Source organism: Artemia franciscana, chromosome 3 (genome assembly GCF_032884065.1).
Source record: "Artemia franciscana chromosome 3, ASM3288406v1, whole genome shotgun sequence".
Classification (NCBI taxonomy): Eukaryota; Metazoa; Arthropoda; class Branchiopoda; order Anostraca; family Artemiidae; genus Artemia; species Artemia franciscana.
This window is the reverse complement of record NC_088865.1, coordinates 45818468-45942066: the sequence shown is the minus strand read 5'-3', so window position 1 is coordinate 45942066 and position 123599 is coordinate 45818468. Positions and strand designations below refer to the sequence as shown.

General features: G+C 35.2%; 1 protein-coding gene across 2 annotated transcripts; it reads right to left on the bottom strand.

The window, feature by feature from the left end:
• Positions 1–2073: 2073 nt before the first annotated feature.
• Positions 2074–114382, bottom strand: LOC136025323 (uncharacterized; the record flags this gene model as incomplete). Of its 2 annotated transcripts, XM_065701235.1 has the most annotated exon segments (7): positions 2074–2103; positions 20640–20812; positions 38051–38183; positions 49679–49805; positions 69643–69881; positions 76381–76600; positions 114265–114378. In XM_065701235.1, coding segments are annotated over 5 exon segments (676 nt in total), but the record flags the coding sequence as incomplete, so codon positions are not given.
• Between the last annotated feature and the right edge of the window lie 9217 nt (positions 114383–123599).

Here is a 123599-nt window from a genome sequence, read left to right as displayed (position 1 = left end):
ACAGGTGAGGCAAATACAGTTAAAATGGTATCATCAGCAAACAAGACAAAATACATATCTTTCAAATAAAGACGCATGAAATCAACATAGATGAGGTAAAGCAGTGGATCTAACACTGATCCTTGTGGTACTCCACATGTCACTGGAAATACTGGTGAGCACACATGATTCAACACTACTTAGAGAGATAACTTTCAAACCTCTTTAAGCACTTTCCACGAACACCTAATGATGCCGTCAGACTAAGTAGTGTTCGAAAATCAACTGTATCGAACACTTTGCAAATATCGATAAATATAGACAAAAACACAGGAGAGGGAAATATTAAAGGGGAAGTTCAACGGAATTATAATCCATTGTGTGCACACAAGCCCCCTAGGTACGGCCTTGTATGTTACCAGAAAATAGAATATAAACGGATTGCACTTGCCAGGAAAAATATCCAATTTTTATAATTATGACAGGATTCTTTCAGGATGTTTTACCGACAACAAAAGAGTTTTCTTTTTTTTGGTGTGGAAGAACTGGTCTTAGAACCTTTTTAAGGTAGATGTGCTCAAGGTAAGGTAAGTACGATAAGGTAAGTACGAAAAATTTTTTTTCCGATTTGATATTTCAGTTTGAAAATTTTTATAACAGTGGGTTTTTGAGTAATTCATTTTTCTTTATTTGTTATTTGATTCTGCTGAAGACGGCTGTAATTTTTTCTTTTTTATATAGCTTATCTAGGAAAATATGTGAATACATTACTTGATGTCTTTTTGTGGTCAATCCAAATAACAATTGCTTCCGGAGAAAATCTCATTTCAAGCCCTTAATGGGGTCCAAAAATGTAACTTTTCACCTGGTAAATAGTTCTTAGAATACAATGTAAAGTTAAAAATTAGTTAAAACCTCAATTTCTATTATCAAATCTTTTACCTGATAATTGGATATATTGATATAGATATTGTAAAATCACTGTTAATTTTACAATTATCTAATGTTTTTCAATATTACAATCTCTACAATCTAATTTATTAAGAACATGAAATTACAAAAGTGTTTTTTTTTAATTTCAAATCTTTTCTTAACACCTGTATTTAAAGCCACATTTTCTGCACCATAAACTTTGCCGTAACATAACAATAAGAAACGGGAAAATTGAGGGCAAAAACAAATGGAAGACGTCAGGAAAACGTTTTCCATTTAAAGAAATATTTATAAATTAAACATTATTCGTAATCAGATTTCTATGAATCAGCGTCTTTGGAATAAATTGCTTTTAAACAATGGATCTATAAATGAATGGTATGTTTTAACCTTATTTTCAGCTCTTTACTACTGATGATTACTTTTTGGTTTGGTGGCAAAACTAAGCTATCATTTGGGGCCCCTTTAAGGGTTCAACACAGAATTTTCCCCCGAAGCGATAATTACTTTTGGTAGAAGCATAATAAATGGGATCAAGTGATGCTTTTACTTTTTTACTAGCTAAATTAACTGAGAAAGAAAAATTTACCATGGTGACTGTTGACTATGTATCCGAAATATTTGCTTATGTTGTATTCACTGTGTTTGTAAAATTTCATTGTCTCAGTTTTAACAAGTAAGAGACTATTATACCAGTCCTTTCATATTTAGCAGCTGTATCAAAAATCAAAGAAGCATGCTAATCACACGTTTCTATGTTATTACATAATCTCAGTTGTTGTTATATGCTCCCTGATAACCACATAATCGTAAGAACCCTACTTCGCGCTGCCCTGCTTAAAGCTTGTACCATACGCATATATTACAAAATGTTATAGCATATTCTCACACTAATCAGGGATGATCTAATTTTATCTTTCAAAATTGAAAAATTCTTGTGTAAAACAATTTTTAGAAGTCTTTTGTTGTCATATCCTGCAGATAAGTTTTCCCATTAAGCCACCCTTCCATGATTTGTATCCATTGCGAACTCAAACCCTACCTTTCGAAGGAAGTCGAACTTGGCCCGTGGCTGCTAAGCTTTATTTTTCAAAGTATAACCATATTTAATTTAGAAAAAAAGTGTACCATTAACGAACAAAGATCTGTATGTCTCCTTACCTGCTGAGATTGATGGCATGACATCCAAACCTGAAAATAAACAAAAGTTTTATCCACAATATCTATGGATAAAGTAGCCTTGAAAAAGAAAAAGAAGAAAAGAGAAAAAAAAAATTGATTCTGAACCCAGTATTTTCACTATCCACGTAGTTGCCACTAATTTACCCAAAGCGAAATTGAATATGCCGCCATCTCTCAACCAATTAGCGTTAAGGTAAATTAGCAGTTTATGTTTTGTGTTTACCTTTGTTATTTTTAAATATTAATTTTCGGGAAATTTAGAAGACCCAATTTTTTTATGTGGGGAAGATTCGGGGTGACATACTAGAGGAGAAGGGAAGCAGTGATTGGGACAAACAGACTTTTAATTGAGGGGGTGTTTTATGAAATTTTTGTTAAACTTCGGATTCTCAGCTAAGCAAGCTCTATCAATATGTAATTTATTCTTTTATCCTATTGGCTTTTGAAAATAAAAGTTATTGTCTTTTGAACAATAGGTTAAAATCCCTTTTATTGTTCATGTAAATAGTTGGAAAGCTCAAACTTTGATATATTAATCATCTTCCAAAAATTAGCGCTAGGACATACATGAATGTTACCACAGAATACAAATTGTTCGCTTTTGTTAGTTTAATTTTCGTTGAGTTTTTGGAAAGCCAATTTTTTTTAAATATAGGAAAACCCGAGGAAATTCATAGTTAGTAAAAAAATTGAACGTAATGTATTCTGGAGTACTGCAATCGAACTGGCTCCTTAATAGATGGTGAAAAATCATATTTATGGTCAAATCCTAGTTATGCTCTCCTTAATGTTACAAGGTATTCTGTGGCTCAAGCCAGTTTACCAGCACCTCTTTCGACAAGTTTTGAGACTTAAAATTATTTTACAACATTTAAGAAAAGTATGATAATCTGAAAGGGGTCCAAAATATAATTTGTCCTTACAGAAATTTCAAACAGACAACTCTAAAGTGTAACTGTAAAATTCTTATATAAGAAAAATACCCAAAGGTTAGTTATCGAGTAAAAGTTTGCAAGCAATATGGATACTGGGGAGGATAACCCAGGTTCTAGGGCTCCCCATACGGGCGTTTTCAGTTTATATTTCGGCACATGGAAATGATGTAACTTCTAAATTTGGATATACGTAGAAAAAAAATAGTTCCTTTGTGTTCCAAAAAAGCGTTTAATTCAACTCTATATTTAAAATTTCTCCTTTCTTTAAATTTTCATTGGTAAATTTATAGCAAACAGTATTACTGGCTTTCGTATAAAGTGAATACACCACTCGATGCCCTTTTTTATGCTCTTTACAAATATAATAATTGCTTCAACCGGAAATTCAGATTTAAGCACTTTTGACCTCTTAAAAATGACCTAAATATGGGGTATAAAAAAGGCTTAAAAAATTGGTCTCAAACTTTAAAACATTGGTCTCAAACTTACCGTTTCATTATAAATCCATTTTTTTTATTGTTATATTATCCACAAGCACTGATTTTCCACGATTAAATTGGATAAATAAATTTTATCAATGTTATGGCGTTTTCTTCTTCCTTGTTGCCGAAATTTCAATTATAGCATGCGCCTTCGGTCGTTTTTTACAAAATAATAGAATATTTGAAATCGCAAATCTGTAATAGCTTAGAAACAAATTTGGGCTTTATATTTGCACATCAGGGGGGTGGGGGTAACGTAAAGCATATATTAAATACGTAAACTAACCATTGCTGTATTTAATATAGTTAAATTTATAGCGAACAGTATAGCTGGCGTTCGTAATAGCCGGCTTTCATATTTTAGACCAAAAACGCATGCTTTTATTTAAAATTTGATGTCGAGGAAGAAGAAAATGCCATAACATTGATAAAATCTATTCATCCAATTTAATCGTGGAAAATCACTGCGGTATACCTTTATACCTTTACATACATTGCTCAAAATTTGAAATTCATAAATTTCCTAAATTCTGGTAAAGATAAGACTCCAGTTACTCGCCAAAGAGGTTTCTATCAAATACCATGCGACTGTGGCAAATTCTATGTAGGGAGAACCAACCAGAATTTCGAGAAACGCCTACAACATCATAAAGATGATCACCAAAGCTCTGAATTCTAATAATATTACTTCTGTTTCTTTTGATTCTGCTTTAAGCAGCCATGTTTCCGAAAATCCTAGCCACAAAATACTTTTTGAAGAATCCGCCATTATTAGCAATCATCTAGGCATAAAGCAAGTAGTTCGAGAAGCAATAGAAATCAGACTTAAGATTAATAATAATATTTTCTTAAACAGGGATTTAGGAGAATACTCACTGAATGCTTTATACACAAATTTAATTAAAAATGAGCTTACGAAATATTTAAAAAAAAACAATAGATATTAACACAGAACCTGTCACAAATAGACCTGTAAGATCAGCAGCGAAAAAAGCTAGGCTGGCATTAAAAATCTGTTTTTAAATGATTTTCTTTCATTTCATTGAATTGCCTCGTTTCATAACAATTTGTTTTTCAGTCCTGGTTGAACTTCACTGAAATAAGGATGCTGGGACTGTTTTGAAAAACGGTTCATTTTAGTTTTATTGATTTTATCCTCTCGTAAGTTGTTTTTTCTTATTTGTATAGCCGAGGACGGCCCTTGGACATAGGGCCGAAATATTTATTCTAGTTTGTTTCCCACTGTCTTAAAAAATTGCCTATTGTTCTTCTTGTTTTTGGAACTTTCAGTATTTAGTTATTTTTATCTAAAATAAAAACGTAAGCAGGCTCAGTTTTCATTAAAGTGCTATTTTTTAGAATTCAAAAAATAATGGAAAATATCACTAGTCAGTTTATTAGAGTTAGTATTGTAGGTACATCTTGCGTAATCAGCGAAACAATTATCTTTGTTTCTTATAAGTTTCAACTTTACTCGTTACTTCCTGAAGAAAAGTAATTTTTAATTAATCTTAATTAGTTAATCCTAATGGATCTATTAATCTGATTAATCTCGATTAATTAAAAAATATTTTTTTAATTAATATTTTTAATTAGTCATGCTATAACTTTTAGCATATATTTATGTTTATCTAAAATAAAAACGTAAGCAGGCTCAGTTTGTAGGTACATCTTGCGTAATCAGTGAAACATTATATTTGTTTTTTATAAGTTTCAACTTTATTCGTTACTTCCTGAAGAAAAATATCATTTTAATTAATCTTTGCCAGTTTTATCTTCTTCTTAATTCAAATAACCTTTGCAAGAAGATCTGTGTCGAGCTTGGGTGACGAGAACTGTTTCAAATAAGAAAATCATGGCCTCTAGATAAAATAAAATGCATATTTTTCAGTAGTTTTTCAAGATTGTCACTGGTGACTGGCAAGCTTCTCTGTGAATCGTATAGCTGTTGTGCAGAGGGGGGGATTTGACTGTTAGGAGGGGGGGGAATATATGACATTATTTAGTAAAAAATTTTCAAAATCAGGTGTTTGATTCACTCGCCCATTCAACTCCCAATTCATGGTATCTGAGGATATTTTGTTTTCTATTTATAACAATATTATTCATTATGCAAGATACAAAAAAACCAACAGCTACCATAGCACCATCATAATAAAAAACCTTTTCTGAGACACTATTTCACACTAGTCAACTTCCGTTTAATGAGTTATACTGTCAATATTAATTTCTCACCTTATATAGTAAACTTCCAAGAATTTGGGTTTCTGCAATAGTCTCACTTCTAAACCTAATCTAAATAGGCAACATTAATATTTAATGTTGCTTAATATTTAATGCTGCTTCAATAATATTTAAGTTATGGAAACATTAAGTTATGAAAATAGCCTCACATTATATTTTGCGTGTTTTCCTCCACCTTTGATTGGGAATAAGAGGCCTCCTAACTCCCAAAGTCAGGATCATGGGTTAAACCAATGAACGCTTGTGTCAATCCTCCCAGTATTAAATTAACAGCAATAGTATTCAATAGTTATATAAACCTTGCTTTACGATTTGCGTGCTTTTCCACACCTTTCATAGGGTTTAAGTAGTCCACTCACTCCAAAGGTCAATGACAAGGGGAAAACCAAACCTTACCTTATACTTCGCTTGCTTCCCTATCCCTATACTATTAATAGGGAATAAGAGTCCCCCTCACTCCCAAATAAAGTATTACTCTATACACTACTTATTATTTACATATAGAATTGGTTATTGGGAAGTATTCATTTTTTTTCCAAGGGGAATTTTTCTGGTGGAGTGGGTTCGGCAGAAAAGGTCACATGGAAGGATCTTCCCATTGAAAAATTTTTCATAAGGGAAGGGAGTTTTCCACGATGGGGGCACCAAATTTCCCAGCAATGTTTTAAAAAAATATAAGAAATTAAACAAAAACAAGTTTTTCAACTCAAAGAAAGGAGCAACATTAAAACTTGTAACAAACAGAAATTATTACGTATATGAGGGGGTTCGTCCTCTCGTCAATAAATGACAAAATTTGAAGCTCTGAGCAGAGTGGGGAAAGAGAAAAACCAATAGTTTTGTTTTCCTAAGGCTTGTAACTTTCGTGGGTGTCTTCAACTTCATAAAATTACCATAAAAGCCAGTTTGTTTGATTTATAAGCCCAAATTTTAACATTATGGTTACTATTCACACCTGTCACTCCCTATTTAAAGCTCGTTATCACAACTCGTTTGATAAAGCTCCTGAAAATCGTTGACAAACAAAAGAAAATGGATTTGTTTTTGTATTTTGAAGTTTTGAATTCGATGTTTAACATGTTTTGTAATTTGAGCCCCTAAAGAATAAAACGATTGCCGTTTAGGTTTTTAATTTTTTTTTCCACATTTGTGGAGCCAATTCCTCTCCAGAGAAAAATAAAATGAAGTCAGCTATATACTGTTAGAGAAAATGAGTCCCTTGAGTCCAGCCATTAAACCTTCAGTATTTTGTTGTTTCTAGACTCAAAATTAAGTTATGCGCATGACTAATACTTTTGAATGACGGAGAACAAGGTCAACAAAACGGGAATATCGGTTTTGGCTGCGACAAATGACAAATAGTAAAGTTGCAAATTTCGCAGCAGAGTAGAAAAACTGAAACCTTGTTTCAGGTTTTTTTGACTACCTGTGTAATGCAACTTTTTGAAAGAGCTTCACCTCCTAGGTTCTTAAGATTCAGAAAAAAATTATTTCAGCATTTAAGTTTCAGTATTTGTTAATTAAACAAAACACACTCAAGAATTAAACTTAGGTTAGATCTCTGAAAACTGGTTTCATAGCCACAAAGATGTTTGATGGGTGATAGAATGCATTGGACTTGTATAGTTCCGGCTATATATTTACACATTAGGGGAGCTGGGCGCTAGGTTGTGTTAGGTTAGGGGTATCGTCCAAATACGTTGCTCCTCCCCCTCGAATCCGGAAATGTCTAACCCAAATTATATTCTTATACAAAATAAAGGCTATATAAAATTTACATTTCTTTACGACTAACCTAAATTTACTTCTTGAGTGTTTTTGTTAAATTAACAAGTACCAAATTTTCTTTTGCAGTTTTCCCCAATTGATCTAATGACATTTGTTGTTAAATGTGTGATTATTTTAGTCAACTTTCCATGTTAAAGAAATACTTCCGTGTTTTGTTTGTGACACCATTCTAACTATTTGTTCTTTTTTTGTAAGTGGTCCAGCAGTAATACAATTGGAAATTCTGGATAATTGAAATTAAACAATGGTTATATAAGCTTTTTCCTTCCCTACAACGATCTAGAAAATCAACGAACAAAGCAGCAAGATTTTAGTAGCAAATTAATTATGGAAACTTCTCCCCCAGATGTTTAGGAGGTATGTAGTGTCTATTTTTCCATTTTTAGCAGGAGTCGGAGGACATTTACAAGAGTTAAGACGAAACCCTTTACATCAGGTTTAAATGCTATTCTGTTTTCCATGTTATCCCCTTCCCTTTGAAAAAAGTGCCGAATATGGAGCCGTACCTTAAGAAAAAAAAATTTGGATGAAATTATTTGGAAATTACAGAGCTCAAGTTAAATCTGTCAATGTTTTTCAGGTGGAAATTTCTGTTACTTTTCACTTAGGCCCTTCAAAATTGGTACTTCATAACTGAATCATAAAAAATCTGATCTGTTCTTTCTGGCCTTACATCATACACGTTAACTTAGCAAAAATGGTTTACTTGGGTATACATGTGTATCTGAAAAGATTGACTACCTTAAAACATAAAGAAAATTTAGTCTATAGGCTTTAATAAAACAAGTTTTGGACCCTAAACATCACCTTTACAGATACCTAAATTTGAAGGTTAAACCTTTGCAGTGACCCCTAATAGGGGTTAGACACGCTCATAAGGGGGTTATACGACCTAGATCCCTTTCACAGTGTCGTTATTAATTTTATTGTTTAATCTTCATTTACAATTTCAGTATAAATCCTATTTTTAAGTATGAAATCTACATTTTTGAGCTGAACTTATTCAAAATTGTCATAAAAATAACTTACATTTAAAAGCATTTTTAGATTATCATACTTTTGGCAAACATGAAAAACGTTTTTACACCTATAGTTTCCATTAACTTCCATCCATCATCCCATTTACTAGATTGAGTTACAAAATATGGTTCTTAAAATCACCTATTGTAAAACTCAGTCCCAGACACAACTAAAATTTCATTTTTGATTAGCTCCTGGTGGTACTTTTTAAATTTTATTTCTCAGGAAAAGATAGCCTCCCTACCTGGTGCTACCCATATGTGCTACCTATGAAATGTTTATATTCCTAGGAACTTATCCGCAAATGTACAACATATTTCAGGAATGCGACAATTCTACACAATAGGTTTGGCCAGTTTTCAGTAGTTTATGGAATTACAGAGGGTAAGTTTAGCATCTTCCAAGAATCTGATTTGTGGGATAGACTTTACTTATTCTTTATGACAATAAAAAAAATCAAATCAAAGTAAAGAGGGGCAATGAAACTAAGAACAAACACAGAAATTAAAACAGAAATTAATTGATAAATGACGTGGGCAATCTCCTGCTCAACCTCCAGCTCTTTGCACTAAAATTTAATCACGCTATAAAAATACTTCTTAGTTTTTGGTGGGGGTGTGGAGCTCGTCCAGAATGAAGCAGACTTTGGTCTGCAGACTATGTGCCACTGAATATGAGGAAAACCCGCAAAGGGTGGCCTTGACCTCACAAGGTGGTTTGGAGCCCACCCCAGAGAAACTCAATAGTTAGGCTCCTCTACCTAATCAGTTCCCAGGCCTAGGGTCGGTTGGGATTACGACCCTCCACCTGAACCTAAGTGTAACGAATAGTGATGTTTTTGCCTCCGGTGATCGCTATTCTTTTTATTCTTCAAGACCTCACCATATCCCCGGATCGAGATTCAAATAACAGATGAACTTTATTGACCAAAGGGGTCTTTGCCTGGCCAGCTGGAATGTTCTGACCCTGAACTTCTCTGAAGCGAATTCAGTGCTTGCGCTTGAACTCAAGCGTTTTGGTGTGGCTGTAGCAGGCGTAATTGAAGCTCGCCGTATAGGAAACAACTCTGATGACAGTGGTGAGGGCTATCACCTAAAATGGTCGGATGATCAAAGAACCAAAACCAATGGAGTTACACTTTTGTTAGACTCTCGCACCAGGAGGTGCCTCCTTTCTTACGAGCAGATATCAAAGAAGATACTAACAGTGCAAATCCAGAAAATATGTGGAAAATAGACCATCATTGTCTGTTATGCCCCAACAAACAAAGCCTCAGAGGAGGTGAAAGATTGTTTTTACGCTCAACTTCTTGTATCCTAGCAAAATAACCCCCTTATGATGTTTTAACCCTTCTTGGCGACTTCAACGGCACTGTCAGAGATACAGAAGGCGTTTGGAATAATTTTCTAGGACCTGTAATACCCGAATGCTTGAGCAACAATGGGCTGAGGCTCCTTCAGCTGTACAACATGCAAGATTGTGCGGTCACCAACAAGCTTTTTCAAAGGAAAGAAGTTCACAAATATACCTGGTATAGAAATAACGGACGTATAAGGAAGATGCTAGACTACCTAATCGGGTCCCGACGCTGGCGTTCCTCTATAACTAACTGCCGAACTAATAGAAGTGTAGAATTGGGAAACACCGACCACAGGATTGTCTTCTCGAGCCTCAGACTACACTTGAAAGTCCAGGAAAGTGCTCGCCGTCCCCCAAACTAGACCTGAATAATCTCGCAAGCTCCAACATACGCTAGGTTTATTGTGTATCCATCTCAAACTGTTTTGATTGTCTTGGTCAAATTTCAGAATATCAAGAAGCCTGGCAACTATTCAAAATCGGCGTATTGCTGTCTACCGAAAGTAATATTCGTCGTCTGAAACCCAGAAAAGAGTCCTTGATATTGCAGTAAATTCTAGATGTCATTGAACAGCGTCGCAAAGCACGCCTAGTGAAGGACATGGTTCCATACAGACGTCTAAACGGCGTAAGAAATAAATTCCTCGAAAGAGACAGAAGGCTGTCCACCGAGAAAAAGGCAGCCAATCTTGAGGAGGTGGCCAGAAAGGTTGACACATGTGCTCTACATAGACACCTTCGGGATCTTACAGATAGAAAGCCATCTTTCCTAGGCTCTAGCACGGCTAATGATGGAGATATTCTCACTGATAAGAGCGCTCAATTGTCTGTCTGGAAGGATCACTTCTCTTCACTATTAAACGCGAATCGTGTTAGCCAGCCCGACCCTGGCCTTCTTGAAGCGACAGCTAACACCCCTGAGTTCCCGTGTGAGAGTGTGCAGCACCTTTTCACTCTACAGAAATCCTGAAACCTCTGAAACGGATGAAAACAACCGAACCCCTGGAATCTGTTGCGTCCCTGCTGAACTGCTTAAATATGGTGGGGCAGTGACCCTTCTCTGGGTCCTAGTACTGTTCTCCGTAGTATTTTATAAAGAATGAATTCCAAAAGACTGTCGAGTGGGCATCATTCTGCCTGTTTGGAAACGGCAACGCAGTCGTAAAATCTGCTTCAACTATCGTGGCATCACACCCCTCTCTGTGCCCAGGAAGCTCTTAACCATGACCATATTGGACTGCTGTACAACTTTTCTCAAAACCACCGAAGAATCCAACAGGATGGCTTCATACTGGGATGGTCCACCATGGAGCAATTATTCACAATGCGTCAACTGGTAGAGAATAATCGATAGTTTCAACAAAAGGCAAATGTTGCCTTTGTTGATTTCAAGGCTGCTTTCGATTTTGTCGACCAGCAATCACTCTGGCTCACACTGAAAAAAAATGGGACTACCATTGAAGTACTGCATTCTTTTCGAGCGGCTCCGTGGAGGGACTGAGAGCTGCGTGCAAGTCAATGGCAGACGCAGCTCATCTTTTGAAATCAATACTGGAGTCCGTCAAGGCTGTGCCGCTGCTCCAGAGCTCTTTAATTGTGTCATCGACTACATTATGACTCGTACTATAAACCGCCATTTTGGGTTGCAGTAAGGACATAAAGTACTTTCAGAAGTCGACTATGCCTATGACCTTGCTGTTGTCTCCGATTCACCGTCGAAGCTTACAAAAGCTCTACAGATCCTTGCTGATGAAGCCTTAAAGATAGAGCTGTCTATTAATTGGCAGAAGATACAGGTGATGTTTTCTGATCCCCGTAACTCATCGTGTCCCCTGCAAGTGCTAATGGTCGATGATAAACCAGCCGAGATTGTTGATGAATTTGCATGCATTGGCTCTATCCTCTCAAACAACGAACTATCCTCAAAGATCTAATGCACCGAATCTCCATAGCCTCAGCAGTGGTGGGAAGACTAAGTGCCCTCTGGAAGAAACCATCTATCAGCTCTAGGACCAAGATGCGCATATACAATGCTTCGGTGGGATCCGCGCTTCTTTACAGAGCCAAACCTGGCCAGCCACTCAATATGTGCTTAGAACCATAAATATGGCCCAAACAGAACATCTTTGCCGCATTGAAGGACACGCTGGCACGATTTCGTTAGCAATGAGAACCTCCTGGCGTCAATTAATCAAATATTCTTCTCAGCCCAACTCACTCAGCGAACACTACGTTGGTACGGACATCTCTTTCGCATGCCCCTCGACACTCCCGCATGAACGATTTTCCACTTTGATCCCGTGCTGCTTGGGGGGAAACGCCCAAGAGGTCGTCCCCAAACTAGATGGAAGGACAATGCAGGTGCCTTCTTAGTCATGGCAAATATCTAGGAGGTTATCCACATCCTTGCAAGAGACCGATCCAAATGGAGGTGCCAAGTAGCATCACTCTCGAAGCCGGAAGCATTTTGGCAGGAGCCTCAAGTCAAGTAAGTCATGTTTATTTGGATGTCCCTTGTGTATATACAGTCGTTCTTAAAAAATTTTGGACAAAAGTCAAACTTTAGCGTAAAGAGATCCTCAATATGATTTAAGCTCAAAACTCATACAGCATGCTTTATCATGTTATAATGTATTCTAAGTGGCTGAAAAAAGAACCTTAAGACTTGCTCCCTTCTTGACGAACACGCAACCATAGACAATCCACAGATAGAATCGAATCTAGATGGAAAAAACACTTTGAGAATAGAATAAATTCCACCATCCTTTCTGGCCTAGTTGTGTTATCCAGATTCCCATTATAACTACTGACCCAAGTCCACCTCCCCTTCACTCTGAAATTGAAGCAGCCATTAAAGATTTGAAGACTAACAAAGCTACTGGCCTTGATAGAAAACAGCCTGAACTTCTAGAAGTTCATTGTGAACCCCATGTTGATCTTTATCATAAAATCACCGCAGCTGCCGGGGAAATAGGTCAATTCCCCACACCATTGTTTGAAGCCGCGATAGTCCCTCTCCATAAGAAAGACTCTAAACTAATGTGTGACAACTACCGACTCATAAGTCTGATCAGCCATATTGCTAAAATAATGACAAAAGTCATGCAATGGCGCATCCAAGCCATATGCTCAGCAGTCATTCCAGAACACCAAGTGGGTTTAAACCAAAAAGGCAACAGTCGATAATATTTTTACAGCCCATCAGATCATGAAAAAGTATCTTGAGTGAGACCGCAGCATCTACCAGCTCTTCATAAATGTCAAACAGGCCTTTGATCTCGTTCGGCGAGGATTCTCATATGGAGAGAATTAATTCTCGAATTGTCATACACGAAGTTCAAAAGTTCATGTCATCACTAGAAAAGGCCATACGGAAAGCCTTGCAAAATCAACCGGTGTTCTAAAAGATTTTTGCTATAACAAGAACTTTTCAATCTCTTCGTAACTCCAGTCCTTTTGGAAGCCGATAGCCCATCAAGTGCCCTCATAGGAAGGGTAATTATAGATAAACTTGCCTAAACCAATTATCTACACCTAATATGTGAATCTTTTGGTGATCTCCAACCCTTGCTTGACATATTACGCACGACAACCAACCTCTTGGGGATGATCATGAATTCCTCGAAAACGATCACCAGGGATTGCCCGCGTAAACCTTATACTGAGGTAAACTCCAGCTTCCACCACAAACAAGAAAATATAGAGCGGGTCGATGAATTGGCCTACCTTGATAGCTAACTCACCTCCGACAATAACCACTTTAGTGATATTAAGAGACGTCTGGCACTTGCGAATTCCAACTATAAAAGCTTGATGCCCTGCTGTAGGAACAAGAGCCTATCAGCAACGCTTAAAGTGAGGCTGCTTAATTCGCTTATCAGCCCTTATGCCCACGAATCCTGGGCTCTAAAAACAAATAATAAGTATCTTCTTGCTGCCTTCGAAACAAAATCACTGTGACGTATTGCTGGTAGCGCATAGGATTTTCAACATCAAACATCTCCGTAATCCCAAGGTCAAGCTCACCATTTTCGACAGAATAGAACTTCAATAGCTTAGATAGCTAGGGCATACACAATTGAGCCTAGGAATTGAGCCACAATTGAGGGAACAAGAGCCTATCAGCAACGCTTAAAGTGAGGCTGCTTAATTCGCTTATCAGCCCTTATGCCCACGAATCCTGGGCTCTAAAAACAAATGATAAGTATCTTCTTGCTGCCTTCGAAACAAAATCACTGTGACGCATTGCTGGTATCGCATAGGATTTTCAACATCAAACATCTCCGTAATCCCGAGGTCAAGCTCACCATTTTTGACAGAATAGAACTGCAATAGCTTAGATAGCTAGGGCATACACAATTTATGATGACACTTGCCTCGTAAAGATAGACTTTGGTGGCCGGGCACATGGTTCCCGACCTATTGGCGCCCGCCAAAGAGATGGAAGGACAACTTGTCGTCGCTTAGCCTACCATATCTCTTCACCTCGCAGAATATAGAAGTGCATACTAGAGTTGCATCAATAGAATGGTGAAAAACGAGTTGTAATCAAAAATATTCATGGCTTCTTTACTTAATTGGCCACTCTTTACTTATGGTTTGTTACTTTAAGCTGTTTAATCCAAGGATCTCTTTAATATAAAGAACAGCTACTACTCTCTCTATCTCTCTCTCGAACACTTTTTTACGTTCAAGTTTTATTTTCGCAAAACAATGCTTCAACAATGTTGCTAATCCCAGAAACAAAGTGCCATTCAAATAATTAGCTTCCATTAATTAAAGACAAACTGTTTTTTTTATGGACATCTCTCATGGACATTATGTATGGGTATTATGGGGGTATGGGCAACGCCTGCTGTGAAGAAAGAAGACATTAAACTTTCCGTATAAATAGAGAATCACAAATATTACCTTTTAAGATGACTGAAAACAAAGCTCCTAGAAAACCCCTGAAAACAAAGCTAATAGGCATGTGAGTGTAATCTTTCATGGCATAAAGGAAAAAGGTTGTCTTTATTAAGAAGTGTACTGTCATCACACAGTACCAATGTTAAAGGTGATGTCCAAAAATATTGCCGAGCATCTAAAGGGACTCGATAGTATTTTTAATATTCGCCCCTCCCAAAAAATATTCTATATTTATCTGAAACCTCGCAAAGAGTTAGTAAAATTGGGTACAAAAAGGGCATTTTTCGAGGCTAAAGGCCCACTCCCTCCACCTGTGCATAGATCCATTTGGCCTCTTCCGTAATAGCCGTTACGCTATAATATACCATAATTCATAATTTTATAAAGCCTTAAATGATTTAACTTAGTTAAATGAAGTTTTAAGGAAAATGATAACATTGACCGTTCATTTTGTACAAACTACACGCAACTCTAGGGGAAAAAACCATACAGTGAGCCATTAATTTATCTGAAACTGGAAAGGCTACTAAACATATTTCTGATTCATTCAAATCGATTCGCTGTCTGAAAATTATCCCTTAATGGCTATTTTGGATCCATTGGGCTAAAATGGTCGTTTTACACCACAAAACGAACAAACGTCGTAAAACGTCGTTTTAACCACAAAAACGACTCGTAGCCTTTTTTAGATGTGGATTTAAAATAAATCATTAATCCTTGATCTATTTAGCGTACACTTTGTAAAGAAAATATTTTTTTTTTATTGGTTTGGTTACTTTTAGCAAGGGTTCCTGACGGTACTGAAGATCTCCCCCTTTTTTTAGATTTTCAGTTACTAATAGCTCGATTCGGTCCAATATTTAGGGTTCGTTACCAACTGTTTCATGTAAATTTACAGATGACTTTGTATTATCGATAGAAGGGCTTTTGAATTTCCCTTAAAAAACAGCGCTTGGTGAGTATTTTTCTTTTCTCCAGATTATATAAAGCAATTTTCTAAGAGGCTCATTAAAAATTTTCGTTAGTTCCACACTTCTTAAAATAGATCAAGAAAGCAATTAAACTTACCCTACTTATGAAACTTGTGCATTAATCTTTCAAATGAATCTTGCTACCTTTCTAAAGATCTTCCAAAAATTTTTAATTTAAACTGAATTTGATACTTTGAAAGCATCATTCAATGAGTTTTTTTTTTACTGAATTTTTTTTTACTGAATGTTTCTATTTAACAAATATACAGAAACTGATATAAATCATATTCTAACAGATGAAGCGTGATGCCCTCTTCTGAGTATGGAAGCAATATTTATGCTTTATTATTTTTATTCTTCAATTGAAAAGCTTTGACAGCTTTCATTAACTTTAACTGAGTCTTATCTTTTACTGCGCTCTAACCCAGAATTTAGTCAGAGGGTAGGTTGAAAAAGATCTATACGAAAACTGTCAACATTAAGGCGGGTGGGCGAAAATTGTTTTCCTCAAGTGTCACTCAAGGGTATGACTTCATATCCAAGTAAAATCTTGGAGGTCTCATAGAATTTCAGAAATGCTTACTTTCGACATATTGAGATTGACTAGCACTTGATGATGCCGTTAAAGTTTCAGCTTGATTCGATAGACCATTCCAAAAATATTGCTGATACGCTATTTTGACAATCCGTTTGCACATGGCATGTTCTGATTTAGTTCAAATTTAACCTCAAAAATTCCTCAGTGTTTCTGTTCAATATCCATGGACTTAAAATGAGTAGCACCAGTCTCGTGTAACATAAATGATAAATTTTGTACCTGTGTAACAAACTTTCCTCAAAACGTAAACCACTTTAAATTATTTAATTTCAGATAAGAAATCTATAAGGACACCTATCCCATGGGATTATCTCCATATCCCGCCTTAAATAGACCCCCCTTTAAATGTAATTCTGGAGTTATCATTAAGTCTAATGATTTTTTTTTTTTCTTAATCAAGCTTGTTTGCTTTGTTTTATATCTCTTCACCAGCTTCACTCAACACGATTAGCAGCCTAACCATAGAAGTCTCGCAAATGAAACCTGAAATGCTGTCTTTCTATTCGAATTTCTCTTAACTTCCCATTTTCATTTATATAGCATTTCGTAATGTCCTTGGTCCCAATCTGTTCCCAGAAATTATTATTTGCTCCCAGTTCTTTTCCATCTATTTTATTGAAATCTGTTTCCCTTGCGTAAAATTTTTTAGCAAATTATCAGTTAGATATTCGAGGACACCCTTTATTTTTCGGTAATATCATGCAATTCATATTTGACTTTTCTTAGCACCCAAATTAGCAATAGAGTTTACAGACTTTTGATGTTTAACGTTACCGAAAATAGTGAGCTGCTGCCTTGGCTTTAGACCCACAGCGGCCCGACCCAGGTACTAAAAAACCACTTCTAATTTTATCCATTATTGAGGCTGCTTGCGGTAGCACAAGCTGAAACCCTCAAAACTATTAAATACAACTAAAATTAAATTAATAAAAGCCTTCTCCAAAAGAAAGAAAAGAACAGCATTTCTTTTCACTGAAAAACGAGGGAAAAAATATACAATAAATAAGAACAACCTATGTTAAATATGTTAAAGAAAGTATGTATTAACGTTTGTGATCCCTCTGTGAGTTTGTGGTATGTTATTCCTTGGTAGTCCTGAATTATAATATACAGTTAATCCTGCAGTCGTACCATAATATACAGAAGTATTATTCATTAGTCCCACAGTTTAATGTTTTAACTTCAGACCAGCATTGCCAACGTGATATAATTTTACCTTGTTTTGGCACAACTTAGAGGTCCAGGTACATGCAGTACATTTGAAAATTGGTTGGTACAGTATCGATTTTCCGTTGCATTTTGGTTTTACTTGCTCCTTTTTACTCTGATATCTTTTCAAGTTTTTGCTCATCGAAAATTTTCTTCTTATTATGGCAAATTTTTAACCTGCTGTTCAGACGTTACAAATTAATCTCTTGCGGTACGGTTTTAGTCGGAAAACTGACACATTATATTTTGAAGTTTTGACAACTCGGCTTCCAATGACAATTGTACCTTTATTCTTTAGCTAAGATTCAGCCTTATTCCTCTTCCAAAGTACAATTTCGAAGTTTGTTCTGAATCTTTTCTTAGATTAAAGAATGTGCTGAATATATGTTGGAAAGTCAAGGATAAAGGAAAATTTTCATATTTTTGAATTGAGTTGATATCATTTTTTGAAGAAAGTAACATCATATTTCTCTCTCGGTGGGTTGACATGTCTGAAATCGATAATCCAAAAATGGATGTATTTATAAAAATATAGTATAAATATATGTAAGTGTTAAGTAGAAGTATATAAATATGATAAAGACATAATGCAATTAAAAGGATTAATGGTAAAGGCTCTAATGCCTTTTTGTGACCAAAAGATTGGAGGGCAACTAGGCCATCTCCCACACTCATTTGTTTCCCAAAATCGCCGAATCAAAAATTTAAGATAGCCATTTTGTTCACCATAGTCGAAAAACCTCAATCCCTACCAATTACCTCAATTCCCTACCTCAATTCCTCCAAGACAACTAAATCCCTACAGTCTCTGGGGGGTGGGCCGCAAGTTACAAACTTTGACCATTGTTTACATATAGTAGTAGTTATAGGTAAGTGTACAGACCTTTTCAGGGGGACTTTTTTGTGTTGAGGGGGAGGGGATTACGAGTGAACATCTTTCCATGGAGAAATTTATAATGATGGAAAAGTTTCAAACAGTTAATGGTAACGAACTGTAGTAAGGAGCGACGCGGCTCAATAGTAAACGAAACTCTAAAAACCGAAATTTTTATGCTAAAAGATACATCAAAAGAATCGGATTTTCATGCTAATTTTGAATATATAAGTTTCATCAAATTTAGTCTTTGTAATCAAAAGTTACGAGCCAGAGAATATTTGCCTTATTTTGGAAAATAGGGGAAAACACCCTTAAAAGTAATAGAATCCTAACGAAAATCACACCATCGCATTCAGCGTATCAGAGAACCCATTAAGAAATTTCAAGCTCCTATCTACAAAAATATGGAATTTCGTATTATTTGCCAGAAGACAGATCACGGGTGCGTGTTTATTTGTTTTTTTTGTTTTTTTTTGTTTTCCCCAGGGGTCATCGTATTGACCAACTGGTCCTAGAATGTCGCAAGAGGGCTCAACGGAAATGAAAAGTTCTAGTTCCCTTTTTAAGTGACCAAAAAAATTGGAGGGCACCTAGGCCCCCTCCCACGCTCATTTTTTCACAAAGTCAACGGATCAAAATTTTGAGATAGCCATTTTGTTCCGCATAGTCGAAAACATTAATAACTGTGTCTTTGGGGATGACTTACCCCCCCCCCCCACAGTCCCTGGGGGAGGGGCTGCAAATTACAAACTTTGACCAATGTTTACATACAGTAATGGTTATTAGGAAGTGTACCGACGATTTCAGGGGGGGGTTTTTGGTTTGGGTGTGGGGTCCAGGGGAGGGGGCTATATGGGAGGATCTTTCCTTGGAGGAATATTTCATGGGGGAAGAGAAATTCAATGAAAAGGGCGCAGGATTTTCTAGCATTACTATAAAAAAAAACAATGAAAAAATAAACATGGAAAAGTTTTTCAATTGAAAGTAAGGAGTAACATTAAAACTTAAAACGAACAGATACTATTACGAATATGAGGGGTTCTAAAAATACTTTAGCATAAAGAACGAGGTATTTAGGAGGAGATAAATACTTTGCTCTTTATGCTAAATTATTTTTAGTAATTTCAACTACTTATTCTATGGCCTTTCTGATTCAGGGGTCATTCCTAAAGAATTGGGACAAAACTTAAGATTTTGTGTGAAGAGCGAGGTATTAACAAGGGGACAAACCCCCTCATATATATATATATATAATCAAAAATATAATAATATAAAAGTTTGTTACGTAAGTTAATTCTTATGTTACGTATATTTTTTACTAATAAAAACGTTCGTTAAAAATTAAAAGTTCTAGTTGCCTTTTTAAGTAGCCGAAAAATTGGAGGGCAACTATGCCTCCTTCCCCACCTCTTATTTCTCAAAATCGTCTGATCAAAACTAAGAGAAAGCCATTTAGCCAAAAAAAAGAATTAATATGCAAATTTCATTCTAATAGTTTTTGTGCGGAGAGCCAAATAAAACATGAATTAATTCAAAAACGTTCAGAAATTAAATAAAAAAAACTAGTTTTTTTAACTGAAAGTAAGGAGCGACATTGAAACTTAAAACGAACAGAAATTACTCCGTATATAAAATGAGTTGTCCCCTCCGCAATCCCTCGCTCTTTACGCTAAAGTTTGACTCTTTGCAACAATTCTGATATTTAAAACAATTAAAAACTTTAGCGTAAAGAGCGAGGGATTGCGGGGGGACAACTCATTTTATATACGGAGTAATTTCTGTTCGTTTTAAGTTTCAATGTCGCTCCTTACTTTCAGTTAAAAAAACTAGTTTTTTTTATATTTAATCCATGAAGGGACCACAGGATTTTCTAGCATTATTTAAAAAAAAACAATGAGAAAATAAATTAAAAAGAAGTTTTTTCAGCTGGAAGTAAGGAGCAGCATTAAAACCTGAAACGAATAGAAATTATTTCGTATATAAAAGGTTCATCTCCTCCACAATATCTCGCTATATAAATATGATTATCATATATAAATACGATAAAAACATAAATGAAACATGTGATACAGAAGAAGAAAAAACATAAATATAACAAAAAATCGTAAAAATAAACATATAATTAAAACAATAAAAATAAATATCTTTTTCTACCTGGATAATATACAGAGTTTTCGCGTATTTGGTATTCAGTTCCTGGAATTCCAAGTCTGCATTCAAAAACAGTATCTGGCTCTAAATCTTCGTCATTGTAAATATTGTATAAATGCATGTCATATGAGTATCTAAGTTCTCGTATATGTCTTGCTCCATCAGGTATTTCTGCCCTTGAAAGAAAGTGAATATTCATCACAAAAAACTTTGTGGTTAGTGAGGAAACATATATAGTCGCTTCCAGAACGAAGAATGCATCTTAAGACAGTAAAACAGAACACTTTTTGACCTAGTTACCTAAATTTCCTAAATAACATAGTAGAAAATAAATTTCCTATTATCATGTACATTTTTGCTATTTAAATGCATTTGAGTGTGACGTTATTCACATGAAAAGTTTTTTTTTCAAACTTAAGGCTTTGAAGTATAGTTATCCAAGGGTGCAAGTCCTGTCCTTGACTCAGCAGAATATTGCCGTGCTCTACAGATGGGGCTTACGCCCCACGTTGGGAATCACGGGTCTAATAGATTAGAGTATAGACGGCTTTTGCCCGATAGAATACACAACGTCATGCTAAAATATTTCTCACTATCCACCCTAAAACTATATAGTAAAGAAAAAAATATTCCAAAAAATGGCTATATCAAATTTGTGTCCAATACTTTGGGGGTGTGTAGAGGTGCTTTGAGAAAAAAGAGCACGAGAGGGGTCTGACCACCCTTCAATGATTTCAATCCCTTTAAAAGGGCACTAGATATCTTTTTTATTGGCCGTCCCCCTTGCGATTAAGAAATTCCCTCCCGAGTTTCTACGTCTACTCTTGTAGACGTAGACGTTGTAGACGTTTGTTTCTTACTTGTGCTTTTACTTTTTTTTCTTAGAGCTAAAAGTTATTTTTAAAAGAATGGCTATGTTTTAATCGATTATATTTATTAATAACAAAACTACGAGTTTACTAACGAAAGTTGCTAAAGCGGTTTGTCCGTCCATAAATCTCATTCATATCGAAATTAGCAAACGCTAATATTTAGCTACCACTTGACTAATTCATATTAAGACTTCGTTAATTCCAGAGCTAGTTAAAGTCAGCGAAGAGCTTCCTTGAGCTTGGGTAACCAGCCAATCAGAAAGTATAATCTCCAGCCCTTTGCTAAATAAAAAACAATTGCATATAAATCTGAGAAAATGTCTCATCCAAAAGGATACGAGTTAACTATGTGGTAGCGATATCAATAATCAGACGAAAGTCTGAGCCTATAATGTTTCCAGATATTTTTCAAAGAAGACGAAAATAATACGAAATTTTCTATCTCAACTTGTCAGATCCAGTCATTCAAATAAATTTTATGAATGGACCTAGCACAAGCTAAAGGCCTTTTCCACTAACAAGTCCGATCTGAAATTCATGATATGGATTCTTAATATGCCATTCTACGGACAACGTAGATAATGAAAATTCTGTTCCTGACAAGCGAGATGGTAAGTTCATACTCAAATTGTGGTTATGACAACTTTGCTTTAAAAAAAAGTGCAGATTTGAATTTTGAATTTGCCTGGTCTTGGACCGAATTTATAACTTTGCTGTTCTCACAAATCGGAAATGATGTTTAATAAGCCAATTTTATAAACTCATTGATTTTACCCATAATTTAGAATTTAAAAAAAAATCTTGTTCGTCAGTGGAAAATGCCGAAAATTAGTAAAATCTGTGTGTCCGGTAAGCGTCGGTGTTAGCGAATTAAGTGGTGTAACTAGCCCTCTTTTGACCAATAGGTCCGTTGCAACTTTTAACACAAAATACAAAGCGGTGGTAAATTTACATCGATACTATGAATGGAAGCCAGACGGTAGAAGAAAGAGAGGTCGCCCCAAAAACACATTGAGACGATTATATGACCGAGATCTGATGACGGCCGGCACCTCACTAATACCTGAATGGGAAGACGTCATCACTGCGGCACCAATGCGAGACGAATGGAGAGGCTTTGTCGACGCCCTATGCGCCACCGATGGCTCTGGAGGAACTAAGATCTAAGGTAACTATTATATCTAAGACATCTTGCGCGATTACAGGCTAAAAAATCCACCTTAGGCTAAGAAAATTCAGCAAAATGGATATTTTTGTTGCAAAGAGAAAGAAGGTTATCCGCTGACAAAAACCTATAATAGCACAGGTCTAATGTGCAATCTAATTTGTGACATACGCACTCAGTCTAATGTGCATTCCAATTCGTGACATGAATATTCATTGTTTTTAAAAATAGCACTTTGAACATGCTCCGAAATTATCTCCTTTTTAGAATTATTTAGAATCAATTTATTGCCCAAATCTTTGGTTTGACTTAGATTTTAGTTTTACAAAAGGATAGACTTCATAAGCAAACAAGATTTCCCTGGGCAAAACTCATCAAATTATCAATCTGATTACTGGATGAATGGCATCTTTCATTGGTTTCTATCGTGACTCGATAGGAAATCATTGAATAGTCGACAGTTCGTGCGTAATTCTAGAAACTGCTTTTTCTCTTCTTTTATCGTATAGCAGGATATTAATCGTGATACAATAAATCAGAAAATATTAAAAAAAGGGGGGATAGGGAATATTTGGTAGTGCTGCCTAAGTAATGAGCGATATGGGCACAACGTATTATTTATTTATTTTTCTTTTAGAACAGGGCAATTCGTATTGAAGGAGCTGTTGTAGAAAATTCGACAGGGGCTCATTTGTTTGTAAATTGGAAGGGCTTGTACCCTTTTTGATATTCGACAGTTATTGGAGGCCAACTAATACCCCTTCCACATCCACCATTACCCCAAACACATCCAATCAAACAGTTCGTGGTAAAGAACTGTAGTAAGGAGCGACCCGGCTCAATAGTAACAAAAACTCTAAAAAATGGAATTTTGATATCAATAGCTACATAAAAAAAATTACATTTTAATGCTGATTTAAATATATAAGTTTAGTCAAGTTTAATTTTACTCATTAAAAGTTACGAGCCTGAGAAAATTTGCCTTATTTTAGAAAACAGGAGAAAACAATCCCTAAAAGTCATAGAATCTTAACAAAAATCACACCATCAGATTCAACGTATCAGAGAACTCTATTGTAGAAGTTTCAAGCTCCTATCTACAAAAATGTGGAATTTTGTATTTTTTTGCCAGAAGGCAGATCACGGATGCGTGTTTATTTGTTTGTTGTTTTTTTTCCCCAGGGGTGATCGTATCGACCCAGTGGTCCTAGAATCTTGCGAGAGGTCTCATTCTAACGGAAATGAAAAGTTCTATTGCCCTTTTTAAGTGACCAAAAAAATTGGAGGGCACCTAAGCCCCCTCCCACGGTAATTATTGTCCCAAAGTCACCAGATCAATATTCTGAAATAGCCATTTTATTCAGCGTAGTCAAAAAACCTTATAACTACATCTTTGGGGATGACTTACTCCCCCACAGTCCCCGTGGGAGGGGCCAAAAGTTACAAACTTTGACCAGTGCTTACATATAGTAATGGTTATTTGGAAGTGTATAGACGTTTTCAGGGGGATTTTTAGGTACTGTCATCTCTGACAGTATTGTTATATTTCGTATCTTTGAGAAGACGGAGATATGTTGGGGGAACTTTCATTGGAGGAATTTGTCATGGGGGAAGAAAATTTTAATGAAGGAAGCGCAGGATTATCAAGCATTATTTAAAAAAATACAATGAAAAAATAAATATGAAAAAGTTTTTCAACTGAAAGTAAGGAGAAGCATTAAAATTTAAAACGAACAGAAATTATTACGCATATGATGGGCTCACCTCCTCCTAATACCTCGCTCTTTTTAAAGCTAAATTATTTTTAGTAATTTCAACTATTTATTCTACGGCTTTTGTGATTCAGGGGTGATTCTTAAGAAATTGGAGAAAAATTTAGGCTTTACTGTAAAGAGCGAGGTTCTGACAAGGGGGTGAACCCCTTCGTATACGTAATAAAAACATGATAATACAGAAGTTCGCTACGTCAGCTAATTTGTAAGTTACGTATACCTTTTACTAATAAAAACATTCGTAAAAAAATTAAAAGTTCTAGTTGCCTTTTTAAGTAACCCAAAATCGGAGGGCAGCTAGGCCTCCTCCCCCGCTCCTTTTTTCTCAAAATCATTCAATCAAAACTATGAGAAAGCCATTTAGCAAAAAAAAAATATGCAAATTTCGTTTTAATTATTCATCTGCGGAGAGCCAAAACCAAAACATGCATTGATTCAAAAACATTCAGAAATTAAATAAAACAACAAGTTTTTTAAAGGAAAGTAAAGAGCGACATTAAAACTTAAAACGTTCACAAATTACTTCGTATATGAAAGGAGATGCTTCCTCATCAACGCCCCGCTCTTAACGCTAAAGTTTTTTACCGTTTTAAAAAGTAGAGTTAAGAGAAAGAGTCAAACTTTAGTGTAAAGAGAGGGTATTGATGAGGAAGCATCTCCTTTCATATACGAAGTAATTTTTGAACGTTTTAAGTTTTAATGTCGCTCCTTACTTTCCTTTAAAAAAGCTTGTTTTTTTATTTAATCAAAATTTTGAGATAGCCATTTTCTTCAACGCAGTTGAAATGTTTGACAATTATGTCCTTAAGGATGACACCCACCCAGAGCCCTCAGGACAAGGGTTGTAATTTTGTCCTGGGGGCACATGAGGTTTGAAAGGATGATCGTGTAAACTTCAAAGGGGCTCTTTTTGAGCCCTCAAATCTCAAATTTTGAGATAGCTATTTTTGTCATAAAAAAAATTAAAATGCTTATTTAATTGGGTGTCGAAAGGACTACTGCTCTTTTTAATAGTCGAAAGTGATTGGAGGAAAATTAAGCCCCATCCCACACCCACTATTTCCCCAACACATCCAATCGAAATCTTGAGATAACCAATTTGTTCAACGTAGTTGATAGATCCGAAAATTATGTCTTTGAGGATGACCTCCCCCTGCCAGAGCCCTCAGGGCAAGGGTTTAAGTTATGCCCTAGAAATGTGCTGATATAAACTTTGGAGGGAGCTCATTGGATTGATAATCAGAAGTACTAGTACCCTGAGTGATTAGAGGATGGATAATCCCCCCCACCCAGCGCCTCGTATATTCCTGATATGCATCTGACAGAAAATTTGAGATGGACGTTTGTTGTCGTAGAAACTTCGAAAAAGACTCATTCGACAGGAAAGTCAAGGGCTATTTTTAAAAAGTCGAAAGTGTTTGGAGGGCAACTAACCCCCCTCCCCATGCCCACCATTTTACCAAACACATCCAATCAGAATTTGGATTGGAGGGCAACTAACCTCCCTAAAACGCCTGCCATTTCCCTAAACACATCCAATCATAATTTTAAGATAGTCACTTCGTTCGACATAATAGTAAATTCCAGAAATTATGTCTTTGAGAATGAACCCCCCCCCCATACCCTTCAGGGTAAAGGGGTTTAAATTATACCCTGAGGGCATATAAGGTATATATATAGAAAGGATGATCGTAAAAACTATTGAGGGGGCTAATTGGATTGGAAATCAGACGATCTAGTGCCCAGTTTAAGATTCAGAGTGATTGGAGGGTGGATACCCGCACCTCGTATTTTCCCAAAATACAAATGATTTAAATTTTGAAATGGCCATTTGTTGTCTAAGAAACTTCAAAAAGAGCTCATTCGATTGGAATTTGAAAGAGATAGTGCCTTTTTTAATAGTCGAAAGTTTTTGGAGGGCAACTAATCCCCATCCCACGCCCAGCATTTCCCCAAACACATTCAATTAAAATTTTGAGAGAGTCATTTTGTTCAACGTAATTGAAAGGTCCACTAATCATGTCTTTGAGGATACCCCCCCCCCCATACAGTACTCAGGGAAAAGGTTAAATGTTATGCCCTGGGGCATGTAATGCTTATATAGAAAGGGTGGTTTAAAATACATAATTTTTTACTTTACTGATAACAATCCTTTTTTCAGCTGAATATATCTATTGCTCGTAATATTAAAATAAAGATGCATAAATAATAAAAGTAAACACCATTATTACCAAGATTACTGAATAAAAATGTCATATGTATATATATATATATATATATATATATATATATATATATATATATATATATATATATATATATATATAAATTGGTATCTTAGGATATTCTCGCAAAAAAAGACGATCTAGATAGGTCAAAAGTAGGAGAAAACTCGATATCAGTCTTAATATTGTTTTTTCAATTACGTCATATACTATGTTAGTTCATCATATAAGCATTTCTTATTATATCATATAAGCATTTTCTTATATGTTGTCATGCATAGCATAAATAAGATTGGAGAGTTTCCAACGTATCAGTTATTTACATAATGTAATATCTGTTGGAAGGCCAAAAACCAAAATTTGCACCGTCAACACCAATACGAGCCGCTAAAGCAAAGGCCACTACTAAATCGTCAGATATAAAATCTAAAAACATGTCAAAAATAAAAATGAAGAGCAAAGACGCACACGGTTAGAAGAAAAGCGGCAGCGTGTCAAAAATGAAAGGGAAGAGCAAAGAAACACGCGATTAGAAGACATGCGACACTGAACATGTAAGTGAGTCAAAATGAAAGTGAAGAAAGACGTACGCGGTTAGAAGACATACGACACAAGCATGTGAGTGAGTCAGTGAAAATCAACCTGGACAGCGAGAATCAAAACGTGTCAAAATTGAAAATAATAGCGATGATGATTGGGTTTGGGATTTTGACATGGATAAGGTCATCAATGCCTACCATACCTTTATTTAAAAAAAAAAGGATTCAGCGATATGTATTTCATAATGACGAAAGACGAGCCAAGGTAAAACGAACCAAACAAATTGAAAATGATAACAATGGTGATTGGGTTTTGGACTCTACATGGATAAGATCGTCAATGCCTACCATACCTTTGAAAACCAAAACCCCAGACTAGATAAATCTTTGGAAGAAAAATGAGTTCTTGTCCCACCATTTGAACTATGAAAAGAAACAAAGGTTCGGCAATGTGTCTTTCATAGTGAAAAAGGACAAGTCGAGGCAAAAGAACTCTATAGAAACTCTATAGAACGAAATTTTGATAACAATAGATACATGAGAAGAATTAAGGGTGAATTATGAAAAGAATTTGGAATGTTTTGAAGCTGTGTGGAAATGAATGTAAACACCCAATGTCCACACAGGTTGTCAAGGGGGTGCATCAGAAATGCTTCTGGAACGGTTGCTTACTGCTACTATTGTTACCACAACTATTGCTGCTAGGCAAGCTAAGAGTATTAAGGTGAAACCTTTAAGGAATATTTTGGCCGATCTTGAACTAAATCAAAACAAATGCTTCAGGGTATAAGGCTATTAAGGGTATTAAGGTAAAATTTAAGGGAATATTTAGAAGCTATTTCAATAAAATAAAAAAAGTATATGCATACAAGTTTTCAAAAGCGCAAATTGGTAATATCATAGGCAGCACCACTCTGTAATAGCTAGAAGTATCATTGAAACTTTTAAAGGAGCTAATTTGATTCAAAATTTAAAGTTTTAGTGCCCCATTTAAGAGTAAAAGGAGAATGGAGGGTAAGTAGCTCTTCTCCTAAGACAATTTATTTTCCAGAAACATCCAGTCAAATTTTGAGACAGCCATTTAGTTCAGCATAGTACAACGGTCTAGCATCTTTGTCTCTAGGGATATTCGGCACGTCAACCACCAACAATTAGCTTAGGATATGGGATATCTGCAATATCTAAGGAATGGATAATGATCATAATATTCAATCGAAAGATAGTATATGAATCTAATATGTCGTCAAGGTGTATACGAAATATCCCCTCAAAGGTTGATGGCACTTAGATAAAACTTTAAGGGAACGTTAAGGGGATATCGAAATAAATCAACAGTCAATAACTAGAACTGTTAAATTAGAATTACATGTTTTGATATTTACGCTAAAGCCATGGAAAAAAAGAAAAGTGTATACAATGTTAACCAAAACTTTGGCAGATCAAAAAAGAAACATGTTTGTTGTCATTTTCGTTCGTTTAAAGGTTTGATTTGTATATTAAATTTAAATTTCACATTTTAAAATTTATTTATTCATTTATATTAGTCTTTGTTTTGTTTTTGGTTGCCTTGTTTGTTTATTTAATTGCTATTTGTCTTGGGTTTTATTTATTCTTTAATAGTAATTTCTGGTCGACTGCTTACCTTGGACATCCTTCGAATAGAATTCAAGTAGAATTCAGCTCAGAAAACACACTAAAAATATGAATTTTTCTTTATCTTTATTATAAAGAGTTGAAAAAAATACCTTTCCCCCTTGATCTAGAAAATGCATTTTTCATAACTTCATTATAAATATAGGAAAAGAATTTGCCACCTAAATATTTGAGGATTTGTCCCACTACCAGGAATTTACTTAGTGGAGAGGATAGGCCTCCTTAACCCTGGCCTAAATGAAAGCTATCCCTGGAAGTCCAAACTCGGTCCCAGAACTGTAAAACAAAACAAGGCACAAAATTGTGTACCTTTAAATGAAAATTTTTGACTGCACACAATCTATATAATGAGATATGACAAAAAAAATACCCACATTTAGACATAAACTAAGAAATCGCATGCTTTCTAGTGAGTACAAAAACAATGACTGACGCCGTTCTTAAGGGAACTGTCTTGTTACCCACTCTATAGCGTCTACGGCGTAAGCGTCATAGTTTCGTGATAAGCTATGGGCTAGCTGCATCTCGACAACACTGTCAATTATATATAGTAGCTACCTGTGATTTTTTCACTTTAACTTTAGCTGAATAAAGGGTATTTTTTAGGTGTTTCCAACTTAAATGAACGTATTTATATGTTTAATCTGCTAATCTATAAACTGCAGTTGTTATTTGCTTTTTAGCTATTTTTCCAGTACCCTTTATCCCTTAATGTTTTTCCTTATACTAGACTGTAAATTCACCTTGTTATCTCTAATGTAATGAGAACCAGCTTCTATTTCCGTTAGGTTGTTTTATATTGTATTAATTGCTGAGCATTGCCAAATCTGTTGGTTTGACCTTATAGAGAAACATTTCTATTCCAGTTTCTAATACCAAGAATTTCTAATGAGTTTCTTTAGTTTTACCTAAATTTATCTTTTAGTTCTGGACTCAGGCTGAAGCTATTTTGGTTTTGAATTCAACGTAATTTTAGGTAGGAGAAATATATCTTTAGGATTTAGCTGGAGTTTGCTTATAGCAAAGACAAACTTTTTTAACAAACATTACACCATATTTACGAAGACCATTTTCGTTTCTATTTTCAGAATAAGTACATAAGTGACAGAAAGGAAAAGTGGGAAGGAGATAGAAAGAGAGGGTTAAAGAGAGGGAGAAGAAAAAGAGGATAGATAGATAGATAGAGAGAGAGAGAGAGAGAGAGAGAGAGAGAGAGAGAGAGAGAAACAATCTGTGTAAGACATCCGAAGTAATGTATCTTCATAGAGAGAGCCATGGTAACCTAGATCTAGATCTAGGTTAAGTATTGAAGTCACTGAGGTGTTACGCAAGTATCATTGCGCAAATGATTTCAGTAGCCAGTTAATGATCCCATATTTAAAACTGGATGAAAATTATTCACCTTATCGTTTCTTTGGAAGGTATTTCTGAGGACCCTGTTTTATTCCCCATACTTTTCTCTTTTTTTTTTTAAACTCCTTTTAAAGCATGGGATAGGTTACCTCGGCTTGAAACAGCGAGTTCCACTTCTACTGGAAAAAATTATCAATGATTTCACTAGTCAGTTGCCATTAATTTATTTACAACTGAACGACATTGATTCACTTTATTGTTTTTTGGAAGGTTTTTCTGGGGATCCTGTTTTATTTCCTTTGTTTTTCATTTGATTTATCCCCAAACTCCATCTAAAGCCCGGGAGAGATTAATTGGAATTGAAATAGCGAGTTCTACTTCTACTAGCAAGAATTGTCAAAAGCAGCTAAGTCTCCCTCACTATTTTTCATCCTCAGTACCTATTGCAGGCAAACATGGCATCAATATTATTGTTTTTATTTGTCTTTGTTTGTATTACGCGCGTTTTTTTTTTTTTCGTTTCTCTCTAAGAGTAATCATATCCAACTACTGCCCATAGAATTTTGGGAGGGGTTACTTGGAATTGAAACAACGAGTTCTACTTCTACTGGCAAGAATTATCAAAAGCAGCTAAGCCTCCATCGTCATTTTTCATCCTCAGTATCTATTGCAGGCAAACATGGCATCAATATTACTGTTTTTATTTGTCTTCGTTTGTATTACGCACGTTTATTTTTTTTATTTTTTGTTTCGTTTCTTTCTAAGAGTAATCATATCCAACTACTGCCCATAGAATTTTGGGAGGGGTTACTTAGAGTTGAAACAGCGAGTTCTACTTCTACTATGGAAAATTATTTTTTACCCCTAGTGCCTATTGCGGCCAGACATGGCCTCAATACTATTATTGTTTTTATTTCTTTGTCTCTGTATTGAGTTTTACTATTGTTCTGTCTTATTTTGTCTTGTTTTTGCTATGGGTAATCAAATCAAACAACTGGCTATAGAATTTTGAGAGGAATTACTTTGAGTTGAAACAGCAAGTTCTCTTCTACTAGCAAAAACAATGAAAAACCAGTCAGGCCTCCATCACAATTTTCATGTCCAGTACCTATTGCAGCGAAAAATAGTGGCAATAATGTAATTGCTTTTATTTCTTTTAAATTGTATTGACCCTGTTTATTGTTTTGTCTTTTTCTGTTTTTTTTTGCTTAGGGTAATCAAATCAAATTACTGACCATAGAATATTGGGAAAGGCTACTTGGATTTAAAACAGCGAGTTCTACTTCTACTCTCAAAACTGATCAAAACCCAGCTAGGCTTCCTCCCGCCATTTTCACCCTCAATACCTATTGCAGCCAAGCATTGTGGCAATGTTATTATAGTTTTTATTTTTTTTTCTTTGTATTGAGAAAGAAATTTAATTGGACTAATTTGAACTATTGTCTTTTTGTGTTTTATCTAATTAATTTTTCTATTTATTTATGCTGGTCTTATCCAAAGAAACCTGACAACCACTGTTGTTTACACTAAAGTTTCACTGCTATCTGACTCTAAAATATTTTCTTGACTATTCTAAAATAACATTTAGCACTTAAGGAATTCTACGTAAAATTTGAAAAATTTACGCTTCAATCTGCTCATGTGGAGACGATGAAATTCGTTATCCCCTCCTCTTTGAATATACTAATTATTCCATTCCTCGGCCGATTCTGATAAAGCGTTTAAATCCGCTGTTAATCTTTTTTCCTTTCGATTTGTATTTGCCTAGTGTTTGTAAATTTCCTCGGTCGTTCATAGTTGATTTCTAAAGGAATATGTTTATTATTTAGTTCGCAGTCTTTTTTCCTTAGTTGATTTTCCTTTTGTATTTTGTCCTGTTTATTTGATCTTTCTTTTATTGTCAATATGTACCTTTTTGCAGCTGTAGATGTGATATTCCCGGTTTCCGTATCTAAAAATTTACTTCCCTAAGCAATATTTGTTGTTGCAAATGAAATATACCACCAATTACTTTTAAATAAAACTTGCATTATTCATGGTAATGAACTATAAGTAAAGAGTAACCCTTGTCATTAGTAACTAACAATATATGAACTTTGCTATTGATAATAGCATATACACTTACATAACGTGCTTTTAGTGTTGATTTGCAGAATATATAAAACCAATGTGATATTGCTAAAGATTGTTTTTAAGAGAAGATGCTATGCCCTTAGGTAAATGTGTCAAGCCTTTTTTTTTTTAAGATACAAAATTTAGGAGTTTCTCCAAAAAAGATCCTCGTTTTTCTGTTCTATTTTTGTTTTTGTTTTTTTAGAATGTCGGGGGAGAGCATAATCGAAACAACAATTTTACTTTTACGAATCCTTTTGATTAACCAAAGACAACACAACGCTGGAAAGAGCTGAATTTTGTTATTTTGGATTGCAAAAAAACAATTTTGGGCCTAATAGGGCTAAAATGCCATCAAGCCAAAATTCTGGAAGAGTCAATGAATTTAGTACTAATAAATGATGAAGACCCCACTTGTTTTCCATAATACAAATAACATAAGGTAAAACAACGAGTACTATTTTAGGACAACAAAATATTTTTTTTAGAAGAATATTCCGGCTCTGTGTCTAAGAACCGTCATTGGCAAAGAACATGTTTTATTGTATGTGAATTGTTATTGTAAGTCGTTTGTTTTTTTTTAAGACAAGGCACAGGCTATTCATTCCAACTCGGCACCAGGGAGCTGTTGCATGGTTTCTGGAAAAGCAATCTGTCCTCGATCTGTTTAAGAATTTTCTTGATGCCACAACTTCTTTCACATGTAGCTATATTTTCGGAGCCCGCCTAGTAGTTCTGCATCGTTCTTCATGACGTTCTGCCACGACTTGATCTGACAACGTGGCTTTTTCTTTGAGGATTAGAGAAGCACTGCAGTAAGGACTTGATATTAGTGCAGTAAGGACCTGCATTGCAGTAAGGACCTCCTCTAGGCGTCGCATTGCATGGCCTTCAGATGCCTTTTCTTGATTATACTTTACATTGTAAGTTTTTTCCACACATCTTCATGGGCTCGTGGTTGTTGATTCGTTGCAAAGCAGCAACCATGAATTTAAAAGCTTATTGCAAGTCTTTGCAGAAGACATACAATAAAATAAGTGACCATTAAAAATAAAAATAAAACTAACAAAACAGTAAAAATCTCAATAAAAATAAGCTTCTGATTTGTTTTCATCTGAATGGATTACTTAGTTTTGTGTATGTTTTTCAGTCCTGGTTAAACTTCCTTTAAATTATAATGCCAATACTATTTTGATTTTCTAGTTTTAATGGTCACGTATTTTATTGTAAATTTTATTTTGCATTTATCATTTATTTACTGATGACGGCTCTTAGATATAGAGCAGAGATATTCAACTAGGAAGAAAAACATTCTCAGTAACTTAAAATAATTTCTTGCTGTCTTCCCTTTTTTTATAACTTTGTATTGTTGAAAAACTGTTTACGAAACTTCCAAAATTTGTTCCTAAGCATATGTGCAGTTCATAAAAATTAAACAATGGTTTCATCAATAGCTGGAACTTACTTTAGGCTAAGTCAAAGTTCATTGTAACTGAAAGTTGAAACACTCACTTTGTAACAAACTGTGTTTTGAAGAATACTTCCCAAACAAAGGTAATTCAGAAACGATAACTATTATTCAAATTCAATTTATTAATAGCTTGTAATTATTAAAAAAAAAGTTGATTAAACATTTCGTGGTAACGGACTGTAAGTAAGAAGAGACACGGCTCAATAGAAACCGAAACCATAAAAAAACAGAGTTTTGACACCAATTTATGTATCAAAAGAATTCGCTTATTAGGCTGACTCGAAGTATTTAAGATTAGTTAAGTTTAGTGTTATCCATTGAAGGCTACGAACCGAGAAAATTCGTCTGATTTTCGAAAAAAGAGAAAAAACTGTCAGATTCATCCTAGCACAGATTCTATTGTAGAGGGTTCAAGCTCCTATCTGCAAAAAAACGTGCAATTTTTGTATCTTTCGCCACATATTCCAGATGCTTGTTTATTTGTTTGTTTTCTGTTTCTCCAAGTGATCACATTGAACCAGTGATAGTAAAATGTCAAGAGACGGCTTGTTCGAAAGGAAATTAAAAATTCAAGTGCCATGCACTTTTTAAAGGCACTTAAAACATTGTCTGGCACCTAGCCCCCCTCCCACACTCCTTTTCCCCAAAATTGTCCAATAAAAATTTTCAGAGTCATTATATCCAGCACAGTGGAAAAGTCCCATAGCTATGCCATTGGAGATAATGCCCCCCAGAGCCTCTGAGGAAAAGTCTTTCACTTGTAAATCTACACATTGTTTACGGATAGTATTTGTTATTGGGAAGTTTGCATAAATTTTTCGAGTAGGAGGGAGGGAATTTTATGTTTAGGGACTTTTCACGGAGAGAATTTTCCACAGAGAAAGAAGTTTCTGAGGGTTGAACTTTTTAGGGTAAATTTTACTCTGGGAGGAATTGGCCCAAATTACTTTACGAAATTCTTTTTAATTGTCTTACTTTCTCTTCGTCAACTCAATCATACATGTGAAGATTTTAAAGGTAATTGTACCGGGTAAATTTTCACCGGGATTGAATTGTCTAGAGGATCTTTCCGTAGGGGGATATTTTTCCTTGAAGGTCCAGCAAAATTTCGGGGCATTATTTAAAATACTATCAGGCATTAAATTAAAAACCTTTTTTTTTAATTGAAAGTAAGGAGCAAATTAAAAATAGAACGAACAGGAATTATTGAGTATATTATGAGTGTTTACCCTTCTCAATACCTTGCTCTTTACGCAAAATTTTGAGTTTGCCCCAATTCTATAAGAACGACTCCTGAAACATGAAGGTCGTTAAATAAGAACAATAAGAAGCTCTTTAGAAAGAACTAAATAACTGTCGTATTATACGTTTGTATCTAAAAAATTTGTACCTATAAAACTCTCGCTTTACAAATAAAGATGTCCAATTTCACTACCCGAGATTGGCTCTTTTCAGCCAGTTTGTCATTCACATTTATGGCCATATATTTTTCAAACTGCTTTTGATGGGGTTGGGGGAAGGGGTGAAGTATCTCATTTGGAAAATAACAGGCTGGTCGTTTTATATATGATTTTATAGGTCAAAAGTGAAGATTATACGATTTTATTGGTGCAATATCCCCCCTCTTTTCGGTAGTATTGTTGCAAGATTAATTTTCTGACTCGCCACTATAATAACAAAGTTCTAGCTTTGTTGCCTTCAAAAAGTTATATATTTTAATTCATTCTAGTATAACTGCATCCCAGTCCAACCTCCAATACAGAAACAATTTTCTTGTTGTTCACTCTTATACTTCTCAAGAAACTAGAAATAGTGATATTCATGGTTATTATCCAAGTTTCTTGTAATTCATTCTTAAATTAATAACGAGGGAGAATAATTAATAAGAAACAAACTTTTCTGATTGTACTAAAGAGTGAAGTTGGAACTTAAAAAAAGGAAAAGGATTGCTTCATAGTCTATGTAACATATAGAAGCAAAACTATATGAGCAGTTTTAACAGATATGAGTAGGCAGTTAGGCTTACTGCTATTATTTACCTATGTTTGTAAGGTTGTGCAAAACACACAATAGTGTAGGGTTGCTTGTAGTACAGAAACAAGTCAATTAGAATATCTTTTAAGAATTATAATAAAGCATTTGTGTTTCTTATGCGTGATTTTTTTGCTTTCAGTAAAGCCCTAGTTTTGCAAAATCTCATAATCGGCAGTCAGTTTGTTTGTTGCACTTCCATAGATATATGTCTCATAGGTTGCTTAGCAATAAATTCTGTTTGTTTTAAGTTTCAACTCCAGTCTTTATAGTCTATCACAAAGAAATAGTTTTCTTAATTATTTATAATATTTTTGTTGTGCAGTGTTGTACAGTTATGTTTTGCAAGATTCTCTTCATTGTGTAGACTCGCCCAAAGAGTCGCCCATTTATATAAAATACACCAAGGCTTCGTAAAACTGCTAGGGGTTGGCATTGAATCTTTCATTTGGAAAAAAGAGGATACCGGAAGATTCAAAAGTGCATTATTAAGCCCAGCATTTCTAGCTTTCAGTGATGCATGCATCAAGTAGTGATACATGCATCAAACAGTGCACTAAACAGAGCATAAGACATCTAGCTTTCAGTGATGCATGCATCAATTAGTGATACATGCATCAAACAGTGCACTAAACAGAGCATCAGACATCTAGCTTTCAGTGATGCATGCATCAATTAGTGATACATGCATCAAACAGTGCACTAAACAGAGCATCAGACATCTAGCTTTCAGTGATGCATGCATCAATTAGTGATACATGCATCAAACAGTGCACTAAACAGAGCATCAGACATCTAGCTTTCAGTGATGCATGCATCAAGTAGTAATACATGCATCAAATAGTGCACTAAACAGAGCATCAGACATCTAGCTTTCAGTGATGCATGCATCAATTAGTGATACATGCATCAAACAGTGCACTAAACAGAGCATAAGACATCTAGCTTTCAGTGATGCATGCATCAATTAGTGATACATGCATCAAACAGTGCACTAAACAGAGCATAAGACATCTAGCTTTCAGTGATGCATGCATCAATTAGTGATACATGCATCAAACAGTGCACTAAACAGAGCATCAGACATCTAGCTTTCAGTGATGCATACATAAAACAGTGATACATACATCAAAACAGTATAGCCGAAGCGGAATCAACTTCCCAACATTTAAAGGAATATATTTCGAACAAGCTTGCAATATAAATATTGAAAAGTTGACATTTTCTGCTACCGACACAATTTGGATATAAAGTAAAGAATTACATCCATATGCTAATAAGCCCGAAATAAAATATTTGTCAGAAGAGACCTCTGTTAAAAAACTTTGAAGGTAATGACCTGAAAATTCATTTAATCATTCCATATCCTCTCCCAATCTCTTAATTTATGTAATACCTTAATAAGAAACAGCAGGCTGAGGGAGGAAACAGTGGTCTTATTTTTAAGACGATAACTGAATCTAATAGCAAAAAAGAATAGAGACATAATTTTTTTTCGAATTAAGTAAAAACCAACGTTGAATTTTAGAACTGGGGCTCCTAACATATTTGCTTTCTACACAACATTTCAAATTTATGTACATGCCTATGGATAGATCCTTTAGCACAAGAGCAATGTGATTAAAAGTCTGAATTTTTAGAATAGTGGCATGATCACGATGTGAATGGCAAGTGGTAAATGAAACGCTTGCCGTTACGAAGTGGCTATATTTATTCTTAAATACTTTCAGGAAATCACTGAGTTAACATTCAGTAGGAAGAAAAAATATTTCCTTTTCTTGAAATGAGCTGATTGATTTTGAAATGAAAGCACAGAGCATCTTGACTCTGTGTTCCAGTGTTTAGAGAACAAAACAGATAACTTGGTTACATTTGCCCGGCAATTATCAAATGACTGTATTTTATTTCAAACTAAAATCCTTTTTATGAAAGCAAATGTCAAAAAATAAGTGCAAAATGCTTAGTAATAAAGGGACGGTACCAACTGCCCTTAAATGTCAAATTTTCTGTTCGCTTGAAGTTTTTAGGTCGTTTCTTTCTTTCATTTAAAATGTGTTTCTTTATTTAACAGCACAACAAGCTGTATAGTAATTCGAGTAGTAATTGAGTTGACTTATTTTGTACAGATTACATAAATTCAATGGATAGATCATCAAACTAAAGTACAAGATCATTATGTGCTGTCCTTCCGCAAAAGTTTCAAACGAAGTCACTTGCTTACCTTTGTAAAGGTGCCTTGACACCGCTGAAAAGCTCTAATGACGGCAGGGGAAAAACTCCACTTGCCATGCATGTTACATTAACTTTATTTGGCTCAGGTTTGAAGTGCCATATCTTGAAATCTTTCGCTGGTGCTAGAAAATTGAGTAAACTTAATTTAGCCCTTTTTTATGAGAAAATAATGGTTACTAGGAAGGTTACTGCTCACGTAAAGATAGTATGGTACTAAACCACACTAAGAGCTGTTTCATCCAAACTTGAAAGCAATTGCCTGCCGAGAAAATGGGTTTCAAACTTAACTAGAAAAGATATCTACATTTTTATTATGTGTCTTCGCTTGTTGTTTTCAAGCAAGACTCATTGAATAGCCTCTGTTCATATAGAATATTCCTTGGAACATACTGGAAATGGAATAATTTCTTGGATCCTTTTTTCTCTCTACTGTAAAGCATGGAAAGTGGAAAAAAGAAAAAAAAATAAGAAGAAAAATACGAATAAAAATTACTGTTTGAACTACTTTTTGAGATTGGCTAGAATTACCAATTGGAAATTGGTGGCTGTCTGTTTTCATATTCATTTAAAAAAATGGGACATTGGAATAGAAAAAATAACAACGTTAAACTGAAAGAAGACAAAGAGGTAAAAAAAAATCAAAAAACAGCTTTATCTAAAATATTAGAATCGAACACTAAAACCCCATAGCTTACCAACCCCATGTTTACCAAAGTTACCTAAAGGACATAATTGGATTTTCTTCCTTTTTTTTACCATATCTTCAACACAAATGCTCTTTAAATTATTGCAGTTTAAAGCTGTTAGCCTAGAGATAGATTATTGTTCGTGTTCTTCCGGAAAATTCTTTTCTCCATGAAGTAAATTATTCAAAGAAATCAAAGGAGAGAGAAAGAAGAAAGATTTGAATTTGATAATATGCAGCCTATTTGTAATGTGGGTACAACATTGAAAGGAATTCTTATGCAATTTTGTGGCATAAAATAAAAAATAAAAGGACTAATCCATTTGAAACTAAAACTTTTTCACCTTGGAAAGAAATATGATGCCTTAACCCTCCGTAAACAAATAAAGAAAGAAATACGTCGGGCTGCTTTTCGTTATGGTAAGAATAAAGTAAATTATTTAAAACAGAGCAAATCTCAGCAATAGTTAAAGAAAGTGAAAGAAATAGGGAGTTGCTTATGCAAGAACCTCGATTTTCTTCTGGATGAACCACCTGAACAGCCAAACAATGAGCATAGTATACACTTAGCTAGCATTGTGCAAACGTTCTCCCATCTCTCGGGAAACTATCTAATCGCTGAAACTCCAAAAGAAAAAATCTCAGAAATTTCAGCAAAGCAAATAATAGAGAGAATACACAAACTAAAAAAAAACTAGCGTTTGTCCCATTGATATGGGCTAATAAAAGAGTTCCAATTGAGCTAATAAAATAATCCGTGATAAACTATCAACGCCCCTTGTTAGCATGTTAATGATATTAATAATTCCGGATGTTACCCGTCATGCTGGAAGCTGGGCTATATTGCTCCAATCCAAAAAAGGAGGCCTGAATGGTTTTACTGGAGTACGACCAATCACCTGGATCCCAGTTTTCTCAAAAATATACGAGAGTTTTTTACTTATTGGTGAAAGGCCGAGATTCTTGAACTTATTGATTTACATTAGTTTGGGAGCCTGAAGGAGACATCTGCTTCACACTACCTTGTCAGTCTTCTTGAAACCATTCTTAAAAACCTTGCAAACCCTAGTACTTGGTTGAATCAATTAAGTTTAAAGTGAATCCCTTTTTAGTTAAAATTGTTGCCTAGTTTGTAACAAATCGTTCTCAAGAGCTTAAATATCAAAATATTTATTCCGATTCCCCTTCCTATCTTTTGTGAGTCCCTGGAGAACCCTGATGGGTCCCATTTTATTGCTGATAACGGTTAATAGCCTCATGACTGACCCCACAGTGCGATGGAAGTATATGGACGACTTGTCAGTACTAGAGGTTTGACTACGAAATATTAAAAGCTCAGTTTTGACACTACTTGACGATGTCACACAGGAGGCTTCTTTGTCGAAGATGAAAGTTAACGCTAATAAATCGTCAGTTATGACAGTTACTTTTCTAAAACCACCCTTTCTTTCACAAGCCCCATTCCTCTCCAAAATCCCCGTCATATGCATTAAACTATGTGGGTTGACAATAACTGCTGACTTGAAGTGGGGTGTCCATGTTCAAAATATCCTAAAACAAGCTTCCCCTTCAGTGTCCCTTCTAGAACTTTTGCTAAAATTTTCTTGACCGAATAAGGATCTTCTCCAACTTTATTTCTGGAGGGAAGTGCTGCTTCGGCACTTCGTGCTCCGCGCCAGATCCGTCACCACCTGTTTTGGGTGTATCGAAACTATTCTTTTTCTCGTCCTACAAGCAAAAAGAATCCAACCAGGAGCACGCCAGATATACTTTTGACCTTACATAAATGCTCCACATGAAGTGGTTTCGATCTCCATGGCTTAGAAAAATAACCTCGTTTGATTCTGTTATGTTGAACGATTTCTGCTGACTGTTTTTTTTTTCTTTATGTCCCAAATAATAAGTTGGGTTATTATGAAATGTTTTTAAGATAAAAAATATCCATCTCCATTTTTCCTTTAGCATCTTTGTCCCTTCAAGATTTCTTTTCTGAACATAAACTCTATCTCCAACTTTGTATTTTTTTTTTAAATTTTATTTTGGTTTTTAGCAATTCCATATTCTGAGTTACTTGCTTTATCGTTTTTTTTCATTCTCATGAGTAGCTGCTGTTTATACTGGTCAAGATTATAGTAAATTTATTCCTCCCCTGTTGACTCCCAATTTCGGGGTTCCAAAAATGTTGTAATAAGAAGCGGGTGTCTTTTAGGGTATTGGAATAGGTGGTATTTATGACAAATAGGAAATACGGTAAATGACTCCGCCAATTATAGGATTCTCGTATAGTGTGAATAGTACTTATTACACAAAGGGATAGGAAAAAGACATTCAAAACATAAAATACATAGCAAAAACTATCCAGAAAGCAAAAACATCTGGGCAGGAACTAACAACAATAAATAGCAAACAAACACTTTCTCAATACAATATCTAGAATTGTGAGAGATAACAATGCTTTGAACGCTGAGCACTGAACATTGAACACAGTTCTGAACTCTGTTCAGAGCTTTGGACCGACTTTGGATACCCTGAGAATTGAAAGAAAGTTTTGAGCGTGATGAAAGGGTTACAAACGTATAAAAGTGTTTCAAGTGTTATGTAGTATAAAATGTTATGGTGAAGAAAAATACGAATTAATTTACAATATTTTCTTTTGTACTTACAACATAAGAAATGGAAATAAAATTACACTAGAATAAAATCTTGAATTGTTAAATTTTCAGCAATTATTACCATTATATATTCAACATTCAGTTTAATTTTATTAGTTCTTTACAAGGGCTGCTCAAGACACATATAGTCTTCAATCAAATACGTATGACGGAGTAGCCTTTAGACTTTTAAAGTTAGGGGAGGGTAAGAGGGCAGTAGACAAACTCTTGTTTGTCGCATTTTTCGCTCATTTTAAGTTTTCATTTGCATATTCACTCAAAGTTTGGCTCGTTTTAAAATTTATTTATCGATTTGTATTCGTAGCTGTTGCATGTTTGTTTCCTGTAAATATTAATTTAATTTGTGTTCATTTCGGGTTTCATTCATACTTTAACAGTAATTTTTTTGTCGCTTTGAGTTGAAATTATTATAGGAATTTATTTCTGCTGGTCCTAAGCTTAATACGGCTCTTTAATTTTCTTCGAAAAATATTCTCTTTCGGTAAGTTTTTTATTAATTTTAACTAACATCCAATTAACAAGAAATGCAGATGCAAAAAATATGCTAATTCACAAAAACGAAACTTCGATTATGTCAGGTTAATGTCCAATTTTTTAAACTAATTTGGATTCAGAACAAATGTTCAGGGCGCGATAGACAAGAGAGGTAACAACAGCTCTTTTAACTTTGGGGGGTGATTGGATTTTAAAATGTAGATATTTGTTGTGTTTTGAGGGTTTTCGGTAACATATAAAATCCAGTTTATCAATGCCACGAATACTTAATGCATCCAGAAATTGTAATTTATTTGCAATTTCAATTTCTAAGGTAAACTCTGGATTTCGGTCATATTTATTAAATTGATCTAGAAAACCCATAAGTTCATTTTCCCCATAATTCCAGAGCTATATTACATGACGCATGTAACTCCCCCAATAAATGTGTTTTAGAAAAATATGGGTTTAAGGCCAAATTTTCAAGGTGTTCTATATAAATATTCGCTAATATCTTGGATAGAGGCGCCCTCATGGGGAGACCCTTTATTTGTTAATAAAATGAATTACAGAACTAAAAATATATTGAATACCTATTACAAATTTTCACTAGAGACATTAAAACCTTGCAATTTATTTTTTATTTTTGTTTTTTCTTCATATGCTTTGCTAAGGATGGTCTAGGATATAAGGTCAACATACTAATTTAAAGTTGCGTTCCACTGTCTTATATAATAAATTTCCCTACTTGTTTATATAATAAATTTACACAATTGGGGCATATTAAATAGTGGCTCGTTTTAAATAATAATTGGGGAAATAGACTTTTAAAGTTAGGGGAGGGTAAGAGGGTAGTAGAAAAACTCTTGTTTGTCGTATTTTTCGCTTGTTGTAAGTTTTATTATAACATATCCCCCAATAATAATTGGGGAAATAAATTTATATAATGGGAAATTTATATAATAAATTCCCACTACTTATTGTGTATGAACTTAAATATTTGCATCCTATTAGCATAAAAACATTTTCAATAGCCTACATAAGACTGACATATGTCAAAAATATTCTATATGTAAAAAAAATCTCTTCTGAACTATTTTCTACTACTTCTTCAACATTAAACACCTTTATAATATTCGGCATCCTTTTAAATGATGCAGTGTCCAATTTCCAAATCAAATTCTCAGAAATCTTGCTTGAGAAAGAGTATATTTCATAAAAAATTTAAAGGGTTCAATTTTCCATACTCTTCTTCGATATAACCTCCCCTAGAATTGTGTATAAATGTTATTTTATATTTAGTGTCTTCTATGTGCTAAGTAGTATCTTTTACAAAAATTGCAGCTCAATTAGAGCCAAAAAGGCAATATATTATAGTCCCTCTCGACCCAATCCTTCTCTAGAACTAGGATATTGGTTTTCGAATGATAATCCAAGTTCGCTTGGTCATAGGCTTAAGTATATAGGTCTGACTATTTCCAAGATAATGCTTATTTAGCTTTTTTGGAAAGGCAAAATAATTTGTTTCCTGTCTCATTTGAATTTACTACCATAGCTGTTACCAGCATATACGCTTTTTGTAGCATCAAAGAAAAAAAACTAGCCCTCATACCCTCTTCCAGCTTTTGTTTCAAGTTCCCATTGTTTTTTCCCAAAGTTCCCAGAAATTTTCAAATGAATAGGCACAGTCATTCCCGATAAACTTTTGTTACTGTGCATTTATAGCTTCGCAACGCAAAATATCATTTGATATACCTTACTCCTTAAACAGGACTAGGTTCTGAGCCCTAACTGGGCTTATGATTTAGAACCACTAAGGTGAAACAAAGTCCATCCCATCTTCCATCTCTTTAGTTCTCTTCCTTACCCCACCCTATGCCATGAAAATTTCGGTTAAACCTCTAAGCTACTCCCAAGATATTCGGATGTGCCAGAGAAATTTTAAGCATGCCTAAAAATTATTGCTGATAAAAAATTTAACATATTATTCATAAAATCCTTTACTTAATCAATTTAAATGGGATATATATATCCAACATATCCCATACGACAAGTATACCTGTCTTAACCCACTCAGGTGTCCCCACGGAATCCATAATAGTGTTTACTACTCAAAAGCTGCCATACACGCATAAAGGGGATTCTTCTCCACCCAAAAAATCAGCAAAATGGATCACCAAGAACACATGCGTCCGAAAATTGCTTCGAATACTATTTTAAGACAGAATCCATCCCGACTTTTCTATCACCTAGAAATTTTTTATCTACCTCTTGATACCCTACCTAGTGGTTCATGATGTGTTATTCACAGCAGTTGCCACTTGCGGAATAAATAGTATGCCCTTCCTAAACGTTCAAACCTATGACTTTTGCTGGCGAAATTCAACGAAGTCTCATCACAATCTTTAATTATAAAGGGTAGTTGCTTTAAATAGCAGAAGAAAAATACAATGAAGAGTCATTAGGTGAAATGACTTCTCAAATAGACGGAATTCTAAGACTTGGTTCTCTTTTTAAAGGCCAACTCGGTTTCCTTATTCCCTTTTGAGTGTCATTTGATCTTCCTGATAATCGCTAGAGACCGACATTTCTCATTAGGTTAACTCATGCCTATCTTTGCCAAGGGGAAGCCTTGTGAGAACTTCGATTCATGCTGTCTTATTTTCACGGACCACTCACCGGTAATTTGGACTCCTTAGATTTTTCTACGCATTACAAACCAGGATTTTCCCCATTACCTTAAACTTGTCTATGGGCACGTTCCCAGAAAGGAGTAAATTTGTCTACTATTCGAAAACTAGGTCTTGCACCTCAGTCAATAGATATTATTGCTTACCATGACTATTTTAGACAGTTCAAATTTGATTCTTATAGCTTTATATTCTTTTATAAAAGTAGGCTAACGCCCAGACCTTTTTTTTTTAATGTGTTTTTGCTTTTGCATTGATGATTTCTCTTTTCGTTATATATATATATATATATATATATATATATATATATATATATATATATATATATATATATATATATATATATATATATATATATATATATATATTATAATATATATCCTTCTGACTACCGGCATAGATATAGACATTTATGACGCTTGATTTTTACACAACTAGAGTTAAAAAACTCCTGATTTCAAAAATGACTTCGAAAAAAATTTTACTCCCTCCTCCTCTACAAAATCCACTGTCTACTCCCGTGGACATCGGTTCCTAACCAAGTAAACCAAACATATATGTCGAAGATATAACACTTTTATTTGTATCAAGAATAAGAAGCAGGAAATCTATTTTCCACTGGTAGTTTAATGGTGGAAAAAAGAAAAGTAGTTTTTGTCAGCAACAACACATTGAAATACTTTACATTCAACACACCAGCACCTCATCCTCATTGAGCAGCCAGATAGGTGGCATATCTGCGTTCTTTAGGTTGTGGTATTCGGGTAAGTGAATGGCTCTTCTAACTCTTTCAGTGGGCAATGGTCGGTACTTAATGAAATTACCATCCGAAATTACTTCACAATCGTCATCGTCTACAACATACTGATCCGGTCTCGGCGGACAGAGGAAGTACTCTGCAACGTGAAAACGATATAAACGGAGTTTGTTCGAGCTTGGCCTGCTATTTTCTTCACGAGCCTGCCTCTCGCTAAAAACATTCGAGCATGCAGAATGAATAAAATGATGAAGGAATCATACGGTACATTTTCTAGTTCTGACAGTGATTCGGTAACAACTGTTCATACGGTCAGCCCTGTCCACTGCACTCATGTACTTGTAGTCAGCTACAGAACCTAAGCAATAGATTGTAATCTGATTCCCCTGCTTTTTGTTCCATCTTTCCACTGTGGTCTCTTCTTCTGCTGCCTTGCAATTACAGCCTTGCGTTGCTATTCTTGAATCAAATCATTCCGTGATGACTAGCTTCCAATCGCCTCGCACAAATGCAATGCTCCCTCCTCTCCCTTTCTTCTTCATTTATTTCTCTGGCTTCAGAGGTATAGTCGGTTTCCCAAATCTATTTTGCACGATTGTGACAGTAAACATTTATCTGCATTTATCGGCATAGAAATTCAAGTAGTTTTGTTGAGTGGAAAAATCGATCAAAGTAGAGGATAGATCCGGGTGGGAAAGATCGAGATAGCCTTAGTACGACTCCATTCTTGTAGTTAAGTATAAGGCCCCTCGGATTAGGCAAACGAAGTTTTAAGGCCAACAAAGTTTGGCTTATTGGGTACATACTGCCTTAATAACGTTTTCCTTGAAATGGTATTATCTGCTCATCAGTTGAACAATTTTGTACCCCGAGAAAACAAAGGCACGCGGCACAGAAACGGTCGATAATTGATTGAACTCTCCACAACCGATTGTTGTTCAAAAGTTTCCTCATCTACAGCAAATTTTAGATTGCTTCGTGCTTAAATTGCTCAGTGAAGAAACGGTTTTTCCTAATATCTTCTGATATCCGGTTTACATAGTACTGTGCCTTCCAGTACATTTCCATTTGAGGATATTTGATATTACTCATCAATATTACAACTCCAAAAATGTCTTAAGTTCGTCACTAGTGACATTCAGAATTGCAGTCTACATTCTGTTCACAAAAACTGTGCTGGTTCTCAGTGATAGAGTAACTTCATATGAATGAACATTGTCAGCCATCAAGGGGCAAAAACGTTCAACTTGCTCCATAACTGCTTAAGCCTGTAATATTCAAATGAATTCTTGTAAAGGGAAGACCTAAGAAAAACACCACAGCCAACGAAGTGGTAAAAAAACAATTGATGTTTTAGCTAGGGGTTACAAAGTCAGTAACTGATAAATCTTACATTTAACTGACAAAAATTGAACCATGTTTATTCTCTTTTACACATTAATTCTATGGTTATGATTGCACAAGATTATTTTTGAAGAAAAAAAGTCTTTGGATTTAGATTCTGCATGGTTTCCAATATTGCATGAGTTTAGATCCCCAAAATAAATTAAAACAGGGATACTTCTGAATGTGGAAAGATGAAAGAGTGTAGTCATAATTCAAGTATAAACATGTGGTGACTGTAAAGCAAAGCACCTGGCAGACATCGGATGCTTTTTGTAAAAATTTTTAAACGTATTTTTTTTAAAATACTGTTTAAGTATTCTTCTTGAATCCCTCCCAGGATAGCGCCAAAAAAGCACTAAGCATGCATGCAAAGTACAAGACCAATCCAATAACATACTTAAAAGCAAGAAAACTCTTAAGTGGCCTGCTGAAAATAAAGTAATAGTTTATAAAGCTCTCATTAGTCTTTTATAGGCTTTGAAATCAATAACTTTTACACGACGATTTTAACTCTCTAAACCACTAAAGAAAACTTAGTTTTCAGTAAAGCGCTAAGTTTTCGGATTTCGTTTGAAACTTTTTTTCGCAAATATTTTGCATAAATTTCGTAGCAATAATTTGGATCGTCTTAAGTTTCAACTTTGCTTTTTACTTTCATCCCAAAAACAATTTTTTTAAACGTAATTTCTTATGGTTTGTAAGTTTTAAAAATATTGTCAATAAACCGCATAAAAGATTTTGAAAACTAATGAAATTAACATAAGTGGTAATTGAGCATCTACACCTACGTATAGCAACTCAATTTGACAAAATCACAAGATATATAAATAAGAATTGTCAGCATTTACAAAATTGGTAGCCAGGTTACTTATTCATGATCATTTCACTTCAATTACTCCATGTCAAAAGCAACACCAAAAAGTTCGAGGAGATTTACAAGCAAGTAAGTTTACCAATATTGCTAACTATCACTAAGAAGGGAAACTTTTCCATATGAGGTTTTAAGGGAAATTGTTCCTGCTGCAGGATTTGTGAGGGAATCCTAAACCTTAGGAAATAATTGATGCTTGGCAAATAGCTCCCCATGAAAGTGAAGTAGAACTTCCCAAAGTAAATACGAAGATTAGGTTTCAAAAATCACGACTAGAAACTTTCAAGAAAGAGCCAACTGCAGTTTGTAAAAGAGAACATGCCCTTGGCAAACAAATTACCAAACTAAGAAAATACACAGACTTACTTTTCTAAATTATCCCCTGAAACTTTCACTAATAGCAAATATTTCCTCTTCTCTAGTAAAACAACTTTGGTCGACAAATAGGTGAAAAGAAAATAATAAAAGTTTATTATAACCGTCAAGAAAAAAAAAATCCGAAACAAGTGCTGAAAGTCATAAAAAAAGACTACCCCACTGCCAGCTCTTGAAAATGACACTCAAGTCGTATCTAAAAATAACTGGTAAAGAGGTAATCTTTTAATTCACCGAAGAAGATATCCAACCTTATCAATATGTAATCGTATTTATACATCAGATACCTGAAAATCATCCTGTAGGGTCTTTTAATAGCATTGGTTCTGGCTGTAGTCAATACAATTACATCTCTAGGTATGTATGACAATTTTGTTCGACGGACAGACGGGAGTAAGAATTTGACACAATTTCAGAAAATTTTGTCTTCAACAGGCCTAACTGTTAGAATTGCACTACCATTTAGAAAAACTGAACATTGAACAGGGGAATATAGCCGAACAATTAAACAATTTAAACACTATTTTAGAGATGGATCAAAAGTCATGAAGACACCACGACGTACAGTAGTATTATGGCATCAGAAGAAAACCTTATTGGAAGACCTGGATACAGACTACCAGTCAATGATACTCAACTAAGAACCAAAAAAAATGTACTTTGTCTGATTCACCTGGAACTTCATAAAAAAAAGTGCCGATTTTTCTTTGATTGCAAATAGGTATTTGCAACTATAAAAGCCAAAAAAGGGAAATTTTTAATTACTTATCTTACAGTAAAAAAATAATTATAATATGAATTCAGAAAGGATTACGAAATTGTCGAGAGAAAAAAATTGCAATAGATTAGTGCCCTACTAAATTGAGTTAAAATAAAATTAAAGCATGCAGTGAATGAACATCATTTCAGGAGTTTGAACATTGCTGAAAGCAACGTCCGTGACTGTACTGTTGGAACTCAATCAGCAGACTACCTGTATGAAGAATACGCGGATACCATTGAACTAATGCAGGTGTTAAGTAATACAAATATGTGCGAAATATGTAGTTTAGAATTAAGAATGTAGTTAAATATCTGACTCATTGAATTACAAGCTTAAACCTTACCCTCCCCTCAATAAAGTGCTAAGAACTACAGAGCTCTGATTAACGGAGTCGTCGATTCTCTTACATCTTAAGCCTATGAATTGTTATAATTCACAAATAACTAATGATTTTGCATGAAAATAATATCAAATTGTGTTTCCAATAAAATCATACAAAAAGAGAAAGAAGAAGAAAACGAAGAAAAAAAGAACGATTTTTCCTTGGATAATATGGATATTATTTTGGGGGAGGAATTGGTCTTAAAGGCCAAAACAACGTCCTCTCCTTCTTCAGTCTACGCATCACTGTCCCTCTCCAACTTTTTTCTAGATCCTTAGGACGCTTTTTTAAGCATATACATTTTTTTTCTTGTCTATAAACACAATAAATAGACAGAAATTTCATCAAATGAATTAACATTATCTTGAATTTAAAAGCAGCTGATTAATAAGGTTAGGATAATGGCAATACTGAAAAATATTTTTGAAATTCTTGTCCTTAAGAAATTTTTTTAAAGCTAATCAGATTAAAAAAAAACTAATTACCTCAGTGACTACTTTAAAGCAACTGCATATCAAAAAAAAAAAAAAAAAAAAAAAAAAAAAAGAAAAAGAGATCTTACCAAAAATGATCATGTCTCTATGGTCTTCGTCTTCGTCAAGATAAGTTGAAACCTTGCATTTATATTTGCCAGAAAGCTCCGTTGTTGGTCGGAAGAGTAGTATTGCTCGATGCATCTTTAACGGATCCTATAGTAGGACAGGACAGATAGAAGTTTTCACTCATGAGTAATTAAAATATGTAGTCCCGGGTACATCACTGAACAATCCTGTTTTAGAAGCCATTTTTGAATGTTCAATTTATTAGTCGTTAAGTGTTTTAGACTATTTTAATTTGAAATTTTATCAGTTTCAATAGCTTAGGACACACAAAGCGTAAGAAAAACACTCGTTTCCCCAATATAGCCTTTGTAGATGGCGTAAACGTCTTTCCCTTTAAAGTGTATTCCAAAATTAATCGAAACACATTTATCATGGGTCATTATGCCATACTTTTACTGTCTGGCTTGTCATCAGAAGACTTGCGAAGAAGAGGCCACAAAACCACATTCGAAGATGGATGGGACCAGACTCAAGTCGAGATTATTAGTTATTCAAAAAATTTAGATTATTTAGGTGAATATTTTAATGCAGAAAACCTTTCAGGACCATTATTTTTACTGCTGACAATTAATTAAGTCACCAAACCGTCTTTAGGCCAACACAACCGTACACGCTGCACCCTCCTCTTAATCTATTAAGAGTTTTATTCTTTGCCCTCGCCAATGGAGTTAATTTAAGTTCTTTCCTGCGACCTCTCCTAGTCCCATTTAAAGCACCCTGCTTTGCTTTTGATTCCAGGTAATCAACCAAATAGCAGGATTGTTTGTAAGCTATCATCCTTCAGCTATAAATTAAAATAACTAGCTTAACTTTTCCTTAACTATGGCCCTAGACAATTTGATCGAGCCTTATTTTCCAACAAGCTTTTGTTTTATTTATGATAATTGAAACGATCACCAAAAAAAAAAAATATTTTATTACCTGAAATATTCTTGGATTCCCTTAGTCTACTGACTTAAGGATGAAAATTTGAGGCAACACGGAAAAAAATTTGTTGGTCGTTTCGGGAGACCTTTTATTGGAAGAAACGGCATGATGCTTAACAATTTTAAATTTGTTTTTGGCCGTAGGTTTCAAACTACTTTGGGATGAGTTTTTTGGCTTGTTTCAGGGTTCCTCTTGTAAATATCTAGCATATTTGCTCAGTTTGAATCCTCCACGTTCTGAGCCATAAATTTTAACTATAACTACCGTAGTTTTTATTGTCCCACTCACAGATTTAACACTATCTTTCTATTCTTCCGAACTTGCAAACATATATACAATACATATACCTTGCCTATTTTACTTTTCACATTTCTGTTGCGTCATTATTCCTACGAATAATTAATAATTATTTATATTAATAATTAATAATAATTAACAAAAAAAACATAAAAAGAGGGAAACTGAAGTAGTTCCCTTCCCCCAAAAAAAATCGTTTAACTCGTAGAAAGTAGCAAAAATGCATACAAATAATTTATGATGCGTTTTACAACGTTTGTAACTCCCCCAAACCTAAAAAATACCCTCCTTCTTGACCGAAAGTCCTCGGTACACCCTTTTTCTTCGGTAATCATATTGGGCCTCTTTAGAACAAAAGTTGGGAAGGTACCCCTCGTCAATAAATTGTTCTTTACACTAAAGCTTGAATTTTGTCCCAAATCTTTAAGAATGACCCCTGAATCACAAAGGCCGTATAATAAATAGTTGAAATTACTAAAAATACTTTAGCGTAAAGATCAAGGTATTTTGGAGGAGACGAACCCCCTTATATACGCAATATTTTCTGTTCGTTTTAAGTTTTAATGCTGCTTATTAATAGTTGAAAAAAACTTATTTTTATTTATTTTCTCATTGTTTTTCTTTTTAAATAATGCTAGAAAATCCTGCACCCCCTTCATGTAAATTCTCTCCTCTCATGATAAATTCCTCCATGGAAAGATCCTCCCACGTAACCCCTTCCTCCCGACCCACACCCACCCAAACGCAAAAACGTCCCCCTGAAAACGTCTGTACACTTCATAATAACCATTACTATATGTAAACAATGGTCAAAGCTTGTAACTTGTAGCCCCTCCCCCGGGGACTGTGGGGGATTAAGTCGTCCCCAAAGATATAGTTATTACGTTTTCGACTAAGCTGAACAGAATGGCTATCTAAAATTTTTTGATCCGGTGACTTTGGGGAAGAAATGAGCGTGGAAGGGGCCTCCTTCCAATTTTTTTGGTTAATTAACAAGGGCACTAGAACTTTTAATTTTCGTTACAATAAGCCCTCTCACGACATTCTAGGACCACTGGATCGATACGATCACCCCTGGGGAAAAACAAACAAACAAATAAACACGCATCAGTAATCTGTCTTCTGGCAAAAAAGAATACAAAATTCTACATTTTTGTAAATAGGAGCATGAGACTTCTAAAGTAGGGTTCTCTGATGCGTTGAATCTGATAGTTCGATTTTCGTTAAGATACGAATTTTAGGGGTTTTACATGTTTTCAAAAGACTGAATTCTCCTCTCTTGTTCTTGGTTGAGATGCCATGTTTGAGGACGGGCAGGACGTTGCTGTTGAACAGGCGGAGCTTAAGCCAGAGAGAGAAAGTGCTCGACCTCCAAGATTTTTGAGCCCGTTCAATTCAGGCGATGACTTCTTTGGCTGTGGATCCTGTGTTCTCAATGGTGCTGCCAAGATATTTGAAAAGGACCACTTCTTCTACGTCGTTGTCATTACATCTGATGTTCATAGGTGAATCGCTAGTTGCCATGCCTTTGGTTTCACTAGCATTGATAATGAGTTAAAAACTTTCTGCTTTTTGTTGAACGCTCGTGAATAGCACTTGAAGCCGTTATTTGCAGGTTTCGAGGATGGCAGTATTTTCAGTAAAATCTAGGTCATTACTCCCCTCCTCAAGAAATAAAAAAAAAATGGATCTCCAAAATATCATTTTTGGAAATGAAATTTTCTAATTGATGAATAAAACTGCAAATTTTATATGACTTTTTTTATACTTCGGGACTTAATAATAATTTACTCAAGCCTTATCATTACGTAATTGATATCTTCATTTCTAAAAAACTTATTGAAACAAGACTTTTTAAGATTGTCAAGAGGGTGAAAGTTGAATTAAATCTATGGTGTCAAACCATAAAATGACAAACCAAGCATCCCGAATCATAAATTGTAGACCACACACAATTACGAAAAGTGAAGACATCTAGCACAGAGAGGCCTGAAATAGCAAACTAAAACATCCTGAGTCGTAAGTTTCGGACAAGACACACACGAAAGCTTAAGAAATCTAGCTCAGAAAAGCCCAAATTAGCAAGCTAAAGACTCCCAAATCATGAGTTTCTGACAACACACATATGAAAACCTAGGAAGTCCAGCTCAAAAAAGTCAAAATTAGCTAGATAATATGCCAAATGATAAGTTTCATGAGATTCAAACCACAGAAAACTAAATTAAACATCCCAAATCATAAATTTCAGACAAGACAACCCAACGAAAGCTAAGAAATCAATCTGAGAAAAGCTGGAACATCAAACTAAACACTTCAAATTATAAGTTTCAGACAACACACGCTTACAAATGGCTAAGAGACTTAGTGTAGGAAATCTCGAAACAGCAAACTAAACACCCCAAATCATAACTTTGAGACACCACACATACGAAAGCATAAGAAAAATAGGTCAGTAAATTCCAAATTAGTAAGCTAAGATCTCAAATCGTAAGTTCCAGACACGTCTAACAACGAAAAACTAACCTAACCATCATAAATTATAAATTATAGACAAAACACACCAACGAAAGGATAAAAAGTCAAGCTGAAGAAAGTCCAAACATCATGAGTTTCTGACAACACTCAGGAAACCTAGCTAATAGCAAATTAAACACCCGAAATCATAGGAATCAGACAGCACAAACCTATGAAAGGCTAAGATACCTAGTAAAGAAAGGCCTGAAATAGCAAACTATACAGCAAATTCATAAAGGTTCAGAAAATACAAACCTATGATATACTATAAAATCTAGCTGAGATAAGCCCGAATATCAAACTGAGCACTCTGAATAATATATTTCAGAAAACTCACACCTGCGAAAGGCTAAGAAATCTAGCTCATAGCAAACTAAGCACCCAAAATCTTAGGTATCAGGCAACACACACCTACGAGAGGCTAGGAAATTTAACTCTGAAAGAACTAACACACACGCGTCAAACCATAAATCATCATACGTAAACTTGCCTAATCCTAAGTTCTCAATCAACTCCCTTCGATACAGAAAAGGAAACATCAACAAAGCTAACACACTCACACAAACACACACACACAGACATAGCAAACTAAACACCAAAAATCCTAGATATTAAATAATACACACCTATAAAAAGCTATAAAACCAAGCAGAGAGCAAACTAACCACCCGAGATTGTAGGTATCACACAACATACACCTACGAAAAGCTTATATACCTAGCACAGAAAGGCTTAAAATAGCAAAATAAATACCCGAAAACCAAACTAAGGATCCCAAACTATAGGTTTCAAACGTCATGAACCTACGAAAGGCTAAAAAAAAAATTAGCTGAGAAAAGCCCAAATATTAAACTAAATACTTCGAATAACAGGTTTCATGAAACACACCTGGAAAAGGCGAAGAAACCTAGTTCATGGAAAACTAATCACTATAATTCATAAGTATCAGACAACACACAACTATAAAAGGCTGAGAAACCTAACTCAGAAAGAATAAACACACACACGTCAAACTAGAAATTATCATACCTAAACTTTCCAAAATTCTTGCTTTTGAATCAACTTTCTTCGAAATAAACTATTTCAAACTTTTCGTAGTAACTAACTTTAAGTAGAGAGTGACCCTTGTCAATAGAAACCTAAAATCTACAAAACAAAGTTTTGCCTACTCTAAATGTAACAGCAAAACCTATTATTCAGGCTGATTGTAAATATACAAAATGTATTACTGTTAAAACTGCTTACTAAAGGGTGTTAGAACTTGCAAGTTCGCAGAATTTTAGAAACAGAAATGAAATTCTCTCTAAAAGCAGTAAGATCAAGACCATAACTATGCAACGGAATTCAGCACTTATGAGAGCCCTAACGGCACTATCCTCAAACATGAGATAATAAAATTATTTCAAATAGTAAGTACAACAAACTAGCTCTTTTCTCGAAGCAATCTGGTGTAAAAATTAAAAGGGGCGAGAGTATAAGTCACAGTTAGAGTAATCCTGGAAGTCCTATTAAAAAGAGAACACAACATTAAAAAGAGGCGATTTTGAAATGAAATTTAAGAACTTCATTAAACATAAAATGGACAAAATGTTCTATATATATATATATATATATATATATATATATATATATATATATATATATATATATATATATATATATATATATATATATATATATATATATATATATATATATATATATATATATATATATCGTTTAGTATTTGCTTCCCCATTCTCAACCCTCCACCTTTTACACAAAAGTTTTATATTGCTTTGAAGATACTTTTTATTCTAAGTTGACGACTCCTGTGTTTAAGAAGTTATTCTCAGAAAATTTGGACAAATAATCCACATTTAGCGTTGAGACCGGGTATGGGGAGGGGAGGCTCCCCACGTGCGCATAATTTCGGTTCCTTTCAAGTTTAAATGAGTAGAATGCACGTATCCAAAAGTGGCAATAAGAGCATCCTCCCCCAAGGTCACCCGCTTTTGCAGACATCCACGGATTGCTTTTGCAGATTCAAGGCTTGCTTTGGTAACCATCCATTAACTTCTTGTTCAGAGTGAGATATTCGTTGGACTGCTGTGCACTTCAAGAAAGGGAGCTTTTGGGGTAGTTTTTGTGTTTCAGAAAAGAATTCAGAATTGAAACATATTTGGAATCGGATTGGGTTATTAGTTGAAGTTCTATCGGCTCTACTGAGCATTGACGATTTTGAGGCTGAAATGATTCAATGAATCCAAGGTGATAATTGTGAAACAAGTAGATTCTGAATATTTCTCACCCTAGTCACCAAAGCTTCTATATCAGCACACGTAAAGCTTAATGATTGGAGGCTTGACCCCAATATTTTTCTTTAGGTGACATTTGCGTCAGCTTGATTAGAGGTAGTAATGTTTTTTTTCTTTAAAATACATTCGCTATTCACTGAGAAAAACTTATGTGCTCAGCCTTATAAAAAAAAAGAAAAAAAATAGGAGTAAATTATTTGGATAGTTATGGCTAGCAATTTACTTGTTAAAATGCAATCAGGATCCTGATCTGGCTGCTCTGAGTTGATGTAGTAATTTTGTGTGTAAAAAAGTTCAAAATACTAGATGTTATCAATTAACATAATCAAATTTCAATCATTCAACGATCTTTGATTTAGATAAGAAACTTTTTCCAGCTCAGAGACTCTGTCGTCTTAAAAAAAAGGCAAGAATGTAGCAATTTGCCTGCCACACTCATGTGTACACTCATAATCAAATCTTTAAGGTTCTAAAGGCATCAAAATAAAAATACTGTGATTCTCTTGGACCTATCTTGCGTGTATTCATTCATGAAAATAAATATTTCCTAAGACTCTACATTTAGATTGTTAAAAAAATATGAAGTTTTTCAGGTAGTATCATAATTCTGTCCATGTTAACACGTTGAACCATGAAAATAAATGCGAAAAACTAAGTTGGATTCGAAAATGTCTTTCATCCCATAACGCTAAAAAAGCAAAAATCAATGAGTCCTCAAGGACATCTGGACCTTTAAAGCAAAACTAGTCCTTCTTAAGCAATTGGCGTAAAACACAGCAATGTGTTTTAAGCGTGTTTTGTAGCTCATTTTTCACTCATATTTCTCCTTTTATTCGGCACCCGCTACTATTGAAAACCACATAGATGCAAAAGGAGGTTTTTTGTATTAAAACTGGAATTTTTCAATTTTTCTCACTTTTTAAGATATAAATGGTTATGCAAGTTTCAATTCAACCAATTCAAGAAATAAGTATTTCAAGCATAGTGTTATTCTATGATACATGTTTTAGAACAGGTTTTTAAAACTTGGACGGTTTTATTTAGCTACTAAACTTTAGTATTATTTGTCTTCTTTCCAGTCTTTCTATCTATTTTCATTTCTTTTGGTTTTATAACGATTTGTAAAAGGACTAGAAAGAAGCGAATATTACCAGTTTTCTATATATCAAACCCCGCTATTCCTGTGAAACGTTGAGAAGTTTTTCCCAGAGAGGAAGCTTTTACGAGAAACAAATCTTGTTATAAATTCTTCGCCAATTGGCACGTTTTGTAGACAAGAACCACAAAAAAAGGATTTTGAGAACCTTAACATCTTCTTATTCCTTTTGAAACTAGTACTAAGCCATAGAATATAAGGTCATTAGCGATCTGACTGTTATGCTCTTTTTCTATGATTTGTTTTGTTAATTACAAAAAATCCACGTGAAAGTACATGTTTAAGTGTGAAATGTTACTTAGCGTAAACATAATGTAGTAGAAATGTAATGTGTATACTTATGTTTAACTTAACGTATAGTACAGGCAAATGGAGGTTTGACCCGAAACAAAGTGCAACAGAAATGATTCTTACACCATCTTGTAGAGAAAAAAAAAACTGAACAACATATCCATTTTCGCATATTCTGATTCGACGCAAAATAACCGTGTTTTGGCTTTTAACGCGATTTTTTTTTACGTTTTCCGAAAAAAAATATAGTTTTAGTATCCGACCGTTTTTCCTGAAATGAAGTATGATTCTGATCCAGAATGACAAGCTGAGACAGAAAATGAAGTCAGATTGGGTGTCTGGTGCAAAACAAAAAAGTTTCACTGTCATCACTATGCGTTGCGGTAATTTTTGTAAAGACAATCAATCGGCACTTGTTATTCAACAAATGGTCGGTTTTTCGTAAAAATACCTGAACTAGGCACTAGTATAAGACACTTCGAAGGCTACGTAATGCAATAAAAATGAAAATCGTCACATTCATCACTTAGTGTTTTAAAAATTTCAAAGTTTATTCCCAAGATTTGACTGAGAAATCAATTAGACGAAGACCTCAAGTAATGCCAGAAAGTCGAGTAGAAAACTAGTTCCGGTCAGTGACAGTCATAACCTTTAATTAAATTCGCCGTCTACCCCGAGAAAAATTTTTATTCGAAATTCCGCCATCTAATAGTCGAGTAATACTTTCCGGTGAATCTGCTAGTGTTCTGATGAATGATTAGCGCAGGTAAGAAGTCGGTTTTTATAATGGTGGTTCGGAACTGAATACTTTAAAAGTTTAAAGGACAAATTATTGTACTTTACTGCTTTGCGTCAAATTCTTGGATGTTTCAGGTCAGTTTAAGTTATTTGTTTTTGTTTTACAGCGACATCTATTGAGAAGACAATCGTCCCCTGAAATACACCTTGTACCAACATGTGACCTCATCATGACGACAGGTTAACTTGTATTATGAGCCTGTGGTATTCTTCAGAGGTGTGAGGGACCAAAAATTGACGGATTAGGTAAAGTACTCTATTGAACTCTTTTTTATGGCACTTGGTATTAACCAAGTGACATATAGCAATCGCCAGTTCTGTCGGTCTGTCTGTCTGTCTGTCTGTCGGTCTGTCGGTCCCGGTTTTGCTACTTTAGGCACTTCCAGGTAAGCTAGGACGATGATTTTTGGCAAGCGTATCAGGTACCGGACCAGATTAAATTAGAAATAGTTGTTTACCCGATTTGACCATCTGGGGGGGGAGTGGGGGCCGGTTAATTCGCAAAAAATAGAAAAATGAGGTATTTGTAACTTACGAAGCAGTGATCGGATCTCAATGAAATTTGGAAGGATATCGTGTCTCAGAGCTCTTATTTTAAATCCCGACTGGATCTGGTGACATTGGGGGGAACTGAGGGGGGGGGCTAAAATCTTGGAAAACGCTTAGAGTGGAGGGATCGGGAAGAAACTTGGTGGGAAAAATAAGCACAAGTCCTAGATACGTGATTGACATAACCGGGACGGATCCGTTCTCTTTTGGGGAGTGGGGGCGAGGATTACTTCTGAAAGATTAGAAAAATGAGGTATTTTTAATTTACGAGTTAAGAAGGAAACATGTTTGAGAAGGAAGCATGATAAGAATACAATATGCATAACAATTGTAGCAAACAGATTTTGCGTGGAACTCCCTATATTTTACCCCCCCCCCCATAATGTGTAAATATACAGTCGAAATTATATATTTCCCCTCTATTCTCCCAATGCGTCTCTCTTGTATCATACCTTCTGCTTATTAATTGAATAAACTGTTTAAAAGGAAGAACCGGAAAAACAAGTGATGGGTGACAGAATACATTGGTTTTATATAATTTGGACTATATATTTGCTTTTTAGGGGAAGGTGGGTTCGCGGTAAAGTATAGGGGGGATCCATGCAAAAGGTGTTAGCTACAGCTATTGTGCGTATTATGAAATGTTTTCTTAACATGTTTCCTTCTCTAGGCCTATACCCCTAAGCTGTAACTATTGCTGACGAAATTGGAATTCCCTAAGAAGAAAAGTCCTGCGGATGTAACTGTTCCTGTCATCTATGCAGTCAGCACAGTAAAGGAAAAATATTTTTACACTGTGACAGTCATCAATGATGATTTTACATTCATGAACTTAGCTATTGACTTTTAATTAGTTCCCATGTCCTTTGGGCACAGACAACGCGGACCCCAGTTATTGCTCACCTGTTTCAAAGGCCGCCTTTTCAAATGCGCAATTTAAGTACGTATTTAAAACGTTTTCCATGAATTTGATGAGCAGGTCATTCAAAGAATCTATGTCAAAAGATAAGGATAAAATTGTAACTGAAATGTATGAAAAAATTCCTACCTATAAAGATCGGTATCGATAATTCAAAAGGGCAAGGTAATCATTTTTGATGTTATTCTAAAGTCGGGTGTTGAATATTTCGATAGCCTTGCAGACTCAAAGGACTGCAGGTACATACACAGGCTCTTGGTTCGTTTTTTAGGGGGGGGGGGGTGATTAACTTAAAAAACAACAAAAATTGGTTCTATTAGTCTGTGGCCTTTTGAAAGAAAATTACTGGTACTTATGTATTATACCTAACTCACTCAAGAAGTGTAGTTACGTTAATCATAATGAAATAAACCAAAACATGATGTAAATATAATACTTTAGTTTATACAATAGTATAATCTGGGCTATATATTTGCAAATTGGGGGGGGGGGAGAGAAAATATCTCAGAAACGGGTTAAAAATCTAACCTTACCCCCACACCCCTGATGTACACATATTTGGCGCAAATCATACAAGTCCAATGCATTCTGTCTCCCGTCATTTGTCCTTGTGTGAGGGGTCCAGTGATTTGGCAAGTTTGGTGCTTCTGGACGTGCTAGGACGATGAAAATTGGTAGGCGTGTCAGGGAGCTGCACAATTTGACTTGATAAAGTCGTTTTCCCAGATTCGACCATCTGGGGGGCCAAAGAGAGAGGAAAAATTAGAAAAAATTAGGTATTTATAACTTACGAGTGGGTGATCGGATCTTAATGAATTTTGATATTTAGAAAGACATCGTGACTCAGAGCTCTTATTTTAAATACTGACCGGCATTAAGCCTCTTATTTTCCTATTTAAATCAATCTATTGATTCATAGAATTTTGTTAGAGCTCATGCCATATGATCTCTTGGCTCTTAGCTCTTCTCGCCTCGTCACAAGTGCCATATGAGCTCTTAGCTCTTTTTTTTATAGTGTTTTTTATATTGTTTTTTTTTATAGCGAGATGTCTACTCAGTTGGAGCACTGCAGAATCTGCAAAGGAAATGTCAAAAACGACTCACATTACACGATTATTACACAGAAAGGAGCTGCCAGAATTAACCTATCTAGTCAGATGCGAAGGGATACCGTTGTGGTCACTGCCGGACAGAAGGTCCATGAGTTATGCAGAAAAAATCATACACACAGGCGTAACATTGACAATGACACTCAAAGGTGAAAGGATGAGTGGCTAGCTAAAATTTCCACTGCCAAGTGAGAGTTGCGGTCGAGTATTTCACAGTTCAGGTTTAACGAGTGTTGCTTGTTTTGTGGCTGCCCTGTTGACCTCTCAGCTTCACACCGGAAAGGCTCAGATGTTTTCTGCGTTCGGACCATAGACTTTGACAAAACAATTAAAGAAACATGCGAACTGAGAAATGATGACTGGGCAGTCAGTGTTTTCCGAAGGATATGCACCGTCCCAGACCTTCATGCCGCTGATGCCGTGTACCATCAGCTTTGCAGCAATAACTTTCGGACAAGCCGAGGGATTCCATTCAAATACGAGAACATGAACTGTGAGCCTGAGAAAAAGAGAAGAAGGTCAGGCAGACCAGAGGACGAGGTGAAAACGGATGCTTTCATAAAAGCGATGGAGTTTCTTGAAAGGAATGACGAAGAACAGACAACAGTCAGTGATGTAGTTCAAAAGATGCATGACGCTCTTGAAGTGGATGTTGAGCCTTACAGCAATGTTTATATGAAGAAAAAGACTCTCGAGCACTTTGGTACTAGAATTCTCATCTCGACTGTCGACGGAAAGTCGAATGTAGTGACTTTCACGGATACTGCGTCATCAATCTTAAATCAGTATCATGTGGAAGCAAGATCTGCAGATCCCGAGAAGCAAAAAGCATAGTTGCTTTGTGCTGCAGCGAAACTGTTGAAAAACGACATAAAAGGCCTACAGACAAACAAAGACGACTACGACGTTTTAGAAAAACTGTCAACCACTTCAGAAGCTGTGAACTTTGTACCTGACAGCCTCAGACTTTTTCTTCGGGAAATATTTGTTGGGAAGACCGTAGACCTCAAGATTGCTAGTATTGGTCATGCGATCATACAAGCAGCTAGACCACAAGCGGTAATTGCACCTCTGCAAATAGGTCTGTGTGTACAGATGCATCATCACTTTGCGTCGCGATATCTCATCGATGCTCTGAACGCAATTGGATTCTGTTCGTCGTACTATGAAGTTCGGCGATTCGAAAGATGTTCAGCCATCAGCGCAGTTGACGATCTGGATGAAATTCTCCCTGGCGGGTTTATTCACCACGTTGCCGACAACGTTGATCATGATATCTGCACTCTCGATGGCAACAATACTTTCCACGGTATGGGTATCATTGCCTCTGTGACACCAGCGTCAACCTCTGCTAGAATACGCATTCCTAGGATTAATATCACTGCCGATGACATAAGAAATGCTCAAAAGATACGCATTGTGCACCATAAATCAGACGATTCCATACTCTCGTGAATCAGATATGAAGGTCTGAGAGATTTCCAACCAGTTGTTAACTCTATTCTTGAAATCCTCTGGCATTCCTCCTGGTACCTGAAAACTCGAAGACCGGGTTGGAATGTCACACAGCAAGCACTTATGGTGCGGAATCACCCAGGGAAATCGTCTATTGTTTTCCTCCCAATGATCGATCTCCCAGCTAGTGACGACACCTGTATTTACTCCACTTTGATTTTTATTGTAGACCAGGCCATGCGACATGGATTTACTCCCGTCGTGACCTTTGACCAACCCTTGTGGTGGAAAGCCATGAAAATGGTCGAAGTGGCTTCACCAGGAAGTGCACTTTCAAAAGTCGTCCTGAAACTTGGCGGATTCCATACCATGATGAGTTTTCTTGGAGCAGTGGGTTACACCATGGATGGGTCAGGACTCAGAGAGGTTCTTGAACACGTGTATGCACCCAATACTGTTCCCCACCTTCTCAGCGGAAAAGCGATCGCTAAAGCAGTACGTGGACATTTACTTATTGACGCTGCGCTACACGCCATTCTGCTTTCTGAGGTTTTTGCCGACAACCAAGCTAGTGTTGATGAGCCAAGACTACAATCCGAAGAAATTGTGGAACTCAGAAACCTATACGAGAAACTGATGAATACGGAAGTAGTTGCTGAGGTTGCAGAAGGCAATCCTTCCTTAGAAAAAATACAGGAATTCATCAGCAGCAAGAGAAAAGAACTGCTCCATCGTCGAACATCAAAGCTTTCAATCAATCAATCAATCAATCAATTTATTAATACTAAAGAAAACTATTACAAAAGTAAATCAGTTAATAGGCCCAAGAAGCTATGCTTGTAATGGGCCACAGAGAACAAAAATAAAACACTTATAAAATATATACAAAAAAAAAAAAAAATTAAAAGAAGAGAAGTGACATACAAATTGGGATAGAATTAAAAGACAGACAAAAATTATTTAACTGGAAAGACCCGACGAAATAATGCCTTTGCAGAAAGAAAAAGAGGGACATCCAAAGGGATGGAGTTCCATAATAGAATTGACTGATATACAGGAGACCTCTGAGCTGCTGTAGAGGATCGTTTTGGTAAAATAAATCGTCGAGAAGAATTACGCAAAGAAGAAAAGTACCTACCTGAGCCTGTCCTTGAGAAAAACTGCTGCAGGGTCGGTGGAAGAGTACCTAGAAAAGCAGAATGCGCTAAATAAAGAGTACTTTTACCTATAATATGATCCAGCGGAGCTATTCCAGCATCATTATAAAGATCAGAGGAAGGGTAAAGCCGAGGGAGAAGAAAAGTAGCCTTCACTGCCCTATTTTGGCCTCTTTGAAGTGAGCAGAGAAGAGATTTATTAGTATTGCCCCAGACAGAGCAGCAATAAGAAAGGTAAGGATGAATAAAAGCATGATAAAGAGAAACCATAATATCAGGAGGAAGAAATGAATTAATCCGGTGCAACATTGAAGACTTGCGGAGGATTAAGGAACGGGTGTGAGTTATATGCGGTTTAAAAGAAAGAAAACAGTCAAGATACACACCAAGAAGTTTCACCATAGTAGCTTGTGGTATAATATCATTCCCAAAAGTCAGGGTGATTGGCTCCCGTACGTCTTGCATGCGGTAAGGGGTTCTAAAGTTGACAATGGCACTCTTTCGGCTGTTAAGAGCCATACCATTTGACCAGCACCAATCCTTTACTTTATCAAGAAGACCTTGAGCTATAGAAGTGGCAGATGGCAGGTCCACCGCAGCAATGAAAAAATTACTGTCATCAGCAAAAAGAACAGGGTGAACATGGGGATGAAGACCTTCAACAAGATCATTAATGTAGATTAGAAACAAAAGTGGTCCAAGCACAGAGCCTTGTGGGACACCTTTCAATACAGGCAAAGTAGTGGAAGAAGTACGGTTAACCAAAACATACTGAGATCTATCTGAGAGGTAGGACCTAAACCAATCTAGTGGGACTCCATGCACACCAAATAAGGATAGTTTAGACAGAAGAACATTGTGGTCAACCATATCAAAGGCCTTTGAAAAGTCAAGAAATAGACCCAAAACACACAAGCATTTGTCCAGATTAGTACGCACAAACTCTGTAGCATCAGTAAGTGCATGTAAGGTAGAGAATGAGGGACGAAAACCATACTGATGGTTAGTGATGAGAGAATTTCCATCAGTCGAATTAGTACTAAATACAAATGAAGAGAGTCGACGATACACTACTTTTTTCAACAACCTTTGAGATGACGGGAAGAAGAGGAATAGGTCTGTAGTTTGAAATTAGAGACGAATCACCTTTTTTGTGCAAAGGTTGAACAGTAGCAACTTTAAATGAATGAGAGAAAATACCAGAAGAAAGAGAGAGGTCAGTTATGTGTGAAATCGGATGAGAAACAAACTGACTAATTTCTTTAAGGACATTATTACTCAAACCAAAACTATCAACTGAACGACTGCTAGGAAGTTGGGAAATAATACTAGAAATCTCAGTAGTACTACATGGGGAAAGGAAAAAAGACTTCTCTGCCAAGGAAAAACAACTTACTCTACTCGGGGGTGGAATTAGAACCGAAGGAAGTGTGGTGAAATACGAATTGAAGGCACTCGCTGAGGATTTTTTGTCCACAATAGAACCATCAGCATTTCTACAAAGACATGGAGAGGAATGTTTGAGTTTCTTGCGAGAGAGAGAGCTTCATTAATTACAGTCCAAACCTTGCGCAAATTCCCCTTGCATTCATTAATTCGACGCGAAAAATACAGCTTTTTGCTAAACGAACTGAAGAAGTGAGCACATTTTTGTAATGTTTATACTTCAAAAGATCATCCTGTGTCTTACTTTTACATGCAGCCTTGAACAAAGACGCCTTCATATGGGTTGCATTGATCAGACCTCTAGACATCCATGGGCATTTGGGTGTAAAATTCCTTGGCTTATTTCTAAGAGGAAAATGCTTATCCAACAGAGTTCCCATACGACACAAAAATAATCTAGTTGCACAATCAGCATCATTAGCTTCATGAACACTAGACCAATCATTACTCTGAAGACCATGTATTAAATTAGAAATTTCTTTATCTGTAAAAGTTCTAAAAGAAGACTTACCTTTCTCATCCACAGTAATCTCAGTTTTAGGCGCAGATAGTGATAGATAAATAGGAAAGTGATAGATAAATAGGAAAGTGATCAGAAAGATCAGTGAAAACAAGACCAGAAGAGAACTTCAAATTAGGAGAATGAGAAGTGAAAATATTATCTATTAAAGTGGCAGAATTTCTTGAAGGGTCAACGCGAGAAGGAAAAAAAATTGAAGGAAGTAGCCCTGAAGAAGAAAATACATCAAAAAGATGGTCACATTCATCATTTGATCCAACATTTAACATATTACAATTAAAGTCTCCCAAAACACAAATTCGTTTTTTAGAGAAAGTCCCCACACCGGAAAGCTGATCAAGCAAATCACAGAACAGATGTGTTGGAAAAGGAGGGAGATTATCGAGTTTCTGGAAAGGGGTTCACCATTTGAGGGAGATGTTCAGTTAAGAAGCATAGCAAATGGTCTAACTGCCTATCCGTCTGCCAACGTTGATTCTGCCAAAGATGTTGGCCTAAAAGTCATTGACGCCATGTCTGGACAGCTGGTCTCTGACTTTGTGTTTCGACGAAAACAACAGGCAATCCAGATGACGACCAAGCAAAGTCCAAGCGGAGACTGCAAACGACTAGACCCGACTCTTCTTTTTCAGAGGTTTATCATGATCGCGAAAAGGATCAATCTTACGGAAACTGAGTACTTTCAACACGAACTGTGTTCCTACCCAGCGTCACTTTTTGACAGCTCCTGCATGCTCCGGACTGCGAACAAACCAGAACTTGCGAAGGCCATAGCCCAGGCGTGCAACCTTGAGAAGCATTCATTTCCCCTCCCCGAAGGCACTCGATATATCCTAGACGGAGGAGCTCTGCTGCACAGGATACCATGGACAAAAAATGAAAGATACCTGGAGATTCTAGACCATTATGCAACTTAAGTGACAGGAAAATACCCTTCTGCCACTATCGTTTTCGACGGCTACGATGGTGGGGCTTCCATAAAAGATATGGCTCACTCGCAGAGGAGTCGTACAGTTGGCCGTGAGATCTTCTTCACAGCAGATATGCAGCTCAAGGTGAAGAAAGAAGAGTTCTTATCTTGCAAGAAAAACAAGGCCAGGTTTATCTGCGCTTTGGCTGATCATCTCCGTGCAAAGGGTGTCTCTGTCTCCCAGGCATCAGGTGACGCAGATGTCCCGACTGTGGAAGCTGCTGTTGCCTCTTCACGGTATCACGACACTGCCGTAGTTGGGGACGATACCGATCGATTGGTTCTCTTATGCTACCACTGTGACTTGTCAAGCAAGAAACTATTCTTCGCACCTGAGCCAAAGTCGAATAAAGCTCCCTGAATATGGGACATACACACCCTGAAAGAGAAGCTGAGACAAGATACTTGTCATCTGATCCTTTTTGCTCACGCCCTGTTAGGCTGTGACTCTACTTCGCGAATCCACGGTGTGGGAAAAGGTCTTGCACTGAAGAGGCTTATAGAAGACAATGATTACCGAAAATCAGCAGCAGTGTTCATGCAGAAGTCCGCTTCGAAGGAGGAAACTAGACCTACGTTGCCTGGGCAACGTGAAGTGTTGCGGCAACCTTTGTCCGGCTTCGCCGATAAAAGTGTTGCGAGAGCAACACTTTGGTTTTGTTTCTTCACTATCGGTTAAATTCTGAAGTTGTCAAAACTATCAAAGCATTCAAAACGGCATATTCAAAGCAGAACACAATCAGTAATCACATGATCAAGTTCTTCAGCGTTGAAAAAACAACAGCAAAAGAATATCGGAAGAAGGGACTAAATTGAGTTTGCAGCCAGTTGAACTTTATCCTTTTCAATCGTAGACATCGTGACCGATGGAAACTTGGAACTTTATCTTATATAATCTAGTTGGTATTATAAAGCTATTCGTGACTTTTCAGGATCAAATACCATAGATGTGCACCAATTTGCACAAATTTTTAGCCTCTGATGAACCTCCTCTAGCAACCGATTCTTACTTAAAAGTCCCTCTCCCGTGATATACATCCAAGTTCACCGGAAACAAATAATGGGTACACCAACTAGCAAAAGTTGCAAACCCCTTGTCGCTGAAGTCATTGTAGCCTAACAGCCAATTATTACTTACAACTCCCCTACATGTCTTACAATCGGGAACCAAGTTGTTCTTACCATCAATTACACCAGAAACAGATAATAGGTACACCAATCAGCAAAAGTTGCAAACCCCTCATTGCCAAAGATGATTATAAGCTAATAATCGACTGTTGCTTGGAAGTCCCCTACATATCTCACAATTGGTATCGGCCTATTTTTGGTTCAAGTGTGTACCTTACCACTGAAGTTGTCAACCCCTTGAAACTTTCAAACTGGTGTATGTCATGAAGGAATTTTTGTAACAAAAAATGGATGACATTTTCTTTGATCAGCTCATCAAGGTCTATCGATTGTCATTGAAAAAAAAATTTTAACTGTCTTAGTTCAAAAGTTGACTTTTTTGCCGGAGGCCAAATTTCTAACACCGCCACTTAGAAAGGAGCAAAGGATAAGCTCTAATTTCTTTAGCAATGAGAGAACTTTTAAAGTTTAAGAGGTATATCTGATACCATTTCTCTATTGCAATCCCAAGTAGAAAAAAAAAGAATGGTAAAGTCAGCTGAAATCACGAACAGAAATGGCTAGAAACAATAGATGGCAGCACTTTCGGACCCGTGGGAAAATCGCACTTTTTTGTTTCTGTAAATATTTCTATTTATCACTCAAAGAAGATATATTGGCTGTGGGGCCGGGGAACTACCGCATATATTTAACACTTATAGATTTTAGTCCATCTTCAATTTGAAACTGGTGCCTGCCTGCTTGCCTGCTAGAACGGAGCTTTCCACTCGAAAGCAGAAACATGGTTTGATGAAACGAAAACTTGGCTGCACAACATCAGATACTCCTCTCTGACATAGGCTATATAACTCCACTTCACTTCGCACACCATAGGCTCTGGCTCGAGGACAAGCAAAAACCATCCTTTTTGGCCCCAGGCAAGAGTTCTACGGAGCTTTCCAAAATGTAATGTCATATTCATCAATCCGGCCTGAGGTCCACACTTTCCGTAAAAACCGCACAGGTTAGACCCTTACCAGTTTCCAGGAATAAGCTGAGATCGGCGGCATAGGAAAAAAAAAAAAAAACAAAAAAAAACGGGACAAAACCAAAGTGTTGCTCTCGCAACACAATTAAGACCGCTGGTGAAGACGCCCTGCTGATCATATACGGTTCGTCGAAAGGAGGGAACTTGAACAAATTCCCCAGAGAAGTTTTTGAAAAGAAAGTGACAACGGCAAACTCTTTTGTTCACCCAGAACATCTGCCACCAACTTCTGATGCAGCCAAGTTTCATAGCTATAGAGTTTTTTATCAAGTTCAGGTATGGACCGTGGAGCCTGATCCGGAACTGAAAGCCGAGGAATGGGGATGGAAAAATAAAGATGACTTCTTGTACCCATTAACAACTGACCTCCCACAGCCCCACGTATGCTCCTAAAGATTGTGAAGTGCTCCTGTCGTGTACAGTGTAGTTCAGCAAGGTGTAGCTGCTTTAAAAACGGCTTAGTTTGTACTCCAGCATGCAGAACCTGCAAGGGAACAATGTGTTCCAACTCCCAAAAATCGACAGCAACAATGATGAAGAGAACCTAGAACCCTAGTCGTTAATCCATTCCAAATTAAGAAGTTGTGAAACTAGTCGGAATCTGATTCTCAATTTTGTATTTTTTATAAGATTGATTCTATTTAATAGACTGTGAAGATTAGACACTATGGGTTGACCCTAAATAGTATACTAAGAGTGTTTTAAGTGTGATTTACGATACTGACCACTGAAAACCAGTTCGGTTTGTAATTCACTTTCCCTAATTATTTTCTAAGAAAATTTAGATCATTCATTAATGATTACGATTTTTTTTTCTGGTTCAGTGAACAGCCTATTTGATTCTATTTTCAGTCTCAGCTCGTGATTCTACGTCAGAACCACACTTTCATTCAAGAAAATCGGGCTATAACGAAAATTGTATTTTTTAGGCGAAAAAAGTCGAAAAAATACAGTTACTTTTTTTATGATGCTTCTTACGCTAAATCCGACTTCGCTTTCGGTCTCGCCATGTTATTTTGGGTTAGAATCATACTTCAGTTCAAGAAAAACCGATGTCCACGAAAATTGCGATTTTTATTCGAATAACGGAAAAAAATCGCATTAAAAGCCAAAACACGGTTATTTTGCGTCGACTCAGAATATGCGAAAATGAATATGTTGTTCAGTTTTTTTTTCTCTACAAGATGGTGTAAAAATCATTTCTGTTGCAATTTGTTTCGGGTCGACCTCTTTTTGGAGCTCATTTTCCTGTACTAGTAGCTTAGTTATTTAACCTAGACAAAAGCCACTAAACTAACGAGACTTTATCACATCCAATGTTTGACACTTTGGAATGTTACCAAAAAACATTGAATTCAACTTACTTCAGAAATTTTGAAGTCTAAATTGACTTTTCCTTTCAGTCGCCCTAGGTCTTGAGGCCTTTTCCCTGGAATCCATTGATAAACAGGCTTTGGAATATCGTTCAGGTACCATTTCACGACAAGTCCGTCCCCCTCACCTGGTTTCAATGTATAATCACAGTCTAATAAAACATTGTTCAGTGTGGAGTTTTCTATTACTCTTGGTACTTGCATATTGATAATCCTCACACCAAGAACTCCTAGAAAAGATAAGTAAAATTTTTAGACTCATGAAAAAAATGTTCTATTCTTGCGTGAGATCACTGTCAGTGATGGGTATAAAAAAATTAGTATACAAAACACATATTTTTGACTTATTATTTTTTCTTGTCTAGGGAATTCTTTTTCGAAAAGGCTGCCAAATTCAGAGCCATTTTGGTGTCAGAGGCCTCTCTAATGCTTCAAAAGTAGAAAATTCATTAAGAAAGATTTACAAATAATAAATTTTGTATATCTCAGAATTAATTGATTTATTAAAATTTAAATATCAACACTTCAATATTTTAGAGGAAAATTCATTTTGTAAACACAAAGTCGTAAATAAAATGGTATTTACTCTATATAGTATGTCTTACTTTGCCTGACACACAACGTTGTATAAGCAAATTATAAAAATTCTTATATAAAACCCATGATACTGTTTTCATCTTATATTCATTTTGCGTACATGATTTTTAATAAGAGCTTTGAGGTACTTGAGCTTTGAATTTACTTTTTTGTTTTTTTCTTTTTAAGAAAGAAAAAGAAATTAGAGCCGCAACAATTTACAGTAATACCCAATTGAAATCGCTAAATTGCCAACCCATCAGTGTTCATTTTTCATTTCTCTTTTTGTTAGAGTTTTATCAAGTTTATCAAGCTTTATACTAATCTTTAAAAAACAAGCAGTCTAAAATTTCGATTTTGCAAAATTACATATGAAATCATGAGACACCTTCATAATCTTTTCACACAGATATACTTTTGTTTTAATTTTTACCCTTTCAAACACCTTATCCTCGTGCGAGGACATCTTAAAAACATATTAAAAACCGTTAGACTCTCTTAAATTTACAAGATAGCAAGACAAAGTATTTCTGTAAGATAATCTTATGAAAGGAAAAAGTACCAAAGAAGAAAAATGTTTAAAACAAAATGTCTCTTGGTAATTTGAAGAAGAAAGAGAGAACACGATTTGAAGAACAAATATTTTGTCTATGTCACAAGAAAGCGCCCTCAGCATCGAAAAAGAGAAAGAATTTTAAACCACACGAAATTAAAAAAGAAAAACCTAAATAAAAAAACACCATGTATGACAACCACTGAATTTAAAGGCCAAGGAAGCGTAACCCAGTTTGCAGCGGTAGCTAGCAACAAAGTAAGAGACGATTATTTCCTTTAGTAAAAACTACAATAACCCATAACTCCTACAAATAGAGTCAAATCAAAACAAGAAATAAACTATTAGAACTGCCTTGTCTGAAACCCGAATCCAGAAAATTTACCGTCTCTTGGCTTGAACAACAAGGAAAATATATTGGCTTGAAAATCAAGAAACGTGGCTGCAATCCCGATATTCCGAATATACGGCATCTTTTCTTTTTCTTTCCGGTTTTCATTCTCAGATAGCTTGTCATTAGAACATCACCATTCTATGAAAACAGTATAAAATGGCTTATTTTTCAAGGAAATTAATGTGGTCAAAAACCGTATGTAGTTATGAAAAATAATTTTAAAATTGAATCAACTGTTTACGAAAAACTACATTTTCCATTTACAATATTGACCAAAGATGTCATAATCGTAGGTTGTAACAAGGTCGTCAATTACTGTTCCAACTAAGAAGAAGCCATAGGTTTTTTTTCTGTTTGTAATTTCATAGTATCTAGTAAAACCCGGGTTGCAGTGGTAGCTAGCAAAAAATTTGTTTATTAGAGACAAATATGAGTATTCTCCCCGGGCAGTTTCGTAAACTTTTTAGCAGGAGAGGCATGTTGATTATGGCGCAAATTATACTTAAAAAAAAAACATTTGAAAACTTTGTCTATTGTGGAACTGGAATCGCAAAAATACTTTTCTCACTTTTTGTCTCTTTGTCTTTCTCCAATGTCTCCGTCATATGATTCAATCAATGCATTCATTTCTTTTCTTTTATCAATTTTTTCTTGAGTAGATTTCCTAAATCACTTTGACCAAAGATAGTCTTATATAGTTTTTCCAGTTATTTCTTTTTTGCTGAAACTAAAAGGGAAATTCTATCACAATTCACCCTAACAACCACAATGGATAGGCAAAGAAATCGATTGGTTTCAGTAAATTAGCCTTAGCACTTTTCATTTCCAGAGATGAAATAGCACTTCTTCTCATCTACAAAGATATCCAGGACGCAAAAATTTCAAAGCTAACCAAATTCTTAGAAGTTATCCTTGTGATATTTACTTAGGAATCCCTTAGAGCTACTACCGAATAGATAAAAAATGCCCTTGGTTTTGACTTGTAAAATGCGAACTGTGAAAGAGACTTTAAGGTATTTATTAGATATACAGAATTTTCTTTTTAAATAAATTTAAAAACTGACATTAAAACTTAAAACAAACAAAAATTATTCCGCATATAAGGGATGCTACTCCCTCCTTAGCCCCTGACTAATTATGCTTAAATTGTGTATTTGAAAGATTAAGAACGGGAACCAGAGCCATTGCTGGTGCAAAGGGCGCCAAAACGACGTTTCCGCTACTGGCTGTTTTCTACAAGGATAAGTAGCAAACCTGTCATCCAACCTTGCTGCAGTAGGGTTTGAACCATGGATTCCGTATTGCGAAGGAGAAAGTCAATCCATTGTGCAACGACAGGGTAATGTTTTATACTGCTTAAATATATTTAAGCAAAGATGGAATTGTGAGTAAGTAATTTTCTGGGGGGAATTAGCAGCGAGAATGGGATTGTCTGGGGAATGCTTCGAGGATTTCCTTGGAGGGGGAGGCTGGTTTCCCGCCATTATTTGAAAAATGATGAAAAGACACATTTTTTCAAGTATAAATAAGGGGTAATTTTAAAACTTAAAACGAATAGAAATTATTTCGTACATCAGGTGGGCTGCCTCCTCCTCAGTACCCGGCTCTTTAAGTTAAAGTTAGAACTTTTTTCCCAACTATTAAAGGACGACCCCTGAAACTTAAGGAACGTTTAATTAGAATAAGGAACTTTTTTAGAAGTGCTCGAAAACTTGAGTGTGAAGAAAGAGGTATTGAGGAGGAGGCGTGCCCCACATATGGAATAATTTCCGTTCGTTTTCAGTTTTTCTGCTACTCCTTGATTTCAATTGATCTTTTTTTCTTTATCTTCTGACAATAGCAATCAATTTTTTAAATGTAGTCTGTTGTTGTTTTTTTCCAGGGGTGATCATACACAACCAAAAGGCCTACAGAATCGAAAAAAAGGCTCATTCAAACGCAAACCAAAAATTCCAGTGCCATTTTTAGGTAATAAAAAAGAATGTGCCTTATCAAAGTGGTGTCTTGAGCCATTTTTTGGCATAAAACAACAATGTCGGCCAAAAAACTGCCAAAATGTCATCGGGTGAATTCTTGGAGATAGCCAATCGATTAAAAAAAAAATACATACTGAACTTTCAAGTTTGAGAGGCAGCAATGCCGAGGGGCGAAGCATTCGTTCTGAAAGATGCACATAGTCCACACAAAATTAATGGTTCATATATTTATTTATTTTAGAGCTTCATCGAACTAAGTTGAATCAACTGAGGACTGACAAATTTTTCTACATTGATGTATAATTGCACAACAGCCATTACACAAGAGGGCTGATGGATCTTTGTGTAAGTGTGATGGGACCTCAAAAAGGGTGCTTTTATGCTTAAATTTCTTTAGTCTCTGTGAGCCTTCAGGTAAACACAGAAGAGGGTTTTTTGGGGGATGGGGAAGTAAAAATTAATCTGTAATCCAACATGATTACCTGGGATATTTTTTTCACGCCAGTAATATAAGACACCACCCCATTTATTACGGAAATTAATTTTGTTATTAATAAATAGACGCATTAATTTCATTATAGCCTTTCATTTTAGATATTTTATTTTATTATATTCAATGCAAAATAAAATTGCATTCACATCCTTACCGACAAAAAATTGAAAAGGTGAGAGTGGGGGTATTATGTATCTTCAAGAAGTTTTACTGGGAGAGGATTGTAGAAGCCGTCTTGAAAACTGCTGAGATATGACTTCATAATTTATTTATCATATTCCTAATAAAATTTTGAGGGTTGCATTTTTTTTCCAGTGCTGATTATCATTCTCGAAGAGGTTGGACGGGATTTGAAGGAGGAAGTATTAACCTCCTTCCTATTCAAAGATTTCTAGGTCAAACACCCCATAGTATAAATTTTGAGCGAAGACCGACCCTTGTCAATGGGCACTGAAAGTACAGATAACCAAGTTTTGAATACAACATATGCAACAAAAAATAAATTATTCATGCCGATTCAGAATATGAAAAATGTATTATTTAAAGTTACTCATGAACATGAAAAATTAATATAGTTTTTGAAATACAAGCTGAGCCCCCCCCCCCCAAAAAAAAAAACAAAAAAAAGGGGTTCCATCTTAATGATAAATATACAGTAAACTTCACCGTCTTTGAGAAGCCTAAGAACTTTATCTACAAAACGTGAAGTTCCGGCTTAAGATCGTTGCAGATTTACCATGGAGATAATGGTCTGTTTAGGTAATAATAATTTGTTTAAAAAATTGAATAAGCATATATATATATATATATATATATATATATATATATATATATATATATATATATATATATATATATATATATATATATATATATATATATATATATATATATATATATATATATATATATATATATATATATATATATATATATATATATATATATATATATATATATATTCTAATAAGCATTAAAATGCGATTCTTTTGATGTAGCTATTGGTATCAAAATTCCATTTTTTAGAGTTTTGGTTACTATTGAGCTGGGTCGCTTCTTACTACAATTCGTTACCACGAACTGTTTGATGATACTCTGTTTCAAAAAGTGAATAAGGAAAAAGGGCTATTTTCATGAAGCCTCGCTGTCAAAAACTTGATTTTTTTTTAAAGAGTCAAGCTTGGAAGGGTGGTATTCCTTCTTGCGTTAGGATAGCCCTGAATATTCAGTCCCATATGAACATGAATTAGATAAAAACACAAGTCTTTTCAAATGAATGTAAAAAATAACATTTAAGCTTAAAACGAACAGAAGTTATTCAGTATATAAGTGAGGCATTTTAAACCACATGTCCTTAAGCTAAGTTTGGACTTCAATGTAGAAAAATTTGCTAATCTTCAGATGAATCAACATAGTTCGATGAAGCTCCGAAATAAATGGAAATATGAACCATTTATTTTGTGTGGACGATTGTCCACACAAATACTGAACTTTATTACCCGTAAAAGTATGAAAAACCCAAAGTAAGGAGTATTATAAATAAACAAAAACGATCAACAGCGAGAAAAAAAAATCAAACTAACGAACGACAACATGGACTAATTAACCAGTATCAATATGGAAAAAAGGCTGCAGAGGGTCGTAAACGTGAATTAAGTTGATAGTCTTTTTACATAAATCATCAGTGGAAGACCGAATCCGAGAAGGCACATCTGTTAAACCAAATCGAGCAATTATTTTTCTGTTTAGGTGCCATCTAGGAAGCCGGAGGAGGAACTTGCAATATCTGGAATAAGCCGCACGTAGAGTATGGTGATATTTCTTACGAAACAGATGAGTCATGCCCGATAAAAACAACAGCACAGGGTCGCAATAAGCATTATAAATCATGCACAAACCGTTGCGGTTGTAACGGGTTTTGTTTGGGGATATTTTTCTGTAAGCGACGCTTAGGTTTTTCACGGCTTGATTCACTAGGGATGAACAGGTAGTGGAAAGTGTTGGGCCGAAACACAGACCAAGCCAATTAACTAAAGAAGACTATGACAGACCTACAGTCCCAGCAACGGATGGAGCGACCGCATAAGGGCTATTAAAACAAATAAACTCACATTTAGACGCATTAAAAGACAGTCCAATCTTAGATAGTTCATTGGTTAAAATAGTAAAATTGGAAAGCAATCCACGGCGAGTCCGTGCAACAAGAAGAACGTCGTCTGCATATTCAACAGAAGACAAACCAATATTACCGTAAATAACAGAACTTTTAAGGGGACGCGGGCACGATGCAAGCACACATTTAAATATACTAGGAAACAACACGTTACCTTGCCGAAATCCCTTATTAATGTTTACCGGGTCAGATATTTGGCCATTCCAGGCAACTTGAATTTTAGACTTTGAATACCAAGAAGACAATAAACATAGTGCAGAAGGATTAACACCTGAAGATGCAAGGGAAAATAGAGCCTGAGAGTGCACAATATTGTCGAAAGCCCAGGAAAGGTCAACTGTAAGACAGTATAAAGACATTTTAGTTTTTACAACATCTTTCATGAGTCGGCTTAAAACATGATGTGCATGGGAGCAACCGAAACTTTTCCGAGAACCAAACTGAAAAGGCGTAAAATCACAATTGGACTCAATTTCTGGTAGTAACAAATGTTCAAGCAACCCACTTAAAAAAAAACGATACTGTAATTGGACGATATATTTACACATGACGTGGGTTCCTTACCTCGCTTTTGAATAGACGTTACACGGCCAGGAAGGAAACTATCAGGAACAAGTGACTATGCTAAGCCAGACTGGAAAAATATTAGTCGATGGTTGAGTAGAGCAGGACAATCATAAGCAAAAGATCGGTAAGAAAGGCCGTCACCATCAAGGCTATTTGAACGCTTAATTTTTCTTAAAGCTCAGCGAAATTCAGATATTGCTACTGGCTGGACGTGAGCCTGTAGAAGACGGTATGGTAATAGCGGTTTAAGCAACTTATAATAAAAAAACTGAAGAAAACTATTAAATACACTGAACACACACTTCTAATGATCAACAAAATTAGCTAGCTGGAGACAAGATAGGGCAGATGGGGAACATTTCTCACTATTAATAACCTTATTCCAGGAGGCCTTATCGGTGGGGCATGGACATGCATTCAAGCGTGCTCTCTTCAAACTGGCCTTATATTCAAGTTTACACTTTTGTTTCACAGAGAAAACAGCTCCAGACGGTGGTCGGTCACATGATATCCACAAACGTAGCCAAAATTTGGCTTTTTGCTTAGCATGTTTTACTTCAGGATCAACGTTCCTATTAGGCTTCCTAGTACCAATCCGAACTTTATCTACAGGCACTGCAGCTTTGGAAGCTGAATTAAGGCAATGGACAATTTGATAATAATAGAAATTTAGGTCAACTCCACTTGAAGGCGAGGAAACCGAAGTTTACAGCAGGTGATATGGCACTTTTATGGTCGACAGTAAAGCAGTTAGCATAGCCAGGTATAGGGGAAAATTAGCACGATCCCAGTTCAACTTACTAAGCCACTTTGGCTTAGCCGAAAGTGTTTTGCCAGATAGCTCACAGGACAAATTACAGCTAAGAATAAGGTGATCATCATCAATCTTCTCTTCGTCCACGCTGACAATTCATGATAATAAGCTGGATCTGGAAGCGATCACCTGATCCAGGTTCGAAACAGCCTTTGTTATAAATATATTTGAATGGGAGGCTCTTATCTGTGACGTGATATCTGCTAGTAAGTGATTCTAGCAAGAGGGTTGACCTAACGCAGGTACCAAGAATGTAACACTTAAGGTCACCAGCTAAAACCTAATTTAGGGCTTTTAAACGTAGACTTTCGAGTAGAGACTTTAAACTGGAGCAACATTTAGCGAAAGATGTGAACGATACTATAAAACGTCGATCGCAAGGTAAATACGCTTATAAAGGCAGTACTGTCACATTGAATCACTAAGATGTTATCATCACAATGAATCACAGAGGGATTTGATGGGGAACAGAAGAAAATTGCTAGACCACTGGAAGGGCGGCCTCTAGTTTTCTTGGCCTTTTGCGAAAAAAATGGTGAACAGAAGATCGCTTTAGGCTAAAAACGTTTGATTTGGTCAAAAGATGTTCTTACAAGAACACTATGTCATGGACTAATAATTCGTTAATTAACAAGTCTTTGTCTATTGTGCCGTTAATATTGGAAGAAGCAAAACATAAAATAGTGGCTTGGTTCATTTTGGAAAAGAGTTCAGAGCGCGCTTGATCACTGGGCGATCACTTGATAGGAAACATGAGCTTCGCCACAGTTGGCACATTTCGGAGCCTCTAAGCAAGGATTGTCTTAGTATTGGAATGGCATCCAAAACATTTAGAGCACTTAATCTCTTTCGGGGCACATGGGCAGTGAGCTAACGAATGATGGATACTTTGGCATATGAGACACCATCTGGGTAGTTCTTTAAGACTCGTAACCCAAGCGCAGACTTGTAGCGATGGCAGATTTTAGTACAGCGGAATCAAGGAACGCCAAACGGAATGTATGAGAAGAGCCGATCTTGGTGGCCTCAACACGACCTGGAATAGCGGTGATGAGTATACTGCTAGAAACACTATCGGGAAGTCCCCTAATTACTCCAAGAGGTTTGCGATTGATCACTTTAGCAACAATATTTGGATAGCTCGCAACAGCAGATGCAACAAGAGAATTGGTGGAAACTTTATCCTGCATGACAATAACCCATCTTTCACTTACCGGATCGGAGTTTACCGACATAATTTCGTCATGTCCGGCGAAAGAATCAAGCTTTTCCTTGCGAGAAACAGGGTCTCTTAGTTCTGGGGATGGAGATTTAAGAACGCCGGCGTAAGAGGGTTTACAATTGGTAGCCTTACTATCTGAGACCAAAGAACTATTTATAGACGTTGCTGGACTATTGAGGTGAGCAAGCAAATTTAGCTAATAAAGGCACTGGTTGACTTTGGTGGTAAGGATAGAATAAGCTGACACCGGAATACTGGGGACTTCAGATGGGAATTTGATCACGAACTTTTGAATATCAATATTTTCTGCAGAGCAACGAGAAAGAGTAGCGATAATTTTCCGACAATGAACTATTCTTAGCACTGGGTCCCGAACGACGAGGTATAGGCTCATCTGGGAAGCAATTGCTATATAAAAATTTCTTAGCGCCAAGAACGTCTTCACACGGGAAAAAATCACTAGCGTATTTCACAATCGACTCATGGTCTAACCCCTCATCGAGATTATTCTGAACAAAGTTCAAAACCTGGTATTTCAATTGTCCATGATAAGCAAATTTCACTCACGACTCGGCATCAGTCCAAAAACAATTAAGCGAAAAAGTTGTATCCACAGAGAAGTTCTCGATAAGCACAATTATGAAATGATCTGCACTGGCTGAATGAATGTAATAAGAATAAATAACAACTTATTCTTGAGTGGGGCAAGTAATCCAGTAATTTACAAGTAATTGCAATAATCCAAGTATTTCAGTGCACGGCTCAGATGATAGTGGTGCTGAATACTAACTCAGAGCTACAATCCATTAATAATCCTTAAGCCCTAATCACATAAAAATTTATCTAACAAGTTTCATTTGCAAGTTCAAAAGTATTTCACTCGTTATTTATCAAACAGTTCGTGGTAACGAACTGTAGTAAGAGCGACCCGGCTCAATAGTAACCAAAACTCTAAAAAATGGAACTTGGTGCCAATAGCTACATCAAAAGAATTGCATTTTAATGCTGATTTTAAATATATAAGTTTCATCAAGTTTAGTCTTATCCATCAAAAGTTACGAGCCTGAGACAATGTGCGTTATTTTAGAAAATAGGGGGAAACACCCCCTAAAATTCATAGAGTCTTAACGAAAATTACACCATCAGATTCAGCTTATCAGAGAACCTTACTGTAGAAGTTTCAAGCTCCTATCTACAAAAATGTGGAATTTATTTTATTTTTTGCCAGAAGGCAGATCACGGATGCGTGTTTATGTGTTTGTTTTTTGTTTTTTTTTGTTTTTTCCAGGGGTGATCACATCGATCTAGTTGTCCTAGAATGTTGCGAGAGGGCTCATTCTAACGCAAATGAAAAGTTCTAGTGCCCTTTTTAAGTGACCAAAAAAAATTGGAGGGCACCTAGGCCCCCTCTCACGCTAATTATTTTCCCGAAGTCAACGGATCAAAATTTTGAGAAAACTATTTTATTCAGCGTAGTCGAAAAACCTTATAACTATGTCTTTGGGGATGACTTACTCCCCCACAGTCCCCATGGGAGGGGCTACAAGTTACAAACTTTGACCAGTGCTTACATATAGTAATGGTTATTGGGTACAGGCGTTTTCAGGAGGATTTTTTGGTTGGGGGAGGGTATGAGAAAAGGGGGATATGCTGGGGGAACTTTCCATCGAGGAATTTGTCATGGGGGAAGAAAAGTTTCATGAAGGGAGCGCAGGATTTACTAGCATCATTAAAAAAAAACATTGAAAAAATAAATATGAAAAAGTTTTTTCATCTGGAAGTAAGGAGCAGCATTAAAACTTAAAACGAACAGAAATTAGTACCCATATGAGGGGCTCACCTCCTTCTAATACCTCGCTCTTTACGCTAAAGTATTTTTAGTAATGTCAACTATTTATTCTACGGTTTTTGCGATTCAGGGGTCATTCTTAATGAACTGGGGCAAAATTTAAGATTTAGTGTAAAGAGAGAGGTACTGACGAGGGGGCGAACCCTCTCATATATGTAATAAAAACATGAGAATAAAAAGTTCTTTACGTGGGCTAATTTATAAGTTACGTATATCTTTAACTAATAAAAAGATTCGTAAAAAACTAAAAGTTCTAGTTGACTTTTTAATTAACCAAAAAATTGGAGGGCAACTAGGCTTCCTCTCCGCTCTTTTTTTCTCAAAATCATTCGATCAAAATTACAAGAAAGCCATTTAGCCAAAAAAAACAAACAAATATGCAAATTTCGTTTTAATTATTTCTCTGCGGAGAGCCAAAATCAAAACATGTATTGATTCAATAGCGTTCAGAAATTGAATAAAAAAAAACAAGTTTTTTCAACTGAAAGTAAGCCGCGGCATCAAAACTTAAAACGAACAGAAAATACTTTGTGTATGAAAGGGGCTGCTTCTTCATCAACGCCCCGCTCTTTACGCTAAAGTTTTTTACTGTTTTAAAAAGAAGAGTTGAGAGAAAGAGTCAAACTTTTGCGTAAAGAGCGGGGCGTTGATGAGGACGCAGCCCCTTTCATATACGAAGTAATTTCTGTTCGTTTTAAGTTTTAATGTCGCTCCTTACTTTCAGTTGAAAAAACTTGTTTTTTTTATTCAATTCCATACAGGTACAGAGTTAATTTGGCTTAAATTCAATTAGTTGTTCACTGGTCAAATACCAAAAGATAACTGTGTGCATCTTTAGGAGCGAATGCTTCACCGCTCGGCATTGCTGCCTCTCAAACTGGAAAGCTGAATATGCATTTTCTTAAATAATAATTTTAAATCGATTGGCCATCTCAAAACACTCACCCGATGGCATTTTGGCACTTTTTAGGCCGACAATGTTGTTTTATGCCAAAAAATGGCTCTAGACACCACTTTGATGCGCCACACTTTTTTTTATTACCAAAAATAGCACTGGAATTTTTAGTTTCCGTTCGAATGAGCCTTTTTTCGATTCTGTAGGCCTTTTGGTTTGGTATGATTTTCCCTAGTGAAAAAAAAAAAACGACAAAAAAACAACAAAAAAACAACAGACTACATTCAAAAAATTGGTTGTCCTTGTCAGAGCATTAAGAAAAAAAGATTAATTTAAATTGAGGAGCAACAGCGAAACTTAAAACTAACAGAAATTATTCCGTATATGGGGGATGCTTCCTCCTCAAATACCTCTTTCTTCACACTAAAGTGTTTGAGCGCTTTTAAAAAGATTCCTTATTCTAATTATACGTTCCTTACGTTTCAGGAGTCGTTCTTTAAGAGTTGGAAAAAAGGTCTAAGTTTAGCACAAAGAACCGGATATTAAGGAGGTGGCAGCCTACCTCAAGTACGAAATAATTTCTCTTCGTTTTAAGTTTTGAAATTGTTCCTTACTAATAGTTGAAAAAATGTGTCTTTTTATTTCTGATCATTTTTCAAATAATGGCGGGAAACCAGCCTCCCCCTCCAAGGAAATCCCCGAGGCATTCTCCGGACAATCCCATCCTTGCTGCTAATTCCTCTCAGAAAATTACTCACTATCAATTCCATCCTCACTGCGAATTTCCACCAGAAAATTTCTCGCTCAAGTTTCCACCGAAAAATTCTTCTTAGCGTGCTCTCATTTGAAAAAAAACCCTTGGTTTTTGTTTGATTTTTGATCGTTTTTCGAATTCATACCGGGACTCCCACCTATGTTTAGAAATTTTCACAGACGGTTCCCTCCAATTGAAAGTTTCTATCGTGGAGATTTTCCCCCATGGAGTGTTATTCCAGGTGATAATCCCCATGGAGAATTTTCCCTCGAAAAATCCCCCAGGGAATTTCAACCCCACTGAAAATTCCCGCCAGGTATTTCCTCAAGAAAATCTTCACATGTAAAATTGGGTTGCCAAAGAGAAATTAAAACAAATAAACCGAATTTCAAATAAGAATTTTGACATCTCCCCCCTTCCTGTAAAATTTCCCCTTGATAATTCAACCTAAGAAACTTCGCTCCCAGCGGAAAATTCTCCCTGTAGAAAAATTTATCCGCAGAAAATTCCTCCACCAACGAAAAATGTCTGTTGACTTCTCAATAGTAAATACTATATGTAAGCAAATGGCAAATTTAATAATTTACAGCCCCTTCCCTGGGAGCTGTTGGGGTACATCATCCCTAAACGCATGGTTATTGGACCTTTCAACTATGCTAAGCAACGTGGCTAATTCAAAATTTTAATTAAACAAATTTATGGAAATAAGGACCATGGGAGGAGGGCTGGTTGGCTACGACCACTGGTTGGATACGATAATCCCAGAGAAGAAAAAAGAAAAGAAAAACAACAAATAAACCCGTATTCGCGATCTTTCTTCTAGCCAAAAATACAAAATTCCATATTTTGCAGATGTGGACTTCTATGGTAGGCGTCTCTGATACGCTGAATCTGATGGCGCGATTTATAATATAATTTCATGAACCTTTGGGGATGTTCCCCCTCCCTTTTTGGAACTAAGGCAAGATTTCTCCGGTTTGTAATAACTGATGGGTAGCATTAAACTTATTGCTTTTCATATATTTAGAATTACAAGCAGCGCAATAGCACTGCCTAAGTAAAGAGCGATGTGGGTACAATGTATTATGTATTGTTTTTTTTTTTTTTTTTTTTTTGGTTTGTTTTAGACCAGGACACTTCTTATCGAAGGAGTTGTAGTAAAAACTTAAAAAAGGACTTATTTAATTTTAAATTGAAAGGGCTAATGCCCTTTTTAATAGTCAGAAGTGATTAGAGGGCAACTAGCCCCCCCCCTACGTCCACCATTTCCCCAAACTCATCCAATAAAAATTTTCAGATAGCCATTTTCTTCAACATTATTTGAAAAGTCCAGAAACTATGTCTTTGAGGATGAACCACTCCACACAGCCCCCAGGGCAAGGGTTGAAAATCACAACATCAGATTCAGCATATCAGACAACCATACTATAGTGGTTTCAAGCTCCTATATGTGCAAATGTGGAAATTTGTATTTTTTGCCAGAAGAAAGATAGCGGATGAGTGTTTATTTAATTTTTTTTCCAGGGGTGATCGCATCCTTTTAAGTGACCGAAGTCATCCATGCTCATTTTTTCCCGAAGTCATCGTATAAAAATTTTGAGATAGCTATTCTATTCAACCTAGTCTAAATATCTAATAACTATGTCTTTGAGGATGAACTAGACCTACGTTGCCTGGGCAACGTGAAGTGTTGCGGCAACCTTTGTCCGGCTTTGCCGATTAAAGTGTTGCGAGAGCAACACTTTGGTTTTGTTTCTTCGCTATCGGTTAAGTGCTGAAGTTGTCAAAACTATCAAAGCTTTCAAAACGGCATATTCAAAGAAGAACACAATCAGTAATCACATGATCAAATTCTTCAGCGTTGAAAAAACAACAGCAAAAGAATATCGGAAAAAGGGACTAAATTGAGTTTGCAGCCAGTTGAACTTTATCTTTTTCAATCGTAGACATCGTGACCGATGGAAACTTGGAACATTATCTTATATAATCTTGGTATTATAAAGCTATCTGTAACTTTTCAGGATCAAAAGACCATAGATATGTACCAATTTGCACAAATTTGTAGCCCCTCATGAGCCTCCTCTAGCAACCGATTCTTACTTACAAGTCCCTCTCCCGTGATATACATCAAGTTTACCGGAAACAAATAATGGGTACACCAACTAGCAAAAGTTGCAAACCCCTCGTCACTGAAGATCATTGTAGCGTAACAGCTGATTATTACTTACAACACCCCTACATGTCTCACAATCGGGAACCAAGTTGTTCTTACCATTAAATACACCAGAAACAGATAATAGGTACACCAATCAGCAAAAGTTGCAAACCTCTCATTGCCAAAGATGATTATAAGCTAATAATCGACTGTTGCTTGGAAGTCCCTTACATATCTCACAATTGGTATCGGCCTATTTTTGGTTCAAGTGTGTACCTCACCACTGAAGTTGTCAACCCCTTGAAACTTTCAAACTGGTGTATGTCATGAAGGAATTTTTGTAACAAAAAATGGATGACATATACTTTGATCAACTCATCAAGGTCTATCGATTGTCATTGAAAAAAAAATTCTATCTGTCTTAGTTCAAAAGTTGACTTTTTTGCCGGAGGCCAACTTTCTAACACCACCACTTAGAAAGGAGCAAAGGATAAGCTTTAATTTCTTTAGCAATGAGAGAGCTTTTAAAGTTTAAGAGGTATATCTGATACCATTTCTCTATTGCAATCCCAAGTAGAAAAAAAAGAATGGTAAAGTCAGCTGAAATCACGAACAGAAATGGCTAGAAACAATAGATGGCAGCACTTTCGGACCCGTGGGAAAATCATACTTTTTTGTTTCTGTAAATTTTTCTATTTATCACTCAAAGAAGATATATTGGCTCTGGGGCCGGGGAACTACCGCATATATTTAACACTTATAGATTTTAGTCCATCTTCAATTTGAAACTGGTGCCTGCCTGCTTGCCTGCTAGAACGGAGCTTTCTACTCGAAAGCAGAAACATGGTTTGATGAAACGAAAACTTGGCTGCACAACTTCAGATACTCCTCTCTGACATAGGCTATATAACTCCACTTCACTTCGCACACCATAGGCTCTGGCTCGAGGACAAGCAAAAACCATCCTTTTTGGCCCCAGGCATGAGTTCTACGGAGCTTTCCAAAATGTAATGTCATATTCATCAATCCGGCCTGAGGTCCACACTTGCCGTAAAAACCGCACAGGTTAGACCCTTACCAGTTTCCAGGAATAAGCTGAGATCGGCGGCATAGGAAAAAAAAAAAAAAAAAAACCGGGACAAAACCAAAGTGTTGCTCTCGCAACACAAATTAATCCCCTAAAGTCCCCGGGGAAGGGCTGCAAGTTATGAAGTTTGCCCATTGTTTACATATAGTATGAGTTATTGGCAAGTACACAGACGTTTTCAGGGGGATTTTTTTACTGTGAGGGAGGGGAAGGGGTTACGTGGGAGGATCTTTACACGAAGAAATTTTTCATGGGGGAAGATAATTTCCATGAAGGCGACGCTTGATATCCCAGAATTGTTTTAAAACAATCAGAAATTGAATTAGAAAAAACAAGCTTTTTCAACTGAAAGTAAGGAGTAACATTGAAACTTAAAACTAACTTAGATTATTATGTATATGAGGGGGTTCGTCCCCTCATCAGTACCTCGCTGTTTATGCTAAAGTATTTTTAGCAATTTCAAAAGAGCTATTTATTCTAATTAAATGGCCTTCACGATTCATGGATCATTCTTAAAGAATTGGAAGAAACTTCGAACTTTAGTCTAAAGAGCGAGGTAGTGATGAGGGGGCCAACCCCTCATATTACATATATGAGGAAGTTCACCCCCTCGTCAATATCTCGCTCTTTACGCCAGAGTTCGAGCTTGGTAAAATAATTACCGATATCAGCAATAATCTGCTTGTGTTATCTTCCGGCCAATCTTAGCATTTAATTTTACTGTAAGCAGCTTTTTATGCTTTATCCTCTGGTTTTGAAAACTATTTTGCTCCCTTTAGCTATTTTTAATTTCCCTTGTTTTTTAAAATTTAATTTCTGATCGTTTTTAAACAATTCTGGGACATCCAGTGCCCCCTTCATAGAGATTATCTTCCTCCATGAAAAATTTCTTCATGTAAAGATCCTCCCATGTAACCCAATCCCCTCCCTCGCAATGAAAAATCACCCCTGAAAACTTTTATCCTCTAGTTTTAAAAACTATTTTGCTCCCTTTAGCTATTTTTAATTCCCCTTGTTTTTTCGAAATTGCCTTCTAATATAGCTTCTCAGATAAAAATAAAACACTGGGGTAATTTATAGAATAAACTTATTTTGGAAAGAAGGTTTAATGCATTAGAGAAGTAGCAGAAAAGTATATTTAATTGGTCAAAACATTCTGGTATCTTGACAGACATTATTTTGTCTATTCGTTGCAGATTTTTGCCGTTGGCTTGATAAAAGAGAGGTATAATTTCATCTGTTTAAGCTTTGTCTTGAATATTCCAGTTGAAGCTCAAATATTAAGGTGAAGATACCTATGCGATAATTCTCATCTTTGTTAAAGAAAAGTTTAACTTTAATGAAGTATATTCCAAAAGAATTCCTTCTCAATAAAAAGAAATAATACATTTTTTTTTATTAATGGCAAATTTATTTTGTGTTACGCTTAAGTAAAACAGTTCAAAATAGGGATGATACCTTTTTATTGACAGTGAAATATAAAATTATTTAACTGGATATTTCGAACACATATACAGTGTTCATCATCAGCAGTAAAACAGTCGAGTATATGGGGATAATGTGACCAAGGAGGTGTCTAAATATATTAACACCCATAAGAGACATGCAAATGTTATAAATCAACAAGATTTTCTTCAGAGTTTTACTGCTGATGATGAACACTGTATATGTGTTCGAAATATCCAGTTAAATAATTTTATATTTCACTGTCAATAAAAAGGTATCATCCCTATTTTGAACTGTTTTACTTTCGTCATGGAAAGGCAGTGTGGTCTTCGAAGTTATCTATGTGTTACACTTCCTCAGTCTTGAGAAATAAATTGAAGGAAATCGAAAAATTTTGAAGAAAATGGGAACTTCCTGAAAGGGTGTAAATAGGGAGGCTATGAATAGGCTGGGATGAAGGAGGAGTGTGCGTAGCAGTGTTGGCCTCAGACGGCTGCGTACTGCGATGAGTTATTTGTAGTAGTAGTATTTTATCTGGAAAACCTCACTTGTAACACTACAATTTAACTCAATAGACGATTGCCAAGAGGAAAGTAGCCATTAACTTTAAAGGAGGATGAAGAACATTTTCAAAATTTATTATGGTGTATTGTCAAGATAAAAAAATTTCAGTGATGGAAATTTGCAAAATAGATTTGCTAAAAAATATGATGACGCCATATAGTTTGTGACCCAAACAATTTGGCTCCCTCTGTATTTTATACGTGACAAATCTGCGTCGTCATCAAAGTAAAAAAGTGAACCAGGTCCTTATCACTATGTGTTATACATATAATCCTACGTTTATATAATATTTACCTACTGCCACACAATAATCTTGAATAAGAAAGTAGTAAAAATACTAGAAAAAACACAGATATAGTTTGCCTAGAACAGTTACAAAGGACTTTCAAATAATATTCTAAAGTTGCTGAGGCTTTAATATAGATTTAATTACCGAAATGGGTTGGAGGTTGTCTATTTTGCTGTGAGTCTCGAGTTTATATTCGTAATTTAACAAAAACTATACTTTTTTATATTATTTTTACAACGCCCCAAAACTTTTCAATTCAAATAGATTCGCTTTTCCACGATATGTCACAGATGTTCTCTTTTTGCGGTTTAAAGCATTTCAGTTGCTACCCTAGGATAAATTATTCGTCTTTCTTTGAAAAAATAGTAAAGAGGCGGAAAATTTAGAAATTTTTCGCGATACACACAGACTATTCTTATTTTTATTAAATTAGGGGAAATACTTATTTTGTATATAGTAACAAACAATTCTAAACTATCAGCAAATTTTAGACATATGTTGGGAATTCGAGATTTTTATATTTTTTTTCTAATAAATAGATAGATTAAAAGACAACTTCTTTTTCTTTCTTTTTATTAAAGGACGTCATCAAAACTCTTCTACTATATTTACATATTAGGTATGTACTTTTTTAATAACTGATAGTTCGTAAGTCGCTTCACAAAGAGGTTTTCTAAGCCCTTGACCAAGGTAACATTGTAACCACGTATTATCATATGTAGTGATTAAATTAAAAAACAAAAGTTTTTTTTAGCTGAAAGTATGGAGCGACATTAAAACTTAGAACGAACAGAAATTACTCCGTATATGAAAGGGGCTGTTCCCTCCTCAACGTCACGCTCTTTACGCTAAAGTTTGACTCTTTCTCTCAACTCTACTTTTTAATACAGTAAAAAACCTTAGCGTAAAGATTGGAGCGTTGGGGAGGGGACAGCTCCTTTCATATACGGAGTAATTTCTGTTCGTTTTAAGCTTTAATGTCGCCTTTTACTTTGATACGCTGAATCTGATCGTGTGATTATCGTTAAGATTCTATGACTTTTAAGGGGCGTTTCCCCCTATTCTCCAAAATAAGGCAAATTTTCTCAGGCTCGTAACTTTTGATGGGTAAGATTAAACTTGATGAAATATTCAAAATCTGCATTAAAATGCAACTCTTTTGATGCGATTCTTTTGATGTAACTATTATTATAATAATTCAGTTTTTTTAGAGCTTCGGTTACTATTGAGCCGGATTGCTCCTTACTACAGTTCGTTACCACGAACTTTTTGACTAGTTTCAAAATTTTTTTTTAAGTTTTTAAGTAGCTTAGAACATAAATACCAATCGTAGAGTAAAAGATGATAGCACAGCAGGATTTTGAAAATCTAATTCATTGGTGTTAAAATATATAAATTTGGTTATAAGCCAAGTATGTAATCTTGTGTCGGTAAATTTGTTTAGAAAATTTTAATAAGCCCAAAGGTAACAAAAATAAAAACATGACATAAGATGAGCACTCAAAATAAAATGGACAACTTCTCTGGGGGGGAGGGATATTTGATCCTTGCCAAACAAAAATGTCAGATTTATATAAGTTTGCTAACATTTTCTTAAATTTTAAAAGCGATTCAAACTTTTCTTGGGGATAGATTGGAGAGATAGATTGAAGATTGGGCCCCTATAATCCAAAATGAAAGGCTCCTACAAATTAATTGAAAAGAAACTTCTAATTCAAAAACCTTTACAAGTTTCGAAAATCCGTAAAATTTGGCTGGAAACAAAATAATAAGAAATTGATCAGAATAATGAACAAAAGTAAAAGTAAGTTTTTCGTTGAAGTCAAAATAAATGAAATCATGTTTTTTCTTCATGTTTAAAAATACATAGTCTTTTTTTATTGGGGTGGGACAAAAAAATTGTTTGCATAAGCCAAATGAAATAGTCTTTGCCTCTTCATCCATCTAATTTTAGGATACCTGAGCACCAAGAGGGACATTTGAAGAGGCAAATATCCTTGACTTACTGATGATAATCGCTAACAGCTTTTCCATCTAGGAAACCTCTGTAGAGCCGTTAACCTTTCTAATTCTAGAGCAGGAAATTAAGGACAATTGTACAGTATTATGCAAAGAGAATTTCACTCTAACATGACCTATGTGAGAAAACTGCTTTTGCAGGTGGTGTCTGATTCGAAAATGAGATTTAATTAGTTGTTATGTGGGTTTTGTTAAATATTTTGTATGAGAATCTCAGTAAATTTTTTCTTGAAAACAATGTTACAGTGAATTTGAGGACCTTGATTTGATTCCTACCAAGTAGTTTATGATAATTTCTTAAGGTTAGGATTTTTCAAACAGATGTGGTCCCATCCGATTTGTTCAAATAAATATTAACTGTCTTGACTCATTATAATCTTGGTGAAATTATCACCTTTTTTATAGCTATATCTGACCTTATTGCTTTACGAATATAATAATCTTGTGACTAAATGAAGTAAGCTGTTTAACCCCTTTTGACAAGAAAAAACACTTTAGTTTGTCTGTGTCTTTCCATCTGTTTATAATTACGGCTCTACAAGTTCATAGTCAGAACATCGAAACTCAAAAAGGATATTTAAATTTAGTCCTAGTCTTTAATGAAATTGGGCATGACCTCTTTATCTTCGTTTTCAAACTAGGAGGATACACCCCTTTCCAGCTGCTTAATCTCTGAGACGTTACATTTCCAGTGTTTTTCTCTCACTCCTAAACTCCAAATGAACTGGATTCCTTTTAAATATTAATGGCTGTGGTAAGTACTTTAACTGATCAATGCTGTTAATATGGTTAATTTATTACTAAATTCAATTCCATTGCAAAAATTTAAAAGTGTATTTTTAAAAATTACTTTGACACTTTAATTCCATGCCCCAATGAAAATTTAGTCGTAAGAAATTTTTCACAAGTATGTTTATCTGCTGATGACGGTCACTGTGTATGTGACCGAAATATCCAGAGACTTTGTCATTGTTTTCACAATCTAATAAAGTAATTTCTCTCTATTAAACTGTTATTTTTACGAATAAGTTAAATCTAGCTTTTGGGACACAACATACCCCTGTCAAACCTTAATTATACCAGTACTGGTTAGCAACTAAAATGCTAAGCGTTGTTGCAAATAATGGTACAATGCTCATCTTTGAATATGCAAAATATGAACTGTCTCCTGTACTTCTATCAAAATCTATTGGGTATGAAAGGGAGGGACAGGACCATATGCAGTATTTTTGCTCGAGAAAAAGGGGAGGGGTTACACAAAAACCATCTAAAATTTGTTTATATACCATTTTGTTACGTTTTTACGAGTTGGACAAGCATCTCGGGGGCTCTAAGCCCCTACCCCCCTGTGTATTGCCATGGTGAAGTATCAACGTATAGCATATAGTTTGTTAAAAAGCTTATTTAGTAAAGTCTCTTCGAGGGGGAAAAACCCCGTCTTTAGTATGATGTTCAGTGTCGTACTGTTTACAACAGATACACCAAACGCTGCTTTTTAAAGTTTTCAATCCATCTCTCATGTCATTTCATTATGTCAGAGTTTATTAACGGTTTCTCGTATATTCTTGTTTTAACGGATGAAACCGTAAATAACATCTAAACCTTCTTTGTAGAGGAAAAATGGAAATTAAAGCACTACAAAAATTGCACAAATGTTTCTATGTACAAATTTATTTTCCCTATAATTCAAACATATTTGTTTCTTCAGACTTTATTTCTAATCCATACCCAGAAAATGTTATCCCCGTTTCTAAAATAATCTTTTCCTGACAAGGATGGTGCATATTTTTTTATTTATATAGATGGTGTAATAGGGAATTTCAACTTGCTTACAGATACAACTCAACGCGTTCCTGCCAATTTAGATCATTACTGAATTATTTTTGCTGAATTTATTTTACACCCTCCCAAAAACTTTCCATTTCCTTTAAATATTTCCTTATGACACCCTCCCGTCCCAGACGAGGACGACCTGCTCTCCGTTTAGCCCTAGACGGTTGGCTGAAAAGGACAATTTTTGGCAATATATTATCCTTCACCCAAAGACCGTGCCCTTTCTGTCGTTATAGCCCTACATAGCCTACATAGCCCTACATAGCAGGATTAAACCAAGTTTTTTGTACAGCCTGCCGTTTGAGGTAAGGTCAGTCAGCCAGGTACCCAGAACGATCCGTAGACAATTTCAATGGAAAACATCAAGTAAATCTTCATCCGCTTTTTGGAGCGCCCATGCTCTCCGTTTAGCCCTAGACGGTTGGCTGAAAAGGACAATTTTTGGCAATATATTATCCTTCATCCAAAGACCGTGCCCTTTCTGTCGTTATAGCCCTACATAGCCTACATAGCCCTACATAGCGGGATTAAACCACGTTTTTTGTACAGCCTGCCGTTTGAGGTAAGGTCAGTCAGCCAGGTACCCAGAACGATCCGTAGACAATTTCAATGGAAAACATCAAGCAAATCTTCATCCGCTTTTTGGAGCGCCCATGCTTCAGGGCCATATTTGACAAATTTCATCACTGTACCTTCCAATATTTTTAATATATTGTGTGACTTATTCTTCTTAACATTAATTTTCAAACCTATTCTAGCACCCATCGCGAAACCTCTAAGAGTTTATTCATTCTTTATTCAAACTTTTTATTCAAAAGTTTATTCAAACTTTCATCTAGGATGCTTAAATTACATCATAGTTTTCCTTTCTCATTTGATTCAGTGGTTTCCCATTGCCTTTCCTATGCTCCTTAAGACAGAACCCATCAAAATGATCCATATAAAAGGGGATAGAACAAAACCCTGCTTAACTCCTGATTTAATACATAACCAGCTGCTAACCTCATTTTCTACCCTCATACATAGCACTAATCACACTTATGTATTTGACTGGTATACCATACAAGGATAATACCCCTGCTAAAGCTCTTCTATCAACAGAATCGAACGCTTGCTCATAAACTATAAAACTTAGGGCAAAAGATGTTTGACACCTAGGGCACTCATCAATTATTAACCTAAGAGTGAAAATTTGGTCGACATGTCCTCAACTATTTCTAAAACCACAATTCTTTTCTGTTAAAATTTTGTCTACAACATCTCTCAGTCTAAAAATTAACATATTACTAAGTAATTTACTACTTAGAGAAACCAGACTAATGCATCAATAATTACGACACTTACTCTTATCACCTTTCTTATGCAGTGGTTTAGTTAAGGTTTTCCTAAAATTGCTAGATACTTCCCTTTTTTCAAATATCGTATTCATAATCTTCAGTAAATTATTTCTAACCTCATACCCATCATATTTAAGAAATTTATTTACCACACTGTTGGCACCTAGAGCCTCATTATTTTTATTCCTTTTAGTACTGTCGCTAATTCCTCCCCACAAAACGAATCGTCCTTCACATCCAAGGTATCACAAGCTTGTTCATTTTCCTCTATACCTTTCCCTGCAACTGTATCTCGGTTTAGCACATTCTCAAAATGTCCCACCCATCTCTCTTTAACTCTCTACTTATCACTAATTGTGACCCTGTTCCTATCTTTAACTGGGACAAGTCCGGATTTACTAGTCCCTCTCAATTTATTAACATGCCAGTACAATATTTTGCTATTATGCCGTCTAGCTGCCTCTTCCAGATCTTCGGCAATTTTACCCATGGCCTCCACTTCACACCTCCTGAGCTCACGTTTTAACGCTTTCTCCACTTTCTTTACTTTCCTTTTTTTTTCTTATAATCTATCACTCAGATAATTCTTGCACAAATCCCTTCTCCTCTCTATTAAACGTAAAGTTTTTCCACTAATATTCCCAGCTGCAGTCTTAAACTTCTTCCCTAAGACACCGTCAGTAACTTCAAAAATTGTTTTTCTAAAATTAGTCAAACCATCTTCCTCATTGTCAAATTTTAAACTCTCAAGTTTAGTGTTCAACTGTTCCTGGAAAGTTTCCTTCAAACTCTCATCCTGGAGTCTACCTACATTATAACTTCCCGAGAGGTAGTTACCCTTCCGAAATTTCAGCTTTAAATTAACCCCAGACATTACTAGATGGTGATCTTTGGTTTTGATATAAATAACTGCACTCCTGTATACCCTTGTATCTTGTATTGATCCAACCAGTCATCGGTTTGCTATAAAATAATAAATAAGGTTTGCTGTCTTACCATGACGTGAATACCAAGTCAACTTATGGGCCATTTTATTACCAAACACCGTGTTGGTTATAACTAGATTGTTATACCTACGAAACTACAAAAGTGTGTAGCCATTACTGTTTTCTTTTTCTACACCAAATTTACCTAGGCTAGGATACCTTCTATCCCTATTTCTGCTGACATAGGCGTTAAAATCTCCTAATAAAAACATCATATTTCTATCTGGGACCCAGTCTATTTGTTCCTGTAAGTGTAAGTAAGATTCATCGGAATGACTAGTACCTCCGTCAGTCGGTTCAACAGGGGCATATACTATTATAACTGATACCCTTAACTTTTTAGTAAAAAAAAGCAATTAGGATTATATTATTGATACCTTCCCAGCCTAAACAATATTTAGCAGCTTTCTTATTTATCATGAGCCCTACTCCCGTCTATGTACCCCATTCTTCCTGCCTGAGTATATAGATTCTATATCATCTAATTTTATGTTTCCTATCCCTAGGATATGAGTTTCTAAAACTCCTAAAAAGTTCAGTTTGAATCGTCTGAATTCTTAAGTCAAAATGTCTATACAATAGCCATTTTTTTAAGTCGTAACATTCCAAGTTCAAATTTTCATGTTTTTTTAAATCGTTGAAATTATTTTGGCCTCAGGAAAAGCTATGATCCCAGATACTAGTGCAGGACGGGGATCAACATATCTTCTTAAGTCTGCACCAAAGCACTTAAGCCTGCTTAGAACCGGACAGCAAGAAGTCCCTGGGACCTCCAGTATGAATGGCGGCTTTGTGCAATTCTGGGCCTATCTTTGTCACAACATGGTTTTCAGGACTTGGCGATGCTTTTCTATCAATAGGAGTCAAAATCCTGTACAGACAGTCCCAAGCCTATTACCTCCGACTCATTCTATGTTAATGCCTACAAATAATACGCTACTACCGGGGGGGGCAGTCCATAGTAGATAAATTAGTTAGGAAGAGGTTTTTGAGCCCAAAAACACCCGTCGAAACAAACCAAGCGCAGAGAATTATCTATTAACCAGAATCTCTTGCAAATGCCGCTTCAATTCCTAGGCTATAATTTGCTCGAGGGGCGCCACTCCTCAAGTGGGAATAGAGTTGAACGCAAGGTCCTAGTCTTGTAGGTATCCCGAAAGGGTCAAGGCAGACCTTTGCAGAGGTTACTGTCCATAGATCTTGATCTTACGCCCTGCCGCAGCTGTCCCCCTATAGAGGATCCTCTCACGATTATGTTATGCGTCACCATGCAATTTAACCCGTTACTGGGAGAAGGTTTGCAACTCATGGGACGTGTGGACACGCCAGTGGGCCCAGTTGAATGCACATTTGAGGGGCCTTCTTCCTCCTCCAGCTTGAGCAGTAACAGCAGTAGAGCTAAAGAGCATTCGACTCATTAAACTTTATGTATATATATATATATATATATATATATATATATATATATATATATATATATATATATATATATATATATGTATTTTTGAAAGTTTTCCCGTTGCAATGGAGGGGGGCAGCGTTTCTCTGTGGAAGATAGTTTTACATTGCCTCCTTTTTTGCAATATAAAGAGCGGTTCATTTTCGGTCAAAATTGAACAAAAGGGCAAAAGGATCCACAAGGTTTCCCTGGGATGGCATAAGATGTTAAAAGGATTGCTTCTTCTGTCACACAGATATTTAGGGGGTCTAAGATTTCCCAATTTTAAACTGAAAATGACAACTTTGGAACTGAGGTTTTCATAAAAAGTCACCCAGAAACGCCAAATGTTGTTGGTGCCGAAAATCTTTTACTAGAGATTACATAAATTGGAGCCGAGACGGCAGGAATTATTTCATCAAGGATTTCAAAAAATATCCCCGTACAAACCAACATGGAGCCCAGATTGCAAGAAAAGTAGCTAACATTTCTATTCTAGCGTAAACAAATAACATCCACATGTAAAAAAAAAAGTTTGGCAAGAATACAGGAAGTGTCAGGAAGAATTCAAAGAATTGTCACCAAGAATGTACACATTGAAGTTGACAATGCCAGAAAGGCAGCCGACATTTCCAGTAGACCTTTTTCAGGAAAACAAGGGTCAAAAACATAAAAATGTTACATTTTGACCCCAATTTTTTGATTCTTAAGTGAGAAGGGGTGGAGACTATTTACAAATCCTGAAGTGGTATCTCTCTTTTTTTATGAATATAAGTGAAAACCGTATAAAATGGAGGAAAATCTCCAACTCCTCATAAAAATTCCTGTCACTTTCTTCTGTGACACTTATTGTTTTTAGGCAAAACTTTGCCTTTAAAACTCTTTTGAGGATTTTTTTTCACTTTTATTTTCTAAGGCTGACAAGGAGTTTTCTACATGGACACTGCTTCTTTTCTTCTAACCAAATCCAAGGAAGTATAATGCCTAGTCGATTATTTACTCTCTAAGACAAATTCAAGTCCTGTGAGAGCTTCAATTAATCGTTGAACCGTTTAGGGATCGACAAACATGCAAAAACAGAAAAAACTGTGTCGACATTGAGAAAAATAAAACGTATATTTTTGTCTGTGTGTGGGGGGGGGGTCATAAGGGGAGACCATATGACCTCAAGGTGGAGAAATGATGCTTTAGATAAGACTTTAATCACATACGCTTACAAATAACTAGTTATGTTTTGTCCTGTTAGCGGATTTTTTACTATATTCAAAGCATCTTTTGATTTCATCTAATCTATTGAGGATAAATGTAGATTTGGTTTCACAGTGAACATATTCTTGTTCTAACACTATAAAAGGTATGCAATATCAACAGAATTGCACTACATAGCCAGCTAAACGTACTGCATATTTTATTATGTCCATCAAAAGCTCAACATATTCCTCAAGATATACACTGAGTCTACTAATTTCCATTATTTTGGTATGGTCTCATTCCCCAAGAGTTAAGAATCAATTTGTGTAACAAACAAAAAGAAGCTATCAAGGCGAGATCTACCCATTACTTATTTACCCATCACCCATTACTACCCATTACTTACGAGTAATACCCATTACTTATCGTAGCTCATAAGGACGACAACTCGGTGCAAAGCCTAGTCAGTTCCTCGGCTAAATTTATTTCAAGGGTGGCTACTCCACGACAGATTGACCTATTGAAGGCCAACTACTGTTAATTCTACTACACCTGTAAGACATTGCAGTACCAAGCCGCTTTTTTAGAGCAAAAAACAGTGCACTCTCTCTCTCTCTCTCTCTGCAAAATCTATTTAGAGAGTCACTGTTTACTTTGCCCCAGAGAAAGAGTTTTATTTTTTCAAATCCTTTCCTATGACCCCTTTCACACCAATCAAGGACGTCCTGTTTAGTGTTTGTCCTCAGGTGGGGTAAAAAAGTCCAATTTTGGGAAATTTGAATCATTTTTTTTTGTAGAATGTGGCCTAAGCGTCTTAGCTTTTTTTCATGTAGACCTAAAAAATGAGACTAAGCGACATTCACTCACTGAAGCAGCAAAATATTCGGTTTCTATTTCCTTATTAATGTTTGGTTTCTGCATTAATCTTAATTAATAGCGTTGTTGTAATGGTTTATTGATTAGTCCTGTATTTTTGTGGAGAACCGTTTTCTAATGTTTATTCCCCGTGAGTTGGAGAAGTTGCATGCAATAAAGTACTAAATTGGAAATTTACCTGTCATTATTTTGTTAAAACTGTTGTCATTTAAGTTTCCCCCTTTTTCACCTTTCAAGAGTAACAAAGCAGTACCAAAGCAAGGTTAGAATAGAAAAGTTGTTGAAATTAAACAGAATAATATAACTTTTGAGTTTTGATCAGGAAGGGACAGAGTAATCAAAAAAGAAAAACTTTACTTTTACTAGTTGTTCAATATAGTTTTGTTTATTGATCATTTGAAATCAATGTTTGTTTACTTGTTTATTGAAAATTTTAAAGTTTCTTTCGTAAATCTTTAAATCACGACTTTTTTTAGATGCCACAATAGTGATCAAAAGTATTTTTTTAATTTTTACCTTTGGAAATACTGTTCCTGGAAAAAAAAAATTGAAATTAAGAATTGAACACATCAACAATATAGGTCGAAAACAAATACTGAAATGTCATTTGGATGAGCCACGAAAGGCAAGGATCAGTTCTTTTTTTCAAAATATTGGCAAATCTGCTGGAAAATCACTTTCATCTCAGACTATACATTAAATTTAGGTATTGACTTAAAATGACTTAATCAATACGATAGGTCTTTAGCCTGTATAAGATAGGCACTTTTCCACACCTCAGTTCCAGGTTTCGGCAGGATAAAACACTACACCTATTAGGACTTAAAGACATTAAAGCGTCACGCTTACTATCCCGACTATTTTCAGCTAGTCGGGTAAAAAAATTGGATTTGATAATTTTTACAAGGAAAAACTTACTGATCGAAACGTATGAAGTGAAATCAATGAAGGAAGATCAGTCTCAGTCGAAAAAAAAACAAAAAAACGATGTAATTTTGTAAGCAATATAACCCAAATCAGCAAATAAAAACAACCGGACAGTCTGTAAAATTCGTTGCACCTCCCCCCCAAGCGTTTTTGCTAGTAACACCTCTGGTTGGTGCTAGATCAAGTCCATGGAAAGTTGTTACTCGAGTCTGTTAGACCCAGTTTTCTGTCTCAACTGTCTATCTATCTCTTTCTATCCATCTAAGAGTTGTCCAGTTTTTAGGACAACTCTTCTACGGTTGAATATAATATCATATTTTCTTCAATCTTTATCTTACCGTCTTTTGATAGCTAAACCCTCAAAAACAAGAACAAAATTCAATAAACGAAAATGTAAAATAAACACTACATGATATTCTACACCATTCATTCTGCCTATATTTCGGAATATAAGTAGAAAATTGCAAAATTCCATCTTTTCTTCATCATTTGTTTGTCACACTTATTAAGACTTCAAGTAAATCTATTTCGAGGTTGCGTCACACTTTTCATACCATGTCATTATCAGGTGAGAATGATAGAGCTATTTGATCAGGATTTACCTTTTGGGTATGTAAGGGAAAAATCGGTAATAAGAAAGAAGTCGTGAGAGATCATCACCCGTTGATTAACCCCAGTTCTACGGGTTTAAAGACTGAACAGCAGTCCTTACTACCCGTTTTTACACAAAATTTGAAATAAGATTTAAAATTTTACTTTCAGTGATGGTAGCATTACGGAAAGGTGAAGTTACAGATGGCGCGAGGATAAGGGTTATTTTTCTGTTTTGAGATATCTAATTATTTTGCATTTATCCATAACTTAGACATTTTTGGAAAGTATTTTCGAGTGAGGTTTATGTATTATAGACAAGTAAAATATTTTGTCATCATCAGAAAACTTATTATAAGGACTAAATTAGTCCTTATAATTACTAAATTGAATTAGTAAGAGTAGTTCTGCAAAAATAGGTTCCTGATATTAACACTTCCTGATAGGAAAAAAAGATCTAACTAGGCCAAAACTTTGGTGAAAATCGCTTCCTCCTCCCAGTCCCCTTAATATATTTTTCATGATATCGTCTGATGACAATCTGACTTAAAGATTCTGACCTGAAATAATCGAATTTGTGAGCAAGAGAATTCACACAATAGTTTATTTTGATGATTTTTATTGAAAACAGTTGTAAAATGACAAGGTTTATTTTCTGGTGTGAAAGAATAATTTGGATTGTTCAACACTTTGGGAAAAATCATTTAGAATATCAATTTTGGAAACACAATTTTTATTTGACATAACTCACATTCATATGCACTTCTCATTATTCTGTTTTTTTCACTGTCAAACAGTTCAACAGTTCGTGGTAAAGACCATGGAATTTCGATACCAATGGATATATCAAAAGAATTGGCTTATTATAATCATTCTAAATATATAAGTTTCATTGATTTTAGTTTTACCCATCTAAATCACCGAGCCTTAGAAAATTTGTCTGATTTTCAAAAAAGGGGAGAAAGACCCCAGAAACTATAGAATTTTACTGAAAATAACACCATCAGATTCAGCGTATCAGAGAACCCTACTCTAGAGGCTTAAGCTCCTATCTACAAAAATGTGGGATTTTGTAATTTTTGTCAGAAGAAAGATTACGGATGCGTGTTTCTTTGTTTTTTTTGTCTTTTTTCCCAGGGGTGGTCGTTTCAACCCAGTGGGAATAGAATATCGGGAGAAGGCTTATTCTAATTGAAATTAAAGGTTCGAATGCCCCCTTACACGCCACTTTTCCCCAAAATCTTCCATTAAAATTTTAATATAGCTACTTTGTGTAGCATAGTTGAAAGGCCCAATAAATATGATTTTGGAGATAGCATGCCCCTCACAGCCCCTTGGGAAAGGTTTTTAAGTTATAAAATTTTCCAATTGTTTATGTATAGTATTTGTTATTGGGAAGTATGCATATATTTTTCGGGCGGGAAGCGGAGGACGAATTTTTTTCTGGGGGATTTTGCACGGGAAAATTTTTCCATGGAAAGGGAAGATCTAGGGGGTGAACTTTTCAGGGGAAACAATACACTGGGAGAATTTGCCAGAATTCCTGTGCGAAATTTCTGTATATGTCTTGCTTTCTCTTTACCAACTCAATTCTACTCGGGGAGATGTTGAGGGTAACTGTTCGGGGTGAATTTTTGCCAGAATTGAATTATCCAGGGAAACTTCTTTGGGGAGGTTGATTTTTCCGTGGAAGTGGAATCAGACATCCTAGCGTTATTTCAAAAAGGATGAAAAATTAAATGAAAAAGCACTTTTTTTCAATTGAACGTATGAAGCAGCATTAAAACTTGAACAAACAGAAATTATTACGTATATGAGGGGGTTGCCCCACCTCAACACCTCACTCATTACGCTACAGTTTAAATTTTGTCCCAATTTCTTAAAAATGACTCCTGAAACACAAGAATCGTTTAATTAAAACAATAACTTCTTTTTTTAAAGTTCCAAAAAACTTTAGCGTGAAGAATGAAGTGTTGAGCAGGGGGAAACCCCCCTCAAATACATAATAATTTCTGTTCGTTTTAAATTTTAGTTTTGCTCCTTATCTTCAGTTGAAAAACTTATTTATTTATTTATTTAATGTTTACAAGGATACAGTAGACACATTACAATTTAATTTGGTTGTGAATATTATAAAATTCTTTGTCGGTGTGGACATGCGTAAAGGTTTGCAGAGTAAAATAAAATAAAATTGAAGTTCTAAAAATCGTTTTCTCACCCAGGGAAGCTAAGTACCTTGGTACTTATTGTTAAAACTGCTAGCTTGGAAAATAGTAGTTAAGACTGTTTATAATTAGAAATAGGAAACATATCTCCGCTGATGAATTACCCTCTAATCCCCCCTTCATCAACAAGAGCCAATAAGGCCATAAGAAGTAGAAATTTCTTTTCGTGGGAGAGTATTGACACATTTCCTACGTTATAAACATGATGGCAGCATCATGCCACGTTTATTTATTTATTTGTTTATGTATTTACCATATTTATTTATTTCCAACTTGTATCGTAATTAGCCAGCTACAGTCCCGACTTTAAATTCAAAAAGCACCGATCTGGGTACCGAGGGAGCGATTTGAGTAAAAACCCCAAAACCATTCAAAAATATGGCTTGTCTTTTCTCGTTTTTTCTTCATATTTATCTGTTAGTAAAAATTGAGGTAGGAGGGAAATAATGACTTTCTATTTCCCAAGAATATTGATGGTGCTAGAGAAAAGAGTTATATTTGTCATAAATTTACCATTTCCCATGCTATTAGATCATTCCCTAACATTACATTTTCAACTCTCCAAAGGGTGACTAAAGCCTTCAATGGCAAAATGGTATACATTTATCTTCTACAATTACAGTACTCGTATCGTTTACATCATTCCTTTTATAAAAAATTTGAAGTCCTCCAGAAGCGATTTATAAAATTGATTTTAGAAAAAATTTGAAAAAATTTAAAGTCCTCCAGAAGCAATTTACAAAATTGATTTGGCTTGAAATAGTAGTTTTTTTTAGTGATTTGTTTACCTTCTTTCGAAACTGAGAATCCATTTACTTCCATTATTTTCTGTATTCTCCAGTGGATAACTAAAGTGTCAAGATTTTAGAGCGATTTTACCCATAAATCTCCTCTTGCGGAAAGAGATGTATCAGGCTCTTATCATAAGAAGAACTTCAAAATCATCTGAAAGCAATTCAACTATTTGATGTTAAATGAAGCACTGATCAGAGGACATAATACAAATTGATACAATAGCATCTTCCTTTAAAAAGGAGGAAATGCATTTTAGATTAAGAGGCCTAGATATCAAGCTTGATAGGACAACTAAATTAAAAATTCAAAGCATAAACTGAAGACGAAAAAAAAACTATTCCTTCACAATCTATTTAACATGTTTCTAAAAAATTTACTCAAATAGTCAGACTCTTAATTTCCACTACTTTCGTATAATTTTGAAAAACTAGCGCTGTAATGAAAACACAAAGCATTGTATATTTTTGTAGATTAGGAACACAAAAATTTCTTAGGATGTTTTCTATACTAGATAAGTAGACCCTTATAACTTCTTTTATGGTCTGATTTCGTTTATTTTTGCATTCCATTGGCATTCAATGAAGGTTTTTGTTTGCATCTAATGTTCAATCACACAAAGAAAAAGTTTTTTTTTTCAGCTGAAAGGATTACAAAAACTTAAAGCTTAAGCGAACAGAATTGATATTTTGTCTCTTAAAAATTGGGCTAGAACTTTCAATTTCCAATCAAATGAGCCCTCTCTGATGTTTATAGGAGCATCCCTTCCGTAAAAACCATATATGCCCCTAGGGTATAACTTACAACGCCCGCCCCATGGCCCTTTGGGGTTGTGTTGACTCCGGAATTTTTCCTATCTGATCTTTGAACTATTTCTTACAAAATAGCTATCTAAAAATTTTTACCAGATACATTCGTGGAAACAAGAGCGTGGAAGGGGGGGGGGCAAGTTGCCCTCCGTTGACTTTTGACTCTTAAAAAGGGCACAAGAACTTCCAATTTTCAATCGAATGAGTCACTTGAGTTCATGCGACCACCCTTCAACATGAAGTGCCTCTGGAAAAAAATAATAAATAATAACATTTAACTACCTTTACTATAGGCAACGCTATAACGTTCCCTCTGACTTGATATCACAAGCAAACATCTTGATATTAGAGTTTAGGATGAACTTCAAAGGTCAACAATGATCTAAATATTAAAAAATATATTATATAAATAAGGAACCATGGGTGCCAGCAAGGGGGCCCTAGCCCTTCCTAAGAAATTTGGGACTATAAAGTAATTATAAGGAAATCAAAGGAAAATGATGTGAATAGGTAAAAAACATGAAAAAATGTGTGCTGCCTCATTGTTTGTTGTCTGCCAATAGATTTTGACCCTTAATAAGGAAAATATGACTTCTAATTTGTGACTGAGTGGTTCCTTTTCAGTTTTCCACAAAAAAATTTTCTATATGATTTGGTTAAGGCAATAGAAAGAAAAATTAAATTTTCCATAGTAAAGAATGGTAACTGAATAACGATCCGTGTTAGTAACGAAAGTAGTAGAGCCTAAATAGTGATAACATTTAATCAAAGAATCAGCTTTCTATAGTGATCCTTCGTATGTATTTGTTTATCTGTAATTTGTGCAGTTATTAGTACACAAAGAAGTTCGTATAATTACGGGAAACACGATGAAAAAAACTATAAGGGATAATTTCGGTAAAAATGTGCCGTTAACTTTTGCTTGCATTGCAACAGTACCCATGAGCTGATCTACGAAGTCACTGTAATCAGAAATGTTTCTCCTGAACGGAACGCTGGGTATTTTTGTGTTTTCCTCTGAACGGATACGTTTTTTTTTTATTATCATTTTTTTCCCAGTAGTGATTCTATTTATCTAGTTGTCACTTCGAAAAAGATTAAGTTTTGTACAGCTTTGAAGTATAAAGGCGTCGAATATATTGGTTTTTGGTATTCAAAATTAGATTAAAAATGTTGAATCAAAAATTTTTAATTGGTTTTCTTAATTTTAGTTTTAATGTTTTACTTTTAACAAACTACTTCGAAAATGCGTTACTTTTTATAATCAATTGACTCTGAAGGCCTTAAATATTTTGGTGTTCGATAACCAGGTTCAAAACTGTGGTTAATGCTAAAAAAAATATCCGTCAAATACTTCGCCATTGCTCAACAGAACTGAATGCTGGGAATTTATATCTTAGTTTTTTTGCAAGTAGGCTATTGGTTTGTGTTTTTTTTGTAATTAATTACTTTTTTCATTTTTGTATACTTTGACTTTAATTGACATACTTTTTCCATTGCCTTTTGCAAAATGTTTGTCTGTAAGCTTCATTAAATAAAAATAAAGTTTTTTCAACTGAAAATAAGGAGCAGCATTAAAACTTGAAACGAACAGAAATTATTACAAAAAAGGTTGCCCCCCTCCTCAACACCTCTCTCTTCAAGCTACAGTTTTTCGGTACTTTAAAAAAAGTTACCTATTTTTATAATTAACCGACCCTTCTGTTTCAGGAGTTGTTTTTAAAGAGTTAGGACAAAATTTAAACTTTAGCGTAAAGAGCGAAGTATCGAACTAGCGTTGAGCGAGTGTACACAGCGAACCCTTATACACATAATAATTTCTGTTTTTTTCAAGTTTTAATATTGCTCCTTACTTTCAGTTGAAAAAATTTGTTTTTTTTTAATTAAATTTTTGATCGTTTTTTAAATAGCACCAGGACACCTGGTTCCATCTCCTAAGAAAATTCCTCCCCCCCCCCAAAGAAATATCCTCTAGGCAACACAATCCTGGTGCAAATATACCCCGTACAATTACATTTAATATCTCCATGCCTAAAGTTGAATCAGTAAAGAGAAAGAAAGACATGCCAAGAAATTTCGTATAGGAATTTTGGTGAATTCACCCAGTGTAAATTTTCCTGAAAAGTTCATCCCCTGGAGATTCCCCCTCCATGGAAATTCTCCCCTTGCAAAATCCTCCCAGAAGAAAATTTTTCCTCCCCTCCCCACCTGAAAAATGTATGCTTACTTCCCATTAACAAATAAACAATGGGTAAATGTTGTAACTTAAAAACCATTTCTAAGGGTTTGTAGGGGGTCATTTTATCTTCAAGACAAAGTTATTGGCCTTTTCAACTATGCTGAAGAAAAATCTTATCTCAAAATTTTGATCGTACGATTTTGGGAAGAAAGTGGTGTGGGAGGAGACCTAGTTGTCCGCCAATTTTCTGGTAACTTGAAAAGGGCACTAGTATCTTTCATTTTCATTAGAATGGACCCTCTCGACGTTTTAGGCCTACTGGGTCACTACAATAGCCCTTGGAAAAAAACTTCAAAAAACAAAGAAACAAATGAACACACATCCGTGATCTTTCTTCTGGCAAAAATTACAAAATTCCATAAAATTTTTGCAGATATAAGATTGAAACCTCTACATCAGGATTCTTTGATACGCTGAACCCGATGGTGTAATTTTCATTATAATTTTGTGACTTCGAGGGTTTTTTTCTCCCTTTTTTGGAAAATCAGTCAAATTTTCTAGGGCTCGTAGCTTTTGATGGGTAAGATCCAAATTAATGAAACTTATATATTTGGAATCAGCATATTAACCCAGCTCTTTTAATATATCTATTGATATCAATATCCCGTTTAATTAAGTTTCGGTTACTATTGAGCCGGGTCGCTCCTTACAGTTCGTTACTACGAACTGTTTGATTACCCATCAAAATCCAAAGAGAGATTATTTAAATATTAATCGTTTTTTCGCGGTAGCAAAAGTATTTTATTCATAAAACTTTGCAGTTTAATGAAATGTAATCAAACAAATAGAAGAGATCTTTCAAATAAAGTAAGGAGCAAGTTTAGAACTTAAAACAATATGAATCACTCTGTATATAATGGGGAATATCCCCTTCTCGACACCTTAATCATTAAACAAGAGTTTTTTAGTGCTTTGAAAAATCTTATCTTCCAATTGTAAATTTTCTTTAAAAGTTTGAAAACAGCCAAACTTCACTGTGAAGAGTTAGGAGCTAAGGAGTAGACAGCCCCCTTAATATAAAAAATAATCTTTTTCAAATCAAAATAATCAAATAAGTTTCAAATCTATTCCTTGCTTTCATTTGAAAAGGCCGTTTTTTATTTAATTTCTGATTGCTTTCCAAATCATACCCAGTCCTAACCAAGATATAGTTTGAGGTATTGGTCTCCTAAATCCCTAATTTATTTCTTTTAAAATGTGCAAATCAGTAATTGTACGTTGGTTAGAACCATCCTACGTTTAAATTTGTAATATCAATTTTCGATAAAATTTGAATATGCTTAAAATTGGTGATGAATAGTAATATTGGTGAAAAGTCCTAGTTAGTATTACTACTAAAGAACTTCTGTTGGATGAAAAGGAGAATTATTGTTTGTATGGATGGAAATTCTGTGAGGCTTTTGATCTTCTACATAACTGATGTCATTACAACCTCTACAATAGGATTTTATTATCGACTAATACATTAAATACATTTCTTTAAATACGTTAAAGTACTTCATACAAATAGAAAAAGAAAACAATACCGTTTAGAATACCGGTACTTTAAAAAAAAGTTACCTATTTTTATAATTAACCGACCCTTGTGTTTCAGGAGTTGTTTTTAAAGAGTTAGGACAAAATTTAAACTTTAGCGTAAAGAGCGAAGTATCGAACTAGCGCTGAGCGAGTGTACACAGCGAACCCTCATACACATAATAATTTCTGTTTTTTTCAAGTTTTAATATTGCTCCTTGCTTTCAGTTGAAAAAATTTGTTTTTATTTTTGATCGTTTTTTATTCTGTTGGAAATTTTGTTGTACTTCATATAAATAGAAAAAGAAAACAATACCGTTTAGAATTGCTAAGAACTAAGTTGTCAGCAGTATTTGTCGCCTGGCGAGGCTGATGATTACCTGGCTTGTCTTTTCCACTTCTGTGCTGTTAGATATGGGAATGTAATATTTCAGCTGTACAAAGAAGCAATTTAACTCACTCCTACTCCCACCCTAACTCTTTCAACATTTATCTGAATCCTCATGAAGAGTAGGTAGTTTGTTCATCAAAATAATTTTTAATTTAGGAATCTGCCCTACCCCCACCAAAACATTGACTTACTCCCTCCCCTCATTATAGCTGATACCCAATCACAGATCACCAAAAGTAGCCAAACTTCATTACAAAGAAAGCGAATCAACTTAGTTGAATACAATTCTGCCACCGTTAGCTCCTCAGAATTTTAAATTGATTGCAAGTTCGTCCTCTTTGGGATAAAGTCGTAGTTTGGTGCCCTAAAATGGAAGAAAATAAAAATTTCCACTGACGCAATCTTTATGGTAACTTAAAAAAGAGCTTTAAATTTACGTTTGAATGAGTTCCTTTCCAATTATCTTGGACCTTTGGTTTGATACAATCACCCCTAGGAAAAAAAACAAAAAAAAAACAAATAAACATGCATCGACGATGTTTCTTTGAAAAAAAAGCGAAATTCCACGTTTTGAAGATTTGAGCTTGAAACATCTATGGTAGGGTTCTCTGATATGATGTATCTAATAAAGGTATTTTCAATAAGATTGCATTTTTTATGGGGGTGTTTCCCCTTTTTTCAAAAATTAGGCAAATTTTCTTAGATTTTTGGTTTTGGGCGGGTAACAATAAACTGAAAGAATTTTATGTATTTAGAATAAACGTAAAAAGCCAATACTGTCGGTGTAGCAATTGTCATGAGATTTTCATTTTTGGTTTTGGTGAATATTCGTCCAAGTCACTTTTTGCCTCCATTTTTTTATCAGAAACTATTTGATACGATTCTCTTATTACGAAATTTTTTTTGAAACACTTCATATTATTTAGTTGAATAGGACAGTAATAGCAAAGAGGGTTTACTTGACAGCTGGGTAGTAAGTTTAAATTTTGTTTTTCTTTCCCTATTCTATTTTTTTTCTAAATATATAACGGATTTAAGTTTGAGGGGGAATTGTCCTGTTTTGAAAGAGGTATATTTTACATGGCCGTTATAAAATCGAAATTTAGTATCTATGCAGGCAGGATGGTTTTTGAGTATCTCTACTCCTTCTGTAAACTATTCTAAGGCGTAGAAAAATCTTCTGCCAATGCCCTTGTAAGGAGCGTATTATAAACCAATGTAAAATGAAATTAATAAGACCTTGCACAGAGAGCATCCCCCCAATATCCTGAGTCTTACACAAAAGTAAATTATTTTAAAGAACTACACTTTCTTGTTTCTGCAGACAAAATCCTCGATATAAAACTAATGACTGATAATGTGAAAAAAAACACTAGTAATAACCAAAAGGCAATTATTCTAATTACATTATATAATTAAATTTACATTCTATTAAGATTTTTAGCGAATCCCTTTTAGTTTACTTCTTTTGTGTTTTTTTTTTTTTACTTTTTGGCATTGGGTTTTTGTGATGGAGTCTTGCCTGGTATAATTTTAAAGTGGGTTGAATTTTGTATAGGTTCAGTTTTGCGAGGTTAAATTTTGCGCGGTCTGATTTTTTTTTTTTTTTTTTTTTTTTTTTACTTAAGTTTAATGTTTGAGTTTTTCTGTTCCAGTCACATGAGTTGAATTCTGGTGTGGATTAAATAAAAAAAAAAAAACGAGTTTTTTAACGGGAAGTAAGGAGCGAAATTAAAACTTAAAACGAACAGAAATTACTTCGTATATGAAAGGGCTGCTTCATCAGCAACACCCCGCTCTTTACGCTAAAGTTTGACTCTTTCTCTTAATTCTACTTTTTAAAACAGTAAAAAACTTTAACGTAAAGAGCGGGACGTTGATGAGGAAGCAGCCCTTTCATATACGAAGTAATTTCTGTTCGTTTTAAGTTTTAATGTCGCTCCTTACTTCCCGCTAAAAAAAACTTGTTTTTTTTATTTAATTTCTTAACGTTTTTGAACGATGCATGTTTTGATTTTGGCTCTCCACAGATGAATAATTAAAACGAAATTTGCATATTTATTTTTTTGGCTAATTGGCTTTCTCGTAGTTTTGATCGAGTAATTTTGAGAAAAAAGGAGCGGGGGAGGAGGCCTAGTTGCCATCCGATTTTTTGGTTACTTAAAAAGGCAACTAGAACTTTTCATTTTTTACGAATGTTTATTAGTAAAAGATATACGTAACTTACAAATTAGCTTACGTAACGAACTTCTGTATTCTCATGTTTTTATTGCGTATATGAAGGGATTCACCCCCTTGTCAGTACCTCGCTCTTTACACTAAAGCTTAAATCTTGTCCCAATTTCTTAAGAATGACCCCTGAATCACAAAAGCCTTAGAATAAATAGTTGAAATTAATAAAAATGCTTTAGCGTAAAGAGCGAGGTATTAGGAGGAGGTGAGCCCATCATACACTAATTTCATACACTAATACACATAATAATTTCTGTTCGTTTTAAGTTTTAATGCTTCTCCTTACTTTCAGTTGAAAAAACTTTTTCATATTTTTTTTTCATTGTTTTTTTTTAAATAATGCTAGAAAATCCTGCTCTCCCTTCATGAAACTTTTCTTCCCCCATGAAAAATTCCTCCAAGTAAACTTCCCCCAACATATCCCCCTCTTCTCACCCCCCCCCCTCAACCTAAAAATCCCCCTGAAAACGTATGTACTCTTCCAAATAACCATTACTATATGTAAGCACCGGTCAAAGTTTGTAGGCCTAACTTGTGGCCCCTCCCACGGGGACTGTGGGGGAGTAAGTCGTCCCCAAAAACATAGTCATACGGCTTTTTGACTACGCTGAATAAAATGGCTATCTCAGAATTTTGATCCAGTGAATTTGGGAAAATAATTAGCGTGGGAGGGGGCCTAGGTGCCCTCCAATTTTTCGGTTACTTAATAAGTGCACTAGAACTTTTCATTTCCGTTAGAATGAGCCTTCTCGCAAGATTCTTGGACCACTGGATCGATGCGATCACCCCTGGGGAAAAAAACAAAAAAACAAAAAAAAAACAAAAAAAAAACAAATAAACACGTATCCGTGATCTGCCTTCTGGCAAAAATACAAAATTCCACATTTTTGTATATAGGAGCTTGAAACTTCTACAATATGATGGTGTGATTTTCGTTAAGATTCTATGACTTTTAGGGGTTGTTTCCCCCTGTTTTCTAAAGTAAGGCAAATTTTCTCAGGGTCGTAACTTTTGATGGGTAAGATTAAACTTGATGAAACTTATATATTTAAAATCAGCATTAAAATGCAATTCTTTTGATGTAACTATTGGTATCAAAATTCCGTTTTTTAGAGTTTTGGCTACTATTGAGCCGGGTCGCTCCTTACTACAGTTCGTTACCACGAACTGTTTGATAAGATTTTACCAGTATTTTGTGTATTGCTCCTTCAAGCCTTTTGGGAGTGGGTTTAACTCAGACCTCCTTCCCCAGTTGTACATATAGACATTTTGCACCTCATATAACCTACTCAGGAATCATTCTGGGAATAGTCCTAAATTACTCACGGTAAATCCTTAAAACTTTTATGATTTTAAGTAATAATTTTAACAAATGAAATCTGCTTTCCACCAGATTTGAAATTAGAGCTTTTGTCTCAATAATTAATTGAATACAAGCCAAAAACTGCAATGGGTCTTCTAAAATGAAACAAAATATGTTGTTTACCTCTCTGACAAATTGTACCAATTTCTATTACAGTTTATATAAAACAATATCGGATCTGTTTGATTTCAAGGCTTTTGGTTGTAGTATGCCATTTGAAAAGCAAAGTACGGTTGGGATCTATTCCACTATTGTTTGATATTAATCATGGTTTAATCATGGATATTAATCATTGGTGTTTGATATTAATCATGGTTGACATAAAAGGTTTCGAACTCACTAATTGCAAACATGGATGTTAAAATTGCAATTCGAGTTTCTTCAAACAAAACTCAGTAAATATCATACATATATTGCAATTCATTCCAGTTTCTACCGAAGTCTGAATTATATAATTTCAAACTTGTTGGTTAGAAGTCTGAGGATAGAAAGTTCCAATTAGAAAGTCCAAGAGTGGAATATATTTAGTACACATATCACAAATGATATAATATGTTACAGAATTGTTGCATATACCACATAGGTAACACTTTCGAGTTAAGACACCTCGTCCCGCTAATAGAATAAAAGTAGTGATATAACATGTTAAATAGTGATGCAAAAGATATAATATGTTACAAAATTGTAGCATATCACACATGGGTAACACTGCCGAGTAAAGACTCCTCGTTAATAGAATGAAAGTAGTGATATAATATGCTAAGTAGTGATACAAAATTTACTAGATATTTTCCAGAGAAATTGCCTACGGATTGTTCTGGGTACCCGGCTGACTGACTGTATTTTAAGCAGTAGGTTGTACGAAAAATTTGGTTCAGTCCCGCTTTCTAGGGCTATAATGAAAGAAAAGTTGAGATGGCTAGGCCACGTTCTACGGATGAAGGATGACAGATTACCGAAGGTTGTCCTTTTTTACCAACTGTCTGGAGCTTCACGGAAAGCAGATCGACCTGGTCTGCGTTGGGAGGATGCCATAAATAAAGATTTAAAGGAAATGGGAACTTCCTGGGAGGGTGTAAAGAGGGAGACTTTAAATAGATTAGGTTGGAGGAGGAGCGTGAGTAGCTGTGTTGGCCTCAGACGGCTTGGTGCTGCAGTGAGTTATTATTATTAGTAGTAGTAGTTTGTAGTGATACAAAAGATATATGTTACAAAATTGTAGCATATCACACATGGTTAACACTGTAGAGTTTAGACTCCTCGTCACGTTAATAGAATAAAAGTAGTTATACAAAAGATATAATATGTTACAAAATTGTAGCATATCACACATGGGTAACGCTGTAGAGTTTAGACTCCTCGTCACGTTAATAGAATAAAAGTAGTTATACAAAAGATATAATATGTTACAAAATTGTAGCATATCACACATGGGTAACGCTGTAGAGTTTAGACTCCTCGTCACGTTAATAGAATAAAAGTAGTTATACAAAAGATATAATATGTTACAAAATTGTAGCATATCACACATGGGTAACGCTGTAGAGTTTAGACTCCTCGTCACGTTAATAGAATAAAAGTAGTACCATTAGATCCTTATTTTATGCTCTTTGTACACATTATGGCCACTTTTCTGAAAACATACCTAGATACCCCAGGTTTAGCCCTTGGAAGGAAAACACTAAAACACGATTCTTAATTTATAATACACAAATTGTTTCTGTTAATCAGATTATCCCGTCTCCTTCCATTATTATATAAATAAAAAAAAAATCAATTAATGTTTTTATGCGCAATTCTATTATGATCACTCAGCCAAAACTGTATTTCTTCGAGTCAAGAAGAAAGATAACCGCTATATGACACATCACGAGATGAAAAATAACAAGGACATATATAATCAGGACTATATATGGGATAATTCAGGGGCAAGCTTGGGTTTCGTATATTGTCAGAGAAGTAACCATTATATTTGGAGTATAACACAATGACTTTACTTCTAATATTTTACTGAAATGATACAATATTTCATATTGTATATTTCATATTCACATGAAATATTAATATATGAAATATATTCATATTTCATATCAATATTTTATGTGATATAATATTTTACTTTATCTCAAATGATATCAAGTTTCCTATAGTTATAAACAGGTGACTTCAGTTTTGACAGGGTCGTACATCCGGCTCGGCAAAAAAAAACTATAAAAAATTTAAAATTAACAATTTCTCAGCTGATTCAAATACCTAGGAATAATCGTAAATAAAAAAGGTTCAAAGTTCTAGTGACCCCGATGCTATATCATCTTTAATACGTAACATTTGTCCCAGCCATCTCAGGCTTTCTTTTATTATAGATCTAGAAAGTCGAATGTACATTTACCGTGCAGCTTATTGCTTAGCATACGGTCGGACAAACAGGCACCCAAAACTGTCTGTGGAAAATTTCTCTGGAAAACACTAAAAAAAAATCCTCCTCTGCCTTTCTAAGCGTCTACACTCCAGAACCATACTTTCCTATTGTCATTGGGCAAAATGTCTATATGTACAACTGGGGGAGGGGGTCTGAGTTAAACCCACTCTCAAAAGGCTCGAAAAAGCATTATACAAAACACTGGCAAAATCTTATCCACACCAGAATTCAAATCATAGGATTGACCCAGAAAAATTACAACAATAAAAATTAAGTAAATAAAAAATCAGATCGTGCCAAATTTAACCTCACAAAACTAAATCGATACAAATTTCAACCCATGTGAAAATTATACCAGGCAACACTCCATCAACAAAAACCGAATGCCGAAAAAGTAAAAAAAAAAGTAAACTAAAAGGGCTACACTAAAAGGTTAATAGAATGTAAATATGACTAGATAACATAATTATAATGATTGCCTTTTGGTTATTACTAGTGTTTTTTTTTCACATTATCAGTCATTTTTGTAAAGAGCAAACAAAAGAAAGTGTAGGTTTTTTTTAAACTGATTTACTTTTGTATAAGACTCAGTATATTGGGGGGTTGCTGTCTCTCTACAAGGTCTCATTAATTTCTTTTTACTTTGAGTTAAAACACACTTTCTACAAGGGCGTCGGCAGGAAATTTTCCAGAGTGGGCCAAAAGCCACAATATCGGTGGTGATTGGGTGACAGGGAATATATTTCAGGAAATTTTTCGTAGGAATGAATTTATTTTTAAATACTTTTAGGAAAAAACTCAAATAAAAAGAACAAATAAATCACACTCAAAATGAAACAAAAAACAGCAAATTTTAAACGACAAGGATTGCTGGCAAAGGGATCAGTTTATTTCATCAATAGTATATTTAATTATTATGAATTTAATCTTAAAAGACAATGAAACTCAAACCAGAATTACAGAAACATTTAGTGCTTCGGTAGATTATAACAGATGTAGACTTATCTTTGTGCAATTTTCTACGCCATAGAAACATCAAAATAAAAAATAAATTAAAACATTTTAAACACATTTCCATTAGTTTTACATCTCACGGATCCTGATGTTTTAATCTACAGAAATGCGCAAAAGGAGGTAAAAAAAATCAAAGCATTTATGGACTTGTAATTTTTTCTAATAGATTTTTTTTGCGTTGTTTCGACTAAACAGTTGGAGAGTGTCCCATCTGACTCCTTTTCATGGATAAACTGAAGTTATTCCCTATTTTTGTGTGTGTGTGTATTTTACCAGTTTCTACCCATGATTTCGGATTCCCTGGCCTAAAAGGGAACGGATCTGTCCACCATTCTCCTAGCTGGGTCGTTTCGTAACAGAGGTCAGGCTAATAAAGTCTAGTGTTCCGTGTTCCTTGCGTTCCTAATATTCTACTAAATAAGAGGAGTTACTTTTTTAAAAGTCTTACTAGAAAAGGCTGATGCCAGGCCAGAAGCCTAAAATATTACGAAACCAACAGCCTACGGTCCAAAAGTCGCTTTAACAATAGCTCCCAGCTGGTTATTTACAACTTTCCTCTCATCAAATCCCAACAATAACCCAGTACTGCAGGAGAAAATATCAAAGTACCTTGCTTTACTACCAGAAGTAAAATCAATATGCATGAAGTGTACTCCATCACAAGTTAACATTTGTACATTCTGACCTAATATCCTTCCCTTCTCCCTGTCTTCCACTCATGAGTTTTGAACTTGACTGAGATCCAAAATTATTAACAAGGGGGATAAGGAAGAAGTTGAACTTGCGCAGGATTCCTTATCAGGAAACAAACTTTATACGCTTTTGATGTCAGTTGAGCTACTAGCCTGGACTTTACAATGCAATTATGATGGCATGTGAAGATATTGGGACATTTTAGGCTTGAACTTAAGAACAATTGTATTTATAGGGACCATGACTTTTCGAAGATTTACTGATGAGAAGTGAAATATTGGAAACTTAAGAGAGAGCAGGAATGCTAAATTTAGTTAACAAATACCCGTGATGAAGGGACACAGCCAAAAGAACAAAAGTGAAACAAAACTCACTTTTATAATAAAAGTGAAATAGTTGGAAAGTAAAAAACGCTCGAATGCTAAATATAACTCAAGAATATCTACGGTGAAGCACGCAGCTAAGGTTTTGGGTCCAACGCCAGGGACCAGATTTAATATAAAACTTTTTGTAGTAAAAAGGAAATAAGGGATTTATTTTTGTTCAATAGAGAGAGAATCAGAAAGCTGTCCATGGAAAAATTGTTCTCAAGGAAAACTCGTACTTGGAAAATTTGACACCAGACAACTCGTTCCAGAAAAGCTTTTCCCCAAGATAAACTTACCCCTGGAAAACTGTCTACAGCAACTTACCTCGGGACAACTTACTCCAAATGAGAATTCACCCCTTCAAAGACCATCAGATAAAACTTATAAGAAAATAGACCTATATACAAACATGCACTGATCAAAGTGACTCTTATATGGTCCGACATAACCGACATAAAGAGGTTTTTAGTAAAAACGAAAATTTTTGAAATCTACATTTTTCCCAAGTCAAAATTGTTGCGTTATAGTAATCAATTACTTTCAGGTTGCAATGAGATTACAGGAAAGTTTTCACACGTTCAATGAATTTTTAACAATTCTACCCCTCTTATAGTTACTCTCTCCAGATGTTCTGAGGTAAAAGAAAAACGTTGACTACTTATAAGCGATCACCTCTATAAATGTCTTACGTCGGGCATGCTACCGAATCTAGATGCTTCGTTTTTGAAGAGCTTCTTATGGCCCTGTTGGTACGTCAACAGGACATCCAAAACAAAGCTACAAAAGCGAGCAGTATCATCAATTTTATAACATAAACTTCTGAGCCAGATATTTGTTTTGGGGTTAGCTGCTGTTTCTTATGACTGAATTTACTGACTATCTCGACTAACATTACCATTTGCCTAGGGAATATATTAGACATGTAAACACATAGAACGCATAGACTTTCTAAAAGAAAAGCACCTCCCCAATAGGCTCTTGGAGAACAGCTTTGTCAGACGCTTTACTTTTACTTGGAAAGGTTTCCTGTGGGTCATCTTCTCTGAAAACCTGTCTGTGGATTCCTTCAGATGAAATTCAACAGACCCGACCATAGAAAAACAATTTTAGGTGAAAAAAAGAAGAAGTTCACTAGTGGTATATCAGCCCCTGAAGCTTTTCGCTGTGTTTTACAATAAACGTTACCATTTGAAAAAAGATCACGCTCTATAGCTCTATATCTTAGAAGAGTGTGAAAAGTGGAATTGGTCAGATGGAGATCTTCAAAATTCATAGGCACTTAATGCAATAAATTTCATTGTGTAAGCAATTTCCAGACAATATCAACATCAGGAGCCTTTGTGTATGTGCATATACGTGTTTATTTAATAGATTCTAAATTTAAATAATGGAATTTCTTCAGTATCTTCTGGGAATTAGTCCCCTTTAGGAGAAGTCCCCTGTTCCGGGGGGGATGTAAAATTTTTCCGTTGACACTTATTACATATATTTTCAATGCACTACAAGTATTTTTGTTGCTTTCGTATGAGTGAGATCATTTTATTAGAGGGGGGGAAGGTTGCAAGTCGGGTAATCCTCGTAGTTCTGGTGCGGCTATGCTTGCAAACATTAAATATTTACAAAGAGAATAAGCTTTTATAAAACTAAAATTAACAACCTTAACTGGAGTTTTAGTTTACCTTTTATGAGCTTTCTGGGACGCTTTACAGTGTTGTTCAGCCCAACCTGACTTAGGTAGCGATAAAAGTGGAGCAGGAAGAAAGTAGAAGTAATGACATTAATTTTCGTAATTAATGAAAATTACTTGAGTCATTAATTAATGATTAATGATGTCATTAATGAACATTAATGACATTAATGACTTTAAAGTTCCTCAGTCCATAGACAGACACTTGACCTTGTTTTATAGCATAAAGCTTATTCTCCCAGAGTTTGATATTTATTAGCTTAGAATCCGAAATTCGGTACCGAAAAATGCGAAAACATGAAACATGAACTTAATGTCATATAACGTAGCCCTTGGAATTGAAGTATCGTATTGTATTGTATATTGTATATTGTATTGTATATCGTAAGTATCGTATTGCGTCGTGAAACTTGAAAGAATTAACGTCACGTTTTTCTTCCGTAAATTACATTTTTCAGGATGCTGTTCATGCAGATAAAGTCAAACTATGTGACAGATACATTTCTATAGAAATTAGAATAAAAACATTCATTCATTCCATTGCCAACTGAAAAAATAGTCTTTATAAATTTAACATTATTTTTTTTAATATGCTTTAGTTTTTTCTTAATTTTGTTGGATTTACCTTTTTAACATCAGCGTATATTTTGTTCCTTCATACGAGACTTTTTGATAAAAGAACTCTGAGAGTACGGTAACTGGATTCGATATTGAAAAAATAACAAAAAAAAATGCAATAACAAGGGAAAGTTTTCAGCCAATGGTTGGCTCGTTCACTGGGTAAATGTTTCCCTTGTTTTTATTCTCTATATAGAAAATCTTAGAGACCAACAGGGAATACTGTTGTTAAATTTCTTGGTAGGAAATTATGAAAAATCAAATGAATTTGAATTTAATTACAAATTAGAAATATTACCACAAATTCTTCAGTAAAAATTAAGTCTATTATGGCTAATAGGATAGAATTTAAAGATACAGTCACCCTTAAATGTTAGGGCTGAAAACTGTAGACCTACGATAAAAACTTCGGATTTGGAAACACTTTTCTAGAAGGACCATTTCTTTGAAACAATTAAAAAGTTCGTCAGAGCTAATAATGTCACGGTTGGATTTTGAATTGCTTAGGCTATGATACGACGTTTCAGTATGTACATCAGTGATATTTTAAGACCTAAGCGAAGTAAATATTTGCCAATTTGAACTAATCTGAACAGAGTTTAAGTTTATTTGTTTATACGAAAATATCACAAAATGGTACTGTATATAGGAGATGTCGCAGTGCTGTTGAATTATACAGTCTAACAAGCATTATCTGGTTGAAACGTTTTTTATTATTTTGGACATAATGGGCAAAAGATGCACCACACTTTTGTTTTTCAAGGTGGGAAATCAGCGGCAAACGGGTTCGGGTTACGGATGACCAAATTGAAAGACCAGGTAAACAAGTTGTTCGACTGGGTTTACTAAAGGACCTCCGCTGGACTAACAGAAAGGGACTCGAGTTATGTCAACTAAATGAAATAACCTTAGATTTTTCAGAGTTAAATTGCAAATCCAGTCTAGAATATTCACTCTCGAGTATACCGAGGTTTTCCTCAATACACTGTATCGTCCTACTAAGAGTTAGGGCAACATCAGCATAACAGACAAGTGTCATGTTTGTTTTAAGACAGAAAACCTTGTGATTAATTCAACATCAGCATAACAGACAAGTGTCATGTTTGTTTTAAGACAGAAAACGTTGTGATTAATTCAACATTTATTTTCGTAAAAAGTTCAAAATAGACGACTATTTGTATTAAAATACTAGATTTTGGCAGGTTTTTGTATATTTTTTTTTCAACATTAAACTTTAGGGGAGGGATAAGGGGATGTTAGCCGTATTGAAACGTTAACCTAGTCTAATGTGGAGGATTTTGAAAGTAAAAGATTATAGAAAACATACAAAATGTGGCTTAAACAAGTTGGAGGAGCAAGTGATGTATACAATCGACGAAAAAACAAACTATATGGCTAAGTTCATTCACTGTGAAACTAGGAATCTCACTGATTTCTTTAGTTTTTTTTTTTTTTTTTACCAGACCCTTCAAGAAAGAGACTTGACCACTCTTTCTGCCTGTGTCTAAATTAAAGATTGTTAATGTCACAAGTGATTGTTTTAACTTTGAATTGTTTTCCTCGCGAACAGGGGCAGATTTTAAAAAATCTACCAAAAGAAAAAAAAAGAAAAAAACCTTTTAATTTGCCGTAGCAATTACTTAAATATGCAGGCTAAAGGTAAAAATTGTTGATTTTTCTATTTTAGCTGGACAAAAAGTTTATCAAAATAACCAATTTTCTGTACCATTTAGGATATTACTTTTTCAAAATAATGCATCTGGGTGGGCATCAGCCCAAAAGCCCCCTTCACCTCCCTGGATATGCCACTGGCTACGTGGATCATTTTTGCTCTTGAAGCATTTCGCATCTCTTGAAGTTTTTACTAAAATGACCGTCCCAAGATTTTAAACTGATACCAATAGAGCTGCAAAAGCATCCAAAGGATAAAATATGAATAATTGTCCTCCAATCAGTGCCAGTGTTTGGCCTCTTTGGATCTAAAGCCAGGGTAGTCGCTCGCTAATTTTGGCACCCTAGCAAATGAAAATTATTTTAAGATGGGACCGGTGAAACTAAAGCCAGTTCTCATGAAACTCAGTAAGTAATATACATGACATGGCATAGCCTCCATGTATATAGGATAGCTATGGGATCTTTACTTACTAAATTCGTTATGAGAGGAAAACAGAAGTCAATGGTATACAGAAGAAAACAAGAACAAAGGTCTGCTGATGCATTACCTCCATGCCCCTAATATAGAAAAAAATTATACACAAATCTATATATAAAAAAAATCTATATAGAACAGAACATTTATTACAGAAGGACAAATTTCTATTGTTGCATTGCCTCTCTACCCCAGCGCAGGGGCGTCAATTCACAAAATTGTTGAGGGAGGTAGAATATGTTTTTAAAATCTAGTGGGAAGGGCAATTTTTGTTTTCTATGGTATCTGTAGGTATCTTTCAAAATAAGGGGGGATATTATTGATCCTAAGGCAAAGCACAGGAACGTGAATGCTTTAAGAGCAGGATATTTTTCGAAAGAGCTATAATTGGTCTATAAAGGGCTATAATTGGCCAAACCTTGTAAATAAATCGAATTATGTTGTACATGTAACCATCTTTCGATCGTAAAAATGGTGCATAGACAGAAACGACTATAATGACTCGAAACGTTAAAAAAAATTACATTGTGTTTTATTTTGCAATAAACATGAAATGATTTTTTGTTCGAGTTACAAGCATTCAAAGATGTGCCTTTTGATCCGATACATAAGCATTTATTCAGAAACATACTCTTTTGTAAAACTAATGTTTTATTTTTTTAGAATTAGCTAAGAAAAAATAATCAAATAAGTTTTTAAAAGAGATTGCTCATTTACCCCCCCCCCCCCCCCCCTAAAAAGAAAAATTGTCATTTCACTTGAGCTTTTAAAAGACAAAACGGCCTCTATTAGCTTAAAACAAGGAGAAGAGAAACACGAGTTAAGCAAACCAGTTTGCGGAAAAGCATGCTTGTTCGGGGGTACACACTACCAATGTTTATACGAATTTCGTATATATTCGAAATATTCTAGAAATATTCTAGAATATTTCTATATTCTATATTCTAAATATTATAAATATATTATATATGTATTAAAAATATATTATTGAATATTTCTATATTCGAATAAAATATTCGAAATATTCTCAAAAATAGTCCTATATTCAAAATTTATAAGACAAAAGAACGATTCCCGTTCCTTAGTTCTTGATACAAGACATTGTAATCAACGTCTCCCTTAGTTTACAACTTCCATACTGCCCACAATAAAACATAAAAACACACAGAAGGCTACAAAAAACAATTGATTCGTTTTCTTACCATAGCCTGCTGCAAATGATGCAGTTTTCAAACATTTAAAATTGGTTTTGATATATTTAAAATAAAACATATCACACAAAATATATATAAGAGCGTTTATAAATTATGAGATGCGATCTCATTGATCATAAAATCAGTCTCATTTAGTGGTTACAAAAACTAAAATATCCCAAAGGCAAAAAAAAAGTATCGTGGTTGGTCTTAAAACTATGATTTATTTTGTTTTACCACATTTTAGGAATACATTCCATTTTATTTCTGGGGCTCTTGTTGGTATGTCCTCCCAGTTATTACTACTACTACTACTACTGCTAGCAGTTAAACGCAGTGCTAACCCGCCTGGGGCAAACACGCCTACGCAAGCTCCTCATCAAACCCAAATTTATTCTAAACTTTCCTCTTTACACCCTCCCAGGAAGTTGCCATTCCCTTTAAATCTTTCCTTACCACATTCTCTTACCTCAACCGATGACAACCTGCTTTCCGTTTAGCCCTAAAAGATTAGCCAAAAAGAATAATCTTTGCCGATCTGTCATCCTTCATGCGCAGAAAGTGCCCTAGCCATCTCAAATCTTTCTGATATTATGACCCTAGAAAGCAGTATTGAGACGCATTTTTCGAACAGTCCACTGTTTGAATTAGGGTCAGTCAGTCAAAACGGTTAGGTGAATTAAATAGTTTAATTTTATTCAGTTTTTTTGGTGGTAGGGCTGCTATTTTCCATATCACTGTACATTAATTATGTCTTTGAAGCCCAGTTTCTTGAGCTTGTCTCCTTGTAGACCTAGCAAAACCTATGTGTATGTACATTGAATTATGAATGGCTAAAATTGGACTTGGTAGTATCTAGTTGCTGTTCTGGCTTCTCTTACAAGGACAAAATCATGATTAGTGCCCCACTCCTCTATCTCCTAAATAGTTTTAGGCCAAATTTTAGGAATATTTTCATTTATTAACGTAATTATTTTCAATTTATTAATTAGCTAATCATTTATTTTTAATTACTTATTAGTTTATTGTTTCAATTATTTAATTTAAAACTATAGTTGATTATTTTTTGATCATTATTATTCAGTTATTTTTAATTGTAATTTATTTATTAGCCTATAATATTTTAATTATTTCTATTTGTTAACTTTACCCTCAACTTTATTTTAGAAAACAAATTCTAAAATTATACAGTGATTATAACCGTTAGATTATTTGTTTAAAATTTTGTGCACTCAAAATTTTCGTGCCTGATGCTTTTACCAACTCTGTTCCCCTTAAAACCGCCTCTGGTAGCATCATTGTGAAGCTTGCGCATCTAAACCTAATTGCTTAAAAATTGGAGGAGAGAGAAAGCCTCTTGGTCTACCCTGGGGTGTTCTTGATCTAGTAATTGCCGTATATGATTTATTATAGTCTACATTGTTTTTCTTGTAATTTCGGAACAGAAACATCCGGCTAAGCAAACAAAGCGTTTATCTTTGTATGTTCAATGTATATTGCACATTATATACCAAGCAGTCAGGACTTTTGTCGGGGGGGAGGGGGTAAATACATTGTTTGGAATATTTTTTTGATAACTTGCTTGAAAAGGGTCATTTTGTTTGATAATTTTACTAAGAAGTTTCAAGTAATTTCAAAGTAAAATTAGGATTATCGGTGGAGGTGGGCCCGACAGCCCTCCTTGCAAACATGCTTGATACCGAGGATGTACTCAGAATAATTATTATTAATGATCAAAAACTATTTGTTGGTGCATTTAGCTTAAACTGGCAACTAATAATAAATTTCGCCCTCTATAGGGGCTAGCGTTATAAAATGTCTATTTAAAAAAACATATTTTTCTTCCTTGCTGCTTAAAAACTATTATAAAAAAAACAGATTACTATAATAGTATTTTAAAACATTTTCATCTCCTTCTACTCTTTCTGGAGAACAGACCTTTACACATCCCTTTGGTAAAACTTGTTAAGTCACTTCCTAGGGATGGTAATTTATTTGAAAAGAGTTTAATATTTTTTCCCTCTTTTTACTGGATTCGGGCAATGGAGCCCCTGCATTCCGAGTGAACCCTACGACAGATGCGTGTGCGCAACACATATTAATTATGAATCTGTAAAGTGGAAAAATTGTTTCAATTGTTTCCATTTCTTTGGATACAATTATATTCTTAGGTTTATGTTGGATATATTGAAAATGCGCATGTATTTTTAGTGCTTAGGTTTCATCTCTAATAAACTTTTTGAATTAGGGATAGCTCAGGATAAAATACAAATAATTTGTAATTAGTTAAGTTAATAAAGTTGTTAATAATTTATAAACAATTACTTACTATTAAAATAATGATTAGCTTGTGACTTACTAATTAGCTTCTAGCATTCAGGCTTTGGCATCTGCCATAATTGCCAGTAAAGAATAATTTGATAGCATCCAAAAATACGGTCGTCTAAGATACTTTTTATTCTTACATTATTAAATATTCTAATTTATCCTGATAATTTAAAAATTTTTAATAATCCTACTATTTATAATTCTAACATTTTACGTGAAATAACTTTACATAAAATTTCACATATTCACCAATTATTCTTACTACTTTATTTTGCAAAATTCGGATACGTTTGTAATAGAAACTGCTAGCCGAGTGAAATTACTAGCAAATAAAATATTGACCGCCTGATAACTGGTTACGAAAGTATCGGTCTAAAGGTCAACGCACTAAAGAGGGTGTTTATGGAATTTTATACACGTGTGACGATTGAACAAATTGAAAATTTTCCCTGGAAATACCTTGAAGTACCTGGGAATAAAGCACGGTCATAATGTCAGAAGTTCTAGTTAACTAATAATCAAGAAAACTACCAGGAGTGTTCATTGAAGTTACGGGAAGCTTGTCAGTCTGAAATGCAGCTTAAACAGGAAGATTCTTGCAAAGCTTTACTCAGCGGTTGCTCTCCCTCACCTGATTTATGTATCTCCGCTATGGGACTGGTTCGAGTAAACTGACAGACTAAAATTCCGATTTGTAAACTGCAAATACCGCCCTTGTGCTTTGATTTGTGCTCGACGAGAAAAAAAATTCGTTCTAAGATCTCAGAATACAGTGGACCCAATTGCCGTTTTGCCATCTACTGAAATAAGTGCAGAGAAAAAGGCGTTAGAACGTTATTCGAGTTTTTGCCTCTGCATCTGATCTTATGAGTGCGAATGAAGAAATTATTTCTTAATTGTGTTCTTTA